At 34.4% G+C, this 144,179-nt stretch overlaps 7 protein-coding genes, 1 long non-coding RNA gene and 1 pseudogene across 12 annotated transcripts; 7 read left to right on the top strand and 2 right to left on the bottom strand.

Annotated features, from left to right (window-relative positions):
• The first annotated feature begins 10,222 nt into the window (after positions 1–10,222).
• LOC146943805 (F-box protein At1g61340-like) lies at positions 10,223–11,258 on the top strand. Its single transcript, XM_085748774.1, has 3 exons — positions 10,223–10,634; positions 10,726–10,800; positions 10,926–11,258. The coding sequence occupies exons 1-3, from the start codon at positions 10,491–10,493 to the stop codon at positions 11,133–11,135; spliced, it is 429 nt and encodes a 142-aa protein (XP_085604900.1). The 5' UTR covers positions 10,223–10,490; the 3' UTR covers positions 11,136–11,258.
• Positions 11,259–30,346: 19,088 nt separating this feature from the next.
• LOC146943804 (uncharacterized) lies at positions 30,347–33,357 on the top strand. The gene is made up of 9 exons (XM_085742077.1): positions 30,347–30,555; positions 30,646–31,397; positions 31,484–31,672; positions 31,757–31,865; positions 31,964–32,022; positions 32,103–32,265; positions 32,365–32,432; positions 32,541–32,874; positions 32,953–33,357. The coding sequence occupies exons 1-9, from the start codon at positions 30,423–30,425 to the stop codon at positions 33,042–33,044; spliced, it is 1,899 nt and encodes a 632-aa protein (XP_085598203.1). The 5' UTR covers positions 30,347–30,422; the 3' UTR covers positions 33,045–33,357.
• Positions 33,358–61,099: 27,742 nt separating this feature from the next.
• On the top strand, positions 61,100–62,439 carry LOC146943803 (uncharacterized). Its single transcript, XM_085742076.1, has one exon. The coding sequence runs from the start codon at positions 61,387–61,389 to the stop codon at positions 62,206–62,208; it is 822 nt and encodes a 273-aa protein (XP_085598202.1). The 5' UTR covers positions 61,100–61,386; the 3' UTR covers positions 62,209–62,439.
• A 2,094-nt stretch (positions 62,440–64,533) lies between these two features.
• LOC146943802 (external alternative NAD(P)H-ubiquinone oxidoreductase B2, mitochondrial-like) lies at positions 64,534–69,600 on the top strand. The gene is made up of 10 exons (XM_085742074.1): positions 64,534–64,768; positions 65,265–65,520; positions 66,768–66,974; positions 67,064–67,314; positions 67,417–67,639; positions 67,726–67,830; positions 68,141–68,413; positions 68,500–68,621; positions 68,750–68,869; positions 69,057–69,600. The coding sequence occupies exons 1-10, from the start codon at positions 64,677–64,679 to the stop codon at positions 69,142–69,144; spliced, it is 1,737 nt and encodes a 578-aa protein (XP_085598200.1). The 5' UTR covers positions 64,534–64,676; the 3' UTR covers positions 69,145–69,600.
• A 1,311-nt stretch (positions 69,601–70,911) lies between these two features.
• LOC146943801 (receptor-interacting protein) lies at positions 70,912–71,781 on the bottom strand. Its single transcript, XM_085742075.1, has 2 exons — positions 71,394–71,781; positions 70,912–71,270 (listed from the first exon to the last, which is right to left on the bottom strand). The coding sequence occupies exons 1-2, from the start codon at positions 71,646–71,648 to the stop codon at positions 71,103–71,105; spliced, it is 423 nt and encodes a 140-aa protein (XP_085598201.1). The 5' UTR covers positions 71,649–71,781; the 3' UTR covers positions 70,912–71,102.
• Positions 71,782–75,909: 4,128 nt separating this feature from the next.
• On the bottom strand, positions 75,910–79,401 carry LOC146943800 (protein AGENET DOMAIN (AGD)-CONTAINING P1-like; annotated as a pseudogene). The gene has a single exon (XR_015025710.1). The product of XR_015025710.1 is annotated as a protein AGENET DOMAIN (AGD)-CONTAINING P1-like (transcript).
• Positions 79,402–83,633: 4,232 nt separating this feature from the next.
• LOC146943799 (Inositol monophosphatase family protein) lies at positions 83,634–91,596 on the top strand. The gene is made up of 9 exons (XM_085742073.1): positions 83,634–83,841; positions 83,946–84,042; positions 84,477–84,579; positions 85,042–85,253; positions 87,906–87,965; positions 88,509–88,885; positions 89,833–89,911; positions 89,987–90,037; positions 91,219–91,596. Exons 1-9 carry the CDS (start codon positions 83,732–83,734, stop codon positions 91,363–91,365), a joined length of 1,236 nt encoding a protein of 411 aa, XP_085598199.1. The 5' UTR covers positions 83,634–83,731; the 3' UTR covers positions 91,366–91,596.
• A 340-nt stretch (positions 91,597–91,936) lies between these two features.
• LOC146943798 (uncharacterized) lies at positions 91,937–96,433 on the top strand. 4 transcript variants are annotated; one of them, XR_015025707.1, is made up of 4 exons: positions 91,937–92,527; positions 93,625–93,688; positions 93,808–95,735; positions 96,138–96,433. It is a non-coding gene; the product is annotated as an uncharacterized LOC146943798 (long non-coding RNA). The 4 variants fall into 4 exon arrangements; XR_015025708.1 differs by having other exon boundaries at positions 93,124–93,630; XR_015025709.1 differs by having other exon boundaries at positions 93,124–93,688.
• Positions 96,434–114,350: 17,917 nt separating this feature from the next.
• MYB102 (MYB-like 102) lies at positions 114,351–116,035 on the top strand. Its single transcript, XM_085742072.1, has 3 exons — positions 114,351–114,660; positions 114,782–114,911; positions 115,039–116,035. The coding sequence occupies exons 1-3, from the start codon at positions 114,525–114,527 to the stop codon at positions 115,856–115,858; spliced, it is 1,086 nt and encodes a 361-aa protein (XP_085598198.1). The 5' UTR covers positions 114,351–114,524; the 3' UTR covers positions 115,859–116,035.
• Positions 116,036–144,179: the final 28,144 nt, after the last annotated feature.

Genomic DNA, 144,179 nt, shown 5'->3' with positions numbered 1-144,179 from the left:
TAATCTTGTGCAACCTCTTTTTTTTTTCAGAAGCTTCTTTTATAACTTGTGTGTGTAAATAATAAGGGCCAAAAATATTAGTTGGGCATGCAGTTCCATGTGAATATAAGTTTTTTTTTTCTTTCTTGAAAGCAAATACAAAGTTTTTTTAGTCTAAAAAACACTCACATCACATGAGTGGGAATTATATTATGGTACCTTACCTGTCTTAGCATTTTGGGTTAGTAACAGTCAGGGGCGGATCCAGACTTTCATTATACGTGGAGCTAAAATTTCTAGGTCCTTAGATTCACTATACTCAATCCAATCATACAATCCAATCATACAAATTAAATCAATTCTTACAAAATCTACGTCTTTGTCTACCATGATCAGACCAAGGGTAAACGAAATTGCTAGGTTTATAACGACCTTTTTTAAGGTAAGCTTTACGTACCTCATCTTGGATGTTAGGATGATAGCTTGAAATTGGAGACCTAAGTCCTGGATCCGTTTCCAACAAATTGTAATCAACAACTTGAATACCCTCATTGGCCGAGTTAGGTGTAACTTCATTTTGTGGTTCACTTGGATGTCGAGTATTTGATGGTTCTTGACTAGCCGAAGAACTAGCTTTGTCTCTAGAAAGCACGGGAAAAAATTTCTTCATCATATAAAAGTAAAACACACAATCATTGTTACAAGTAAGTAACAAGAATATCACTAGTCATTAAATCATAAACAAATACAAAATACATATATATCGGGATACATTATAACAGCTTCATAGAACTCTTATAACAGCATTATCAATTGTTCAATAAAAGATGGCTAGTTCAACCATTACAATTCTTAGTATAGTTTTCTACCTTATGTTCATTTCACAAGGTAGTATTTTCTTCCACAATTTTTGTAAATTATTATTCAAAACTGTCATAATTTTTTTTGGTGATTATCTCAGGTTATAGCCTATGTTCATTGAAAGATATTTCAGTAACCCAGTATGAGACAGGAGTAGTGGAGAATAAGCCAGAATGGACTGTATATATCTCCAAAAAATATCATTATGCTCAAAGAAAATTGCTTTTCTGACCCAGCCACTTATTACCATTTCCACTTATTACCTTTGAGAGAGATTGCAATTTAAGAGAGAAAGGGGCGTGTTTAGTTACGGTACAGGAAGGAAATTGGAATAGAAAATGAAAGAGAGAGAGTGAGACACACATCTGTCTTTTGTTTAATATATCCTCCGATCACTATTATAAGCAAATGTTTGCATTTTAGATTCATTCATTGAATGATGTATGTGACCTACAACAAAGACCATATATATCATTAATTGTTGAATGAACCTAAAATGTAAACTTTTGCTTATAATAATGACCGGAGGGTATATTTAAAAAAAAAAAAAAAAAAAGGGAAAAGCATGTGGAGCTATAGTCCCACATTGCTCCTACATGCATCCGCCCCTGGTAACAGTTGGAGCTTTAAGTTCGAATATATTCCTTTCCTTCTACAATGCCACACATGAGCTATTACCGCGTTTACTTTGTTTTAGTTCTACTTTTATGTGAAACTTTGGGATCACGTTAACTTAAGTGATTATCTAAGAATCTAAGAAATATTGTAAATAAATTCGATGATTGTTTAAAAATCTTTATACACAACTATCTTAATTAAATATTTTATCCTCATTTGAGTTTCTCCAAATAAGTCACATAATGTGAATTTATATTTTTAGGTTAATGGTTGGTTGACGAATGGAAATAAGGTGCTCGTACATCAAATGACGCCTATGTAGAAAGAAACCAAAGGCTAATTAATCTAAGAATTACTCTTACTAATTTACTATTATCATATGTTTGACCGGTTCTATCGCACATGTCTTGTGGCATCGGAGATTTTAAATAAGATCTATCAATTAAGGTTAGCAAGTTAACACAATGGCTAAATTATTGAAGACAAATGTTATATCTATTATTAAATTTAACATTTTATGATAAATAATAAGACTAGAATAACTAGACATTGCTTATTGTTAGTGATATTAGACAATGGGATCTCCTCATGTTTAAATGTGTAATCCTCGGTTGATGTATCTCTACATCTCTTGATACATTAATTTGCGATTCTTAGATAAGTCAATCATAATTGAATTTGTGGATTTATAACTTTAGTTTTGAAGAATACTATATCTCTTGAAGTGAAAGTAGAGGAAGCCTATACAATTTCATGCATCTCATGGTGTATATGACTATCACATGCAACCTATTGGAACGTGTAGTAAAAAAAAGTTTGCACCATACTAAGCACATAAATGACTATCTTTACTGAGTAGCCGCCCTATATATGTAGGAAAATAGTTCCAACAAAAAATAGTTTTTTTTTGTAAGCAAATTCATTAATAGGTTAGTTATCAATTAGACTATATTTAGCATATATAATAATGATATCAGATAGGTAAAGACATATGAGTATTTTTTTCATAATAATATATGAAAATATTACTTACTTAAGGTTAGACACATGCCAAAATAAATCAACGGTGGCCAAAAAAACTAAGTTTTGAGTATGGCTAGCTTACATAGACAATTCTTACAAGAAAACTTGATAATGATTAGAGCCTAGCTAGCTTAACAGGTGAGTTTAAAAAATATATGATTTAGGTAAATTTATTTAAATTTCAATAAATAAAAGAGTGTGCTAAAATACTTAATATGAGATTGACATCAGGATTATCAAACAAAAAAGGAGAAGAGGTTGACATTTGGACATGTTTAACACTTATTGAAACCTAAAAGAAACAACTCCAAAACAAGATATTTTGACTAAAAAAATGTGCAGTGACGTTTTTTTTATGCTTAACACTTTAAATTTGTAAACTTTTTTTTTTAATGTGATAACAAAAAATTCGCCAAATATTTTCATGTAAGAGGAAGTACTTCTTACACCAAGATATAAGAGGGAGTATACTATAAGTAAATCCTTTAAAAAAAAAATTGGAATAGAAAATGTTTTTTTTTGAGGGGGAATAAAAAATGTTAATAATTAGTTGTTATATTAATATATTTATTCTTTTCGTTTAGGTTTGAACTCATAACCGCAAACTTCTTATCTAACCTTCAAACCCTTTAAATCATTATTACTTCTGAAGTTGACATCCACATATTAGGTTATACTATAAATTTTGAAAGTTAACTTGGAGACTTGAATATTTTTTTCTTTAACTTATTTATAGGGTGTAACTGGGTCCTTTAATTCTTGTGTTGAATATGTTTTTAGTTTCTCTAACTATATTAAATTTCTATTTTAACTTTTTTAAAAAAATTATTTAACTTTTGGTCCCTCTAAATATTCTGTTTTCATTTTTAGTTTATGTTTTTTTACAAAGTTCATGCTCCATGTTCCAAACAACTTTGTTTCGATGACATATCGTTTCTAATTTAATCTTTAATTTGATTTTTTAGATAAATTAAAAAAGATTAAAGATTAAATAGTTAAATTATTAAACTAATTATATTTTAAGATATTATCAATTATATATTACTATAAAAAAAAGTCGTTTGTAACATAAAAGTGAACTTTTAGAAGATTTTACCCTATACCCCTACATTTATACCTTTACCTCTACAAAGCATAAAAAATTCCAATTTTACCCATTTTCTCACTTGACTTCACCCCTACAATATATCCGATGCACATAAGTTTTCCGGAACTGAAGTGATTTCCAGTTTATGCTAATTTGATCGTAAATAAAATTGTAAACTGGAAGTAAAGATTTCCATACTTTTAACTAAACTGCCTATTCTTTGAATTTTAAAAAATCTGCAGATTTCGAAAAACATTTCCTCATGGTTACGGCTTACAACTTCACTTAAACATGTTTATTATAGACTCAATTGAAAATAAAGTTGGGTGTTTTTTTGGAGATTAATTCCAATTGTGTATGTTTGATTTTCAAGTGGGATCACGAGGGTATATGTTTTTTATGGCATATTCACGAGGTTTGCTTCCAATTCTTCTAAGAATTTTGACATGCGAAATAGTTTTTAGGGGATGTGAAATAATTGTTTAGCATATTATTTTCGGATAACTTTTATGTATTGGAAATATTGTGGGGGTGAAGTGAATTGATAAAATGGGTAAAATTGGATTTTTTTTTTTTTTTTTTTTTTTTTTTTTTTTTATGGTTTGTAAGGGTAAAAGTATAACCGTAGGGTTATAAGGTAAATTCTTCGAACTTTTATAGAGAAATATAGACTAGAATTGAAATCAGAATATTTAAAAAACAAAAAATTGAAGAATTTTTTAGAAAGAATAAAACAAAAATTTGTTTATTTAAAGGAACTAAAAACATATTTAATTTTTTGTTTGTCAAATTGTTCCTCTAATTCTAGAAATTGAACCAAATTGGACCTTTCTATTAACTCTCCTTTCCCACGCCACCATACCCCTCCCATATATCTGGATTACATAGATCTAACATGCCATATGACTCATCATTTCTATTTCACTAATATGCATGCCTAAATATTTTAATTACTTACTTTATAATCATTTAGTTAAGCTAAACAATTAAATGTCCTATTCCCCCTCTCAAAAGATCCTAATAGCCACGATTTGCATGGAAAGTATGTCATTTCGATTTCAAACAACATAAATTGTAAAAACTCAAACAAAATCAACAAAAATCACAACATCCATATAATATGATGAAATAAAATCAACAAAAATCACTACGCACATTGCCACCTATTTCATAACTTTCAAAACAATCATCTATAAAAAAAAAAAGGTGGTGGCATTTTCAAGTTCACTTTTATTAGATCTAAACCCTTCACTCTTTGGGATTTTTTTAGGCACTTTCAAGTTCACTTTTGTTTGATTATTTGGTGAAGCCTGTGGTACTGTCTTCGATTCATGGCATCATGGTTGAAGCTATTTTTTTCTTTGTTTAAAGATGGATATGACTGCACTTTTAACCATTATCATTATGCAATCAATTTTTCCTTTGTGTTTTTATTTTATGTTATGTTTTGTTATTTCACTTCTAGTCTAATAGATTTTTTTTTTTAATTATAGGTATGGAGATTGGAGATATAAAGAAGATGAAAAGGAATGTGTGAAGAGCTAGATGAAGAAGAAATGTTTTTGTAATCAGGGGATGAAGATCTTTTGTTATGCTGTATTTCATATGTCATAATAATGGGAATTGGATTTGCGGAGGACTGAGTAGTGTTAAATAAGAAACAATGACGTAGATTGTGGCTTCATCGGCTTACTATTCCGGTTGGTGCTACCTTATCGATAAGGGTCTTGCTAACTAGTGCCCTTAGGGCACTTGTTAAGGATTCAAAAAATAGAAACAATTGATAACTTTTATGTAGAAAAAGTTACTTTTTGATATTTTAATGTGTTGAATACACAAATCCCAAGACAAAGTTTCTATTTTAAACTTCTTATCAAATGCCCTAAGGGTACTTGTTAGCATTTCCCTCCCTAGGTACCGATGGATTTTGACTAGGCTTTTGTCTTATACTTTATGAGTGTGCATTTTCAAGGTAAAAATAAAGAACAGATTGTGTATATGGTTAATTCAATTCACTAGCACAGCACCATCTTTTGAGATTATTGTTTATTTGTGATGAAATTTAGGGAAGGGAATTGGCAAGGATGAAATTTTTGGTGTTTGGTTTGTATGTGAAGACTGTGATTCCAAATGACAGTGAAGAAAATGTAGATTTGTTACTTTCTCTAGATAAGTTGAAATAACCCAGCAATCCTTAGACTTTAAAGGATGGAAATTCAGAGAAAATATATTGAAAAAGTTTCTATGTATATCAGTATATGTACTTAATAAATTCCTTTAAAGTTTTTCCTTATTTGTGCTTAAAATCCACTGACCAGAAGGCCCATAAGTAGCGCCAAGTTTATGGGGGAGAACCGCGATTCGGTCCCTGCATATCACATTTTTAAGACGAGTGAAGAGCTTTGAGATGCGACCTAAGCACCCATGCAGAGATTAGTCTCATAATAGGTCTAAAGAACCAAAGTTTGTAGGAATACTCTATAGAGACACTTGGCTACCAAAAGCCCCAACTACGGTGATTTCATAAAAAAAGTTCACTAGTGAAACATTTTTCAGTTATAGAGAAGGGAGTATCAAGCAACATAAAGTTTTTCTTTTTTTAACAAAGAAAAATAAAGTTATGTATATTCAATAAACTTTTTGGTGTCTAGACCAAGTATTTGGTGGTTAGAATACAGAAAGCTTTGTCTTCAGCTAATTTAATTTAATTTAATTTAACATGTCTAGCCCTTTAGTTTCTGAAATTTAGATAATGGAGCAATAGAGGAGAGGTATTTGTACAATAAGGCACATGGATCGTTCAGCATATTCTAGACTAATTACATGGGGAAGCTTTTGGTCATTATCCCTAAATTCAGATAATTTCTAATGTTTCTATTCATAATTTCAAAATTGTATATCATCACCATCACTCGGTACAAATAGTAATTAAAGGCTATACATAATGATGAAAACAGAAAAGCTACTTTTCCAATGTGTATATGCATGTTTCTATTTTTCTTTGCAAATCTTATATACCACCATCATCTGAATACTGATGTTTTCCTTCATAATTTTATAATTGTATACCATAACCATCACTCGATACAAATAGTAATTAAATGCTATACATATAATGGTGAAAACGGAAAAGCTACTTTTCCAATGTGTATATGCATGTTTCTATTTTCCTTTGCAAATCTTACAGACCACCATCATGTATAATTTCAAAATTGTATATCATCACCATCACTCGGTATAAATAATAAATAAAGGCTATGCGTAATGGTGAAAACGGAAAAGCTACTTTTCCAATGTGTATATGCTTGTTTCTATTTTCCTTTGCAAATCTTACAGACCACCATCATGTGAATACTAACGTGCTCCTTCATATATAATTTCATAATTGTATACCAGAACCATCACTCGGTACAAATAGTAATTAAAGGCTATACATAATGGTGAAAACGGAAAAGCTACTTTTTCCAATGTGTATATGCATGTTTCTATTTTCCTTTGCAAATCTTACGGATCACCATTATGTGAATACTAACGTGCTCCTTCGTAATTAAAAAAGCAAACTTCGTCTTTACTCTTCTATTTTATATAATCTTTTTTTTTATGGAATAATATGATGGTATGCAATAATACCTTGGGTTGACTGCAGCACAAATGATTTTTATTTTATGTGCTGATACATGTCTAATTCATTATTTCAACTTCTAAGTCTTGGCTCAAATTACACTTCAGTGAATCTTAGAGTGTAGATTATGTGAAGTACTTGATTTGTCTTCTTCATTAAGAAATGTAGTGCTTACGTTCTACTGTAGCCATGTTGATGCAATTGTACAAAATATTTTTAATCTTCTGCTCTCCAGCAAGAGCTATCATTGAGTCATCATCAATTCTTGAAAGGATTGAATTTAAAAGAACTAAGAATATCTTAAGAAATCGTGTCCACTATGTACACTCTTTTCACCTTCATTTTGGATAAGTTTGTTAGTAGGTATTTTGCTTATTTACCAAAACAGAATGTCTCATACATGAGCCAAGGGATAAATTTCGTTTATGTAAAAATGCAAATATATACACATTGGAGAATTAGTTTTTTCATTTTCACCATTATGTATAGCCTTTAATTACTATTTGTATCGAGTGTTGGTGATGGTATACAATTATGAAATTATGAAGGAGCATGTCAGTATTCACAAGATGGTAAGATTAAGGAAAATAGAAACATGCATATACACATTGGAAAGTAGCTTTTCCATTTTCACCATTATGTATAGCCTTTAATTACTATTTGTACCGAGTGATGGTGATGGTATACAATTATGAAATTACTATTTTTATAGCCTTTATGAAATTACTATTTTCCCTTAAGGCTTGTTAAGGAAACTAAAAATAGTAGTTTTATATTGAAAAATACAATTTTCAAACTTTTAAAAAGTTGAATTCATCACTTTTCGCCACTTTCCAACACAATATTTCCATTATTGTTCTTTTAACCAATGCCCCAAGTGCACAATTTAGAGCATCCACAATGGTGGGTGCTTCACCTATTTAGCACCGTAATTAATAAGCACCCTCATTGTGGAGAGAAAATGGTTGGTGCTTATAGAGAAGGGTGACTATATAAGCACTCTCTCTCTCTCTCTCTCTCTCTCTTTAATTTTTGTGGGGCATATGTAATAAATTGTACACAAACGAATAAACTTTTTTGAAATACAATGACATTGAGTTATTAATATGATCTATTTTTTTTTTTTGAAGGAATTAATATGATCTATTTATTAACTTTTTTCTAAGGTGCTGGGTTGGAGAGATTGAGTGCTTATTAAGTAATATCATTGAAAATTAAAAAAAAATAGATGATGTGTACATGCATGACCCACTTAAGCACCCAAAATGGAGTGCTCTGTTGCAGATGGTCTTAGCATTTTCCTTAATACTCCCTCCGTTTCAAAATGAGTGTCGCTTTAGGCCATTGCACACATATTAAGGAATGAAATGAAATAATCATTAGACATAACATTTTTACTAAATTACCCTTACTTTATAAGAAAAAGACAAACTTAAAGTTGCATTGGATATTGTGTGAGAGAAAAGTTGTAGAGGGTAAAGTTGGAAGAAAAAAAATTAAAGTTGTATTGGAAATGTAAAGCGACATTCATTTTGAAACAATTTTTTTTGGCTAAAGCGACACTCATTTTGAAATGGAGGGAGTAAATTAATTAGTGGCATTTTTTGAGGGAATTAATTAGTGCCATTGTTTTTTGAGGAAATTAATTAGTAGCATTATTTTTTTTACCAAGTAATTAAGTAATTAAAATTCACCTTTAAGATGAATAAGTGAGGTGTCTAAAAACCCCGACCCAAACATATATTACACATTGTTTCTACCAACGAAAATAAACTCACCGAGAATAATAAATTAGTTGCATTGTTTTTTTTTTTTACACAAATTAGTTGCATTGTTGAGATTGGTTATTTGTGTTTTAATGATTTATTATTGATTATTCATTATGATCTTCCCTATTATTGCAGACTGTAATTGCGGAAGATCATCACATTTAAGTTTAACACAACAAAGAAGGACAGTTTTAACTCAAATTATCAATTCCAAGAAATTGAAACTCCAAAAGCACCATTGAGGAAAGCAAAACAGTCGAAGTTCAATAGGGAGCAACTACGAATTGATATTCTACTTTTTTTTTTTTAATTTTTTTTACTAATTGATATTCTACTTAAGAATTAATTTAGTAGTAGAAAATTTAAGAGGGTAGGGATCCATACTGATTTGTCATCTACTCAAAGGATGACATTGCCTTATTTATTATATTTACACGTCTATGAAATCTTTACTATATATTATTGATTCATTTGGCTTGTTTTGCAATCTTTTTCCATATATTAATGGATAGGCAAAAACAAAAGAAATATTATAAGGATTTTGCAAGGATGGATCATGTCTTATCTTTTACTTAACAAAATGAGGAAAATTTAAAAAAATGTATTTTGTGTTTAACATTACTCCCTTCATATATATTTTACCAAAAAAAAAAAAAAACTCCCTTCATATATATAGAAGATTCATTTTGGTTTGATGGATCTTCTTGGAAGATTTACATTTTTTCTTTTTTTACAATTACGAGTAATTTCCTTTTAGTAACTCTCTTCACATATATAATATGTATGAATTTACTTCTTAAAAAAAAAACTTATATATCAATTTAGTATAAGTAATATGGTGTTATTAGGGTCTATAATCCAAAGAAAGTATATGTTTAAGTGAGAGGATTTTTCTTCATGTCTAGTACACTAAACATGAACAGGAACATCTAAATTGTGTTTTATATTCTATATTACCGATTTTTTATATTAACTATATTCGAGATGATCGGAAAGTTGAAAAATATACTGCCGGATCACCGTGAGGACCGAGGAGTCTTGGATTTAGGAGTTTGAGTTGTTCTTCTTTATTTTGGTCTATTGTTTAGCACACTATTGTATGTATATAAGAATGGTTCGACATGTAACTATTTAAATTTTACAGCAATTTATTTTATATCCCTAAAAAGACGCAGCATTATATTGAAAATGAAATATATTTGTCTCCTACTTGAAATAGATGCTATTATATACATAAGACCGTTTGTTACGTATCCACGAAACAGGAAACTCCATTTCTCTTCTATTACATATTTTTTCTTTCCACTTTTTGTTGATTTCACAGCCTCATTCAGGAAAGTTTTGATATTTACATCAATTATCATATTAACACCCTAATTACTTCCCTTTAGATTTTTTCTCACAACGGCTTATAAATTGTTACTAGTTTTTGTGTTATAACCGTTATACATTGCAGATTTTGCAACCAAAAAAGTAAATTCTTTTTGAGATTTTGGAGAGATTTTGAGAGTAGTTTTTTGTACTTGGTAATATGGAAATAGGATTTGGTAGATCCATTGGAAGGAAGAGGGTAGTTGTTTCCGAAATAGGGTCTCCTTTGAAGAGAGTTAATAGTGGCAGATTCAATTTCAACTCTCAAGTATCTCCCCTTGAAACCCTTCCTCAGGATATTCTGGTAAATTAATATTTCAACCATTTTTTTTATTATATTAAGAATTTTTTTTCTTTTTTTCTTTTTAATTATATTTGGATATTATGAATTTCAGTTCCATGTTTTGTGTGGTGTTGATCATGATGATTTGAAGCAGCTTTTTCATGTGTCCAAAACAATTAGAGAAGCGGTATGTAAACTCGGTTGTGTCAAAAAAACATTGTTAAATTTGGTTGTTTCGTATTTTAATGCATGATTGATTATATATTATTCTTCTTTCTATTTGGTAACTATTGAATTTTGCCTATTGCGCAGACTCTAATTGTGGAAGAATCACATTTTAAGTTTAGCACACCAAAGAAGAATAATACAATTGGTTCAAATGATGAATATGCAGAAATTGAAACTCCAAAAGCACCAATGAAAAAAGCAAAAGAGTCAAAGTTCAATTCGGATGAACTACGTGATATCTCGTTGGTCTTGTTTTGTCCCAAAGATTGTATTGGCCATGAAGATTATGAATAGATATTCTACTTAAAGATATGGTAGATAGATTAAGGAGGGTAGGGGTTAATTTGTTATCTATTCAAAAGATGTAATTGCCTTATTATTTCACACGTCTATATAATAAATCTATGATCGAGATTATTTGGCTTGTTTGCAATCTTTTTCTATTATATTTAATAGATAGATAGATAGATAGGCAAAGACGAGAAAAATTATATGAGGATTTTGTTTGGAGTAGCTAAAATGGATCCTAAATTATCTTTTAAAATAATGAGAAATATTACAAACAATGAATCTTCTTGAAAGATTCACAGTTTTGAATATAATCAGAATGAATCTAATATTACAAAAAATTCTTTTTATTTTGTTTACTTTTCTCATATCTTGCTGTACATATTAGATTCATTCTGTTTCAATGGATCTTCTTGAAAGATTCAGAGTTTTTTTATGATCATGGAGGATTTCATTTACAAAATAGAGCTTGCAATCAAATATAGCACATGAAGGGAAGATAATATGTTGGAACGTGGAAATAATTGGGTAATTAAGATTAAGATATTGGATTATGGAGAAAAGGGAATAAAAGATACATGTTTGAATTGTATGAGAAAAAAAGGAAGGAAATGAATATATTTTTTTATGAGCTTAATTAAAAAGGAAATAAATATTTGAATTGTTATAAATAATAATTGTTAAAAGATATTTTTTTAGAGGAATTATTAAAAGATATGTGTGTACACACACACTAAAAAAAGGGATGCATCCATTTCTTAAAAAAAAAAAAAATGCATCCATAACTTTTTTTTTACAACGGAATGCATTCTATATCTACATATTTTTCTTTTTAGGACATATCTACATATTTTTTTGACGATACATATATAGCTAGGCTATATTCTTATAGGTTTTGCTAACCAATGCCCTTAGGGCAATGGTTAAGGAATCAAAAAAGGAAATAATTGTGAAATTTCATGTAGAAAAAGTTGCTTTTTACTATTTCAATAAGTTGAATGCACAATTTCCAAGATAAAGTTACTACTTTAAGTTTCTTATCAAGTGCCCTAAGGGCACTTGTTAGCCCTAAGGGCACTTGTTAGCCCTAAGGGCACTTGTTAGCATTTCCCATTCTTATATCTACATTTTTTTGTACGATACATTTATATCTGTTCTACCTTAACCAAGATCCTGTGTTCGAATTCAGTCATAGGTGTAACACCCCGTTTTCCCAACGTAAAAATTTCATAATAAAAATCAGAGTAATTCAACTTAAACGGAATGTCACATTCTTTTTCTAAAAACATAAACTGAATAAATAAATATTTATCCTTCAAAATCCAATATCATATTATTTTAAACTTCGCATCGGAATAATTTCAACAACTTAAATAATCTTTGGCACAAGGGTCTCAATATAAAATCTCATAAATCTTAGTTCAATAATAATTCTTAAACTTCAAAAGCAATACGTAAAGAAACAGAAAATAGTATCAAAATCTTCATCCCGTTACGTATCAGAGCACCTAAGACACACTTGTGAGGAGTCCATTCACGACCGCAACTAATCCTGGTTACCTGCAAGTTACCCATACGAAGAGCAACATTTCCAACCAAAGGGGTGAGATTTCTCAAACAATAATATTAAGCAGGTAACTCATAAACTACATTTAACAACATATATAATTCATTAATTATATCTAACAACTTAACTTTTTTAACTAGTATCATTAATATTCTTATATTAGTCATAAAACTATCATAATACTAATCATAAACATCTTCATATATCATCAATTACTAATCTTAAACACCATAATCATTCATAAAACACTTCGTTAATAGCTCATCAACTTGACATCTTAACATCTTAACGACTCGACAACCTGACATCTTAACAACTTAATAACTCGGCAACTTGACATTTTAACATCTTAAATCATCTTAGACATCTTCAATATGCATGTGGTACCACCAGGGCATTAAGCCCTCTTCTCTAAGGTCATAAAGGACCTGTCGGGCATTGAGCCCCCATCTCTAAGGTCATAAAGGACCTGTCGGGCATTAAGCCCCCATCTCTGACTATGCAACGACACAACTCTAATGCAACGACATAACTTTCGTACAACTTAGACAACTTCATGAGCATCTTTTATAACTTCTTGACTTAGACCGACACTTTCATCTTAAATAAGACTCAGCATTATATAAATAATTTGTATCACATCAGCATCACAACATAACAACATCAAAATTAACACATATAGTGCATAAATAACAATATCATATCTTTATATAATACATCTTTAAATCACACATCTTCAAATATCACATTTTTATATAACACATCTTTAAATATTCACATCTTTACTCATCATATAATTTTGAAAGATTAATTTCAATGATTCAAATTAATTAATTAATTAGATAGATAAAAATCCAAACATATACCTACTGTATCCAATGGGAAAGAAATAATAGACATAATATCTATATATGTCGATAATCATTTAGACTAAGATTATGTCAAAATTGGTTTACTTTCACTACAACATGTTCCAAATTGATACATCCTGGATGAACCTTTCAACGAGTAAATTTCAACAAACAATTAAAAAAATATTCATAACCTTAATTAGGAAAAACATGTGGGTCACTTCCATAATTTTAAGAGCACTTATATTTAGTCATAAGCAAAACCGAGAGAGAGGAGGTATTAACATGGTGTTGCAATTTTCAATTAATGAAATCGACAAAGGCACAAAGATTATTCTTCTTTCAATTCATATATATCTTATACTAGACTTTTGACCCGTGCGTCGCACGAGTTTTCTGGACTATAATAGAGACCAATAAATAATCTTTAACCCGTAAGATCATTGATATGGTAGAAAATATTTTCTTCAAAAAAAAAAAAAAACAAGCGGATAACAATGAAATTGGTGTGCAATGCATTTTTTAGATGAAATTTGTTAGGTTAAATAATTACAAACCTAATAAAGCAAATGAGCGGGAAAAAATTAGGTTAAGTTGCTGCAGACGTAACAAAATTAATAAATAAGGATATACACACATGCTTATAGAAAATAGAAAATGGAATTAGCATAAAGATGGATGAAAACAGAACGAAATTGCCCCATCGATGGATGAATGGTGAACCGAACAAAACAAGATTCAAAATTCTATTCAAATTATTAAGCCGAATACTTAACGATATAGTTATTAGATTTCATCCAATTTGCAGTGGATTTATAAAGTATGAATTTAAACTCACAAACAAAAAAGATAAATTATAGGTTCAAACAAATTTTGGAAACAGAACGTAAAATAAATACAAACAGTTTTAAGCACAAATAACATATTATCCCAATAAATCAAACATATAATTTAAAAGAACACGAATTTAATCATACATTCATCAAAGGAATAAGAAAACAACGAAAATTAACAACCCTTTCACTACCCACATGAGTACACAACCCTAATTTCTCATAATCTCACAAACTCATCCTAAAAACATGTTAGATGCAATCTAATGATTCACAGACATAATATTAGTGAAAGATAATTTCACCCTTACCTTAGATTGTTTTTCTGAAATCAAAAGCAACGTTCTTCGTTCCTAGGGTTCTCTCTCTCTCTCTCTCTCTGAGTTCTCCTCTTTCTCCTCTTTCTCCAAAAAGCGGTCTAACTTAAAAACTCTTTCTAACCTAAGCTTCCTTATTTATAATACTAACCACTCATCCTAAATCTATTTAGGCCCAATAACTTATTCTTCCTTCTATTCTAACCTCCAATTCCACTTACACTAATAATTCTCATATTCTAATAATTAATAGAATAATGCCACAAAATAAAATACTGACACCTCATATATATAAATAAATCACATAAATAGATTCTAACTTAATAAAAATAATTAAATAAAAGGAGGGCGTTACATTAGGCACGTAGCAGTCCTAAAACTCTTAGGGAGAGCTTACCGTCTATTTGAGTCCCCCAATGCTCGATGGATTAGTCTCCACAGTTGTTCGTGGAGGATATCCGGTTTTAAAAAAAAAAGATACATATTTTTTTTTGCAATCTATTTTCAATATATTTAAATTATACTCAAATCTATTAATCATGATTCAGTTTAGTGAACGTTTGGTTTAGCGGTGAAGAAGGAGTCTTTTTCTCGATTGTTTAAGGCACGATATTTTCCTAACGCTGATTTTATTAGGTCTAGTATTGGACATAATTCAAGTTATGTTTGGAGGAGTATTTTCGTTCAAAAATTGTGGTAAAACAGGGCACGCTATGGCGTATAGGCTCATGAGCGAATATACCTGTTTTAGGTGCTCCTTGGCTTAAAGATGGTCTGTCTTTGTCAACGACTAATCCAATATTGGTATATCTTTGTCAACGACTAATCCAATATTTGAGCTTTTATTGCTCCTTAACTAAAGTAGATCATGTACGTACATATAAAGACTTATTTGATCCTTTGACGAAAGGAATAATTAGAAAGAAAGTCCAAAACATATCCTATTGGATGAAACCAATTCCTAAAGATCATGAATGATGGTAACCCAATCTAAATGACTGGAGATCCTAATAAATAGGTTCAATGAGTAATAACAAGTAATGAGTGATAGAACATGCTACGATAAAACTAGAGAAGCATGATTCCTGCAGCGACAGAAGGATGAGATAATAGAAAATCTTAATGAGATTTATACTTTGTGTGGAACGAAGTACATAGCTATGAGAGTACTCTTGATAGACTCACATATATGAATGTGGAACTGAGGCATGTTCCTATGGTATTTTGAGGCAGAATACCTAGTTCGTTTGTTAAAACTGAGATAGACGTGCAAGGCCATAAACACATGAGCTTTTAGAATACACCTTAGAAAAAAGTTTGTGTGCGGATTCTATGTTCGAGGTAGAGTTCAATGTTGTAAGCAACTCTTGTTAAATCGAAATAGTATTCGCTATGCAAAGGTTCAAGTTGTAGGCGAGACCTTTGTTTATTAACAACCCAATAGAAACGTTTAGACGCTATTATTGAAACCATTTTTTAAACTCAAGTGGGGGATTGTTGAAACATTGGTGTGTGAAGTTGGAAGGAAATCGGAAGATTAAATATCAAGTAATAACTTTGAATTAGTATGATGTGAATTGAAAAAATAGAGAGTGAGGGTCCCACATAAAATAGAACACACATATTATCAGTGTTTAAATTGTGGTATTTAATTTTAAATAATTGATACTGATCGTACCTGATCAGAAGGAGACTGCCGGTGCTTTGAATGCGGTGGTTGTGACGGTGGTGGAATGCGTCAGGATGCTTCTTGGAGCGGATGGGGGGGTGTGTACCTGCAGGCACTCCGACGCTCAAGTCAGTAGAGATCAGAGAGTGAGGGTTTTAGAAGGAGATAGAGTTCTACCTTGGGGACTGCGGGGAGTCCCCTATTTATAGAGGTGGAGGGCTGTAGAGCCGTTAAGGAGGCACACCTGGCTCTGGCGGTTAGGAAATCATGGGAAGCGTAACCGCCAGAGATTTTATTGCGGGAACGTGCACAACGTGGAAGAGAGACGTTGGGGTTCGTTTGAACCGGTCTCTTTGCTTCGTGCACCCCTCTTCAGGCGAGGGGGTACGTTGTGAGCAATAATGCCAAACGTGGAGTTTGGGCTTTAAATGATATTGGGCCTAAGTAAATAGGCCAAGAATCTCTTTGGCCGGTCCAGAACAGTAGCCCCCCAAGTCGTTGCTCTTGATAAAGAGTGATGACTTAAGTGCGGGCGTTTTGCTCGTAAGGAGCCGATCTCAAAGGAACTTCAGTTGGTATGTACCCCCGTGCTAGAGGTAGAGATGGATCTCGTTAGTGGACTTATGCGTGCCTTGACTTGGAGGATCGTTTGCGAGGCAGACTGAGAATGCTGAGACCTTGGGCCAGATAGGCTCGCCTGTCTCGAAGCGCTTGTTCTCCCTCTAACGATGTAAGTTCGCCTGTCAATGTGGCGGAGTCCGGTATACGTATGTCCGGCGGTAAGATCAGATGGAAAGATTCCCTCGTCAGGCAGTTTGGTTGGATGTCATTCCGTAATTAATGCCAACATCTCGAGGAAGAAGTGGAGGGGATATGACCTTTGGTTTCTGAGTGACACGTGTGTAGGCTGTTAGTAGCACTTGAGTGCCTATAGTTTCCAGCGTGTTCTCGGGTTGTATTTCCGAGGTGCCATCATCACCGTTGATTAGATCCTGACGTTTGGAGAAGCGTAGTGAAGGATCACAGCCCTTGGATGAAAGGGTATGATCGAATCTGGGCCGTCGAAGCAGTGCTTTAGAGGAGGAGTAGCGAGTGAAGGGATGCACCGGATAGACTTTGTGACCTTTGGGTGGTTCGTGCAACGAGTATAAATAACTCCACTGTTGTTTTGGAGAGTCACTGTATTTTCGAATTTCTCAGAGACTTAGAAATTTCCCACAGTTTTCACAGGCAAAGTTCTTTCAAGTTTTCGCATCCCAACCGCAACTTCAATCTCTTCTTCCTCACAGGTAGAGTTCTGAGACTCGTTTCTTTTACTTTTGTATTTTAGTTTCTATTCTGCTTTTAGAAATCGTAGGAATGGATGCTTCTTAGGGCAGGAGTAGTTTGACTCGGTGGTTTCCGCCGTAGGTTCAGGCGTTTTCCACCGTGCATCAAAGAGTTTGAAGGTATGCTGTCTGTTTTCTGTTTAGTGTTTAGAGAAACATTGGCGACAGGCTTGTGCTTCTTCCATAAGCTTTGGGTCTGTTCGCTGAGGGTAGATCCCTTCGATGCGTGTGTTGATTTTCTAGACCTCTTAGCTTTTTTACGGTAGCGATTTGATCCCTTCCTTTCCATGGCCGACCTGATAGGTGAAGGAAGGGTGGATCTGACTGTTAGATTCACTTTTTCCTTTGCTTTTTCCAGATATGTCATGGCTGACGAGGGAGTTGTTGCGTCCGTCGTTATGAGGCCCAGAGAGGAGCCTTTAGAGACTGAATCGGTGTTTGCCGCTGATGGTGTGAACGAAGCACCTTTTGATCTCATCGGTGAGGGTAGGGATTGGGAGCTGATTCTGCACGTCCAACCGGGTGTGTTCGGAGTATAAAAATTACGTATTTCCCATGTGCGAAGTGATTTTCAAGGACATGGGTTTTCGGCTCCCTTTCTCTAACTTCCAGCGGGAGGTGCTTCGCTGGACCAAGCTGTCACCTACCCAGATTCATCCAAACTCTTATGCCTTTATGAGGGCTTTTGAGCTGTTGTGCGATTATCTTCGCCTCCCTGCCTCCAAGAATGTCTTTTTCTCCTTCTTCACCGTACAGCGGGGTACGGACTGGGTTTCTTTCCGTCAGACCCAGAAGATGTTTGAGGCCTTTGCCGGGAAGATCCAGAGTTTCAAAGAGCGTTTCTTTCTGGTTCGGCCTAAGGATGCGGTCGCCTTGGAAAATCTCTTGGAGGCTGCTAAAGAGGGCGGGCAGGAGCGTCGTCCTTGCTTCCATCTATGCTGGTCTCACGACCATTTTGCTTTATGAACCGAAGGACTTCGGTCGGATCGCTGCCACTTTGACTGATGAAGAGAAAAGCCTTCGCCAACAACTCTGGGCTTTCATTGAGTCCCTTCCCCAAAGGGTTAAGACTGACCGACGGGGGGACCCTTTGATGAATGCGGACGGGACCCCAGTAACAGAACCCCGCTTCATCAATACTTATGAGTTGTTGACCTCTGATAATTCTGACGCCTGTCTTGGTAGCTTATTTTCTTGTTTTGTCTTCTTGCTGTCCTTTTGCTATGTTTCTCCTAACTGACAAGTTTCTTTTGTCTTTGTGTTTGCAGAGAAAATGAAGAAAGACTTGGGAGCCCTCGTGAATGCGGCCAGCAAGAAACTCTCGGCCAAGAAAAAGCGTAAAAATGTCCAGTCTCTGGAGCATCTGATTTCTGGGTCTGGTCCTAGCTCCACCCCTGGTCCTGTGGTGGATTTGGACAGGGAGGAGCCGTCTGAGGAGCTGGTGCTGGATCCTGCCAAGAGGCAGAGGGTGAGGGCGTCCTCTGAGGATCCAATCACGCCGATCAAGGCCGTTCCCGTCCGTTCTGAGAAGGGAGACTTCCTCCAGTTGCCGAAGGTGTGGTGATGACAGTCAGTCATGCACTATTTTTAGAGTCTTTTTCATGATATTTTTGAGTTCACAAGCAAGTTTAAGCATCAAGAAGAGCAAGAAAAGCAAGAAAATTGGAAGACTTGGAATTCAGGAATCGCGGTACGATTTTCACCATCGTAATACGATTTTTGAAGTCAGAGCGCATGTTTTTGAAGAAGCCAAATCGCAGTGCGATTCCTCCTGACGTGGTACGATTGCAAGAAGGATCTGGAAGGATTTTTAGGGTTTAAGGCCAAATCGTGGTACGATTATTGGCATCGTGATACGATTTTGGCGCGGCCAGATTTTCCTATTTAAACAAAAGTCAGTTTCAGGCACAAGGAAACAAAAGAATGTCACAAAATGGAAGGTGTGAAAAGAAGAAACAAGTGGGCTTGGTGTTATCATGGGTCATTATAATAAAAATAAAAAGGAAATATGTGGCTTGGGCAAAAAGAAAAGAAAACGTAACATGCTAAGCCTATAAAAGCAAGAAGCATCAAAGTAACATATATACATGTTGGTAGCCGCACAGTAGGATCAAGGATTGGAAAAAGAAGCCGCACGCTACAGGAGAAAAAGGAAAAAGGCTTTGCACATGGAGATGGAACTTCATCAACAGTAGCGATTGGAATTAATTAGAGGAGCAACGCCGGCAACGACGGAACTCTATCGGTTTATTTTCTTTACTATGTTGTTTATTCCTTTAACTATGTCTAGCTAATTTTCTTTGAGATTAAGTCTGAGATGATTCTGATGTAACCCTAATTGAAACATGTTGCTGTGAAACTCTATTTATTGTGAATGATTATTTAGTTTTTATTCAATTCAATTGTTCTTAATGCTTTTTATATCCTGATCAAATATAGACATGATTTTGTGAGATCGAATGACTACTGACCATAGCTTTCGACTTAGACCTAATTGAATTGTTCTGATAAACATGGTTAGTCTAGGAATAGATAATCGTTTGTTAGTGATATTAGGTTAACGTTCATAAAACCTTCAAGGATTATTAGACCACCTAAGGAATTAGGGGCTGTAGTTTAAGAAGAGGGTCCTAACTCAAGGGATTGATTAGGGCTAATTTGTTAACTATCGTGAAACTAGAAAATCATTAGTAATAATAGGTGCAGTAACCAATTAGGGGAAACATAGAGGATTCGAAGACCTGATCTCATCTCTCTCCATATTTTCTTAATCAAATCTTATTCTTTTAATTGATTTCTTAAAATCAAACCTAATCTACTGCCTAGTGGCAAAACAAAATAAACTTTTATATATCCTATTTTTATAACGCAATTGAATTGAGATTAACACAGTCCTCGTGGGATCGATATTTTTACTACTTCGATAGTTATTGGTACACTTGCCAAACTTCTATCATGTGGTCCGAGCCGGAGCTGTGTGGTCCCCAGTCGACCCTTTTCTTGGATGATTCTGAGCTGAGGATTATCCAGGATCTGGGTCCAGCTGGCCGGAGTAAGGCAATAACTGATGAGGTTATTGCCACTATGAAGGCTTTGGAGGTCGCAGCTGCTCTGAACAACGCTTCTCTAGACAGTGAGGTTCGGGTCGACGCTCTGGCACGGGAGAGGGATGTTTTGACCGCCAAGGTCGCTACTCTTGAGGAGGATCAAAAGAGCAAGAGGTCCGTCGCTGAAGAGCGTGACCGTGAGCTTGCTTCTTTGAAGGAGCAGTTGTCTGGAGCTCAGACTGCTCTCGAGTAGGCGACCGTATCTTCTCGGAAGCTGGCTGAGGAGAAGGCTTCCTTGGAGGAGACTCTGGAGAAGGCAGACCTCCCTGGGGATGATGAGGCAGAAGACCTTGCTGTCCTGCGGCGCGCTGGCCTTGTGGACAGGATTGGTGAGCTGGAAGGAAGCTTGGTGGAGGCCCTCCAGCTTGGCTTTGATCGGGTGGTGGCCCAGTTGAAGGTGACGAACCCTGGCATTGAGCTGAATGTCGAAGGAATTCACCCTCTTAGCGAGGTGAAAGATGGGGTGATCGTTCCGCCTCCCGATCCTGAGGAAGAAGACGGGCGTGTTGATGAAGCCCAGGCCTGATGAGGCCTTGTAATTAATCTCTTGTTCAACAACCAACTTGTAATGACATTGTGCGCCCTTAGTGGTTTTAGCACCTTATAATGTGATTGTTTCATTCTCAATTATACTTGTTTCTGTATGTTTTACTTTCAAGTACAATGTTTTGAATTTTGCATGCTCGTTGTGTGAGGCTTTACTACTGTTTGAAGTATTTGTTGAGAGCGAATTATCTATCTATCTTGTATGTTTGACAGATTGTAACAATTCGTACGCTCCTAGCTGCTGTCGATAGCGGATTATCTATCTGCCTTGTGTTTTTGACAGATTGCAATAATTCGTATGCTCTTAGTTGTTCAACTTTCGAACTTGTCTGCTTTTGGATCGCAAAGCTCTTTAAGTTGAGTGTAGCGGGACGGGCTACCCCCCCGCAGTCATTATTTCGACGAAGTGACTTAATGACTGGGGAGTCTTGTGCGCCCGCCCTGCGTTTGGTAGCTTTGACTTGATGAAATCAAAGTTGTGCCTTTTGCTTTCCAGGTAATAATTGACTTCGCTTGGAAAGTTTTTACTTTTGCGTAGTTTTGCAAGGAAGAGCTCAAGCAAGAAGTTTTCTAACCGTTTACGCGGAGTATTAGTTAGAAGTGTTTGCACATCCAAGAGATCGTTTATCTGAATGTGTGTCCAAAGTTATGGACGTGTAACAGCGGATGAACGAGAGAATTTTTTCTAAGTTCCCTCCACTGAGGCGTGAAACACCCATCGCGAGCTGGGGTTCTACATAACATGCCGAGCAGTGATTTCGCAGCGGTAAGCGTACATACTGAGGAGTAAGAGAATTTGTTATGAAAAATCCTCTCATCCTTTTTCTTTTTGGATTCGGAATGGCACGACTTTCCTCTTACGTTTATTTGCTCGACGGGGAGCAGTGAGTTCGTTGTATCAAACTAAGTACATACATTAGAGTGAGTTGGCGGTGTTTGCCATCTAAGTGTAGTACTTTTTGAGTTTTTCTGCATTCCAAGTCCTTGGAATTGCGTTTTGATGGAGGTCTTCGAGTCCGTAGGCTCCTGTCCCGGTCTTCATCCGGATCCTGAAGGGGCCGTCCCAGTTGGCGGCGAGCTTCCCTTCTTCGGAATCCTTCTGGTTTAGCCGGAGGACGAGGTCGCCTACTTCGAATTCTCTTTTGATGACTTTCTTGCTGTGGCGAGCAGCTATTTTCTGTTTTAGTGCTGCCTCTCGCAAGGTTGCCCCTATCCTGACTTCGTCGACGAATTCGTGTTCTTCACGTAGATTTGCCGTGTTGGCCGGGAAGTTAGTGCTGGCGTCCGTACGCCATGTGAGTTCGGTTAGTTCAATGGGTAAGACCGCTTCTGTCCCGTACGTGAGTCGAAAAGGTGACTCGCCAGTTGTGGAATGGGGAGTAGTTCTGTATTCCCAGAGGACTGCGTGTAATTCCTCCGCCCACTGTGTTTTGGCCGCGTCTAGCCTCCTTCGTATTCCTCGCAGAACTACCCTGTTTGCAGCCTCAGCGAGACCGTTGGCTTGAGGGTGTTCGACGGAGGTGAAGCTTTGCTTGATGCCGATATTCCTTAGGTAGTCCTGGAACCGTTGGTCCGTGAACTGTGTATCATTGTCGGATATCACTAATGTTGGCACTCCGAATCTTGCTAAGATGTTTCTCTTGAAGAAACAGAGTACGTTTTTAGCTGTGATTTTGGCCAATGGTTCTGCTTCGATCCATTTGGTTGAGTAGTCGATTGCGACGACCAGATATTTTAGTTGCCCAGCGGCTTTGGGGAATGGTCCCAGAAGGTTGATGCCCCACCATGCGAAAGGCCAAGGTGAGACCAAGGACGTTAGCTCAGCAGGGGGTGCTAGGTGCATGTCCCCGTGTCACTGGCATTTATCGCAGAGGTTCACGTAGTCTTGGGCGTCTTTCAGCATGGTAGGCCAGTAGTATCCTGCTCGTAGGGCCTTTTTTGCGAGAGCTTTTGCACCAAGATGTTGTCCGCAGATGCCGTCGTGGATGTCGGCGAGGACTTCTTGGGTCTCATTGGGTCCTAGGCACTTGATTAGTTGAATATTGAAACCTCTTTTGTACAAGGTTCCTTCCACTAAAGTGAATGAGCAGGCCCTCCGTTTCAACCTTGTCTGTTCTTGCTGATCGGTCGGGAGCTCGCCATCCTCTATGTACCGAGAGATGGGTCCCCTCCAATCTTCCAGCCCGATGATCGAGTTGACCTCTTGATGTAGAGTCCCTCTATTCTGGATGCTTGGCTCGCCGAGGACCTCTTGTATTACTGTCTTGTTTCCGTTCGCAGTTCGTGTACTTGCGAGTTTCGAAATAAGGTCTGCCCGAGTATTCTGTTCGCGGGGGACGTGAATTACTTCTACGGCGTCGAATTCTTTCATTTTCTCTAGTACTAACTGGACGTACTTTTGGAGGTGGTCTTCTTTTACCTGGAACTCTCCTGTGACTTGGGAAGCCACTAGTTGCGAGTCGGTAAAGATTTTCACCCTTGTGGCCCCCATGTCTTTGGCGGTTCGCAAGCCAGCTAGGAAGGCTTCGTACTCTGCAGTGTTATTGGTAACAGGAAAAGACAAAGCGAGGGAAATTTCGACAGTGATACCTTTGTTGTCTTCGATGATTATTCCGGCTCCGCTTCCCTTGGCGTTAGATGATCCATCTACGAAGACGGTCCATTCTTCAGGGCTTTCCTCAGCTGGGAAAGTCATTTCGACGAGAAAATCGGCGAACACCTGAGCCTTTAGCGCCTTTCTGGATTCGTAATGAATGTCGAACTCGGATAGCTCGAGTGACCATTTCATCATCCGACCAGCCACGTCTGGACGACCCAGGATCTGCCTGATGGGTTGGTCCGTCCGGACTAGCACCGTGTGCGCTAGGAAGTACTGTCTTAGTCTTCTGGCTGCGGTGAGGAGTGCGAGGGCCACCTTTTCGATCCTTTGGTACCTTGTTTCAGGTCCCAACAATGCTTTGCTGGTGAAGTATACTGGTTTTTGCCCCTCCGCCGTTTCCCTGACGAGGACGGCGCTTACCGCGTCAGAGGAAACGGAGAGATATAGGTACAATACTTCGCCTTGATCTGGTCGCGATAGCACTGGTGGCGCAGAAAGTGTTTCTTTGAAGTGCTGTAAGGCAGCTTCGCACTCGTCAGTCCATTCAAACTTCGTTTCTTTCCTCAAGAGTTTGAAGAAAGGAAGTGCGTGTTGAGCGGACTTTGCCACGAACCTGGAGAGAGCGGTCAGCATTCCGTTGAGTGTTTGGATGCACTTTTTGGAGTGGGGCGTTGGAAGCTCAGTAAATGCGCGGCATTTGTCTGGATTTGCTTCAATTCCTCTTTCTGTAAGATAGAAACCGAGGAATTTACCCGCTTGGACTCCGAACGTGCATTTTTCTGGGTTGAGTCTCATGTTGTATTTCCGAGTTTGCTCGAACACTCTTTTGAGATGAGCGGCATGATCCACCTCTTGTTGGGATTTTACGATCATGTCGTCCATGTAAACCTCTAGAATGTCGCCGAGAAGTGCCTTGTCGTCAACTCTGTTCATCATCCGTTGATAAGTAGCCCCCGCGTTTCGTAGTCCGAAGGGCATTACGTTGTAGTAATAGTTCCCTGATTCGGTCATGAAGGCTATCTTCATTTTATCTTCTTCAGCCATGGGTATCTGGTTGTACCTAGAATAGGCGTCCATGAAGGATAAAAGTTTATAGCCAGAGGAATTATCAACGAGTTTGTCGATGTTAGGAAGAGGATATGCGTCTTTAGGGCAGGCCCTATTAAGATCGGTATAGTCAACACACATACGCCATTTTCCATTAGATTTTTTGACAAGTACAACATTGGAGAGCCAGATAGTGTATTTGGCCTCGGAAATAAACTTTGCCTCTAGGAGGTCTTTTACAGCTTTTTCTGCAGCCTCCGACTTCTCGAGAGACTGCTTCCTACGACGCTGGGCTACAGCGCTAACCCCGGGATCCACTGTAAGTTGGTGATAGGCGACGCTAGGATCAATTCCGGGCATGTCAGCTACGCTCCAGGCGAATAGGTCAGCGTTTTCCCTGAGGCAGGCGACCAGCTGGTTCTTGACAAGTTCGGGGAGATCCTTGCCAATCTTGAAGTTCTTCGAGGGGTCGTTGCCGAACGGGACCAGCTCGAATTCACCATCAGGAACAGGTCGAAGAAGTTTCGCGTTGAGCGGATCCTTCTTCTCCCGTTTTTGTTCCTTCAGGTCCTCCTTGGTGAACCTGGGGTCAAGTTCGACCAAGTTGGCGTCCAGGGTAATCGCAGCAGCTTTCCCTTTGTCCTCAGCAGGTTTGCTGGGTTGGGAAACCGAGTTCTGGGTTTTGTTGGCTTGGAGGAAACATCTTCTTGCAGCTTCGATCTCTCCGCTGAGTGAGGCGATGATGCCGTATTTCGCATGGTATTTCAACTTCAGATGAGTGGTTGAACATGCGGCCCCTAGCTGGGCGAGCCCAGTTCTCACTATAATGCAATTGTAGAGAGACTGGCAGTCGATCACCAGGAATGGGATCTTTATTGTCTTTTTGGCCTCCTCTTCGCCGAAGGTGACCAGTAGCTCCACGTACCCCCATAGTTGAGTGGATGAGCCGTTGAAGCCATAGAGTTCATCCCCAACGTAGGGAGAAAGGTTTTTCTCCGTCAGTTGGAGAGTTCTGAACAGGCTGGTGTACATGATGTCGCATGAGGCCCCTGTGTATATTAGGACTCGTCGGACATCTGCATTGGCCATCGATGCTCGCACGAGCAAAGGGATGGCAGAATTTGAAGCTCCACCAGGCAGTTAGGAGTCATAGAAAGCCAAGGGTGGCCTTCCTCCTTGGACGGATGGGGCCATGGTGTTGACGTCCATGAGCTCCTGGAACTTCCTCTTCATGCTGCCCATGGAAATGTTCAGCGTCCCTCCAGTGATGATGTTGGCGGTCGGAAACTGTTCCCAGGTGCATGAATAGGGGGTGATTTCCACGTTGTCTGGGAAATCACCTAGATGTTCTACGGACATGGCGATGGTCCGGCCAGGTTCAGAACCGTCACCGACGAGATCGACAGCTTTCCTTTCTGATTCTGGATTTTTCACTTATTGTTTGAGTCGACCCCTTTGGATGAGGAGTTCGATGGCGTCCTTCAGATGGATACAGTCGTCGGTTGTGTGTCTGTGGCACTTGTGGAACCGACAATATTTTGTTTTGTCGACTCCCTTCCTCTCCTGAGTTGGAGCCTTTGGCGGCTTAATGCCGACTTCTGTTAGATCGGCTACAGCGATCTCGAAGAGGATTTTCTCCCTTGACATAGCCAGTGGAGTGTACTCGGTGAAGTGACCGTTTGGTCTCTTGCTTTCGCGAGCAGCTTTGCCTTCCATCTTTTTCTCATGGAAGGGCTTTTTGGAGGATTCAGCAGTAGTTTCCTCCTTCCTGACCTTGTTGAGGTTGTCCGCGTACAAAGCCTCTTCGTAGGCGATGTAGATCTTGGTGATCGCTAGGAACTCGTTGAGAGTCCTTGGGCGATCCAGGAGGACAGCTTTCTTGACGTCCGTCTCGTCGCGTAGGCCTTTGGCAAAGAGGTATAGCTTCATTGTCTTATTTGCGCCCCGGACCTGGACGGCTTCTTTGTTGAACCTCTCGATGTAGTCTCGGACAGGTTCGCTTCTTCCTTGGACGATGGCTTCGAGGGAAGCCACCATTTTTGGTTGCGTCCTTGACACGGTGAAGTGGGTGGTGAACTCGTTGCAGAGGTCGCTCCAAGAGTCGATGAAATTTCTCCTCAAGTTCTTGAACCACGTAACGGCTCCTCGCCTCAGAGTAGTGACGAAGAGCTTGCATTTAACGGCGCCCTGCACCGATCGGTAAGTGAGAACTGCTTCGATGTTCTCAATATGCTCATCCAGATTGGTAGTTCCGTCGTAAGTGTCCATTTGCGGCGGCTTTTCCAGTCCGCGAGGGATAGGAGCTTCCAGGATACGCCGTGTGAATAGACCGTAAGCATTACGATCGGTTCGGGTATCACGGGTGTCCAGTGAACTGGAAGGTGACCGGGAGAATCTATTGCGCCCGGGTGGAGACCTCCTGGGTGGAGTGCGGCGCATAGGGGATCTTCGCGACGGGGCCCTTCTGGGAGGGGATCTCCTTGGTGGAGACCGTCGGGGGGACCTTCTTGTCGACCTTTGGGAGTAGGATGGAGATCCGATGCTCGCCGAATGTCGAGGGGATCTGGAACGTGACCGGCTGGGGCTCCCTCCTCTTCTGTTACGCACTGGGGAGAGAGATCGTCGGGTTTGGACTGTCGGACGTGCTTGTTCCAGATCCATCAGTCGGCGGTTCTGTTCCTCGATTAACGACGTTTGTCGTTGAACCGTGCGGATCAGGTTGCTGATGAGTACGCCGGTTGATGCTGCGTCTTCTGGCGTCTCTGTAGGGCGGAGGGGACCTAGCAGAGGCCTTTGTTGGATAGGAAGTACCTGAGTTGGGTCCTCCCTGGGTGTATCCACAGGTGAAGGTGAGGATGTTACGCCATCTTGTTGAGGAATACGCACCTCACTTCGTAGCTGGGATTTGGCACCGTTGGCAGCCATGGTAGTTTTTTGTGAAAGCTTTGGTTTTTAGGGATAAAAACAGGGAAGCTTGTGATTTTCCCACAGACGGCGCCACTGATCGTACCTGATCAGAAGGAGACTACCGGTGCTTTGAATGCGGTGGTTGTGACGGTGGTGGAATGCGTCAGGATGCTTCTTGGAGCGGATGGGGGGTGTGTACCTGCAGGCACTCCGACGCTCAAGTCAGTAGAGATCAGAGAGTGAGGGTTTTAGAAGGAGATAAAGTTCTACCTTGGGGACTGCGGGGAGTCCCCTATTTATAGAGGTGGAGGGCTGCAGAGCCGTTAAGGAGGCACACCTGGCTCTGGCGGTTACGAAATCGTGGGAAGCGTAACCGCCAGAGATTTTATTGTGGGAACGTGCACAACGTGCAAGAGAGACGTTGGGGTTCGTTTGAACCGGTCTCTTTGCTTCGTGCACCCCCTTCAGGCGAGGGGGTACGTTGTGAGCAATAATGCCAAACGTGGAGTTTGGGCTTTAAATGATATTGGGCCTAAGTAAATAGGCCAAGAATCTCTTTGGCCGGTCCAGAACAGATAATGACAAAATTAATAGTAATTATTATTTTTATTCGTGGATATCACTTCACATAAATTTAACTTATGTTGGTTGTGATAAGAATAAAAATTAAAATGAGTTTCCTATTTTTCCTACATTCATATCCAATGAGTTTGTTTCCTCCACTTTTTTTTATCTTATCCACAAAATTTGTTGAACTGATTAGTGGTTATGTTTCCCTTTGATCTTATACACTAGAGTAACTGTTGCTGCAATTTTAGCTAAACCAGTTACAAACCTCTATATAAATTGAGGACTTCACTCAGTTCAAAAAACACACTGAAGAGTTCTATTGAGTTGTTGAGAATTCTTCCTCACTTCTCCCTCCATCGTGTATTAACGAATTATTCTACTTCTCTTCTCCCTTTTTTGTCCCTTTAAAATTAAGAGTGTTCTTATGACCTCAGTCCCTATTCAGTATAATGTCCGTTCGGAATTATAAAAGGTCTTAAGAACATAGTCCCTTCGATAATATATGTCCCTTCGGAATAAAGAATATTTTTAAGATCAGAGTCCCTTTTGAAATAATACCGTCCCGTCGGAATTAAGAATGATCTTAACAGTATATAACTATTCTTCCAATATTTTTCTACTTGAGGAGAAATTAAAAAGTCGAAATGGTGACATCACCATCTTTGAGTAGTCGTAGTACCATATTGATATTTTGGAGAACTTAAAGTTAGAATGGTGATAACACCATATTTGAGTGGTTTTAGCACCATAATAGAGTGGTCACAATACCCTATTACCATATTTGAGTGGTTTTAGCACCATAATAGAGTGGTCACAATACCATATTAGAGTGATTTTCAATATTAAAGAGTGATCTTAGTATCATATTTGAGGGTGTAAATATCGAACGATTTTCTACAGTGCAGTAGTTAACTGCACAGTTGTTTATTTTATCTTGGAAGCGGCGTGGTTGATAGTCTGTCTTGCACAACTTTAGGAAGTGACACGAAACGTTTTAAAAAGAGCGATCTTGTCGTGATTCAACCTAATAACAACTTCGATAGATATTCCTTTCCAAAATAGAATTTGAAAATCCAAATACAATTGTTTAAAAATAAAAAACAAACAAGTTATCTTTTGTAAATTTTGTATCCACCTTCATGACTTGGTTGTCCATGGACGATGGGGTGGGCTCTTGAACTTTTGGATTGTGTTTTCTTCCAATTATGTCGTTCATTTAAATTATATATTTACTATTTTATCATTTTGATAATATTACTTAAAATTACAGTTAGATCTTACCTTCTTTAACAATCTCTTTGCAATAAAAATAATATCTTATTCCTTTAAAAAAAATTATATTTACTTTTTTTAGCATTTTTATAATATTACTTAAAATTATAGTTAGATCTTATCCTCTTTAACAATCTCTTTGCAATAAAAATAATATCTTATCCCTCTAAAAAAGAAGTAACAACTTATTATATTTACTTTTTATCATTTTAATACTATTACTTAAAATTATAGTTAGATCTTATCCTCTTTAACAATCTTTTTGCAATAAAAATAATATCTTATTCTTCTAAAAAAATTAACAACTTATTATATTTACTATTTTATCATATTGATAATATTACTTAAAATTATAGTTAGATCTTATCATCTTTAACAATCTCTTTGCAATAAAAATAGTATCTTATTCCTCTAAAGAAAAATTAACAACTTATTATATTTATTATTTTATATTTTTATAATATTACTTAAAATTATACTTTGATCTTATCCTCTTTAAAAACTTATACTCTTTAACAATCTCATTTTAATAAAAATAATATCTTATTCCTCTTAAAAAAAAAAAGACAATGCAATAGAAAAAACGTCAGCGTGCCTCTTTATTTATATACGTGGCTGAAACTGAAAATGAACATGCATGGTTTTTTGGCGCTTCTCTCTTAGTCGAAACTAAAATCACAATGGCTTCTTCAAAGCGCCATCTTTCATATGAAGAAGATGAAGTATCAACTCATCCCAAAAAACCAAGGGAATATGTTTCAGAATCGCTTATTTCACCGCACGTTGTTCTCAATTCTGCAGATTGCGACTTAGGTATTCAAAACCCTCCCTTTCATTTGCATGAATTTAATTTCTTAACTTTATTGTGTTTTGATTTAAAAAATTGATTGGTTTTGTTGTTAGATTTCAATATTGAACGCAAGGGACTTGTTGGATATGGTCTCCATGAAGAAGGGTTTGGTTATTGTTGGTCTGGTGCCAGAGCCAATGTTGGAATAACAAAAGGTAGATATTGTTTTGGTTGCGTTGTTCTTTCAGAGCAACGAGTCGATCTTGATGATATTGCTCTTGATCAGCGGCATCTGTGTCGTGTTGGTGTTTCTAGAGGTGATGATGCTGTTAGGTCTCTTGGTGAGACTAAAGACAGTTTTGGTTTTGGTGGGACTGGCAAGTTTTCAAATGCCGGGAAGTTTTTGGACTTTGGTGATAGGTTTGGTGTTGGTGATACAATAGTTTGCTGTATTGATCTTGAGAGTAAACCATTTGGTTCTATTGGTTTTTGTAAGAATGGTAAATGGTTGGGTACTGCGTTTCAATTTGATGTCGGTGCTATTGGTCTTGGAGGGGTGGATTCTTGTTTTTCCAAGGCTGCACTTTTCCCGCATGTTCTGTTGAAAAATGTTATTGTTCAGATGCAGTTCAGTGTTGAGCAAGGACTTGTTCCTCCCGAAGGGTTTAGACCTTGGGCCTTGGCTGTTGCAGATGGAAATATGGTTATGGGACCTTCGCTTTCTGATCCAAAAGATTGTGAATTGATAATGATGGTGGGATTACCGGCATCAGGTAAGACTACATGGGCTGAAAAATTGATGAAAGATCACCCGGATAAGCGTTATGTTTTGCTTGGTACAAACTTACTTCTTGAACAGATGAAGGTTAGTTTATTACTCGCCGGCCATTTTGTGCCTTTGTGTTTATCATTTTTCTATCATTAGTTTTTGCTTAACCTAGTGTTATTTAGGTTCCTGGACTGTTGCAGAAAAACAACTACTATGAAAGGTTTGATCGTTTGATGAACATGGCAAATGCAATGTTCAAAGTAATTTTGCCCAGGGTGGCTAATGTACCTCGCAATTATATAATTGACCAGACGAATGTGTACAAAAATGCGCGCAAGTGTAAGCTTAGGCCATTTTCCGATTATCAAAAGGTAGCTGTTTATCTATTTGTTTGTTGGAGCTTCGAAGATGAATTTACAATAGAATTGGTAAATATAATTTGTTGTCAATTGCAGATTGCTGTTGTCGTGTTTCCAAAGCCAGAAGAGCTCAAGAGACGGTATGAAAAAGGATCTAAAGAAATGGGCAAAGAAGTTCCGACTGCTAGTTTGAGTGAAATGATAGGTATTTTTTCCATTTACTTGTTATCTGCTGGTGTTTAGTTTATCATTTCTCTTAACTTAAAGCCTTATACCTGTTCTGTTATTTTATGGCCATGGCAGCTAATTATGTTCTACCTAAAAGCAAGGACATGCCTTATGCAGATGAGTATTTTGATATGGTATTCATTTAACATATCCCGCTTTTTGTTGATCTCGCTGTCAATCCTACGATATTAAAACTCTTCGTTTGTATTTCAAGGTTTTGTTTGTAGAACTGAACCGAGATGAATCTCAGAAATATTTGGATCAGATGAAGCAAGATATTCCATCTCTACCCAATAACAGCCCATCGACGTCATCATGCAGAGGTTCTTCTCAGTTCTCTGCCAGATCTGCATTGCCAAATCAAGGAAGTTTGACAGGTTTATATCTACTCGCAGTTGTTTTTTTTTCCTACCTTGCAGTCTGTTTAATTATTTGATTCCTTTTAAAAATCCTGACAATGACGCACTTTAAATCAGGTAGCGGTATTCACCAGTGGGGCGCTCATTCTTCCATCTCTCAATCCAACTATGGGATGCCTAGTCAAGTTAGTCAGATCAGCCGATGCTGAATTTTCTATTAATTTGCAAACCTTTCCGTGTTGGTTATTCTGTCTTGTGGCAACAATGTTGATTTCTCGGTAAAATGTTCTCAGGTCAATGCCGGTGGTTATATGACTGAACCTCGTCTCAGTATGAATCCATTGTCTGGAGGATATCCAAGCAGTCAAATTTCCCAGGCTGGAAGATCACCCTCTCCTCATGGACTTTATTCCAACAACCAAGCGTCTCATTTTCCTGGAGGAAATGCTGGTTACACTCAAACTTATAATGTCGTTCCTACAGGTAATATCGAGACTTACGGAAATGCTGTTTTGGGTAGCCAATACAGGCCAAGCATTGCACAGGGCGATACGGGTTTTCACGGAAGACCTTATGTTGAATACAGAAATTTCCAGTCTGACCAGCATACACCTGCAGCAGCCACATGTAGTTACTCTCTTATGATTTTTCTCATTTTAAGTATTTTTAATAATTCAATATTAATTTGTTGCTATTACATTTCAGCTTCGTTTCCACCGACTCTAAGACCTCAACATGGAGGATTACCTGATTATTCAGGGAGATTTGGTTCTCAGCATCCTAAATACTACCCTTGAAATTGACAAGAGATTGTTATTGCTAAGTGGAACAACTAGCAAGGCTTCATTGACGGTTAAAGTTTGTAACTATATGGATATCTGTTTGTGTTCTGGATATCTTATTAGTAAATTTAGTTACCGTATTTATGTCCATAGATGAAAAAATTTAAGAGTTTGTGTTAGTTTTCTGAACACTCACTACCAAATGAGTGTCAACCAGGTCAGAGTCATTTTGCTGCAAAAATTCTTTATGTTTCTTGTATGGCGTACACACAGAATTGCTTGCATACATCAATGGATTCTTTCATGTTGTTATATGACTACTTGTTAAAGTTCTCCCTGGCCTCCATACATATTTACTACTACTTAATTACAGACACAATTTTAAGTTTTAAAACTGAAGTACCTAAAGCATCAAACTGCACCAATTGCTAGAAAAAGGAATAATAGAAAGGTATGCTTATATGACATTTAAGAAGTTGTTCATCTGATTCTATGTAAACACTTAACTATTAAATTTTCATCATCATGCTTGTACTGAAATTGTGCAGCTATTATATTTTCACCCATATCCCTGCAATGCATTTATTTACTGCATGTGGGGCCACTTTCGAAGTTGAAAATAAAAGCAAGCAACTAATTAATGTTCATATGAATATAGTATCAATCAATTCTAATAATTATTGCATGTGTTAATTCTCCGTATCAATTGCCACAAAGGAGAACAAAGTGCTTGAAGATATATAGAAATTGACAAGTCATGTTAGGGAAATATAAATGAACCTAAACCAAGAGTAAGGAATAAGTGCGGTTGTATTGTTTCTCACCCAGTTACACATACAGTGTGGGGCTAGGTGTTAATGCAGGGAATGTTGGGGAACAAGTTCAGGAGACACGGTAGTTGCTAGTTGTTTCCTAGACTAGACTACTATACTTTGGGGAGTTATAGGTGCAACTGATTCAGTGTATGCTTTGTTTGTCGTTTGCTTTTCCATCTTTTGATTAAAAAAACCATACAAATGGAAGATGAAAGTTTAATGTAAAAATTCATTAATTTTCTCTTGTAGTAGTACATTTTTTTCAATATACAGAGTGAAGTAGGGTTGAAAGTAGGCTGGTCTTACAAAATTTTATTTAATTTCTAAAATTTCATTAAAAAAATAACTCAAGATTTAGGCCCTACTCGATAAAAAATTTTTAGTGAAAATCCTTAAACTAGTTTATAGAGTGTTTGATAAAATTAGAGGTTGAATTAATATAGAATTATGAAATGAAATTAAAAAAATATGTTTGAAAAAATTAAGGTTGAGGACATTAAAGTAGTGTCTTGGCAATGGAGTTTTTGGGTAGATTAAATATCTCTTCTTGTTTATTCTATGAATATGAATGGTGTTGGAATCTAAGAGATATTCTACTGTGTTAGCTTGGTCTTTGGGGGTTTGTGTATTGTCGTAGGTGTTTATTTTTTGTGTTCTTTTTACATTGTTTTGGGTTTTTTTTGTTGCTTTCTCCCCTCTAAAGCAGGGGTCGCCGCATATTTACGGTGCCTGTTGTATTTTTTCTTTCTTGCCGGACGGATGCACTTGAGAGCTATGTGGGACTATAGCTCCACATGCTTTTCCTTTTTTTTTTAATAGTATTAAACAAAAACAGCTCACACCTCTCACTCTCTTTCATTATTTTCTATTCCAGTAAACCGATAAACACAGAACAGCTCACGCCTCTCACTCTCTTTCTCACGCCCCTTCCTCTCTCAAATTGCAATCTCTCTCAATCTCAGCTCTCCATCTCTCTCAATTTCAAATTTCTCCTACTTCCCAACTCTCACCTCTCACTCTAAGGTAAGTAATTTCCCCCCTCATTCTCCAATTGATTGTTTTAGGTTTTTAAAATTGGGGTTTTGAAAATGTAAAGTAAGTAACCAAAGGAAACTTGAAATTTGAGCGTTGTAGAAGTGAAGAGAAAGTAGCTAGCAGATTTATTAACAAAAGCCATTTCAACTGAAGTTTTGTAATATTTTTTAAGACAAGATGCTTCCTCCTTTGAATTTATATAACGGTGATACAAATTAGATTGTGATGCATAATCATGAGTTTGTTTGAAAAAAGAGTAATAAATCAATTTGTTATAACGGTGATGCATAATGACCGTCTTGTAACTTATATAGAAAGAGATGTTCTTTTAACAATTAACAATGATGTTATTTTAGCTCATTTTCAACAGATGGATAGGAGACGATTTTCTTTGTAATGTATTGCACTCTATAGCAGTACATTCTGTTGTGTTTTGCTGTTGGGAATGTTGTTATACCGTAATTTTGGACCTAAAAATACTTATTCATTTCTTCTTTTCTTGCATTATAAGTCATTTGAACTATCTCTGATCAATTGCATCTCTCTCTGCATTTTATTTCAATTTTATTTGCAAAGTTCACGTGGAAGGGTATTTTAGTCATTTCCTATGTCAAATTTCTCTCAGTCTTTCAAAATTTTGTTTGAGTCCTTTCAAGTAGTTTGAATAAGTCTCTGTTTCATTCTATGTCAAAATCCATCTTAAAAATTGCATTTGAAGTCATTTTGAGTCAGTTTTGCCCCTAGGGGCATTTTAGTCTTTTCAAGTGTCAAAGCTCTGTTGAAATCTTAAAAAATTGCCTCTGAGTCTTTCAAAGTTGGTTTAGATAAACTTTTGTTTCAATTCTCTGTTAAAAATCATTTTAAAGTTGCATCTGAGTCATTTTCAGTCATTTTAGCCCCAGGGGCATTTTGGTCATTTCACACGAAATTTCGGCAGAGAGAGGTTACTTTAAAGTACGTCATTTAGGCCATTGGTTCATTTTAGTCCGTTTTGTCAAATCTTAATCGTTTCACTTTACGTTTAGTCAAATTACCTTTTTTTTTCCAATTTTATTTTTAGTTTTTAAGTCCAAAATTTGCATTTAAGTCCTTTTCCTAGTTTAAATTTTACTTTTGAGTCCTTACTTTGTTTATTTCGAATTTTAAGTCCTTTTCAGTGAATAACAGTCCAGTCCTTTAACTTCATCAAATTGCAGATTGGTCCATAGTCCATTTTTAGTCCAAACTTGGTCCAGGGCACGTGTCAGCATTTCATTGGGCAAGAGGAACACTTGGCACCTATAAAACAGTGCCAACTCAGGTCAAAGGGTCAAAAGAATCACCATTCCAAAGAAGCCACATCATCATCGAACTCTAACAGATTCTCTCTCTTCCAAACCCTAACCACCGCAACAGAATCAATCACCACCACAAAAAACCACCGTAACCGAATTGAACCACCGTAACAAACACCAAATCACAATAATTTTTCACAAATTCGAACCAATTCATCACAAGTTCATAAAAGCTTCATCACAGAAAACTAAAATCCAGGATTTGACAACAAGAACAATCGGAATTGAAGTGTTTTGTTTCGAAGAAGTTCTCAGAGATTCGCAACGAATCTTCATCATCGAACGAAGAAAGCTCTGCAATTCCAACGCCGAATCGTCCAAAGGACGAAACAACGTGATCACAGAGAGTTCGAAGAAGAGGAGAAGAAGGATTAAAGGGAATCTGAACCAGCGAAGAAGAAGAAGATGAAGAACTGATTTATTTTCAGTTTCTGTGTAAAACTTACCGCAAACATCAAAAGAAGATTCAGAATCCAAGTTTTCCGAAGAATCCAGTTTAAATCTCCAATCAAGCTCAAGTAAGTCCACAAAACCTTCTCGTTTTTTTTTGTATAATCATCATCGAAGGTTTGAATGTGAAAGTAAACGGTGAATCAAAGAAAAGATTTCGAAAGGATTCCAAAAAATTTCAAAACGAAACCCTAGAGCATAAAATCTCAAGGATTCACCGTTTGTTTCACAAAACAAAGCCCAAATTCGTAATCAGCAAAGAAAACGAGCTAGATCAGGGTTTAGTTTTAAGAAATTCTGAAAAAAGTTCGAAAACCCTAAAAACGAAGAATAAAAAGTCTGATCTACTTCGTTTTCTCCATGTTTTCACAAAAATAACCTTGGATTCGTAAAGAGGGAAGGAAGACGGACGTTTCCATGTAAAAAATTCTTTCAGATCATCGGAGAAGATGAATATTCATCTTCCTCCGCCGTTCCTCCGCCGTCCTTCCCAGTTTCCGGCCAGGGTTAGGTTGCAGAGGTTTTAGAGAGAGAGAAGAGAGCGTTTAAGTTAGAGAGAGAAGTAGATAAGGGAAATGGCTGATGGACCGGTTCAAGGCCTTATATAGGCCAACGAACCGGTTCATCCATGGTTCAACCCATGGTTCAGCTTTGACCCGTCCTTAAGCCCAATATTCCATGCCTGTATGCCAAATTTTGCTGTTCATACCCCCCTATCCTGCATGTTTCTTGTTTTTTTGCTGTTTGCACCCTTATCTGTCCAAATTTCTTCACAAGAATTTCTAAATCTTTTCCTATGCGTTCTTGATCATTTTCTTGATATTTTTGTGATATCATCATGTGTTGAATCTTGGTTAAAAAGTGTGTGATATTTTCTTGCCAATTGTTTACTATTTTTGTTAAAAATTTGTGAAAATTTTATATGTTTTTATGTCTAAAAATGCTTTAAAAATTCTAAAAATTTTCATACACATTTCTTGACAACTTTGTGGTGTTCTTGTGATAATTTTGCATATTAAAGATTGGTGAACATAATGTGGCTAATTTTCCTACTATTTTGTGATATTTTGTGCTAAAAATGAATGAAAATTTGCTTGATTTCAATTCCAATTTCTTGATGCACATTTGTGACTTATGCCACTTGATTCCATGGGGTATTAGTTGCTGTTTGTGTTTGATATTGTTGCATAATTGTGAAATCTTGGTAGGTTACTTAGTTTACAAGTTACTTGTGTAAATAAATAATGTAAATGTGCCTAAGTTTGCTTCTAAAGTGTCAAGTTAGTCATGTTGCCTTAATTCCCATTCCAAAATCTGATTCTAAACCTTTAAAAATGTGTTGGAATGTGAGGATTATAAGTCACATGAGTCTTGCCCTTTATGAGCAAATTTTGGTCATATTTACACTCTTTCTTGCCTTTATTTTAGGTTATTTTCTATGCTTTATGTTATAATATTCCTCTCACTTCATTTCTTTTGATATTATCATATATTGCTAACCATTTCATCTCATGTCTCACATTCTTCATAAGCATTCACACTTCATCTTCCTCTCCACCTTATTTCTTGCACTTTAAGTTTCAATTTCGTGCAAAAATTAGAATGTAAAGATCTAGGAGTTCTTGCAGTATTTTACTTTCATGCAATTTAAATTTCTTGGCAAAGAGGCCATAGAATGTATCTAGGGTATGATGTAATAAGGACAATGGACTCTAATAATGTACACCGACACATGCACACACACCACTATAGCTAGAATATTCATGCTTAGATGTATGTTTAGGATTGTATGTTTAGATGAATGTTTAGGCTTTACACTTAGAAAAATCAATTTTCCAAAAAAATGTGAACAACATCACTCAAATCATTTTCAAAATAAACCTTGGGATCAAAATCCCATTGTATTTTCCCTTTTCATTTTCTTAATCAAATTTCAATGAAAAATAATCATACTTAGACCACATTTTGCAAATGACTAATTCAACCTCACAATTTCACAACCTTATGCCTTTGAGGCCTCTTTCTATTCTTCAAAATCCCATTTTCAAACTTAAAATCAACCAACAAAAACAAAAACATTTTTGGAAGAGAACTACGGTGGATTTGATCCCTTAAACGGGTACGTAGGCAAGGAATCAAAATTCCTTCAATTCAATTAAAATAAAAATCCAAAAACATTCTTCTCCCTCCAATTCTTCTCCCTCCAATTCTTCATTTAGTAACTCTTAGGTGTAAATATCATTTCAAAATAGCATTTAAAAATAAAGCGCGCGCGTAGAAATTAAAGACGGTTCCTATAGGATACTATAGTCGTTATGGGTGCCTAACACCTTCCCGTAGCGAAAACAACTCCCGGACCTCGATTCTCAAGGGTTTTGCTTACTTTTTCCCTTCCCAAGAAAAAATAAGATATCACCGGTTTAAAAGGTTCAAATGTAATCAATGTTTGACACCCGAAAACCAAGATAAAACAGCTGGCGACTCCGCTGGGGGATTCGAGAGTTACGCCTAGTCTTTATTTCCACGCTTGCGCTTGTATTTTTATTTGCTTCTTTTACTTGTTTTCTTATGTGAATAAATGTTTAAATTCTTGCAAACGTGTGGGGTGAGAATATCAAAAGTCCTGCACCCGGGCTGAGTGAACTTAGGATTTAGGAGGGATATAATCGACAATTCATTCCGGGGGTTGCCTCGTGTTTTGGATTATGCGATCAATCCCACATAGCTAAGGCATTTTGGGGGTGATGTTGTCGGCGCGTGTTGTCGCGTTTAGGCACTTTACTTCTAATTGTTCTATGACGCTATGAACCGTAGATAACCAAACCCATCCATGGCCATTTTCTAGGATGTAGTGCGGAGGCTAAATCGAGTGTTGTCTCGAGTTTTAGTCGTCACGCGATACTACACTCAAGTTAGACCTTCCACGGATAATCATGGAGCGAGTGTTGTCTCGTGACACCGTGATATACGTCGGAGAGGTTGCAACTTGGGAACCTTTTTAGAACCCGATTACTATCTCCTAAAGCCCTAGATTCACCGGACACCGTGTCCACCCATGACTCCTCGACTTTGAACTTCAACCCACCATGTTTTCTCCGAACTTGAACATAATCATGCATACATGCATGCATGCATACATGCATAAACTTTTTCCATGCATTGTTATTGAAGGGCTTAGACAAGTTGAATTTGTAAACATTATAGGAATGAAGAGGACTAATTCCTACAAGTTCAAGGAAGTGGATTTGGCTAGTTTGAGAGATTTGGCACTCAAGATTGAGGATCCGACTGGTTTCCGACGTCGTTACCGGGCTTTACTTACTATTCTCCAGACTAATGTGGATGAGAAGCTTGTGCACACTCTAGTGCAATTCTATGATCGGGACTATCGGTGCTTCACTTTTCCGGACTTTCAGCTGGTGCCTACTCTAGAGGCTTATTCTTCCTTGATGGATCTGTCTATTGCTAAGGGGATACCTTTCTCGGGACCTGAAAATCCTCCCACTCCATTGGTTATTGCTAAGGATCTCTATCTCAAGACCACCGATGTCTCCAAGAATCTTGTCACTAAAGCACGCATCCGAGGGTTCACTTCAGAGTATCTTCTTGGGAAAGCCAACCTCAAGACCACTTGTCAGGACACTCTCGAGGCTATTCTTGCACTTCTCATCTATGGGCTTATTCTCTTTCCGAATCTTGATGACTTCGTGGACATGAATGCTATTATGATCTTCCACTCCAGGAATCCGGTTCCCACTTTGCTAGCTGACACATACCATGCTATTCACGACCGTTCCGGCAAGGGTCGTGGATACATTCTTTGTTATGTGCCTCTCCTCTATAGGTGGTTTATTTCGCACCTTCCGCAGTCTTTCCACGACAATCCGGAGAATTGGTCTATTTCACAGAGGATTATGGCTCTCACATCTAATGAAGTGGTTTGGCTTACTCCCGCTTCAAGGGTTAAGAAAATCATTTTTGGTGGTGGGAAATTTCTTAATGTACCTCTTCTTGGTACCCGGGGTGGAATCAACTATAACCCGGAGCTTGCTTTGCGACAATTTGGTTTTCCGATGAAAGATAAGCCCATCAATCTTGCTACAGCTCCTTACTTCTTTCACTACTCCAATGCTCCCACAGGAATAAGAGAGGATTTCATAGGAGCTTGGTCTAAACTTCAGAAGAAAGAGGTGAAGCACATGGGTGTAAGGTCCGGTGTTGCTCATGAAGCCTATACACAGTGGGTGATAAACCAAGCTGAGGAGATTGGTATGCCTTACCCCTCTATGAGATATGTGTCTGCATCTGTTCCTACCATGCCTTTGCCTCTACTCCCACCTACTCGGGAGATGTATCAGGAGCATCTAGCTATTGAGAGTCGGGAGAAGCATCAGTGGAGAGCTAGATACTATGAGGCTGAGAACTTGATCATGACTTTGGATGGAAAGGATGAGCAGAAGACTCATGAGGTGATGACACTGAAGAAAGAGTTAGCTAAGGCTAAGAGAGAGATTGAAGAGAAAGATATGTTGCTTATGAGAGACTCTAAGAGGGCTAGGGGTGCCCGTAACTTCTATGCACGATACTGCAGCTATGAGTCTGAGTCTGAGGATGATGCTTCCACTTCCTATGCTTGAGGATTTCTTTTTCCTGTTGTTATTTCCATTTGTTTATGTCGGAATTGTCTTGTAAAACTATATGTTGGTTGTTTCCCGTTCATGTTAAATGTTGTTTAGTAATGTTTACAAGTTTCTAATTTGTCTAAAAACCCTTCGATAACACAAAAAGAGTCTTTTTTGCATACGCATTAACACATTTCATGCATCATATGCATTCATCGGTCACAAAAAACTTCTCTCGTGCTCATTGCCTCCTGGTTTTGTCCGGCGCAGTCTGAAAAGTGGCTCGTGTTCGCAAAGTCTACCAACCAGATAGAATTCATCAAACAAGATTTCACAAGAGAAGGATTATGGCTAACTTTGAAGAAGAAAATGCTCAGCTCCGTGCCGAATTGGCTGCTATGAAAGAAGACTTGGCTAAGGCTCATGACACTATGTCTGCTTTGCTGGCTGCACAGGAACAACCAGCCACATCTGTCCCAGTTTCTACTGAGGCAATTCCCTCTATCCCACTGTCTACTGTGGCTACCGATGCTCGGTTTGTTATGCCCAACGGCCGTCCTTATGGTCTCTCGGCTTACTATTCTCCTAATATTGCTGCTGGTGTCTCTGGTTTTGCTGGTCAAGGACAGATTCCTGTGTCCACTGCTATGCCTCAGGTAACTACTGTTGTTACCGACCCTATTGTACACACTGTGCAACAGGTGATTGATGTTGACACTCCGCGTGGACAAGATCCCGCAATGGAGGCTATGAAGAGACAGTTAAGGGAGTTGGCTGGAGAACTCCGTGAGGTCAAGGCTAGCCGGGGAAACAATGGTGCTCCTGCTAAAGCTCGTGATCTATGCTTGGTATCCCGATTTGAGGTTCCTAAGAAATTCAAAGAGCTAGAATTCGACAAATACAATGGAACTTCTTGCCCACACAACCATGTTATCCGGTACGTCCGAAAGATGGCTAACTACGCAGATAATGATGCACTGATGATCCATTGCTTCCAGAGTAGCTTGACAGACGATGCAGCAGATTGGTACACTAGTTTGAGCAAAGACAACATCCATACTTTTGAGGAACTCGCTGCTGCTTTTGAAGGTCAATATGAGTTCAATACCCGTCTGAAGCCAAACAGGGACTCTCTTAAGGCTCTGTCTCAGAAATCAGATGAAACCTTCCGTGAATATGCGCAGAGGTGGAGAGGGGAAACTGCCCGTGTTTCTCCTCGACTTGATGAGGAAGAATTAACACAGACATTCCTGAAGACTCTGAAGAAGGAATATAAGGAGAGAATGATAGTCTCTGCTCCGAACAACTTCTCTGATATGGTTACAATGGGAACTCGTCTAGAGGAGGCTGTCCGAGAGGGTATTATTGTCCTTGAGAAGGGTGAATCTTCAGCCAGTGCACCGAAGAAGTATGGTAATGGTCACCATAAGAGGAAAGAATCCGAAGTAGGGATGGTATCTGGTAACCCATCTGCAGCTGCTACACAATTACCTCTGCCTTATCACTACATGCAGTACTCTCAACATCCTTTCTTCCCGCCATTCTACCAGCAATATCCTCTGCCACCGGGTCAACCACCAGTGCCCGTCAATGCCATTGCTCAACAAGTACAACAACAGCCTCCTGCTCAACAGCAACAACAGCAACAACAGGGTCCCCGACCCAAACCTTCTTTTCCACCAATACCAATGCGGTATGGTGAACTGCTCCCAACTCTACTGGCTAAGGGACACTGTGTCACCAGACCAGGCAAGCCCCCACCTAATCCATTGCCTCCCAGGTTCCGACAGGATCTAACATGTGAATTCCATCAGGGTGCTCAAGGTCATGATGTGGAAGGTTGCTTTGATCTGAAGTATATTGTGAAAGACCTGATAGAAAAGGGACGGTTGACTTTTGAAAATAGTGTTCCTCATGTTCTTGATAATCCACTTCCGAACCATGCTGCTGTTAACATGATCGAGGCCTTTGAAGGAATCCCCGTTCCTCAGGAAGAGCCTATATTGGATGTCCGCAATGTTGTCGCTCCTTTGGTGCCATTACATGCCAAACTCTGCCAGGCTTCTCTCTTCAAACATGATCATACTTCTTGTTCAGAATGTCTCCGAAATCCTATGGGCTGTTGTGTTGTGCAAGATGATATCCAGAGGCTGATGGATGACAAACACTTGATCGCCAGTGATGTATGTGTGATTGTGCCAGTGTTCCATGACTCTCCTGTTGAAACTGCATCTCATACAAGGAATGTTGAACCTTTGGTGATCAGGTTACCTGGTCCGGTATCATATACTTCTACAAAAGCAATTCCTTACAAATACAATGCAACCATGGTCGAGAATGGAGTGGAAGTGCCTCTGGTATCCCCAGCTACAGTTGATAATGTTGCGAGTGAAATTACAGCTCTGAGAAGCGGGAAAGTCCGTCCACCCTTGTTTCAAAAGAAGGTGGTCACACCTATTGCCACCTTAACTCCACCAGTTGCTCCTCCTGTTGACAAGAACCCCGGCCCAACAGGCCAATCTATTGAAGAGTCTAATCTGGATGAGATTCTGAGGCTTATTAAGAGGAGTGACTACAAGATTGTTGACCAGCTGCTGCAAACCCCGTCAAAGATATCCATCCTGTCTCTGCTCATGAGCTCAGAAGCTCACAGGAAAGTGTTGATGAAGATACTGGAGCAAGCTTATGTTGACCACGAAGTTTCTGTGGATCAGTTTGATGGGATAGTGAGTAATATTACTGCCTGCAACAACTTGGGATTTGGTGACGATGAACTCCCCGAAGCAGGTAAACACCACAACTTGGCTCTACATATCTCGGTGCACTGCAAGTTTGATATGATATCCAACGTGCTGGTGGACACTGGGTCATCGTTGAATGTAATGCCTGAATCCACACTAAGGCAATTGAGTCATCATGGGATTTCTCTGAGGGGTAGCAGCTATCTGGTTAAAGCTTTTGATGGATCCCGCAAAGATGTTCTCGGGGAGGTAGACTTGCCAATTACCATTGGTCCAGAGACATTCCAAATCACTTTCCAAGTCATGGACATCAATGCTTCGTACAGCTGTCTCCTTGGAAGACCGTGGATTCATGACGCTGGGGCAGTCACTTCTACTTTGCATCAAAAGCTCAAGTTCATGAGGAACGGTAAAATTGTCACTGTGCATGGTGAAGAAGCATATCTGGTTAGCCAAGTGTCATCTTTCTCTTGTGTTGAAGCAGGGTCCGCTGAAGGGACGTCATTTCAAGGCTTGACTGTTGAAGGAGCAGAACCCCGGAGGGCTGGTACTAGCATGGCTTCATTGAAGGATGCCCAGAAGGCTGTTCAAGAAGGGCAAGCTGCAGGCTGGGGCAAAGTGATTCAGATTCTGGAAAACAAGCGTAAAGAGGGCCTTGGATTCTCCCCAACCTCGGGTGTTTCAACAGGAACTTTCTACAGTGCTGGGTTCATCAATGCTATTACTGAAGATGCTGCTGAGAGTAGTTACGTGCCTACATTTGTTATACCAGGAGGCACTGTGAGAAATTGGGAGGCCATTGATGTTCCTTTAGTCATGCATGCTTCCATGTAATGTGTCTTGTTGCTCATGTTTTTTGTTTTCAAAATAACAATCCTTTCGCTCTGCCCAAGGCGAAAGTGATATCATTGTAAGGGCATGTTTGTTTCGGCATTGCCGTTATCAATAAAAGTTGTCGTCTTTCTCACGACTCTTTGTTTTTTACTTTTAGTGCCTTTTCCTTGGAAATAATGGTAATGCCAGAAAAAACCAAAACATCTGTATTTTCTTATTAATTTCAAAAATCTGCATGAAAAAAAAAACACATTTTTCTAAAATCATCCCAATCATATTATGCAGATTGAACCACAATAAACCCGTTGAACACAGTGACCCTATGGTTCCTCCAAATTTTGAATTCCCTGTATATGAAGCTGAAGATGAGGAGGATGATGAAGAGATACCTTATGAGATCACTCGACTGCTTGAGCAAGAAAGAAGAGCCATTCAGCCTCACCAGGAAGAGATCGAGCTTATCAACCTGGGTACTGAAGAGAACAAGCGAGAGATCAAGATTGGTGCTGCACTTGAGCCAGAAGTGAAAAAGAAGATCATTCAGCTTCTCCATGATTATCCAGATGTCTTTGCATGTTCCTATGAAGATATGCCGGGTCTAGATCCCAAGATTGTGGAACATCGGATACCGACAAGGCCTGAATGTCCTTCTGTCAAACAGAAATTGAGAAGGTCTCGTCCAGACATGGCTCTTAAGATCAAGGCTGAGGTGCAAAAGCAAATTGATGCGGGTTTCCTCATGACAGCTGAATATCCTGAGTGGATTGCCAACATTGTACCAGTACCAAAGAAAGATGGCAAAGTTCGAATGTGTGTTGATTACAGAGATCTGAACAAAGTCAGTCCAAAAGACAACTTCCCATTGCCTCATATTGATGTGCTTGTTGACAGTACTGCTCAATCCAAAGTGTTCTCCTTTATGGATGGTTTCTCCGGTTATAATCAGATACGAATGTCACCTGAAGATAGAGAAAAGACGTCCTTCATCACTCCGTGGGGAACGTTCTGTTATAAAGTGATGCCGTTTGGCTTGATAAATGCTGGTGCTACCTATCAAAGAGGTATGACAACTCTGTTTCATGACATGATTCACAAAGAGATTGAAGTATATGTTGATGATATGATTGTGAAGTCAAGCGATGAAGAGCAGCATGTTGTATATTTGAAAAAGATGTTTGAAAGATTAAGAAAGTACAAGCTGCGGTTGAATCCTAACAAGTGTACAGTCGGTGTACGATCCGGGAAGTTGCTTGGCTTCATTGTCAGTCAAAGAGGCATTGAAGTTGACCCTGACAAAGTCCGAGCCATCAGAGAGATGCCGGCCCCTCAAACTGAGAAGCAAGTCAGAGGTTTCCTCGGACGTCTGAACTATATTTCAAGATTCATATCTCACATGACTACTACCTGTGGACCAATTTTCAAATTGCTCAGAAAGAATCAGCCTGTTGTATGGAATGATGAATGTCAGGAAGCTTTCGATAGCATCAAAGAATACCTATTAGAACCACCTATCCTTGTCCCGCCAGTGGAAGGAAGGCCTTTGATTATGTATTTGTCAGTGTTAGATGATTCAGTGGGTTGTGTTCTCGGTCAGCAAGATGAGACTGGTAAGAAAGAGCACGCTATCTACTATCTGAGCAAGAAGTTCACCGACTGCGAGACTCGGTATACGATGCTTGAAAAGACTTGTTGTGCTTTAGCTTGGGCTGCCAAACGCCTACGTCATTATATGGTGAATCATACAACCTGGTTGATATCCTGAATGGATCCAATCAAGTACATCTTTGAAAAGCCTGCTGTTACTGGAAAGATTGCACGTTGGCAAATGTTGTTGTCTGAATACGATATTGTGTACAAAGCTCAGAAAGCAATCAAAGGAAGCGTCCTTGCTGAGCATCTTGCTTGTCAACCTCTTGATGATTACCAGCCAATTAAATTTGATTTTCCTGATGAAGAGATTATGTATTTGAAAGCGAAAGACTGTGAAGAGCCACTGATCAACGAAGGGCCGGATCCCAATAGCAAATGGGGATTGGTGTTTGATGGTGCTGTTAATGCTTATGGTAAAGGAATTGGGGCCATCATTGTAACTCCACAGGGGCACCACATTCCTTTCACCGCTCGAATAACTTTTGAATGCACAAACAACATAGCTGAATATGAAGCATGCATCTTGGGCATTGAAGAAGCCCTTGACCTGAGAATCAAACACCTTGACATCTATGGAGATTCTGCACTTGTTATTAACCAGATAAAGGGGGAATGAGAGACTCATCATGAGAACCTGATCCCATACCGTGACTATGCAAGACGTCTGTTGACATACTTTACCAAGGTTGAGCTGCACCACATCCCTCGGGATGAAAATCAGATGGCTGACGCTCTTGCTACTCTGTCTTCCATGTTTCGTGTGAATCACTGGAATGTTGTGCCTGTGATCAAGGTGCAGCGTCTTGATAGACCCGCTCATGTGTTTACTATTGAAAATATGCCAGATCAAGCTGATAGAGATGTGAATGATAAAAAGCCTTGGTATTACAACATCAAACAATTCTTGCAGAATCATGAATATCCACCTGGTGCTTCCAACAGGGATAAAAAGACTTTGAGAAGATGGGCTAGTAGATTCCTTCTGGACGGAGAAATCCTATACAAAAGGAACTATGACATGGTCTTGTTGAGATGTGTTGACAAACAAGAAGCTGAGAAGTTGATGCATGATGTACATGACGGTACCTTTAGGACCCATGCTTCGGGTCACACCATGTCTAGGAAACTGTTAAGAGCCGGCTATTACTGGATAACTATGGAGCGTGATTGCCACAAACATGCCAAGAGATGTCACAAGTGTCAAATTTATGCTGACAAGATTCATGTGCCTCCGCACGCTCTCAATGTTATATCTTCCCCATGGCCTTTCTCTATGTGGGGCATTGACATGATCGGAAGAATTGAGCCAAAAGCTTCCAATGGACATCGTTTCATTCTAGTGGCAATTGACTATTTCACCAAGTGGGTTGAAGCTGCTTCCTATGCAAATGTGACCAAGCAAGTGGTTGTCAAGTTTATCAAGAATAACATCATCTGTCGATATGGTGTTCCCAACAAGATCATCACTGACAATGGTTCCAATCTGAACAATAGCATGATGCGGGCTTTATGTGAAGAATTCAAAATCGAACATCACAACTCTTCTCCTTATAGACCTCAGATGAATGGTGCAGTTGAGGCCGCTAACAAGAACATCAAGAAGATTGTTCAGAAGATGGTCACTACTTACAAAGACTGGCATGAAATGCTACCTTTTGCCTTGCATGGTTACCGTACTACAGTGCGCAGTTCAACCGGGGCAACTCCTTTCTCTTTGGTATATGGTATGGAAGCAGTTCTCCCTCTGGAAGTGGAGATTCCATCTCTTCGAGTAATCATGGAAGCAAAACTAACTGAGGCTGAATGGTGTCAAAGTAGGTATGACCAATTGAATTTGATTGAAGAGAAACGTATGGATGCTATGGCTCATGGACAGTTGTATCAAGTACGAATGAAGAATGCTTTTGACAAGAAAGTCCGACCTCGAGAATTCAAGGAAGGCGAACTTGTATTGAAAAGAATGATAAGTCAGCAACCCGACCCAAGGGGCAAGTGGACACCTAACTATGAAGGTCCTTATGTTGTCAAGAAGGCTTTCTCTGGTGGTGCCTTGATTCTTACACACATGGATGGTGTTGAACTCCCAAATCCTGTTAATGCCGATATAGTCAAGAAATACTTTGTCTAGAAAGAAAAGAACAGCGTGGTAGGTCGAAAACCCGAAAGGGCGGCCTAGGCAAAAATGCGCTTCCCGGTGGATCGAAAACCCGAAAGGGCGATCCAGGCAAAAGTTAGGGACAAAAAAAATGAATATGAAAGAGCTCGCTGAGATTGTACGCAACTCAGGCAAGAATGAGCGCCTCGATGAGCCGAAAACCCGAAAGGGCGGTTCATGCAAAAATGAGGTTGACAATAAAAGACAAGTAACTATATCTGGCAAATCACTATCACCCCTTGGGGCATCTGCAACTGTCAATGATTTTCTTCATCAGAAGCTTCTGTACTTGTGAATTCAGAATTTCTATGAAATGTAGCGGTCATCGTGTTCAATGTATCACCAACCAATAAAATTACCATTTTCCAAGCTTTGTAAATCCGTGAAGTCATGCCTTTGGTGGACTTTCACTCTTCTACATCAATTTGAGCCTTTCTGTTGTTTGAAACTCTATTTTCCTTTCTACTTTCAATGCTATATACAAAATATTTTCTTTCTATTTGATAATGTCAATGTCTGGAACAAACATTTTTGAAAATTAAAACATCTTTTCCTGTCTATTTTGAAAGCAAACCTGAGAAATAGGGTACATTTCAATGAAACATGCATGAATAAATGAATGTCAATGTCTATTTCAATACATGTTACAAGCAGGTTGCTCCCCAGGATGATCTGTGGTCAATGGCAAGAATGAAAAAACAGAATGAAAATGAAAAATCGAAAAAATGAAAATGAAAAGCTCGCTAAGTTGAAAACCCGAAAGGGCGGCTTAGGCAAAAATGAGCACCCCACTGATTGACAACCTATGAAGGCAATTCAGGCAAAAATGGGGCAATGAAAAGAATCTTACTCCCCGGTGAATCGAAAACCCGAAAGGGCGGTTCAGGCAAAAATGGGGTTTGAAAATGAAAAAATGAAAAGAATATTGAAAAAGCATTGACCATAGATGCGAACATCCAATGTCTACCCAGCACTGACACGCCTAGCAACGGCGACCTGTATCCAAGGACCTTCCAAGGGTCCCCCCTCTACAAGTTTTATTGCCCTCAGCCATGGTTTCGATACGTCTCTCAAACGACGGTCTCTCCAAAGAGATTTTTCCCCTGTGAATATGTTGCAGCACGAGCCACTACGTGCCCAACCTTCCAATGTTTCGTCTGCCTTTGTGAAACTTCCTTGTCAAATTACAAAGCAATCATGCATTTCAAAGCATTCATACATGCATAATCATGCATTTTATGTGCTCATACATCCAATAATCTTGTTATACCATGCATACATATTGCATATCCAAAATCTCAACTGTCAAGTTCAATCCAATTTCCATTCCAATCCAATCCAAATTTCAACTGTCAAACCCAATTTCAATTTCAATTTCAATTCCAACTGTCCAAATTCAAATCCAACTGTCAAATTCGATGCAATTTCCAATCTCAATTTCAAATCATGTCAACTGTCAAATTCGAAGCAATCTCAATTCCAATTTCTAATCAATGTCAAATTCGAAGCAATCTCAATTTCAACTCAATCTCAATTCGAAGCAATCTCAATGTCAATGTCAATGTTAATGTCAATTTCAATGTCAATCTCCAATTTCAATCCAATTCCAATGTCAATGTCAATGTCAATTTCAACTTTCAATTCAATTTCTATCCAATCTCAAATGTCAATGTCAATTTCAATTCTCAATTCAATTCCAATTTCCAATGTCTCTTTCAATTTCAACTCTCAATCCAATGTCTATGCCTATGTCTCTGCTCAATCTCAACTTGCAATCTCTCTTTCAATGTCAACTTTCAATTCAATTCCAATCAATGTCAATTCACTCTCAATTTGCTTTTGGGCCAACAAAAATGGTCATGTCTATTTTCAAATCAAGTCAATGACAATTTACCCGCAATTGGTATCTTGTCAAATCAGACTCCCAACATGTCTTGTTGCTGGTCAAGTGCCAGGTTCGATCCAAGAAGAACCACTTGCACCTGCTTATATACCTATACTTCCGGACAAACGACAAGTTCAATTCAAAGAACAGTTTGTACCCAGCTTATGCTTTGTTATCGGTCAAACGGCAAGTTCGATCTAAAAGAACAGTTTGCCCCTGCCCACATGATGTGGTGATAATCCAACAGCAAGTTCGATCCAAAGAACAAGTTGTATCTACCCTTTTGTCTATACCTCCAGCCAAACGGCCAGTTTAATTCAAAGAACAGTTTGTGTCTGCCTATCTGTTTGTGTTTTCAATCAAGTGTCAAGTTCGATCCGAAGAACCACTTGTACCTGCCTATATGTTTATGTTTTCGGTCAAGTGCCAAGTTCGATCCCAAGAACAACTTGTACCTGTCTCTTGTTTTTGTATTCCGTGGTCAAGTGGCTAGTTCGACCCAAAGAACAACTTGTACCTTATTTTCTACTCCCTGGTCTGTCCACCCTGTCAATGTCCATCTGAATCCCCAGTGACATGACATGTTCTATGGACTCCAGTTGTTTGTCGTGCATTCATAATCAAAGTATTGCATGGCATTCATATCTTTGAAAATCTGAAAACGTATTTTTATGTCCAAAAGCAGTGCAAATGTTAATATTTAAGTATCTTCGTCCCGTCAATTCTAGGACCTCGTCTTTTGACTCTCCGGACAAAGAAACTTAAATAGGGGCAGCTGTTATACCCTAATTTTGGACCTAAAAATACTTATTTATTTCTTCTTTTCTTGCATTATAAGTCATTTGAACTATCTCTGATCAATTGCATCTCTCTCTGCATTTTATTTCAATTTTATTTGCAAAGTTCACGTGGAAGGGTATTTTAGTCATTTCCTATGTCAAATTTCTCTCAGTCTTTCAAAATTTTGTTTGAGTCCTTTCTGTTTCATTCTATGTCAAAATCCATCTTAAAAATTGCATTTGAAGTCATTTTGAGTCAGTTTTGCCCCTAGGGGCATTTTAGTCTTTTCAAGTGTCAAAGCTCTGTTCAAATCTTAAAAAATTGCCTCTGAGTCTTTCAAAGTTGGTTTAGATAAACTTTTGTTTCAATTCTCTGTTAAAAATCATTTTAAAGTTGCATCTGAGTCATTTTCAGTCATTTTAGCCGCAGGGGCATTTTGGTCATTTCACACGAAATTTCGGCAGAGAGAGGTTACTTTAAAGTACCTCATTTAGGCCATTGGTTCATTTTAGTCCGTTTTGTCAAATCTTAATCGTTTCACTTTACGTTTAGTCAAATTACCTTTTTTTTCCAATTTTATTTTTAGTTTTTAAGTCCAAAACTTCCAAAATTTGCATTTAAGTCCTTTTCCTAGTTTAAATTTTACTTTTGAGTCCTTACTTTGTTTATTTCGAATTTTAAGTCCTTTTCAGTGAATAACAGTCCAGTCCTTTAACTTCATCAAATTGCAGATTGGTCCATAGTCCATTTTTAGTCCAAACTTGGTCCAGGGCACGTGTCAGCATTTCATTGGGCAAGAGGAACACTTGGCACCTATAAAACAGTGCCAACTCAGGTCAAAGGGTCAAAAGAATCACCATTCCAAAGAAGCCACATCATCATCGAACTCTAACAGATTCTCTCTCTTCCAAACCCTAACCACCGCAACAGAATCAATCACCACCACAAAAAACCACCGTAACCGAATTGAACCACCGTAACAAACACCAAATCACAATAATTTTTCACAAATTCGAACCAATTCATCACAAGTTCATAAAAGCTTCATCACAGAAAACTAAAATCCAGGATTTGACAACAAGAACAATCGGAATTGAAGTGTTTTGTTTCGAAGAAGTTCTCAGAGATTCGCAACGAATCTTCATCATCGAACGAAGAAAGCTCTGCAATTCCAACGCCGAATCGTCCAAAGGACGAAACAACGTGATCACAGAGAGTTCGAAGAAGAGGAGAAGAAGGATTAAAGGGAATCTGAACCAGCGAAGAAGAAGAAGATGAAGAACTGATTTATTTTCAGTTTCTGTGTAAAACTTACCGCAAACATCGAAAGAAGATTCAGAATCCAAGTTTTCCGAAGAATCCAGTTCAAATCTCCAATCAAGCTCAAGTAAGTCCACAAAACCTTCTCGTTTTTTTTGTATAATCATCATCGAAGGTTTGAATGTGAAAGTAAACGGTGAATCAAAGAAAAGACTTCGAAAGGATTCCAAAAAATTTCAAAACGAAACCCTAGAGCATAAAATCTCAAGGATTCACCGTTTGTTTCACAAAACAAAGCCCAAATTCGTAATCAGCAAAGAAAACGAGCTAGATCAGGGTTTAGTTTTAAGAAATTCTGAAAAAAGTTCGAAAACCCTAAAAACGAAGAATAAAAGTCTGATCTACTTCGTTTTCTCCATGTTTTCACAAAAATAACCTTGGATTCGTAAAGAGGGAAGGAAGACGGACGTTTCCATGTAAAAAATTCTTTCAGATCATCGGAGAAGATGAATATTCATCTTCCTCCGCCGTCCTTCCCAGTTTCCGGCCAGGGTTAGGTTGCAGAGGTTTTAGAGAGAGAGAAGAGAGCGTTTAAGTTAGAGAGAGAAGTAGAGAAGGGAAAAGGCTGATGGACCGGTTCAAGGCCTTATATAGGCCAACGAACCGGTTCATCCATGGTTCAACCCATGGTTCAGCTTTGACCCGTCCTTAAGCCCAATATTCCATGCCTGTATGCCAAATTTTGCTGTTCATACCCCCTATCCTGCATGTTTCTTGTTTTTTTGCTGTTTGCACCCTTATCTGTCCAAATTTCTTCACAGGAATTTCTAAATCTTTTCCTATGCGTTCTTGATCATTTTCTTGATATTTTTGTGATATCATCATGTGTTGAATCTTGGTTAAAAAGTGTGTGATATTTTCTTGCCAATTGTTTACTATTTTTGTTAAAAATTTGTGAAAATTTTATATGTTTTTATGTCTAAAAATGCTTTAAAAATTCTAAAAATTTTCATACACATTTCTTGACAACTTTGTGGTGTTCTTGTGATAATTTTGCATATTAAAGATTGGTGAACATAATGTGGCTAATTTTCCTACTATTTGTGATATTTTGTGCTAAAAATGAATGAAAATTTGCTTGATTTCAATTCCAATTTCTTGATGCACATTTGTGACTTATGCCACTTGATTCCATGGGGTATTAGTTGCTGTTTGTGTTTGATATTGTTGCATAATTGTGAAATCTTGGTAGGTTACTTAGTTTACAAGTTACTTGTGTAAATAAATAATGTAAATGTGCCTAAGTTTGCTTCTAAAGTGTCAAGTTAGTCATGTTGCCTTAATTCCCATTCCAAAATCTGATTCTAAACCTTTAAAAATGTGTTGGAATGTGAGGATTATAAGTCACATGAGTCTTGCCCTTTATGAGCAAATTTTGGTCATATTTACACTCTTTCTTGCCTTTATTTTAGGTTATTTTCTATGCTTTATGTTATAATATTCCTCTCACTTCATTTCTTTTGATATTATCATGTGTTGCTAACCATTTCATCTCATGTCTCACATTCTTCATAAGCATTCACACTTCATCTTCCTCTCCACCTTATTTCTTGCACTTTAAGTTTCAATTTCGTGCAAAAATTAGAATGTAAAGATCTAGGAGTTCTTGTAGTATTTTACTTTCATGCAATTTAAATTTCTTGGCAAAGAGGCCATAGAATGTATCTAGGGTATGATGTAATAAGGACAATGGACTCTAATAATGTACACCGACACAAGCACCGACACATGCACACACACCACTATAGCTAGAATATTCATGCTTAGATGTATGTTTAGGATTGTATGTTTAGATGAATGTTTAGGCTTTACACTTAGAAAAATCAATTTTCCAAAAAAATGTGAACAAATCTCTCAAATCATTTTCAAAATAAACCTTGGGATCAAAATCCCATTGTATTTTCCCTTTTCATTTTCTTAATCAAATTTCAATGAAAAATAATCATACTTAGACCACAATTTGCAAATGACTAATTCAACCTCACAATTTCACAACCTTATGCCTTTGAGGCCTCTTTCTATTCTTCAAAATCCCATTTTCAAACTTAAAATCAACCAACAAAAACAAAAACATTTTTGGAAGAGAACTACGGTGGATTTGATCCCTTAAACGGGTACGTAGGCAAGGAATCAAAATTCCTTCAATTCAATTAAAATAAAAATCCAAAAACATTCTTCTCCCTCCAATTCTTCATTTAGTAACTCTTAGGTGTAAATATCATTTCAAAATAGCATTTAAAAATAAAGCGCGCGCGTAGAAATTAAAGACGGTTCCTATAGGATACTATAGTCGTTATGGGTGCCTAACACCTTCCCGTAGCGAAAACAACTCCCGGACCTCGATTCTCAAGGGTTTTGCTTACTTTTTCCCTTCCCAAGAAAAAATAAGATATCACCGGTTTAAAAGGTTCAAATGTAATCAATGTTTGACACCCGAAAACCAAGATAAAACAAATGTCCTTTCTCTTTTGGCCTCTTGTATTATACTCCAGCATCATAGGTAGAGGGTTTGGGATTTTGGCGTGCCGCCTATATACGGTGCGCTTTTTGTTGTTTTTTCCTGTTTTCCCGCGAGTTGGTGGTGTGTCTTACACCTAACTTGTCGATGAATAAAATTTTTCGTTTCAACAAAAAATAATGTTAATTCTTATTTTTATTATAGTTTGCATTATTGTTTATTTAAAATTTTAGCTCCACGTATACTTGAAGTCTGGATCCGTCTCTGAGTGCGAATGTGGTTTTAATATATATTTTGTTTCAAAAAAAATAATATCTTTAACTAATATTAAATTTTTTCAATTCAGATAATAGGAACAAAATTGAAAGAAAAATGATAAGGAGCAATGCTATATATCAAGAAAGATTTTATCAAGAAATTGTCCCGAAATTAATGTTAGCCAATAAAATGTCATCCTGGCCGGAAATCATGCGGTGATGGGTGTTATGTATTTTTTTTTATGAAATGTTAATAAATAAGATTGAAATCTAAAGGTGATTATTTTGCCATGTCATTCTTGAATTCATAAAGAAAATCCATTCTTGATATCTAGCATTTTTCAATGATAAGTTTTATAAGCTGCCGAATTAGTTTAACAAAAAAACGTTACTATAAACTACTCCCTCCGTCCCATAATAACTGAGTTTTTTGTAAAAAAAATATTGTCATAAAATAACTGACCTATTTCACTTTTCAATACAATATTAATTACTTTTTTTCTAATTATAACTCTAATTAATATTACTTTCATCACTCCCAATTCAATATATTCCACTTTGCATTTATAATAATGGAGAATGCACCAATACATAACAAGAACACTTTAAATCATTTTTTTCTCTCCTTCATCTATACATTTTTCTTAATATGTGTGAAATGAACACATGACTCAATAATATTGCGAGATCTACAGTATTTAGGCTCTGTCTGGATTGATGGTATATAACGGAGCGGAGCAGAATGAAACAGAATTGAATGGAGTGGAACGGAGGAGAATGGAATAGAGATTCCATTCCATTGTTTGGATATTTTTTGAAATGTTTCCATTCCATTGTTTGGAAAGTAGACGGAATGGAATGAATTATAACATTTTAATTCCATTTTTACCCTTATGTAAAATATATTATTTAAAAAATATTATTACTAAAATCTTATTTCATTCAACGAAAAAAATAAAAGGTACCCAAGAATGTTCCAGGAGGACGATAGCAGTAGCATGAAATTAGTAGCATGCATACAAAGAATTGATGGGTTTACTTTGCTGGCAAAGAAGTAATGTTTCAGGAGTATGATATAAGATGAATAAATGAAGCAATGAACAAATATTTTTTTTTTATTGTAAGAAGATAGGTGAAGAAGAGGGTATCAAAAATATTGTAAGAAGATAGGTGAAGAAGAGGGTATCAAAAAAAATAATAATAAATGTGTAGAAGAAGAAGAAGGTATTGAAGAAGAAGGGGTAAAGTTATAACTATAGGGGTAAAATAGGAATAGTTTAACTATAAAGTTTCATTCCGTTGGATACACCCCAAATTGGGGGTGAAAGAAAAATTGAAGAATTTGATGGAATGGAATGGTATGATTCCATTGTGTTCCATTCCATTCCATTCACATTTTGTAAATCCAAACAATGAAACTCAATTATTTACCATTCCATTTTATTTGACTCCATCACATTCCATCAATCCAAACATAGCCTAATGTCATGCAGCTTCCGGAAAAAGATTGTGCAAGTGTCCGATCAAATCGACTTCGACCTTAGGTGGTCTTTGAGATGTCCAGTTGAACCACACGATGAGAAGTCCTTAATGGGGTTGAGAGAATTATGAATTCTTTAAGTCCCTTACTCCAATAATGGTACCTGTAACACCCATACTAGACGTATCTAGAAAGTCTAGCATGTGCGTTAGTTTAGTACTGGATACATTAAAAATTTACAACAATACAGCTACGAATAAATATAAATACAATCAAATGTGTTCGTACATAATAATACAACTCAACTTTTCTAAAGTATAATGAATGCATCCTTGCATAACCATCTCATCCTGCAGCAGGTACGAACGAACACTTGACGCATCATCCATTCGGCTACTAGCTTGCTAATCCAACCTGTTTATCTGAAACAAATAAGGATTGGGATGAGACATAAAGTCTCAGTGAGTTCCCCTAAATCCTAGGCTATAGGTAACCTCAGGGGAAACCTACGGTCACCACGTGTCTAAAATACAACCTGACGGTTGATTATACGTGTGTGGGGACTTGCATACTTAGACGGTCGTGCATACTAGGGCCGTCGTAATCTTATCTCACTTGTTATAGGCTTCACTTCCTATACGTGTCATGGCGGTCAAGGGGAATCTAAAACCGCAATGCCAAGAATACGCTCTACGCATCAATAAGCATACTATAATCATGACACAATTCTAAACCGGACGATTAGGGGGAACCTAAGATCGTCATCGGTATATCTTTCTCTATTCTTGCTCTATGCATAACTATGTTATATCTAACAACATATTCTATCTTGCTATCATGCTAGTTTTGACGATCTACGTATATGTTCTACTATTCTTGACGATCTACGTCAAGGCTCTACTAATTCTTGACGATCTACGTCAAGGCTCTATGACATAATATAAATATATCTAATAAATATGCATAGTCAAGTTCATTCATAAAGTTAGCGTTTAACAAACAATTATTATCTGAGTTCATTTTACGGAAAGCCTCGAGTGGAGTAACCCCGAGCGCAATCCCTATCTATCCGATGGAAACCTATCTAAGGTATAACCAACGGCACTCCTGCAGTGACGTGCGGGATCCTTACGGCTAACCCCATTTCACCTAATGGAAACCTCTTGAACCAACCTAGTGTGGACACAAGAGACACGACCACTACATCTTACTTACTAAGTGACATGCGGGTTCCTTACGGCTAACCCCGTTTCACCTAATGGAAACCCCTTGAGCCATCCTAGTGTGGACACAAGAGACATGGCACCTTTAACTTAAAAGTCTTGGTCTATATATATATATATATATATATATATATATATATATATATATATATATATATATATATATGCATGAGTATTAAATCTATAAATGCTATCTCTTTTACTTCGGATGCCTATACGATCCGACTAGAGGTAAACTATATGCTTGCTTAACTTGCTATGTGAAGAGATGTCTGATCAATTCACGTCTGGCCACACTCGTATGGCACTCTAGTTTCTATACGAAGAGAATACTCTATATCACTTCGTATCTAATCAAGCATACTACTCATGCCTAGCATTCTATTCTTTACTAAATATTCTAGTTCTTGACAAGCTATGTCAAGGCTCTATTTTGATCCCATGCCTAGTTCTTTGCTACCCGAGTAACTCGGCTAAACTCTCTTGAATCACTCTTGCCATTCATGTTAAGATTGCCATGATTTTCTTTTCAAGAATCTTTTGATGTTATGTGCATTGCCTAGATGTTGTTTTGGGGTTATAAAGTTATAAAACGTCGAAAGAAAGACTCCGGAATGCCCCACGGACCCCAGGATGGACCAACAGGCCAAAAGCTTGTTGGCCAAACCAGAGGGCTGCGCTAATAGCGCCCCTGGAGCGTGGGTCATCTGAAGAATTTCGCTATTAGCGTAGATTTCGCTAATAGCGTAGTTCTTCAGGTCTGTGGTACCAAATTTCCAATTTTTGACCCAAAACTCAATCTAATGGTTCTTGCAATGCACCAGAACATCCAGCAACATATATATACTTTATAAAACAACTTACATAGCAATATTAACATGTACAAAGCAAGATCAAGGCTAGGGGTACTAAAATTCATATTTCTCTAATCTTAACAAAAATCATGTTTTGCTTGCAATTAAACACAAAATCCCAAAGGTGGGTTCTATCTAAGAACTCACCTAATGATTAGCACTTGATCTTCAAGCTTCAAGCATCAACCCTAACTTCCTCTTCATTCTTGATCTTTAGCCCTTTCCTCCAAACCATGCTTTAATCTCTTCCTCCACTTGTTTCTTGCTTGATAAGCTGCCTTAATCCTTGTTTGATCATGATTTGGAAGAAGATTGGATGTCTTAGAGAGGAGAGGGAGGCGAAATTCTGGAGAGAAGGAGGAGAGAATGGTTTTCCCAAAAACCTAGAGAGAGAAAGTGTGGGTAGAAATGAAGGAAAATGGCCCTTGTGGCCTTATATAGTCGCTTGCGACGTTTTACCACTTTGCCCTTCGCCTTAGTCGTGTTTACCTGACACTGACACATAAGCCCATGCTTGACTGATATTACTCATTAATATCTTTCGTTGTACTTAACATTCTTCCCCAAAATCTCTTTCCATGAATCTTAGTCCTCTGATACATTTAACAGATGAAATTTCCCTTTAGCTGACAAGCGGGATATTACAGTACCGATAAAGTGAAACATTCTTACGCATATTAACAAACACTTGGGGTACGTACTTCAAGCAATTTGAGTAATTTTCATTTTCCAACACAATCTTGAGTCATTCAAGTAAGGGTGGTTTGCGTGGTAGCCGCGCAACTGATGATGAACGTGCTAAAATGAGATAACTTTCGGGATGACGAGGGAAAATAGTCCTACAAACTGTAGGAAGATAAGACTGGGCAGCGAGATGTGACCCTTGATACAACAACGATAATTAAAATGTCGAGCGTGTTCTTGGTAGTTTGCTTTCGTCAAGCTAGTGCTAGAAAAGTGTCGTTGTTTCTAATAAGGTCGCTTAGCTTCATAATCAAATATATGGATGGTCACAAAAACCGACATTTGTCGTAAGACATGAGTGAATTGGTGATCAACCGGTTGAATGGGAAAGGATGGTGGGTAAAGTGTTTGTCCCGAGGGTAGGGAAGGTGGATGATAACTGAGCAGTGAACCTCCTTCAAAGTAAAACCAAACCACCTCGTGTGTAGGAAAGATTAAGGTTGTGGCAACGTATGGATGGATCAAAGGAAAAGAAGACGATGCACAAGAAGGGAGGAAACATGAAAAGGATCTCAAACACCACAAAGGGAGGAGAGAAATACCACGAAGAGGATATGAAACCACTATGTGTCATCAACCCTACTAGGGAAAAACCCTAGAAGAGGGACACAAAGCAACCACCACCAGTTGATTTTACACTAGAAAGATAAATTTTTAGTTACCTTAAAAAATTGTCCATCATTAGTAGTTTAAAAAAAATACAAATTACAAAAATTGGAAAAATTAAAAAAATTGGAAAGGAGGGAAAATATGAAAGGAGAAGAAAATACCTACTTAGTCGCAAACATTTCGACGCTTTATATGTTTGTACAATTGAGAAAAAGTAGAAAGAGAAAAATGGGAGTGATATTTATTCTATAAAAAATAAAGAAAATATTTTTTTTTGTGGGTTCAACTTATGATCAAATCAAGTGATTGAACTCAAATGTTTAATGAACTTCATCAAATTTACGAATTATTTAGGAGAACATGAGTTCGATTCTTGAGTGGACAATTCTGTCTTACGATCAACTTCAGGTCTATACCACGGTGAAACACATGAGAGCATGATATGATTCAAGTGGGTCTACCCATCTTTTCAGATTCCACTTATAGTATGTATTTTCTCTTTTCTGATCACTCATTAACCAACTAACCCTAAATGGACCATCCACTCAGCATCTCATGTGGTTCTAGGTGAAGTTTCACATTCTGTTTGCTTTAAAGTTTCATCATATTCTGTGAAATAACAGTAATCAAAATCAAAATTAATCAACATTTAAAAGCCACCTAGACCAAACATATTACAATATCAATGTCTTGGATTGCTAGATTAATAAAGTTAAAAAATGAATAGATTCCATGAATAAAAACTTATGGACTCAATTCAGTGATTGATCATAAATAATGAATTTAATAAGCTTAAAAGCATAACTACTTTTTAGGTTCGATTTGTATGTTTTCCCTGTATGTATAAAAGATTGTCTTGATTATTGCATAGAACAGGACCACCCCCCCTATTCCTCTCCTATTATTCCATGCCTTTTCCTCACGCTAAAAAGTCTTATAAACCCCACATTTTCACTCTGTTCAAATCCCTCTTCTACATTATTCCTTGTATTACTCATCATCAAAATTCCAAACTCACATTTCTCTACTCATGGCTTTGATTTTCTTGTTTTTTATTCACTTTGAATAATAGTAGTAATCTTGTTCAAAGTAACAATAATAATTGTAGCGAATGGAGGGGAATAATTTTTTCTTAGAATTTTTGTTCATTATGAACTTGTTATGCAAAGAAACTTTTAACTTTCTCTCAATTGTTTCTTCAAATCCTCTGTTTTCATGCATTATTACCTTCTGCACCTTGATTCTCATCTATTTTCCTTATTCATTCTGCAAAATAGTTTTCTCACCAGTTCTAATTCTCACTGGTGTTATATTGATTTTTGTACTTCGTTTTGGTGCAATCCAGAGATCTAAGAGTGAAGAAAAGGAAAAATTTGGTGAATTAGAATCAGTTACCAATGAAGAAAACAGAGATGAAAAACAGGGGAAAACAGAGGAAAATGTGGAAAATGATTCTCTTGACCAAATTTTCAAGTGGGTCTCGAGAAATTCCGAAGAAAAGTTGAAATCTAAAATGGGTTTTGAATCAAATTCGTTTCTTGATGAGTCTTTTGTTGAATGGAACGTGAAAGCGCCGTTGGAAGTTATATATGAAGATGAAGAAACAGAGGATATTTCTAATGAGAATTGTGTTGCTGGAATTTTGAGACACTCTTCATTGTCACGTTATTATCCTGAATCTGATTCAGATAGTTCATCGGAGAATGGGTTTCCGGCGATGGAGAACTGGGACTCACCGGAGAATATGAATTTCCGGTGGGATGAAGAAGATAGAGAAGGGTTAATTGAGATAGCTCTTGATGGCTTTAAGAGGAAGGCTTTGGGATTTCAGTTTGAGGAAGAGAATATGATTGAGATTGACATTTCTCCGACGAAGCGCAGGGAGTTTTCCGGCGAGGAGGAGGTGTTTTCCGGTGATTTGAGTTGGAATTAATGTGAGATTTAGGAAAGATTAACATAGTGTATTATCATGTGATTTGGTTTGGGGATAAGTGAAAGGTTTAGAAATTTGGAATTTGGAATTACTACTTTGGGTTTGGCAGGGTATTGCCTCTTTTGGATGTGGTCATCCTTATGGTATTCTATCTAAGCTTTAAGTGCAATTAATCACTACTTTCTCAATGTGCAATTAATCGAATCTAATTTTACATACTATTTCATTCAATCATTTCGTGTTGTTATGATATTATTAAGGGTTTAACATATTGTTTTAAGGTACGGAGGGAGTATTTTTATGGCATTGTCTTCAATTCACATATGAAATATCTAAATATTTATGATCTGTTTTCACTGATTTTTTCACTTTAAAAGCCATATGCTACAAAGTTTTGATTTCATATAAAGACTGACGACAAAAACTTCTACAGGATGGATATATCAAAGTGCAGCCAATCTTCGGGGCACATAATGCAATCATGATGTTGATCACCAATCCAATATTAACCATACCTTTTCTTTTTCTTTATTTCTTTGTTAAATCCACATGCATCCAATATTTCAGATATTTGTTTTGAGAGACAAATGCATAATATATTGATAAAATATTGCTAAAGCATTATCCACAGGGAGTTATAAATTCTAATGACTAGCAACAAAACAAGAGTTCAAGATACAAATGACCGTGAAAAAGACCAATCAATAACAATGCTCAAAGTCACAATAGCTACATCGTTTTTTTTAAAAGGAGCTACATGATACATCGTTAGTACACCAATATCAAATGTGAAAATTGGCGGCTTCTACCCAATTTTTTTTCTTCCCATTTTAGCCCCAAAAATTAGAGCATGAGTAGCACCTTAAACTCGAGCTGGTACTGAGTCAAAGTAAGATGATCCTATTTTTTCCAATTAGCATCGTAAGATTTATGTCTTCGACATGTGTTGGTTTTTGAATTGTTAATTTGTCACACTTTTCTTGACTCATACTTTTTGACCTTCTTTGCAAGGTTGTCAAACTCGAGAATCTAAACGTGTCTTTGGTTGTTTGATGACACGTGAATAGAGTCTGATAGAGTTGATTTTAGTTAAAAATGAGTTGAGTGTAAATTAATTTTTGTTAGGATACATTTATGTAAATGTAAAATTGATTCTTATCAATTCGTGTTAGTTGAGTAGTCTAAATTAAAATTGTTTTTGTATGTGTAATTACCGAAATGGATTTTAATTTTATTCAAAAAAAGTTATTCAAGACTTTTTTTTTTTTGAGGGAGTGTTATTCAAGACTTAATTGTACAAACTGTTAAAAGGCAAATACTTGATAAAGTAAAGTGTAGTACCATAAATGTTGGAATCGATTCTAATAAACGTAGAAGCAAAACATTATTTTGGCACCCAAAATCACGTTAAAGAATTGACATCCAAACATATATTTTACACCAAAATTGTTTTAAACCGTCATAGAATCATGTTTAATTTGATATACAGTAAGAAATCAAACATGCAATAAGTAACCATTTTATGACCACGTTATCCTCAAAAGTTTTGAACGTGATTATGATCTATTCATCGTTGAGCCTCACCTTTTAGATTATGTTTGAACCGATAGAATGAGATGAAATGGAGTGATCTGATGCTCTTTTGTTTGGATTTTTTAAAATGTGAAGGATTGAAACATAATAGTATCCATTCAATTTTTTTTTTAAGCAGCCATCACATTCCATTGTTTTCCTTTATTTTGTTTCTATTGTTTAACATAATGATTTTTTTATTTTGACATTAAATATCATGTTCAAGTCAAATTTTATTCCCATTTCTTCAATTAAATTAATAATTTATGAACTTTAACATCTTAAAAGTTTTAGTTGAATGTATCCCTTTTAATTAAGTTTACATAGTTAAATATATTTTTATTAATGATTTTAAAAATTAGATGGTAAATTTCTAAGTTCTTATTAATATTATTTTTACTAAAATCACATAAATATGTTGATAGTTGCCAAACTAATTCAATTTTTTATCTGGGCTAAATAAGTGGGTCAAAAAAGCCTTATTCTGTTGGACTGGCTCATTTGAAAATAATTTAATTTCATACCAACCTTATGTTATTTAATATTTTTGAGTAAACAAAAAACACAAAAAAGTATAGAATTGCGGTGTTGTGTTGTGTTTGTTGCTTGACAATTAATTAACACGCACGCGTTATAAATGCAGTACTACTAACTTCTCCCTCAAGTCAAAAAAAGGGTAAATATGTCAAATCAGCGCATAAACCCCATAAAAACCGTTATGCCTCAAAAGCCCTAAAACCCTTCCACATCTCGTTCGTACGTACGGAGACGCCTCTCTTTTTCTTTCTCTCTGTTTTCTTCTTCTCTTCTCCCACAAAATTGGACTCACACACACACATTCTTTCTCCATAACCTAACCGCACAAATCATCATAAACTCACAGAGAGAAAAAAAAAATGTTGAGTTTCGGTATCTGTGAACGTTTTTGTAGAACTCTCCGTGACAATCGTAAAACCATTAAGTTTGTTCTCATCGGCACCGCCGCAAGGTATCCTATAATATCATCAACTTCGTTAATTCTTCGCTATTTTTACTATTTTTTTTAATTTGTTTTCCATAAAAAAAAATTAATTACAGTTCTTGTTATTCATCATCTCTGTTAACTGCTTGCTTCAGTTTTTTGTTCACTTTTCACCGAATGTTTATGTAGTTTATTAATCTAAAAAGTTAGATCTATACATTTATTTAGAAATAAAATGTCGATTATATTCTATGTTCACATTTACTACAATAATCATGAGCTTTTTCTGGTACATCGATACTCTGTTTTTGTTTATAAATTTTAAGGCGTTTTCCTTTGCAGTTAATGTTTTGAATACATTGCGTGGAAGTAGATCTGTGTGACTTTTGTATCAGCAACACTTTTTATCAAAGGCTTGTTTGCGTCTTAACTTATTATCGACATCGATGTGTCTGTCTTGTGTCTGTATCGGTGCTTCATAGTTTGTGATTGTATTTTGATGCATTGTGCGTTGTTGATGCAGTGGTGTTGGTTATGCGGCTTATCGCGAGTTTTATCCATCGGAAGTGGAGGCTGTTACCGATAGGAAAAAAGTGGTGGTGCTGGGAACAGGATGGGCGGCAACAAGTTTTATGAAAAATCTGGACAGTCCAAAGTATGAAGTACAGGTGGTTTCGCCTCGTAACTATTTTGCATTCACTCCTTTGCTTCCTAGCGTCACCTGCGGCACTGTTGAAGCGCGTAGCATTGTTGAACCTGTTCGCAATATTTTTAGGAAGGTAATAAAAGGTTCTATTGCTCAGAAATTTATTTTTCTTTATTAGAGTTTTTTCGTTTTGAATCTTTTGTTTTTTGTTTTAAAACTATACTGTATACAGCTGTGATCAGTGATCACACAATGCATGTATACAAATATTTTACATGTACAGTGTATAAATAAATTCTATAAACAATAACAACTTATATTACATTGCTATAGTATTTTTTTTTTCAGTCACTTTATTCATTAAATTATGTTAATGAATATGTACATAAAATTTCAGTGAATTTAGACACTTTAGACATACATGAAAATAAATTAATATCGTGGACATGCATGAACAATCTAGAATATGCTATTATTGTAACATAAGATGCAAAAAAACATTTATAAATTATTATTATTGTTATTATATTATAAATAAATACCAAAAACAACAATAAAGTACTAATAATAAAATAAAGGACTATGATAATTTGGTAATATCAGTCAAAATCTTGTAAAATATTATAAGTAATAATAATCATTATAGTCATTTTTTGAAATAATATGAATGCGGTTCATAAGTTGCCTATTTTGCTATGAATATTTTTGGGCACAATTTTGGTATAATTTCTGTAATTTTAAGAGCTTTAGTTTTGACTTAATTGAACTTTTGGTCTTTTCACTATATCTATTAATTTGTGATTTGGTCCTCCAAAAATGTTTTTAGCAATTTTAGTCTCTCAACTTTTCATTCATTACAATTAGTTTTTCCTCATCTCTTTTCAAATCCATTTTAAATTTTCACATAATTGAATCAACTAAAATATTGTTTTTCTTACCCTAAATTCACCAATCCAATTTTACCTGAACATTGAAAAGCCTTAAATCAAAGTATCAAACCTTATTCACACATCTTAAAAGAATCTTTAAGTTTTATTGAAGTTTTACTGAATTTATAACTTCAACACTTTAAAAAAAAAAAATCTGTCAAATCCATCATAAACTCTCAAATATGTTGATGAAAAATGAAACCTTAAGCCTTTTCTAAAGGAGTGGGACTAGTGATTCAAAGATTGGTTTATGTTAAGTGTCTATATTTACCATATTGTAGCCAATCATAAACAAAAATGCAGCTTGCAATTGGCACAATCAACTAATTGATATGCAGATTGTAGTGATTAGATTTCTAGTGAATCAATTTTATTTATTCATTACTGGTAAATAAAGTAGATTTTGCCGATGGCTAATAATTAATTCCTTTTTCCTGTTTTGTCTGAGCAGAAAAAGGTGGACGTGCAATTCAGTGAAGCAGAATGTTTCAAGATTGATGCTGAAAATAAGAAAGTTTACTGTAGATCTAATGCAAACAACAATCTTACTGGGCAAGAAGAATTTGTCGTGGACTATGATTACCTAATCATTGGTGTGGGCGCTAAAGTTAACACATTTAACACACCAGGAGTGGTGGAGAATTGCCATTTTTTGAAGGTATACAGCTTCCATCATGTCCATAAACAATAGTTATTATTGTGACTAAAGATGTTTAACTGGATTCTGTTTTTTCCTGTAATTTGTAGGAAGTTGAAGATGCACAGAAGATTAGAAGAACGGTTATTGACTGCTTCGAGAGAGCGAATTTGCCTGATGTAAGCGAGGAAGAAAAGAAGAGAATTCTTCATTTTGCTATTGTTGGAGGAGGGCCAACTGGAGTGGAGTTCGCAGCTTCACTTCATGACTTTGTCAATGAGGATTTAGTCCGTTTATATCCTGGGGTCAAAGATTTAGTAAAAATTACACTTCTGGAAGCTGGAGATCATATTTTGAGCATGTGAGGATACATTGTTGATTTTTATTATTTACAACTTGTTCCGGTGATACATTGTCATATAGTTTGTCACATTTGATGTGTCCTTTTGTTCTTTTCGTATAGGTTTGATAAAAGGATAACAGCTTTTGCCGAAGACAAGTTTCAAAGAGATGGGATTGATGTGAAAACAGGATCCATGGTTGTGAAGGTAGATGAGAAACAAATTTCCACTAAAGAGCTGAAAAATGGAGGAAAGATTACTACAATTCCATATGGAATGGCTGTCTGGTCAACTGGTATTGGCACTCGTCCATTTATCAAAGATTTCATGGCCCAAATTGGTCAGGTGTGTTGTTGAGAAATTTGTAGTTATACAGTTCAAAATTCCATTTCCTTTCTATTCACTAAGCATGCATTGTCTCTTCTGAACAGGCTAGCCGGCGTGCTCTAGCTACTGATGAATGGTTGAGAGTCGAAGGGTGCAACAATGTATATGCGCTTGGTGATTGTGCTACGATAAATCAGCGTAAAGTCATGGTAACCACTATTTCCATCATATAATTTATCATCACACTTCCATGTCTGTAATGCACGCACACATATGTGTTGACATTATTATTCATTGACATCAAATAATATATCGTTTCATCATACTTTATGTTTCTTTGTTGTGTTTTTCATTGAAGGAATGTATATAACTTTGGTGAAGTAGAAATATCTTCCAATTCCTTAACTATAAAAAAATACACATTTGCTTGATTATCAATTAACTTATATATTATCTGTCCTGTATTTCAATTCAAATGTACTCTTTTTTACTGTTATTGGATTGACTTTGGCATTTCAGGAAGATATTGCTTCGATCTTTAAGAAGGCTGACAAAGGCAATTCAGGAACACTTACGGTCAAAGAATTTCAAGAGGTCATGGATGACATTTGTGTACGATATCCTCAGGTTGAGCTGTATCTGAAAAATAAACAGATGCGCAACATTGCTGATTTATTGAAGGAAGCCAAGGGAGATGTTGAAAAAGAATCAATTAAACTTAATATCGAAGAACTCAAAACAGCACTTTCCCAAGTGGATTCTCAGATGAAATTTCTCCCTGCTACTGCACAGGTGCATCTTATGTTATTTGCTTGTGGCCTTCTCTGTAATGGTACTTATATGCAGCATGTTTCTTAATGATTTAAAATTTATTTCAGGTTGCATCTCAGCAAGGAACTTACCTGGCCAAATGTTTTAACCGGATGGAAGAGTGTGAGGAAAATCCAGAGGGTCCTCTCAGGTTCAGGGGAGAAGGTCGTCACCGCTTCAAACCCTTCAGGTACAATAAATCTTAGCTGTCAATTTTTACCCAATTACATTTATGCTGACACAAATTTCTAGGTTTTACACTAGTTAGCCCATTGTTTTTACCCTTTTACTCATTACTGCACTTGCTTGCTTCTCAAGGTACCAACACTTAGGTCAGTTTGCTCCTTTGGGAGGAGAGAAAACAGCTGCCCAGCTACCTGGGGATTGGGTTTCAATTGGTCACAGCAGTCAATGGCTGTGGTATTCTGTCTATGCAAGGTATTGTTCTTTACATATATATAGTTCTTTACATATATATACTCACAAAACTGCCTGAATTTTGAGACATTCTTAACAATAAGTTACTGAATTGTTTACCACTTTACCCATATACTCACAAAACTGTCTGAATTTTTGAGACATTCTTATCACAAGTTACTGATTTTCATTCAAATCCTTTGAGCAGCAAGCAAGTTAGCTGGCGTACAAGGGCCTTAGTAGTTTCAGACTGGGGAAGGCGTTTTATTTTTGGGAGGGACTCAAGCCGCATCTGAGGAAGTTTAATTTCTTTGGCATCATGAAGAAGGTTGTTAGCTTTTAATTTCTTTTTAAATAGGAAAAGAATTTGTTTCTATTCCACAGTTACTTATTTTACACAAAATTGCACCTATTCTTTGAATAAGTGCACAAGACCTTGCTGCCTTGTTGGGCAGGACAAAGCCGAGATTTCTTTATTAGCATACCAGGTTCAACTCAAGTATGAATTGTCATTTTTCCCGCTTTTGAAATTAGAGTTGCAACTTTAGCTGGCCTCCGAGTTTTGCTGATTATGTTTATTTCGGAGATGCCTGCCATAGTCAATTGTTCATGTTATAACTATATTCTCTTGTTATTTTTGGCCTTTCCAAACAAAAAATATTATCTTGTTATTTCTCCAGTTTCCAAACTTGTTAGGAGAATAACTGAAACTTTGTTGAGTACTTTTTTAAGTAGGAAATTATATTTACAAACTAGTCTAAATACCCGGCGTTGCCCGGGTTAATTATTATAAGCAAATTTTTGAGTTCGGGCAAACATAAATATATTAGGTTGAAATAATTTCAATTCATAAATAAAATTCATTAAACAACATAACATATTAATGGTTAAAATTCTTTAACCAACAAATATGACTTTAGTTTCGCACCTAAATAAGCTATCAATACTTGGCTTATAGTGGTAGAAAATAATATTCATAGTCTGCATCATAAATAAAATAATATGTTAAAAGGTATAATACTTTGCCATAAAATAAAATTTTAAAGACGTATGAAAATAAAGAAGTATGAGAATATTTGGTTTAAAGTTATTGGACTTCAGGAATATTAACAATAATTATTGTAAAAAAAAAGTCTACAGAAACAATAGATATATACAAACGATGACAAAACAGGATAGGAATGAAAAGCGGGCAGAAATATTAGGGATTACTGCATTTTAGAGGGAATTTGTTAGGTTAAATTGCTGCCAACCTAATACAGCATTTTAGAGGGAAATTATTAGGTTAAGTTGTTGCAGACCTAATAAAATTTAAAAAAAAGGCAAGAGGATATGAATGAAATTGGTGCGATGCATTTTTTTTAGATGAAATTTGTTAGGTTAAATAATTGCAAACCTAATAAAGCAAATGAGCGGGAAAAAATTAGGTTAAATTGCTGCAGACCTAACAAAATTAATAAATAAGGAAAAATTAGGTTAAATTGTTGCAGACATAACAAAATTAATAAATAAGGATAAGTGTAGAAAAAAAAGGCAAGAGGATAGAATGAAATTGGTGCGATGCATTTTTTTAGATGGAATTTGTTAGGTTAAATAATTGCCAACCTAATAAAGCAAATGAGCGGGAAAAAATTAGGTTAAATTGCTGCAGACCTAACAAAATTAATAAATAAGGAAAAATTAGGTTAAATTGCTGCAGACATAACAAAATTAATAAATAAGGATAAGTGAAAAAAAAGGCAAGAGGATAGAATGAAATTGGTGCGATGCATTTTTTCAGATGGAATTTGTTAAGTTAAATAATTGCAAACCTAATAAAGCAAATGAGCGGGAAAAAATTAGGTTAAATTGCTGCAGACGTAACAAAATTAATAAATAAGGATGACGTTTATTGCATGTTCCTCAATTTAATTTTTAACGGGTAAAACAATACTTATTCTATGACATGCTCTCACTTTTCTGTTACAAAAGAATATAAATTTGTAAAGAAATGATATGGAGAACATGGAATATAGATTTAGCCTTTTTCTGTTGATGAAGTTCAAAAGAAAAGTAAAACCCGATTCATGAGAAAGTACAATTGATAGAAGCTTATTCTCTTGTGTTATTCTAAACAAGGATTTTTGGAGCCACATTTTGCACAAAAAAGGAAAATTGATCAGCAATAGAAGGCCCCCTAAAATATAAAGTTGTAATTCAATTATAACTATGTAGTGGGAAAATAAAACTTAGCAAGACGCTAGAAGAAAAAGAATTAAAATTGGAAATCCGAATCATCCCACTGAAGAACAGCAGAATCAATGTTCTGCTCCCTTTTGAGCTTGTCTTTTAGGAACCAATCACATACCTTTCCAGCATTGAGCTCCTCTATTGGACACCCTTCTTGTTCTGATATCACTTTTAGTAAATTCAGTGAAGATATCTACAAACACAAACAATATGAAAATTTAGGACATATACTAGGACATTATATGAAAAATGACCAATGAAGAAACAAAATCCTAGGACATATCATCCGACAAGACAACAGAGTTAAGGTAAGCACCGTTAGACGACATAGAAAACGCTCATGAGTGCTCAATCCAGACATCTCAACCAAACCAGCTTCTTCCAGTGTCAAAAACGTTTTCCTCTCACTCTTCTTCTCTTCTGCATTGCATTTGACCTTTCTTCTATGTACTTTTATCTTCCTTTGTGCTATCAGGCTTGTTTGTGTGTGTCTATGATTTGTAACAAGGTTTGAAGGGCTGAATACAAATGTTGTTTGAAGACATGATTTATAGGGTTGTAGACAAATCATCTGTTTATTTTCAATCTCTTTCTCTGGGAATTGAGTTTCCTTGCTGCAATGCACTTGGGGCTTATCTTTATCTTCTTTTTTTTAGTTTAACTTAATGTGAGAGATTGGAATGGGTTGAGGGCCTTATCTGTTAGCTTTGTGTGGAGGAGGGTGATGGGAATGACTCATTCTTTTCTCAATCTATTAATTTCTTGCGCGCCTTATATTGTTCGGATTATATAATCTGAACGATATAAATACTCCATAAAAATCTTTAAAACACGTTAAAATATTTCGAATTTTAAAATCCAAAAAGGGCGCACGATCATAAAATCCAAAAAGGGCGCACGATCATATGGTGGAAAAAGTAATGGCCGATGAGAATTTCAAATAACGGGCCACCAATATTTGGACTAACCCAATTTAGCCCATTATATTATATGGACCTTTAACCCATATATGTTTCAATTTTAGACAAATGCTTTATCCGCCTCTCAAATTGCTCTAAAGCTCCTTGAATTTATCGTTCATAACTCTCAATCGGCTTATTTATAGGGTTTGAGGAATTTGAGAGACCGATAGAGTAAGGGCCTGTTTGAAATAGTTTTTATTTTCGGTTTTTGAAATATACAAGTCCTCTTTTAACAATAGTTATCATTTTACATGTTTTAATTTTTTAGTCCCCAAAACTAAAAAATTCCAAAAAGTTTCCAAAACTGTAATTTTAAAAATAGTTTAGCAAATGTTTCAAACAGACTCTAATTCTCTAGGTTTCAATACTTGAATACTAAATTGCTCCTCCTTACTAGTTTACTTTAAAATTAAACCAAAAGCAAAATATAATTATTTTGGTCTCTGAAATTGTAAAATAACTTCTTACAACTGAATATCAATGAGGATTAAATAAAAATAACACTATTTATCGCAAAAAATCAATTTTCACGATTATCACGAATGCGAATTAAGGCAATGAAATTTTTTTTTAAGGCGATGAAAAATTTGCATGCGTCCTCTTGTTTCTGAAATATAATTTATCAATTAAGTTTTATTCCATATTCGGTTGTGGTGGAAAATTCAGTATCTAGTTTTCTACGTTTATTCAAATAAGAAAAAGCCAACAAAAGAAAATCATAACTAATAAAAATTTAACGAATCCTAATATCAAATTCAAATAAATTAAATTGGTTTGGTTTTTTCCTATCTCCGGATCCAGACCCTGACTAAATAAATAAAACCCAACTTTTATTAGATATTACTAGTAGTGTACTATAGTAAAAAATATATTGTATTTATCTTTCTTTTTTTCATCTTCAAAATTGAACCAAACTAACATGTTACTCACTCACTGGTGATAATAGAATAATAGAATGCAATAAAGCTTAAAACCCCAATTCATTATTGTACCCAAAAAAACCTCATGCGAATTCCTCACGAAAAAATAAATCGCGAATTCCTCACGAACCTTGTTTTCTAGTTATAATATGGTCAAACAGCAAAAAAAGGAATTTGTGGCAATAAAGGAGGAATGGTGATATACACTGATCGGGTTGATTTCGGGAGTAATATTTTGCTTTACTTACATAGCAATTTCCAAGGAACTAATGCGTGCAAATTAATACTATTTTTCTTCACACTCGTGATATCAACGAAAGGTTTGCTTGCACTAAATAACTAATAATAACTACCCAGAAATTACTTGTGTTAGTTTCTGTTTTACTTTGTCAATAATTTTAATCAAGTCATGTCAACAAACAAATACAAAAATCGAAGGAAACATATTTCACTACCTTTGCTACAAATTACCCGAGAAACACTAAAAATTCATAATCATAAAACTTTTTTTTTTTTTGAGGAATCATAATCATAAAACTAGTAACAACATTATAAATTCATACTCATAAACTGGCTGTTACAAAAAGAATACAGAAGTCTAAGGATCGTGATGACGGTGTCGGTATGACTTAAGCTTCCATGATCCACTCTCCCCAAGACAATTCTTGATGAACCCTAATTTGATCACAAGAGTTGTATGAACATATGGGTAGTGAATGATTTTTGTTTTTCCATTAATTTTCATGATCTTTGAATGAATTACGTTAAATTCGTGTTCTAATTTGCTGCTGTGACATTGAGTATATTCTTGTCCCTCCCAATTTTAACAACAAATGTCTAACTAGAGTCGGGAATAGGTCATAGATAATCAAATGTCCACTTCCATTCCAACTTATTTTTGATAAAGCATCCGCACAATTATTAAGAGTGAAAACGTCTAATTTTTCAATCCATCTCTAGCTAGCAACATATGAAATTGTTGCAAAAGTATCGCCCACAAACACTACCCATTGCCTTATTCTTTAAGAAATTGACCACTACACAAAAGTCAACATGAAGCTCCATTCTACCAAATCCATGATCACAAGCCAACTTTAATCCTTCAAAGACACTTCAAAGTTCAGCTATGTAAACACTACAAACTCCAATAAATTTGGAAAAATCCGCAAATTTATTCTCCATCGAGGCATCCATCTAATATTTTCGTTGAGCACAAAATCAGAAGCTATTGTAACATTTATGTTAGCTTTAGTATAGTCATTCATGTGTTGCAGTATTGCTTCCCAAGGCAATCATATGCTTGGTTACACAGAACTGAAGACACGACTCCTTCAAAGGATTCGAGGGCCTTGATGAACCTCTCCCTTTCCAAATAACCACTCAAATGTTATGATAAATTTTATTAAAAAAAAAAATTGTGAATTTTTTTCAATTTCTCCTCTTATACTCTCTTATTTTTATTTTTAACATGTGTATGAGAATATGTTTGTCTTTCCTTATTTTTTCATAGTATAAACAGATCACAAATTGTAAAATCACTTCCTACAATTGCATAGCAGCTATTAAATAAGAATAACACTCCCTTCAAAAAAAAAAAATTAACGCTATTTGATTTTTGGGTCGAAGGCCGAATTTTTTATAAAAATAAAATAAAATTATATGTCTAAAAAAATAGTTTTTACGATTATCACAAATGTGGATTAAGGCAATCCGAAAGTTTTGTTTTTTGTCTTGAGGTGAGGCATTGAAAAAGTTTGCATGCAACCACTCTTGTTTCGTGAAATATAAATAGCAATGGAGTTTTATTCCATATTCAATCGTACTAGTGACTAATGGAGTATTCACTATCTAGTTAACTACGTTTATTAAAATGAGAAAGGAAAAAAAAACGATATGTTCCACCTTTAAATACGTTACACCACCTTTAAGATGTTTTATTGGGAGGGGTGTGGATGTTGCATGTTAACTATTCTTAATTTCAACTCTCAAGCGATGTGAGATTTTAAGGTGTGCCGAAACAGTTGTCCCTCAGTCAAGGTTAAGGGAGATTTTTTGCAGATTTTTGCCTCGATCTCCTGTGAAATCACCAATGAATTGTTCCACCCTTAAGCATGTCACATAGCTTTCCGAGGTATTGTACGATTTAGGTGTGAGCCCTCACGACCTTGTCTTTTGTAAAAGACACATCATTTGAAGGAGTGTAGGTGTTATCTGTTATGTATATACAAACCACTCTTGACCTCAATTCCCAACAATGTGGAACTTTAAGGTGTACCGGAACAAAATCATAACTAATAGGAACTCAACGAATCTCAATACTCAAAACAATTAAATTAATTGGTTTAGTTTTTTTTTTCCATGTTTGAATCTAGACCGAACCAAAAAAATCAAATCCAACCTTCATTAGTTTGAATATCCATTTCACCTAATTTAAAACCAATCACTTCAAAACCGACTTCAAAATTGATCATCCGAAGCTCGAACATGTTACCCTTGCAATTATAAGTCGTCCAAATTTGCTCTTTAAAAAAAAAGTCATCCAAATATGCATAATTAAACATAAAAACTTAATAGAAAGCAATAAAGCCCCAATTCATTAATGTACCAACAGAAAAAACCAATTCATTATATATATACACACACACATATACACACACAAAGAGGAATTGATGCGTGTGCTTATATGATTTTTCTTCACAGTTGTGATATATTCGTGAAAGGAATTTGCTAGCACTACCGATGAAATAATGAATAACTATCCCGAAACTACTTGTGTTAGTTTCTGTTTTTATCACCTCTACTAATACTACTATTAATAATAGGTCTAACAGGTTCCTTTTACCTGTCCCTAAAAAAAAAAGTTCCTTTTACTTTGTCAATAAATTTTAATCAAGTCATGTCTAAAACAAATACAAATATCGGAGAAAACATTATCTACCTTTGTTACAAATTACCCGAAGAAACATTATAAATTCATATTCATTGCTACAAATTACCCGAAGAAACATTCATTATAAACTCGTAATCATAAAACTAGGAACAAACTTGACAAAAAAAAAAAAAAAACTAGGAACAACATCATAAATTCATAATCATGAAACTGGCTGTTACAAAGAGAATGTAGAAATCTAAAGATCATGATCGTGATGTGACTTAAGCTTCCATGATCCACTCTCCCTAAGACAACTCTTGATGAACCCTAATTTGATCACACGGGTAGTAGATTGTTTGATTTGTATAGTTAAAATACACACTATAGTAACAAGTCTTTTGCACGAGAATCCTCACTAGTTATTTCCCCTACCCACCAGCCATCGTTATCAAAAACATCAACTTTTTGGTTGAGTTGGAACTTAGAAGGTCTACGAACACGTGGTGGTATCGAACGAAGATACTTTGGAAAAAGTATTTCTGTGAGAAGTTCAGACTCATCATCTTTAAGAAGGTTCTTGTAGCGAACCGTATTTTCCCCCTCTCATCAAGACATGAAACGATTGTGCCTTCATAATATGAACCTACAAGTCCTTCTTCTTTGCTGCATACTTATACTTTATCTCCTACCTTGTAATCAACTCTCTTTGTTGGTGGACGCATGTTTGCACAAGAACAAAAACCTAAACGAGCAAGGAGAGAGAAAGAGAGATGAAGGTTGTTTTTAGAGAGATGAAGTTATTTTTGTGTGAGTTAGGTAACACACATAGTCTGTTCTTATATAGAGTTGAGGTGAGCGGTATTTAGGATTGAGATCTTTTGGAAAAAATATGATTGCTCGTAAAGCAAGTGTGATTAGACGGTTTGATTTCATCTTAATTTGTTTGTTTTTTTTTTTTAGGAAATCTTAATTTGTTTGTTTTAAAATTAAAAATCGCGTTTGGTTTGACTAAATTTTAATCTGCTCTAAAGAAACTAGGGGTGTTCGCGGTGCGGTTTGGTTCAGTTTTGAGCATAAAAGTCATCCAAACCGCGAGATAAAAAAACATGCGGTTTGGTTTGGTTCGGTTGATTTTTAAAAAGTCATCCAAACCAAACCAAACCAAATCAATGCGGTTTGGATTGGTTCGGTTTGTGCGGTTTATCGCGAGATAAAAAAAATATTACATTAACACTAATATTGCCAACTTGTTACAAAATAAACATAGGACATTTTATTTTGTTGTTTATATGATAAAATATTAGGTAAAACTTATATCAAAATAGGTAAAGTTAAGAAGAAACATAAACATGAAACAAATTATTGGGAAGTAAAGGAAACAAATTCATCACGGGAAATGAATTGAAAGAGATGGAAAGGAATTAGAATCGAACCTGATGGTGCAACAATGGAAAAATTGAATCAAAAGAGATTATTCTTTTGGGCTAGTACATTTTTAAGTAATATTCATTATTCTTGCGGTTTGGTTTGGTTTGGTTCGGTTGCTGAGATGCAAACCGCAAACCGAACCGAACCGCGCGGTTTAGTGCAAAAGTCATCCGAATTCATCCGAACCAAGTGCGGTTTTTTGCAGTTTCGGTTTGGATTGGTTTGGTTTGCGGTTTTTCTATTGGGTTGGTTCGGTTTTGAACACCCCTAAAAGAAACATTATCTTAACCCGAGAGATTGGAATGCGCTGAGGGACTTGACTATATTTGCTCATTATCTTTGTGTGCAGGAGGGTGATAGGATTTTCAAACAATGAACCACCAATATTTGGACTAACCCAATTTGGCCTATTATATTATATGGACCTATAACTTCAATTAAATAATGAGGATTAATTCACAAACGCCTGCATTGTTCAACATTTAATTTAGTGAAATTTTTTGCTAAAAAAAAAAATTAGTGAAATGTTTTTTCTTATCGAGTAGTAGTGTAATGGTTAGAAATTCACGGAAATGTTTTTGCTCAATTTCCTTGAATAATTAATAACTACCCAGAAACTACTCGTGTTAGTTTCGGTTTTTTACCTCTAATAATACTTCTTAAATTGGTTTTACAGGTTCCTTTTGCTTTGTCAATAATAATTAATCAAGTCATTTCAACAAACAAATGCAAAAACCGACGAAAACATATTCACTACCTTTGTTACAAATTAGCTAAATAAACATTATAAATTCATAATCATAGAACTGTCTCGGTCCAGACACTTATAAATCATTGACTCAATAATTGAAAAGGTTTATACATAGATATAGATAGATAGATTTACAAAGCTGTACGGGCCTGTTTGGTTCAGCTTCTGCCCAGCCAAAAACAATTCTCTACAGTGCCAAAAGCAATTCTAGCCAAAAACAACGTGTTTGGTTTGGCTTTTCAGAATTGCTTTTATCCTCCAAAAGCAATTCTCCATGAAGCTACAAATCCTAGCTTCTAGCTTTTCTAGAATCAATTATAAACAGTAAATATTATATTTTATTATTACAACCTATTATTTTCCTTTATTGCCCTTTATCAATTCTCCTTCTTTATCAATTCTCCTTTAGTTATGTCTATTTTAGTAATTATACATTCAAAAGCAATTCTACATAATTGTATCCAAACATAAATCAGTTTGTTTAATCAATTCTACATAATTGTATCCAAACATAAATCAATTCTCTCAGAATCAATTCTGTCAGAATCAATTCTGTCAGAATCAATTATATTCAAAGCTGAACCAAACACACACTACATAGATTCCGAAGCTACAAAATAGAATTCCAAACATGCATGCATGGATTTCTTAATCAATTTGGACCCCAGCAGCTCAAGTACATGACAGTCCTAAGAGACTCTTCAGCACGTTTTACCTTGTCACTGTTGCTACCTTTGAAAGTAGAAGATGAATTTTCAAAAGTAGTATTATTTGAGAAAACCCTAGCCTTAACTTGCTTTGAAGAAGTTGAATCTCTTATAGACTTGATTGTTGAATCACACTTTGAGCTTTGATCTTTCATGCCCTGAAGCGTTCTCATTGCAGTTTGGTACAACACTCTACCTATGTACCTCAAACTCATGCCCAAAATTAATTAATTGATCACACTTTATGCCTTTTTATACTAAAAAAATGAAATGAAAAGTGAAGAAGAATCTTTTTGCTGATAAAATACTAAAAAGTGGGATTGAAATGAAGATTGTGCAGTGTAGTGTATAATAATAGTAACACAAAATGAAATAATGGCTTTATGTTACTTATAAAAAGGAAAATAAAAACATGGTGCTACCTGTTGAAAAAGGTGGAAACAACCGGCTAAGGATGTGATCTTATTTGGCGGAGTTTCCAAAGAAGAAAATAACAATGGGCATAACTCAATTCTGTGGGCTAAGAGAGGACACGTGTCAGTTACAACATCATGGATTGAAACAAAGTAACAATGCCACGTTGGATTTGCTAAGTTTACGTGTTTAATGACGTATTTAGCTTTGGTTTTGGTTGGGATTGGAATTAAATCAAAGAGTTTGTATATGACAACTATATTTGGAGGCTGCTGGTTTTAATTGATATATGATGACCCACGTATATGTATATGTATACCACTTTGTACTCTATCCATGTAGTACGTATACAGCTTATTGTTTTTATCCTATTTCTGACGTGGCAGATTATGGATAATTAAAACAATACCGTTTGCATTTCTTCTTCTATTGAAAATCTTTGGTTAACATCCTATAATGTGTGTATATACACGTTGACAAGTGAAATCGATAAATTTTCTATAAAAAAAAAGTAAAATCGATAAATAAAATGATGTGATATATATCTAGTATAAAAAAATGGTCAAAGATAAAAAAAATGTTAGTAATTAGTTGTTGATGGATATATATCTAGTATAAAAATCTTTGTTATCATTTTTTAAACAAATAGTTTAATAACAAGATTCACACAATTTAAATGTTAAAAGTGGTAAATCTGCGGTTTGAACCTTAACCATCCCAAATAATAATATTTAAATTATATTTACGGCACATCTTTGTTGTCATTCTACTATTTATTTTTCGTTTTGAGAGGTTTGTTATCATTCTGTTATTAGTATATAAATCCAAAATTCACCCTTTATTTTGAAAATAATAATAATGGAGTAACGCAGTCGGCTCAATTCGTGATCGTTAGAGCAGAATCAGATGATTCAACAGTTCAACTTTTCATGGAGATTTTGATTATTTTTTTTTAGATATACAAAATTATGAGTTTGAAATATAAATTGTCACATCTCAATTCAACAACCACCACGGTGAATTGATTGCGTCACTTTGTCGTCACATCTCAATTCAACAATCACGATGAATTGATTGCGTCACTTTGTCGTCACATCTAAATATAGATTTTGTATTTATAGTACCACTTTGTACTCTATCCACTTTGTTTTTTTTTTTAGGAATCCACTTTGTGTTTTTATTAAGTTTCAATCACAAATATTTATTTCGTGTATTTTTATATTTATCAGTTGCATGTATTTGTTTCATGTTTTTTTTATGCATTGGTGACAAATGCGTGTCTCCTATTTTTAATATTTATCGATACTAAACATTTATCTTAACATATGTACGGCCGGGAAACCATATTGCAAAAAAAAAAAAAAAGTTGATGCCAGACCATTTGAAGTACTAACTAGAGGTTCAAAAAAATTTCGTATGGACCGACTGTCAACATGGAACGGATCCAAGAACAAAAGCATAACACTCGTCCGAGTCCAACAATCTCAATCAAACTTTAAAATGACCAAGATAACACAAATATACAAACAATCCAAAACAAAAATACAAGTACACCAAAACTAGTACGCATATAAGACAAAATCGAACAAAATTAAAGAACTAGAATTGAGAATATCCTCAAAATACTCTTCCACTTCCAAACTATGACACACACACACACACACACACACACATATAGGGGCATATCACATGAGAATGAGTATCTTATGTGAGAATGATAGGAATGAATATGAGTCATTGGATTAAAAAAGGTAGTTGAGATTATAACATACACCCTACTTAAGCCATGTGCCAAATTTCTCTCAACCAGTAGGCTTTCCTCCTTCTTTCATCTTCTCACGTTAACCACTCTTCTTCCTTTCTCCTTCAGCAAAGTGTTCTTGTTCTCCTCACCTTCCACCATTATAGGATGGCTGCCACCCCCTTCCACCACCGATTCCGGCGGCGCATAGAACAAAGTCACGTCGGCACCCTCACGACGTCTCTCTCATCATGAACAAATACAGATCTGAAGAATACACAAATTTTAAACTCATGTTAGTTAAACCTTCTTCCAACACTTTCCAATCTTCATGTTAGTCAAGCCAGATCTGAATTAAAAAGAATTATGCCCAGATTCATATCGCTTCAATGGTGGTGGAGTTAAAATTAAAATTACAATTAAAATTAAAATCAAAATTAAAACTAAGATTGTGATTTAAAGGTTTTTCTTTTAAACACGATTTAAAGGTTAAAAAATAACAAGCATGTTTTTTAATCTGATTATGATTATGGAAAGATTTTGGGTGTGAAACAAATTGGAGAAGATGAAACGTGAGTGAAACAAGACTGATGGATATAGTGTGTGTGGTGCATGTGTTATTTAATAGGAGTATTTTAATCTCTTCCATCTATTTTTAATCCGATGGCTTCTATTCATTCCTACCATTCTCACATAAAATACCTATTCTCACTTGATATGCACCCATATATATATATATATGTTATCGAGTCAACTCATCAACGAATCGAGTTGAACTACATATAGTTCATGTTCAACTCATTTATTTAACGAACTTGATTTTCCACTCAAGTCCAGCTTGTTTGGTTCATGAACCAAGTTCAACGAGCAAATTGTTGAGTCGAGTTCTGAACTATATTCAAGTTGGTTCGGTTCATTGCCAACCTTAAATGGTTGTCTGGTTAACTGGTATTGGCACTCGTCCATTTATAAAATATTTCAAGGCCCAAATTGGTCAGGTGTGTTGTTGAGAAATTTGCAATTATACATTTCAAAATTCCACTTCATTTTCTATTCACTAAACATGTATTGTCTCTTCTGAACAGGCTGACAGGCGTGCTCTAGCTACTAATGAATGAATGATTGAGAATTGAGAGTTGAAGGATGTAACAATGTGCATGCGCTTGGTGCTTGTGTTATGATAAATCAGCCTAGAGTCATGGTAACCACTATCACCATCATATATATATATATATATATATATATATATATATATATATATATATATATTCTTTTTAAGCGAGTAAAATATATAAAACAAAAAGAGTAGAACAAAAGTTGGGGGACATAAACCTAACCATCAACCACAAATAAGCCCTAAAAGAGTAATGCAATGACCATTAACAAAATGTGGTATAATAACGTAAATTCAGTGATAACCAAATGTGTCACAAAAAGATACACACCGACATGACCCAGCAAGCCCAACGTGGGACCCAAAACCAGATTGCAAAAAGAAATAGATATGTAAAGAACCGTAACCATTGATTGAACCAGACCAGTTTGACTAATCGATCAAACCGTCCTTTTGACAAATACTTTATGAACCTACCGCCAATACGGATCAGATTCACATACCAACCGCCTTGCGAATAAATCACAACAAGCCTTACTAGCCCTTTCGTGCTTAACGAACCCCGTACACGGCATGTAGCGAATCAGATCTCAGAAACAGAACCAACACCACTTCAACAAGGTTTTGAACAAAACTCAAACCACTGACCAACCACCATGGCATCATCATAAACATAGGTTTAACAAAGCCAAGCCGCACCGAAACAACCAAAGCCATCAAAACTCGACAAACTGGTAAAGATGCGGATACCATAATCGATTGACCCAAACCTATATCATCAAGGATGAGATCTAGGTTCACTGAAAACAACGACCATTATGGGTTTCCCAACAGAAACTAAGACGCAGTCACAACCATCAGTCGCCGCCTTGGTCGAGTTTTACGCCACCGACGAACTTGCTACCCCAGTTGGGGTTGAATGGTGACACAACCATGATGGCCGATCACACCACTGGAAAATCAAGGTTACATCGTGAAATATATGGTTTGGATTAAGAGTGGTGTATAGCGGTGGTGAAAGTTTTGTTGTTTTAGATAGAAGGAAGAGAAAAACGCGTGGAGAGAGGACCAAAAAATAAGAGCTACTAAAAAAATCTGGTCTCCATCATAGTATATTTCATCATCACACTTCCATATAAAAATTGAACATTTGAAATTTCAAAAAATAAATAAAAATTGCACATTTGAAATTTCAAAAAATAAATAAAAATTACACATTTGCTTGATTACCAATGAACCTATGATGTACTAGTCCTGTGTTTCAATTCAAATGTACTATTTTTTATTGCTATTGGCTTGGCAATTGGCATTTTAGGAAAATATTCATTCAAAAAATAACATAGTCAAATAAGTTTTTTTTTAATTAAAAATATAACGAATTTTGATTTTTATTCTTCAGTAAAACAAGATGTTTTCATCATCCTAAAATTTTGTTTTGTATCTTGTTGCTAATGACTAATGCATGTTCATATTAATACCAATTTTGTGACTTTTATCTCCAAAATATGTCCAAATTGTATCCATCTAATCTATTATTATCAACTTTTGCATCTTCATATTATCTTTAAGAAATGACAATAACATGTCAAAATTATGTTCTTAAAAGGACAAAATAAAATATAATTTTTTGAAGACAAAATAAAAATGTTTATATAATAGAGATTTATGAAATAAAAAAGAAAAAGAAAAATGATATAGAGATAAACTACACACTCACTCTCCTCTTCAACGGACGCAGAGCTCCGATGGCATTGGCGATGGATATCCTCCGTTCTTCTCATCTCTCCACCGTCCGATTTTCTGACGGCGGCGACACTCGGATTCGTAGCTGCAACACCCGACGCTTCAACGTAAGGTTCTCTTTCCATCATTCATTCTTCTTCAAATCAAAAACCAGAAATCTTATCACTACTAATCCAATTTTCATTCATTCATTCATTCATTCATTCATTCCTTTAGGGCCAACCTTCCATTTCCTCAGCAAAATGCAAAGTATCACAAAGAGCTTGAAGCTGCCATTGATGTTGTTCACACTGCTTGCAGTTTATGTGTTCAGGTATTAATGAATCTTCATTGCTACCAAAATTTCCTCAATTTTTGTTTCAGTTCTGAATTTTGTTAAGGAAATTATGAGGAGGGGTTCTATCAAAATTGGATTTTGCGAAGATGAGGATGTTTCATTGGATGTGACTTGCGAAGTAAGATTCGGAATGACAAAATTAGAGAGTGTCAAGGTAGCACCTATCATAGTAAAGAGGGTAGTCAAATCACTAGAGACAACGGAAGACTTAGAAAAACTATAAAAGAAACTAGTAAGAAAAATCTAGAGATTAATGAGTTGGATAAAGAAATGTTATATGATATAACATTATGGTGTCGTTTGGTCCATGTAACCGGCTCTACTTAGTGGGATAAGGCTTGTTTGTTGTTTTTGTATTGTTTAATTTTTCTAGCACAAAAGTAAAATTTTGTATTGTCCTCATTATGTAGGTGAAATCATCTTTATTCTCCACTGATGGGAAGGTTCTTGAAAAAAATGATCAGACTCCAGTGACTGTGGCAGACTTTGGTGTTCAGGCTCTCATAAGTTTAGGTATTTACTTGATTTCAAAGATAAAATAGCTTGACTTGTTCGTTTTTTTTTTAAAAAATAATAGCTTAACTTGAATGTGAATTCTGATACGTTTGACGTGTGTCAATGAAACCAATATGTTATAGTGAATTTGAACTAACATTGTCAAAAGCGGTTCTGTCTAAGTTGCTGGGGGTATATCAACTATGTCATGAACATGATTTGTAAGAAAAACCCAATAGAACTTTGGAAATGCCAATGGTGTTGGATTAATACTCATTAACTTTTTGTCGATGTGATTCATCTAAAAGTGCAAATACTAGTATGTTGCAATGTAGTTTCTTTGTACTGTTTTCGATTATATTAAATATAATTAACCTGTTATTACGATTAGCTTATGGCCTGGAATATGATTTATCAGAAGCTGTTATTATTTTCATGGGATTGAAAAGTTTGATTTTATATTTTATCTTATCAAAACAGAGTTAAGTAAGTTGTTCCCTTCTATCCCATTGGTGGCCGAGGAGGATTCCGCTTTCTTGCGGTCAAGAAACTTAGTGGGTACCGTGCTTGATGCAGTATCTGCTGAATCTAGCTCCACTTGTAAAACATTGACGCAAGATGATGTACTCAAAGCAATTGATAGAGGGGGCAAGGATGCTTTTGTATTTGGATCAAAGCCGGCCACATATTGGGTGGGCATATTAACCAGTTCAATTAAATTAAATGCTATAAAGTGATGCATTCTAGCTTTTAAAAAAATTGAATCCTAGCTTCTTTTTTATGTTGTATGAAATTTTTGTTCATCATTAATTCCTAGAGATTGGTAGAGCATAACACTATGTGTGTGCATGTGTAGGCTTTATGTGGAATCTCTAGAATATACTAATTACTATGGGATATTAGACTTTGATATAGTTTCTTTTTATTAACTGTCGAAGTTAGTTTGAAGTTACCGTTTTGTTAAGTCCTTGTAGTTGACAAGATAATCTTGGGTTTGTTGGAACAAAATGTGTTTAACAATGAACCTTAAAGGGTTTTGATGATAACAAGGTATTAAAAATTGTAAATTGGACTAGCTAATATTTGTTCAAGTGTACAGGACCATAATTATAAAGTTACATCATCATTGGTTCTGAATGAGCAAATAAAGAGCTATGGAAACAACAAAAATTTGAAGCTTGGACGCTCCTGAAGGCAACTTGCTACTGAAGAGAAATAGCGCTCCTGAAGTAGGCTGCTCCTGAAGAATAGTGCTTCTGAAGACAAGAGGTCCAGAAGCCACATCATCAGAAGCTGCGTCATCAGAAGCTGCATCATCAGAAGCTGCATCATCAGAAGCCATTTCACCAGAAGCTGAATATCAACTGGATTTGCAAAGAATCAAGAATTGAAGAATTATCAATGCAAAAGCTGTCTATTGGATTCGAAAACACAAACAAAGGATTAGTGGAGTTTGCAACGGTCATTTCAAAGGTGTTTGAAGGCGTGTGTTTGCAATTTGGACTAAAGCGTTGACATTGTACTTTGTACGAATTGTACAACCACGTTCTCCACTACTCTGTTTTGTGTCCGCGCTACAGGACAAGAAAACAGCTCCAGAATACGGTTTCGCCTGCATAGATGTTCCTTTGGATAAGGAATGGATTTCAAATTTGTTCTTCATAGGACAACAACCAAATCAGGCAAAAGATCATTGGTGAAAGATCAAGCTTCAACAACGACTCTTTGGTGTGCTGGCAATTTCACAACGTCTCTTTCACACCTCTATATAAAGGAGTGAAGACCTAGAGATTTGGTAATGCAAGAACGCTGAACGAAAGACTCACAAGATTTTCACAAGTACCAAACCTCTGCTGAAATTGTTCTGCATTCACTTAGAATTTCTGTGTCTCAAAGTCATATCTTAGAAATTCTTAAGTCCATTGAGTCTGTATCTGATTTGTATTGTGAGCACCTCTGATTGTATATCAAGTGTTCAACCTTAAACAATTTTCTGTGTAATTTTGTTTAGTTAGGAAGTCTCTTGCAGTTGTGCTTGAGCAGGAAGTCTCTTGATTGTGTTCTTGAGCAAAGGAAGTCTCTTGCTTGTGTGCTTGAGCATTGGAAGTCTCTTGCTTGTGTGCTTGAGCATTTGTAATCAGATATTACTCATAGTGAAATCTCCTTGGAAGTGCAAGGGGGACTGGACTACTTCCGGATTGTGGAAGGAACCAGTATAATTGCTTTGTGTCGTTCTTCTTCTCTTTCTCTGTTTTATTCCGCTGCATTTAGATTCTGATTATCACTTCAGAAGCTGTCTCGCTTAGCTTCTGATCAGTGTGTTCAGTTTTTAGGAGAAACGAAGAATTTTTCTAAAACACAATTCAACCCCCCTTCTTGTGTTTTTCTCACCTTCATTCATGTATACAAGTACGAATGTAAACTCACAAATCATAAGGAATAAGACTACAATCTCCCAGATCTATCTCTCAATTTCTCTCAAACCGCTCATTCGATCATGGTAATTAGAGCCTACCTTTGCCCATAACCATGGATTCTTATTTCAGCCTCTACCAACACGGCCTTTTCCTTCTTTGCCTCCGATGGTGTGACCGTTTCCACTTGGTTTGTGCCTGCAGGCGCAATCTATGCCTTTTTGAGTTGCATGTATTGCCATATTTTTCCTTCTCCGATGATCTCAGATCCTGCTCCAGTGACTTCCTTTTCAAGTATGAACCTTTTACTTTTTCTTACACTGAGAATGGATGATAATGTTTTTTTTACACTGAAGCAGGTGGTGAATCATAATGCTGGAAGGGAAATTATTGCTTATACATACTGAAAGGGACAGGATCAACTCCTAGTGTTCTAGTTACAGTCCCCACTGACTGTTCTCTTACTTAAAAGAGTGATTGCTTGTACTCATTCCTGGAAACTTCGTGAGAAAATTCTCATTTTCTTGCACGGACTTATTAGAGAATAAAGTCTAAACTGTTAAGTATCTTAGTTAGTAACAAGTATAAGCTTGTTTAGCTAGTATTTACTTTCTGTTGAGTCTTGTTTGTAGCCTGCAAGACAAGCTTGAGTTCATGTGTAACTGCTATTGCAAACTCACAAATCATTCAGAATGAAAATCTGATTTGACATTCTCAACTTCTCTTCAACGCCACCATCCATCAGCGATGAGCGAATGGTGGTTACATGTCTTGTTTTTGTGAAAAATATGTATTTTTACTATTTGATGTCTATAAGCCCTTGGGACCTTGTCCATTTTTACTTTGTAGGTTTATGTCAAGAATTCATGTATTGACTTCTGTTTGTTTTATTCCCCACAAACTTCTATTAAGTCCATTGATTAAATACAGGTGCTTGATCCAATTGATGGCACACGTGGATTTCTGAAAGATAACAAAGCATTATATGTGGTAAGTTATAATGAAGATTGCTTCGAGTTTCCATTGCAGTTTGTAGAGTAAACATTTGCGTGTGATAGTGCATTAGTGCTTATAAGGTATTATGCCTTTCCTCTTGGGGAATGTGTATAATACAAGGAACTTATGTGTGTCTGTTGCAATGATTGTTGTTTTCTTTGTAGTGCATTATATATCTGGCTTTGTCATTAGCATCTCCATCTTTCTTTTTTGAAAACAGATTTCACAGAGAATTTTAGAAATCTGAAATTTCATGCTGGATCTAAAACTGAATCTTATTGACAAAGGTTTTAAGCACTACAGTTTTTTTTATATAAATATACAAGCTAAACACATTCTACCGCTTCTAACTAACTCTCCTGTTACTGACACAACTAACTGTGGAGTTGTTATTAGAAGTTTTTTTTTTTTTTATACTTACTACCTTTGCAACTTTATTAGCGGCTGCCACCTGAGCTAACTTGTAACATTACTATTACATTAGATTCAATTCTGACACTATACACTAATATTCTTGGTGATTTCCAAAAAATATAGGTGGGTTTGGCTCTCGTGGTTGAAGGAGAGATTGTAATTGGTGTTATGGGCTGCCCCAATTGGCGAGAAGGCTTATATAAAAAATCCTCTGCTGAGATGGAAGAGGGCAGGGAAGCTCTTCCTGAATCAGGAATTATGATGATTGCTCATAAAGGCTATGGAACATGGACAAAAAAGTTAAATAGCAACCCCAAATCAGCTGGTGTGTGGACCAGATGTGTTGTTGATAGGTTTGACATGATACATAAAGCACGCTTCTGTATTCCAGATAGTCAATCATGGGAATCACTTCCATTATCTTCTATATTTAATGCAACAAGCAATCCAAATGATGTAGGGAGCAACCAAATTGTTATTTTGGCAGCATGTTGTGGAAGGTACGAGATATATTATCTGACAATGTTTAAATCAGTTAAAAAATTTAACTCCATAGTCCATCTGGTTGGTTCGACTGGCTAATTGACGTAGTAACTAGTATCAGTGATATATGTCAAACCAGCTAAGTTTGGGAACCAACATGAACCAGTTTTACTCAGGCAGTTTTTTTCATAAAAACTACTCACATTGCTGGGTTGACTCGGTCAAAATATGTTTAAAGCTCACAAAGATAAAAGGCAAGCAAAATAATTAAAATAACATAAAAAGGCAATTTTGAACATTATGGCGTAATTTGATCCATGTAGTTCAACCCCACTTAGTGGGAAAAGGCTTGGTTGTTGTTGTAACATAAAAAGGTAATTTTCAAGTTTATTTGTTAAAGAAAAGGGGCTCAAATTTGACACACATTTGACTTGTTTTTAGAATATTTGTACTATGTACTATAGTCTCTGCAGTTTTCTATTACAAACCTTGTTTGTTTTGTTGTATTTTGAACTTGCGATTTAAAATTTATAACGTGTGTGTCCAAGCATCGAATCAATGGTTGAATTAATGACCGGTTAACAAAGTAACTCAATGGAGTTGATGAGTAGATTAAGCATAATAAGACTGTTTAAAGCAACCATTGTTTTTGTTACTGCACAACACCAGCCCCAAAATAAGGCACCTCTCACTAACGGGCTCTGCTCTTTCTGTTGTTGTACATTTTATTTTTAATGCTTGCATTTACCAAGGCTTGTCTCTTATGTAAAGGTGCAGTGAACTCGCCGAAAACAAGTCTTCGTTAGTATCTTAAAAGTGGAGTTGAAATAGCAAGCTGTTGCTCTGATTACTAATCTATTGTAGCGTGATTATTATTCTGTAATTTTTTGCTTTATAGGTTTTTCATCATTCTTACTTGCATTTCCTTCTTTCTTGACACAAACATTCTTGGTGATCAATGTAGTTTATGCAAGTATTTGATGGTGGCGTCAGGTAGAGCATCTGTTTTCATTCAACGTGCAAAAGAGACGACTACCATCAAGGTAGCTATCAATGTTTACTTTCTAATTGGATGGGTATACTTTATTTGTTTCTCTTTTAATTTGGGTCTCTCACAGGCTTGGGACCATGCTGTTGGCATGATATGCATTCATGAGGCAGGTGGAAAGGTATGAGTTTTTCTACATGAAAAGTATTTCATAGTGTCAGTCTGATGTGTTTGGGTATCTTACATGATCTCTTCAGATTAGTTTTTATGTTTTTTGTATCTCCTGATTTGTTTCATTAGTTAATTATGACCTCATAACATAAATAAGGGTGATGTTTTTGTCTTTTGCATCGTATCTTAAACACAACACAACAATACATGTCACATACCTTAAATCATTTGTTTTTTTTAGCTAAATCCCTATTATTCAGAGTTTGGTCTGCTCTGTCCAAAATTCATTGTTACTAAGATGGCATGTTAAATATTGGTGTGCAAACCTATGTCTTGATTTTCATGACAAGGCAAGCAGTATTATAGTTGCGGTAGCAATTTTGTTTCTTCTCAAACAGAACATTACGACTGTGCTAATAGGCTACTTGTGTCAAATACTATTAGCAACTATTTGAAGTTTGAACCCAGCATCAAGACCTCGTGTTTTATTTAAGAAATTATTAAATATGCACTTACATTGCTTTAAACTGTATATGCATCGCTAGTAAACTCTATCTAACTCCCCCACCCCAAACCAGAAAAGACACTTTCTTTTTGCTGATAAAAAAAGAAAAAAGAAACTATTACTAACAAATATTAGACATGCTTCAATTATTGACCATACAATACAAAACTCCTATTTACAAACAAGTTAACTCCAGTGACTATGGACTGGTGTTAATTCCAACTTGTTTGATTACTGAAGACGTCTTTCCCAGTTCTTCATTTTTTTCAGCAAGACCTGTTAACCTTTTCATCGACACATATTTCATATAGTATATTAAGTTACAAGTTGCGACCAAATTCATTATGGAGATTTTCTTTTTCTATTAGAGATTGTAATTAAAAGAAGTAACTTCTTCCAAATATTTCCACAGAACTAATTTCATTTATAGCTAATTGTTGTGTACTCCTTAACTGATGACGGGTAGTTTAAACTTCTTTGCCCCTTTAATTACACAGACCTTTATTTGTTCTTTATATACATGGTATCGTGCCATTGTAATATAATGGATTGTGCACTGCACTTGGAACCTTTTACTTCTATACCTTACTAATGTGTATTTCCTTCCTTGTTATGATCACTTTGCATAAGCTTTTTTTTTCTAAATTTAAAGTTTTGTTTCATTGGATAATGTCTAATTTGATCAGGTAACTGACTGGGAAGGGATAGAAATAGATCTTGCAGCAGATCAACCTAGCCGGAGGATCATATTCCCTTCAGGTGGCGTCCTTGTTACCAACGGCAATTTACACGATCAGATTCTACAGATTATCTCTCAGATTTCAAGAGTTTGATGTTGCTGGGACTCCATTCATTCCAACATTATTTTGGAAAATTACTGTATTGTTTCATTGTTTGATAGTTTTTTTGTAATCTGTCACAATTATAAGACAGCACATGGTACAGTATATAATTCGTTTCCACTATTTTTCTAGTGATTTTAAAGGATTTCACTCCTTTAAAATGTGTAGAGAGTAAAGTGAAGAAATCAAATATTAATATTTGAATATATTTATGATTTGATATGTATGTGCATATAATACTAGTAACTTTTTATTTGTTAATCAATAATTGATAACGATAACTATAGACTTTAAAATGAACCCATTTAGCCGATATGGTGTGACACAAGTTATAAATACTTGGGTTTCGTAACCATTTGGTTAAGAGTTTGATCTCTGGTTGGTATGTAAGAAAATATCAACTCTTTATTTGTTAACCAATGATAATGATAACTTTAGACTTTAAAATGAATCCTCTTTACAATCATGGAGTGATATAGGTTATAGATACTTAAATCTCTTAATAATCTGATTTAAAGTTTGTTCTTCAACTTGTATGTATGAAAAAACACTACTACAATTTTGGGCTTTTATAGCACTGATTTATTAGCGCTTTCTACAAAACGCTATTAAAGATGCTCAAAATTTATTTTAGATAGCGTTTTCTGAAAAATGCTATTGTTTACTTCAGTTAGATAGCGCTTTTAATAAAACGCTATTGTTGTTCTACATATTAGTTAGCGTTTTCACACAAGCGCTATTGTTTGCCTTAATAAAAAAAATAAAAAAAACTAAAGGGTACTCTTTTCATTTTGGCCCACAATAACAAAACCAATATTCTCTCTCCAAACTCAGTCCCACTCTTCTCTCACCAAACCACCACCACCACTCGTCTCTCTCTTCTCCACCACTTGATCTCTCGTGGTCTCACCTCACTCGTTTTCTCTCGACCACCCTTCACTCAAGTCACTCATTTTCTCACTCACCACCGTCTCTCTCTCTCTCTCTCCCTCCTCTCTCTCGACCATCGTCACCGTCGAACACGTTATCTCACGCACCTTAACTCACTCTCAATCGTTATCACCGTCGAACTCACCGTCTCAATCATTCTCTCTGTCGAGCTCGCCTTCATCTCTACCAAGAACCCATCGATTGAAGCCAGAAATTGATTGTGGTAAATCTCAATTTCATCTTCTTCAATTTTGAATCTCATCTTTCCTTTTTGGTTTTGATTTTGAGTTGTATTAAATCTCAATTTCATCTTTTGTTTTGGGTTTTGGTAAATCGATTGTAGTCTTGATTATTTATTTGATTGAGTTTTAATTTGAGATTTATACAGGTATTGTCTTGAGGAAGTTAATCATTTTTGCGTTTTGGTTTTTTAGTTTATGCTGGGCATTATAGCAAAAAAAAAAAAACTCTTGTAAACACTCATTCTAAGTTATTATGTTCTTTAGAATGTATCAATTTTCTTAGGATGTATGTATTGTTTTCTTTTTTGAAGTTATATATACTTTGTTATAATATAGTGAACCTGATCAAATCAATCTTTTCTACTCCAAGGGATTTATGGAATGCTTTTCAATTTTCACTATTAAACTGTAATGTAATCTGTCATGTTTGATTTTGTTATAAGATAGAAAATGAAAAGTTTGTGGTGCTTAGTCATTCAAACCTTTCTTCTTTTTCAGTTACAACTTACACGGTTCTTTAATATTTGCTAGCCTCTTTATCCACACTAGAGATTTACTCTACTAATATTTTGTGCAGATTTTTTTATTTAGTGCTAGTAGTCCATTCTTCATGGGGCCAAGAAAAGCAATGTTTGCTCTAAAAGGATTAGTGAAGTGCAGGCACTAATAATTGGTTTACTTCTCTTCTGATTCTATTATCTAACTACTTGTTTCACAACAATGTTTTACATGACATATACTAAGCAATTACACAAGAATGTTTTTCATCTGCGTGCACTAACTCCAAACATCAACAATAAAGCAATGGATGGAGAATGTGTCCAACATTGTAGTAAAAAAAGAATGATAAACTATTTTTGCCTTGTTAGCTAGATAAAGTTAATTGCTTTTCTTCATGTGTTGTGACTATAACGTTCTATATAAATGAATAAGTTTCAAGCTTATAGGAATTGATAAGTTATAAATGTTGTGATTGTGACTATAACATTCTTTATAGGTCGTGTGTTGAATGTTTCCTGCATGTGTTGTTCAGTTCCAAGCTTAAGTTCTCATTTTTGACTTTGCTTGTCAACAACAGCCCAAGGTAATAATGTCACAATCATAGCAAACTTCTCTAAAAAAAAATGAATAGCTTGTTGAAGGTATGGATAAGAAATTTACACTTTTTGAACTTCTCTAAAAAAAAAATGAACAGCTTGTTGTCAACTTGAGTTCTTAATGATAACACAATTTTCACATTTTCTTGCTCTTCTATATGCAGACCATTCTATTACCCTTGATCGAGTGGCTCATTCTGTTTTGTTGGCTCTCAAAATTGAAGGTAGTGGATATGTTTGTTACACTTTATTCCTCTTCATTTATCAATGCGCTTGATAAATCAAGTAAAAATGCTTACAAGTAGTTTTGCCAAATTAATATTTCACTTTATCTTCAGGACAACGTTTGACACTTGTATCAATATCCTAAGAATAGGTGTGTTTGTTAGAATGTCCCTAAGAATAAAGAATACTATAAATAACTGTGTTGGCTATATACTCGTAGTAGTAAAGAAATGAACAAATGTGCGCTCTTTTTGTGAATGTTGTTATAAGTTTGTGTGTGCATGAGTCGGGCTAAGTCGAACTTGGTTCAGCTCGACTCGACTCGAAACTCGATCGAGTCTATCCACAAACTTCTTTTTCGACTTAAACTTGACTCGGTTCAAACTCGTGAACAACTCGGTTCGAACCGATAGCTCAAATCAAACCAACCGAAAGACAGAATGAAAACTATAAGAACATATGTTTCTTCAACTTTAAAATTCAAATATCAATAAAAATAATTAACTAGGACCATATATTTCAAAATAAGCCCATAGTTTAATAGTTTAAATAAGCACAAAATAGCTCATAAACCTCTTAATTGGTCTCAACCACTTAAATGGGTAAGAGAACTATTATTCATGCGTTTATATAGATATATTGCTCCATGTCCTTAAACATTTCCGATGTGGGACAAATGAAGTTGCTTGTTTTCAACCTTAAACTTATGTTATACTTTAGCATTGTTAAAATGCATTTAAACATTATACTTTTATATCTCTAGCTCACATTGTATGCTTCTTATAAAAAGTGTGAGTTTGATCACGATCATCCCTTTACGCGTGCACAAAGGAATGATCGTAATCAAACTCATAATATATATAGCAAGTTTATTTAACGAGCTTAATTTAGAACTCAAGTTCGACTCATTTGGTTCATGAATCAAGTTCAAAGAATTAAATAGCAAATCGAATCTTGAACTATTTTCGAGTTAGTTCGGTTTATTGCCAACAATAGTTTGTTTTTAATTCACTATGGAGATGTGTGTACTGAAGATTGATGAGTATATTCAAAGGGAAATCATGAGCCATATATTGTTGAAAATACATTATTGTTAGATTCAATGAGGTAAGTGCACTCAAATGTAAAGTTGTATATTTTACTTCTTTCTCCTATAATATTATATATGTCCTGACAATTTTTATCATGTATATCTTGCTTCACAATTGGATTACTCTCTCTCTCTCTCTCTCTCTGATTTTGTTAGGTGGAGCGGTAGTTCTATGAGCCATACTGTTTGGTGATTTTTAGTTTTATTTGACATGTTTTCTTATAACTATTGAAAATTTGAGATGAACACGAGGAATGAGTATTTATATGTCTTATGTTCTGTTCATTTATGACTCTTGAAAGTTTTGGTAGTTCTATTTTTACATTTATTCAATTTGGGAGCTCCTTAGATAGATGCTACTTCATAAGGCAATAGCATGGATTCCAACACCACTCATGATATCATTATACTTTAAGTCATTGGTATTATTATTTCTTACCTATTTTTACAAATTCTTAAATTAGTATTAGTTAGAATGGATGAATACTATGATTTGCATTGAAAGAGATATGGCAGGGACATGAACCAATTTAGTAGAACTACCAAATAAATTTATAAGTACTACTATCATATATCAAGACCAACATCATAAACTTGCTATTTTATTTTATTTTATTTTATTTTTGTCTAGACATTTGATATTCAGAAGTTACATTAAACTCTTGACTATTCACAAGTTACTTGATTACATTGATAATTTGTTTCCTTTCTCATTTGTTTCCAGGTCTCAAAGGAAGGGACTACACCATTTAGCTACATTATTATTGACAACCACACGTATGCACCATTGCTTAAATGATTTTACATAAAATTTGTGTTGATTTTACCTTCCTCCTAATTTTTCACTTGTGGGGCTCTGAAAAGACAATGATACAAGTGATACAAGTATATGAAAGTTATTGGCATTACACGATCCAAAAAATTTGATCAAGTTAAATTTAAGCACTAGGAGTATTAAAAAGGAACAGTCAATAACATAGTGTCTACTGTCTAGTGAGACATGCTTGATAGATAATTGGATTTCTTAAGCATGTGGTTTGATAATCGGTCTGATCTGATTTGTATTCTACACAAAGTTATTAGAGATGTAATACAACTGCTAATTTCGACACATGGTGTCAGCTAATCTTGACTCATATAAGTAATGTATAAATTTATCCTATAACGTTGAACATTCAGGAAGATACGAACTTGTATATTCACAGAAGGATCTCCTACAATGGTACCAGAAGATCTTTCGCGTGCAAAATTGTTGTCTGCATTGAATGGAGCTAGAGTGGCCTATTTTGATGTTAGGATGCCTGCAACTGCTCTTGTCATTGCTAAAGAGGTAATTAGATATTAGTTGTAGCATAATGTAATATAGGATTATCATAATTCTAAATAGATTCGGAACAATTCAATTTTCTGTGACTTCTATTAGTACTTTTCTCAAGAGGTTTCTAAGTAAATTGTCATTGTTGGAACTGTTTAAATATGTTCCCAAATTAGTACTTTTTGGAGGGTTTTGGTTTTATGTCCCCCCTCATCTTCATCTTTATTTTGTACTTTTATCTTTTTATGGAATGAATTCTGAAGATTGTAAGGAGATTATTATGAAAGTAATTTGCTATATTCATATTTCAGTATCTTATTATAGCGTTTAATTATAGCATTTTTGGTTACAAATTTAAAAAAAAAATACGCAACTTTTATTAGCGCTTTTAGTAAAACGCTAAGAAACCCCTATTTGAGTAGAAAGGCTACGATAGCGCTTCTCAGAAAGTGCTAAGAAACAACTGTTAGAAAAGCTACTTTAATAGCACTAGAATAAGGCTATATTAGCGCTTTTCTGAAAGCGCTATTGACGTGTTGCTATTTAATAGCGTTTGGAAAGCGCTATTATAGGCTCCTGACCTTTTATAGCGGGGGCTTTCTTAGCGCTTGAGAAGCGCTATTAAGAGCCAAAATAAGTGCTATTAATTGGGGTATTTTGTAGTAGTGAAACTTAGGATGTTGAAAGGTGTCAACCCCTTAAATGAATTTTTCATATATCAATTAATTAATTTTTGCAGTTTAAATTAATCAAATCATGTTTAGACAGCATTGGTTTAGTTTCACTATGAGACTAGCTCTATGATGTATGCTCAAAAATTATAATAATATCAAAAACAGATCATGAGTAATCGGTTTTTGCCAATGCAAACTCATACTTGAGTCAAAGTTATGACTGTTCATTAGATCGTAACCAGCTATAGGATATACGTATCGACTTCCCGTAAATTTTCCTGTCAATTTCTTACGTTAAGTTTGACTTGTAGATGTTACTCCAATGTTTACTAGTAGGTTACCTTCTCGTGCATCAAATCAAACAATTAACGTGTGTTTTCGTAAATAGTATTAGATCTTAATTTATGCTCAATACTCACTCCTATTTGCCAGACATTAAAATTAGTTTCTTAATGCATCTTTCGGTGACACTATATATCCATACATTTAGTACTGTTTTTTTCTAATGTGTCAATGTTTTTTTAGGCACTAATGTGTCAATGTTACACTCAATAAACAGACATTACTATTTGTCTACATTTTCCTTTCATTTGACAAACTCTTTTTTCTTTATTGAACAATTACTGTTTTTCTAATTATTTTATAGATTTACCTCATTGTAATCTCTATCTTCCCATTAAATAGGAAAGCAAGGTTAACCCAAGAGTGAATGAAACAAAAAAAATATAATAGTATAAAACGGCAAGTACATATGCTTACAATATGACTATATTAAAGTTTTTAGAATATTCATATCTTCAAATCTTTAACGTTGACGAGGTTAAAGTTATTGATTGGATGAATGTTTGTTCTTTATAAGAAATAACAATCAAACAGTGTCTCAACTTTGATAATTATATATGTTCCTATAATCAATTTATACGGTAGGACACAAACAAAATAATCAATTATTGTTGGAATGTAGTACTTACCAATAGAAGTAACAATAGACGATGAGAGGAATTTAAAATCGTGTCAGATTACCTTAAAATAGTAGCCCTTGCTTTCTATTTGCGCAAGCACCAGATCTCGTATCTTGAAATAATGTTAAGAAAATGTGCTCATATAAAACAAATAAAATAAGGATAATTTATTTTTCAAAGTTTGTTGCATCTATTGAACAGCTCATCACAAACATTAGCATATATGCCAAAACTGTCTACCAAATTTGTGTACACGAATGCTCGTTGACTACACGTGGACAACTTCTTATGGTTGATTATAATTTAATTATAAGCTAAGAAAATGTATATGAAAATTAAATAAAGTACTCTATATATATATATATATATATATATATATATATATATATATATATATATATATATATATAGGCATAAAGCCAGGGAAGCCAAAATAATAACTTCTTCTGATTGGGAGACAAATGTGTGTACCAATCCACGCTATTTAATTTTAGTAGTCATTGCAATTTACATGACATCATCTTGTCTCTAGGTATCAAACATGGAAACAAAATTCAAGTATCATGATTTTTTTTAGGGTTAAATATGTTTTTGGTCCCTTTAAATATACCAACTTTTCGTTTTAGTCCCTCTAAAATTTTCCTTCAACTTTTAGTCCCTATAAAATTTTCAATCACTACTTTTGGTCCCTATTTTTAAGTTAATTTTAGTATTTTTTTTAATGAAATTGTGCAAAAATGTGTAGAATATTGTAAAAATATTTTCCAAAAAAAATTAGAATTTTTTAACAAAACATAAATTTAATATGAATTTTTAACCATAAAATATATAAAAATTCATATTAAATTCATGTTTTGTTAAAAAATTCTAAATTTTTTTTGGAGAGATTCTTATAATATTATTAATTTTTCTGCAAAATTTTATTCAAAAATATGAATTCTACATATGAGTTTACTTTAAAAGAGGGACCAAAAGTGAAGATGGAAAATTTTTGGAGGACTAAAAGTTGAAGGAAAATTTTAGAGGGACTAAAACGAAAAGTTGGTATATTTATAGGGATCAAAAACATATTTAACCCTTTTTTTTATTAAGCAAGAAAGTCAGGGTTGAATGAATAATTTTTTTGGTGTAAATCGGATATCCTCCGCACGTAACTTACAGAGACTAATCCCTCGAGTTTTGTGGGACCTAAAAAAGGAAACAAAACTACAAAAAGTTAATTACAACCATTCGATGTGCAAGTGTGCAACGACCTCTAAAATTTTAGATCTAGAGGTTGTTTATTGAATAGACAATTTGATATCTCAATTTGTAACCATCTTTAACTTGTTCATTTATTTGTTGAAGCGAGACAATAGTCTTGAATTTGTTTTGCGTCGAGAAAATTTCATTCCTCCATTTACTTCACACATTACTCGTGATGACTTGCAACATTAAAAGATGAGTAATGATATTTTGACATCCATTTGATGACAACTTTGTTGACAACCTTGTTTTTCTTACTTCTTATTGGTCAAAAACAATGGAGAGGGAAAAAGGAAGAGAGAGAATAACAACATCATGTGAGTATGAGAGAGAAAGTTGTCCAAAAGTTGTCAAAAAGTGGTTGTCAAAATATCATTTCTTTTAAAAGATATGTAACAATTCACACGACTTTCAAATCACTTTCCAAGATTTACAAAGGCTTAAATTGTAAACAACATACACTTAAACACCCAAGCCACAACATTAAACTAAGATTTCAAACAGATACATAATGTCAATTAAATACTTCAATATTTTGAGTTCATTCCTTAAATATTCATTGTAAATGTTATTTAACACACATGTAACCTGTCTCATAAACGTTTAACATCGATGTTATCATGGGTAACGTCTGAAGTTAACGAAGTTTTGAACCTTATTGACACATAACAAATTATTGTTCTATTTTATGGATAGAAGGTGCTAGAACTTAGAAGCTAGAGGAAGGTAGCAAGCTGTATATAGACAAAAAGAGTAGAGTTAGCTAGCTTTACAAAGGGTGGCTAGTAAGAAAAATGTTAAAAATGGATAAAAGGTAAACAAATTCAAGAAGGAAATCCCAGTAACCAATTAGATTAATGTTTGACTTTAGACCTTTTTGTATTGGGGGAAGTTGGGTGAGATCCTTTAAGACAAATTCTGGGCATCAATCATATCAATCAATAATAATTTGACACCTTACCAGTACCACCATTTCAATGCATAGTATGATAAAAACAAATAATGAATATCTAAATGCATGGCACTTGACTAGGTAGAATAAAATTTCATCGATCAATAACATTATATGTAGAGAGGGACTATTTGTGTTGTCTCTTTTTCTAGCGTGTCCTTTAATTTGTGTTGTGCTGATTGATTCTGGTTGTGTGGAGTTTTATTTTCCCAATTGCTCTAATTTGACTGAACTAATATTTAAGATAGAGGGTTGTTTTGTTTTTGGTACACAGATGTGGTGGTCGAATCCCCTCCTTTATTTAGTTATCGGCTAGCACCGTTTTATTGTTACTTTGGATAACTGTTTGTAATCTAGTAATCTCTTCGGTACGCCCTGTGCTGAGGGAATTGCTTTGATGTTGTTGATATAATTCATTTTTACTTGTTAAAAAAAAAATTAGAGAGAGACACTTGTTGAATAGTACAAGTCAGCTTAATATATAGAGGCCCTTTTAATGGGATCTTCTATGATAAATACCCGATAACTGATGTATTCCAAATCTATTAATAGAGACCTTTTCATTAATCAACATAAAATAGAGACCTAAGGAAATAATAAAAAAGAGCTGCTATAAGAATAGATTTGGAATACAGAGGAGCCAATCACAATACACTATTTGCCACAATTGAAGGAGGCGTGACTGAAAAATAGGAAGTGAATAAATAAATCATGCAATTAAAACTTGCCAGATGTATCTGAAAAAATTCTTGATGTTATTTTTCTAGAGATATAGCATTTTCCAATAAAAAAAGTCTTTCATAGTTCACATAAACAATCTTATCGCCGTCCTCGTGAGCTTAGCTCAGTTGGTTGGAACAATGCATAAAATATGCAAAGTCTGAGGTTCAAACCCCGACCACTGCAAAAAAAAAAAAAAAACAATCTTATCCCCATCACGCACAAAAAATATTTGAGTATATATATCTCTATTATATATATTTGCGCTATTTTTTTTTCTAAAGTACACATGTCACCTCTCTATTCTAAGCATCATTTAATGTGATATCATTTAATTTAATGTTATATATGCTTAATTAGTTGGTAAGCGAAAATTAGTAGCCTAAAATTAGTTTAAAAATTTATTGTTTTGTAATTGAATAATTTTAGTTAGTAATCAAATTTCTAAATTATTTCTCAATACATCAGTTAAAATTTTATATCGAATGATATTTTAACATGTGTCATCATTGTGTTGTTGAGCCAATTATATCGCATCATTTTGTTACATCTTATTTTTTAGTTTTTTAGTGCTTACTTCAAATTTTGTTTATACTTTTTTTATATTCCAAATTTTTTTTTACAAAAAAAGGTATGAAATGATCAATCTTTAATTTTATTTGGTCAACAAAGTTTAACTACGCAAAATGTATTTTTTTTACTCTACCACGAACAATTTTATTACCTTAACTGAAGAGTTGATTATTTGCCACACTCATTTTCGCTAATCATGTATGAATTTGTCTATCTTTTAAAAAAAAGGTATTAATTTGTCTAATCATGGAAATTTCTAAGCTACGATATGATTCATGTAATCGAAAGTATTAATTTGCCTTTATTAAGAAGATTCTAAGCCATTGTACCAAAAAAAAAAAAAGAAGATTCTAAGCCAATGTAATATTTATGTACCTGAAAAAGTGATGATACAACAACTTTCTAATTGACTAAAGGTGTTAATCACGTCATTAAAAAGAGTTCCTCCTATGGTGGTTTAACATGTGTCAATTTTGTTTTGTTGAACCAATCATATTGCTTGATTTTGGTTTTATTGTGTCATATATTTCTTTTTCATATTGCTTCAAATAATATTATACTTAAGCTCTTAGACTATATATATATCAGATGTTTTATTCGACTCTTTCAACTGCTTTCTTCTTTCTTCTTCTCACTACAACCACATATCAGCTTCTTATGTTTGTTTTGCTTCATGTTGTGCTTGATTCTTAAGTCCATATATTTCTTTCTCTCTTATATTTTCGTTCAATTTTTTGTGTGTATTGAATCAATTTATTTTGGCTTTTTTTTTTCCAGATGTTCAATTATTTCATGTGAAGAAAGACTATAAATGATTGATGCGATTATTTCATGTGAAGAAAGACTATAAATGATTGATACGAGTGAGGTGAAATTGACACCGTTTTTCAAGAATTTAAGCAAGATTTGAATGTCTATCATATATTTATACATCGTTTCTTATTACGAAATTCGTGAAAATTTATTATTCATTTCATTGATAAATTCTTTTATTGTTATTGCACTATCTTTTTATAATATACAAATATATGTAGAAGGCTCATACTTTCAAAAATAAGGAATGCATTTCAATTTGAATATGACATGTGTTAAAGGATTTGAATAATATTTATTTTTTCTCGCATCTGTTCTTCTAATTTTCTGACTTCCGTTTTTTTTCAAAGCATTATAATAAATCATTGATGAAATAGTTCTTGGATGTCTATAAAGATTTAGACAATTTGCTTAGTCACACAGAATAAAAAATGCATATCATATAATCATTTATAAACTAATGATTCTCTAATTACTGTTTTTCTATTATTTTTCTTCTTTTTATGGGTGATGTCGAATGAAGTGTAAATCTTTGTGTTCACACAATAATTTCTCTTAATGATGTCATTAAAAATCATTAATATGTATTCAGTTAAAATTCAATAGTTGGGTTAAGAGTACTACTCTTAACTATTTAAGTCAATATATTTCACCATCACTTTCAAAATTTCGAGATTCAACATGAGTTCAAAACCAAACATAAAATGTAACATATTTATTATGTATGCGAGGAAGTAGCAAACTATTTTTTTTTTATGGTAAATAAAATTTCATTAACAAAAGTCTAATAAATCAAGTAACAAACTATTTTAGGTAATAGAGAAATACTCCCTCAGTTTCAAAATATAAGCAAAATTCACTTTTTAGGTTTATTCATTTAATGATGTATGTGGTTCATAATATGGACCACATACATCATTGAATGAATGAACTTAAAAAGTGAATTTTGCTTATATTTTGAAACCGAGAGAGTATGGGCTGAAAATTTATTTCTATTATTTAAAAATACGATAAATATATTCTTTTTAGATGATTACGAGCACATTGAATTATTTAAAAAAAAAATAGGGAAATGCATATAAGTGAATTTTTTTCATAACATCTAAATTGTTACCATCATCAGATTTGTGATACCAATCAATAGTCATCATTGCAATGATTGTGTTTTTCTCTTTCAAACCTATATTGTAATAATTATAATAAATTGCATATTAAGGACTGATTTAACTTCTCTCAAACATCCTAACAAGACCAACTGACATGACATGTTTTAGGACCCTGTGAATGTCGTTATTCTCTAATAATAAAATATATGAATTAATTTCATCCAAAAAATATATGATTTAAAACACTCATTATGAATAATTAAATGTCACAAGCATTTTCTTAATTACAATTATGCACATTTAATAAATGCTAAAAATATTATTTTTAATCTATCATTAAAAATCTCAATTAATAAATGCTAAAAAGTCAGAATTGTTTAATAGTTTATTGTCATTCAAGAAAAATAAAAAACTTACTCTACTCAGTTAGCAAATTCTTTTTTAAGGGAGAGAGCCAATTTTTTTTTAATGTTTTAATATATTCATTTTAAAATTAACTTTATATTGTAAATTTTGAATTATTATAATAGAAAATGAAATTAATATGTACGTATGCTTTTTTAATAAATATTCAGTAAAAAAATAATAAAAAATTGTATCTCATCTAGATATAATTTTTTTCGCCTTTTTGTATCATATGGAAAAATATTATGTATTATATATTCATTGGCAAAAAAACTCATTCAGACAAACATATTATTGGAAGAAACATATAGATCAAATACTAATTCAAATCAATGCATCATTTCTCACAAGAGGCACACCCTTTCTGAGCAAGTGCCCTTTCTCACACTTTTATAATTATTAACAAGAAAATTTAGAGAGTAACTACATCATACGTTTTAAAGGTATAATCTCTATCTCTATCTCTATCTCTATTATAAATATTTGCCTTAATTTTTTTTTGAAAAGTACACATGGCATCTTCAAATTTCTCATCTCATTTAATGATTTTTTATCAACCAATCAAAATGGATCATGACTCATTTATTTTTTATTAGCCAATCAAAATTGATCATGACTCATTTATTTTTCTTTAGCCAATCAAAATTGATCATGACATGATTTTTTTCTTATATATAGACAAATTGTTTTTCATTATTTTCATCTACCTCTTCTTCTCATAAAAAACCACTTTCAACAACATTATCTTTTCTTTTACTTTGCTTATTTCCTATTTTTTATTGTTTTACTGTTTGATTAACATTTCTTATTCTTATTCTTATGTTACTTTTTATTGTGATTTTGTGTGTGTGAAGAATATTGTATTGTGATTTCTTATTCAAAATTGGTGTTTATATGTTCTTTGTCTTTTACCGAATTCTTATTTTGGACTTGGAAGCCAATCAAGAGAAAAGAAGAAATGCATCACATATCAATTAGAATATATATGAAGTATTTATTTTTATGTAATGTTTGTTTTTGGAAATGATGTTTATCAATTTTATTGATTATTGATATTTTATTGTTATAGAGCTATGATCAAGGTCATGTATAACATAAATTTTTTGCCTTTTCCCAAACATCATTGCTTGAACTTGAGGAATTTCCGTCTATCAATATACCTATGCTGGAACATAGTACCTAAAAAACTAAGTAAGTAGCAAATCTATAACCTTCATCTTTTTTTAGATAACTGAGGAGATGGGAGGTCAAATCGAAAACACACTAACCCATGGTGATGGAAGCATATGAGAGAAAGAGGAAATACCACCGAGAGACCAAAACATAGACTTGACTGCAGCATGACCACCTTAACTAACTTAATCAATATCATCATTGGATTAAAATCAATCAATGACTAAAATTTGGCATCAAATTAACTTTGACACTTTAATGTCATTTAATCGAAACCCATTAAATTAAATGAAGGATTAAATGATAATGAAAATTCATGAATGAGTTTGAATGAAAAATAACAACTAAAATAAAGCTTATTAAAAAATATCCAAATAAGAACATTTACACTGGACAAATCCTTTTGCTTAGTAATATTTGTTTTTTGGTACATTTTATTTAGTATTTTAATCTCAACAAGAGTGCACCAAAGATCCTATGTAAATCTTCTTTCATTTTTAATTTCACTAAGATAATAAAAAAAACGATGTTAACCCTTTACCGCCGATTAAGGATCCATTTCCTAAAAAAAATACCCATTTATTACCAAAATAAAATTGTGAAGAAAAAAATATTTATGAGTTGATTATTGTTTGTATAATATTACCAAGTTTACTTCGCTAAAAAAACAAAAATTTACCAAAAATGGTAACAATCACATTTGGATTGAATCCGTGTGAGACGCACCAAAATATAAAGTTTTTTAAATTGTTTTTCTTAAAAAAAATTGGTATATGCAAATTTCACTATTGTAAACAAATAAAAAAATAGGTTCATTTTTTTAATTAAATATCTAGATTAAATTAGGAAAGTGTCTAAATGATTTTTTTTTTAAAAAACTCGGTATCCGACTCAATGACCGATTAATCCCGGTAACCATTGTCATATCCACTAGAGGGGTCCATTTAAAGGAAAATCAAACTCTGTACAGGCTAGCCTACTCAAATTTGTATAAGAGGATTCGAATTTGATACCTTGAGATGATCGAATTTCAAGGTGTAAAGCATACACCAATGGTTCGACAAAATTGTTTAAAAATGATATTTAGAAAGGAATATACCGGAACATGTCATTGTAAGAATAAGGTTCTTTCTAAATTGTGTCTTGAAGACACAAGTTAAGAAGGTAAAATTATAATTAAAAAAATTAACTTTGTATTGAAAAATAAAATTTCGAACTTTCAAACTAAAAAATACTTAACTTTCAAGATTTCATTTCTTTGTTTAATTTCTTTATTTGTACTATAAGAACATCTCTATCTTTATATTTATATAATACAAAAGCCTACATCTATAAGCGATAGTACACGCGACATCTTCTTGCTCTTCATCTCATTTAATGCTTTTCTATCAACCAATTAAAATGGATATTGAATCATTTATTTTTTATTAGCCAATCAAGATGGACCATGGCTCATTTATTTTTCATAAGACAGTCAAAAGTGATTATAGCATATTTTTTTTCTCTATATATAGAGACAATTTGTTTTTCATTATTTTCATCTACATCTTCCCCCCCATATAAAATCATTGTTTTCAACCCCATTCCCTTTTCTTTTATTTTTTTATTTGTTTATTTTTTATTGTTTGTTTAACATTTATTATTCTTATGTTACTTTTTATCATGATTTTTTATGTTGTTATTTTCTATTCATATTCTCTTTTAAATTTTTCTTTTGGTGTTTGTTTCTATATTCTTTGTTTTTGACCGAATCTCTATTCATGTTTCTATTTTCTTTCGTATATACCAAAAAATTTGTTTTTATGGCTCCTTTGATTTATTTAAAACATACAACAACAAAACTAATATTTTATAATTAAAAAAAAGTAGTTACTTGAGTGGAAAAAGTTAATTAATTGATGTGCGTGTAAATAAAAAACAAAAACAAGACCTTCCGTTAGTGCGTTAGTGTATAGTGTTTTTGATTTTTTTTATTTCCTTCATCCTTATTAAATATTTAAATGAATTCATACTATTATTGAAAATAATATTCTAATTAAAGATGATTAAATTATTATATTTTTTTAGAGAAAAAATATTAATATTTTATTCAACGCCATATCTTTGTATTCATTTTTTTTAAGGAGCATTCATTCTATTATTAAAACTTATAATCACAAATGCTTTAAAACCGACTCCATATTTAATTCCTTCCACAATAATTGTTCCATCCTTGACTTCTACGGAAAAAAAATTCTTTCAAAACACTTCTACAAACTTGAAAAATTAAAATTTATTGATTTTGAAATTGTAATCATAGTATTTTAAAAAAATAAATATGAAAACCGGGTATTTTGGCTAAAGTTGTTTATGAACTTCGCGGTTGAACTGTTTTCTTATGAATCATAGGATTAACAAAAAAAAAATATAAAGACACATAAATACCCATTATTATTATTATTTTAGGGAATAAATGTTCATTATCATTTTTCCTAAAAATAATCCTACAATATACAACAATATAATTTTCACTAAACCGTCTTTATTACTTTTCTAAGAATAATGAGATTGAATATCATCACATTTTTATACCTATTCCTTTTTTAAAAAATGATATTGCATAGGTTTGTACTACATACAAATTGGATTCTATTTAATGGTGTTTTTTTTTTGTTCATGCTACTAACAAAGTTCGATTTTGTTATACGATAAAAGATCAAGTTACATAAGTTAAGAGATCAATTTGACTTATATTAAAAACATCTAACACTAATTTTACATTAAATTTGGTACCTATTTTGTCTCTAAGTTTTTAGTGATGTCTTCACTATATATACTCATGTCACTGTTGAATAAGTCAAAATTAGACAAAATGACAAATATTGCAAAGGGGATAAAGCATAAAGGACTAAATTTGTCATTTTTTATTAGGGGACCAAAATCGCAACATTTGAAAAGATAGAGGGTCAAAAATACATTTGAAAAGCATTAATATGTATTAAGTCAAACGAGACTTCGAACCATTTTTTTTGTTCTTCATTTTAGGATTTGTTGAACTTTTTTTTTTCTCAATTCACTATTAACTTCCGTGTGTTTGATGATTTTTAAATATTTTATTTTTAATTTTTTGTTTATGTGAATATTTTTAAATTGAAATTAGTAGCTTAAGGGATATGGTTAAAAATCCACTATTTTTTAGCATTACATTTTTATTCCGTGTAAGTTGGTCTGAAAGAAGTTGTATTTACCAGATAATGTTAATTTGTGTGTCCAGTTCATATTCTTTAGAAGATAATACCTTCAACAATGATAAGCCTTTCATGTAAATTTGACTTCTTTAAGATTCTTTTTTACAATTAAGAGACTTTTCAAATTTGGAATTTGCCTCAACAACAAGTAAGATGTTGAAAGAGTTTTTTTCTCATATGATTAACCAATTCTCATCTGATCAAGTTTAATTTCACAAAAAAAATGTAAGGTTCACTGTTTTTTTCATGTGTTAGTCAAAGGTAGCGTGTAGTGATGGGGGTAAAGGTTATAGGCGGGCGACACTAAATAAAAAAATAAAACCAAACTTATAGAAAAAAGGGTAGTGTTTCCAAACAATTAAACAGAAGTATATTAGCGATTTTGCTCAGTATTTCTCCTTACCATTTTCTATAATTTAAGTATTACATATTATTTTATTATTTTTTTTTGTTTGGGCTCAAGGTGAGCGAGAGGTTTGGAGTGAGATGAGATGTTAAGGTTGCAAAACTTAAGTCCAACAATGTTTTATATATACATACGTCAAAACACAACATATATATTGACTCCAATAGTGTTTGGTATACTTGATGTGACTACAAGCATATGTGTGTGTGCTTATGATTAAATTGTGATGGACTATTTTATTTTGCAAATTTTAGCAACACAAATTTATTTTATCTCTCTTATTTTTAACATTTACATTTGTGTTTCATTTATCAAGTGATAATTATCTAAAGTAGTACGTTCTTTCAAACACACGTTGAATATGATTCCTTCCGGCGTAGTGAATTTATGGGAAACCCAAAAAAAGTTACTATTTAATGTTAGTATATTTTTAAAGGGCAATGCTATTTCAAGCGAAACATGATTTTACGAATTTATCCTGAATTCATTGCCATTGTTGGATCTTATATAGCACAAAACATGGATGGTGGGATAAAAGGATCATATGATGCTACAGTCACACGACAAAAAGCTACGAGGAAGTCATGATGTTTTCGTTGATATTTTTTTGCTAGAAGCAACATTACCGATTTTTAAATAAGTGTGCAATTTCACTTATGGAAAAAGAAAAATAAAAGATTGGGGTGACAAGTAAAATTTCACTTATGCCACATTTTTAAAATCTCTAATAAGCATGTACTTTGTCAACTCAGCATAACACATCTACATTTTTCATTGTTAGATCTTACCAAAGACCAAAAGTGAAGATATTTAAAATAATAGAGGTTAAATAAAAAAAATTACATGAAAGAAAATGACATCCATAAATTTATGTTTAATATAAAATAAATTAAGTGACATCCAAAAAGTTAAGTAAATAGTTCATCAAATTTGACTAAGAGAAACCCCACAAGTGGGATTGACACCACATCTTCACCTAAAACATTTAGACATTTGATATATTGATCATCTAATTTATTTGTTGCTCAATATCTACTATTGCATGAAACCTAGAAGTTTAAGTCAAACATGATACATTAACATATTTCTCATAATTGTGAGACACTTTGTGTCTGTGATATGTTGAGATAGTCCAATAAGGTCAGAGGCACAACATGGTAAAAATTATGGGTTGGTGATGTTTCATATAGGGATAATTTTGTTTCATTCGTTCATGCAAAGAGAGAAAGTAAGATAAAAAAAGAAAGAAGATGAAAAATGAATTTGAACATGAGATCAATGATAAGGGAAGAGTCTAAGAAGTGTGTATTTTACCTCTGAGAGTATATGGAATGGTGCGTTGCTATTAATTTTATGAATTTTTTGAAGGAGTTGGAGATTATTGGGTAATTAAGCTACCAAAATATTAGACTAATTTAGAAAATGCTACATCAATTTAAAATGTCTAATAAACATGTATTTTTTTTAAGGATACTAAACATGTATTTTGTCAACTTAGCATAACACATCTATATTTTTTTTATTGTGAAATCCAACCAAAGATCAATAATGAAGGAATTTGAAATAATAGAGGTTGAATGAAATAAAATTGCATGAAAATGAATGATATCGAGAATCTAAAATTTAAGATATAAAATTAAACCAATGATACCTAAAAACTAACCAAATAAATAATCATAATGTTGGGACTTATGTGGGGGAGTACATTTGATTGCAACATCATATTAGGCTAAGAGTAACCAGACAAATGAGATCGACATCACATCATCATCTAAAGTCTTAAAACATTAGGTACATGAGTCATTTCACTAATATCTTTATGAGCATATATGTACTCTTGCATCCAATTTGAAATTTTAACTTACACTTGACATATTAACATCTATCCATTAAGTGTGGGACTCTCCATGTGCGTGATCCACCATCAAGAACCGAGATATGATACCAGTGTTGGGCCTTTTGGGGAGTTAACACGGTTGTGGATCGACACATTGAAGAAAGATCAACCACACAAGTTAGAATGATATATCATCTTATTCTAAAATTTTAATGCTTAAGGATGAGTTTTTTCACTTAATTTTGGTTCGACCTCCACTCTTTTATTCAATGTTGGGTTTAACTGACACTTTATAAATCATAATATTAAGGCTTAAATGCACTTTTCACCCCCTGTGTTTTAAAAAGTTGCGATTTTGACCCCTTAAAAAATTGATATTTTGACCCCCTAACTTTTGGCCCACTTTTGATTAGCTGATTTTATGCCAATTTCTCAGTCTCTGATGGTGTAAACTGGCATGGGGATAGAAGGATGCTGATGAGTGGAGTCCAAACTTGCATGGTGTCCAAACTAGCATGATAAGTGGCGTCCTAACTGATAAGTGGATCCTTCTTTAGGGGGGCCAAAAGTTACACCATGCAAGTTTGGACTCCATTTATCAGCATCCTTCTATCCCCATGCCAGTTTACACCATCAGAGACTAAGAAATTGTCATAATCTCTATCAAAATCAGCTAATCGAAAGTGGGCAAAATGTCAGGGGGTCAAAACATCCTTTTTTTTAAGGGGGCCAAAATCGCAACTTTTTGAAACATAGGGGTTGAAAAGTGCATTTAAGCCTAATATTAACTCCCTTAAGTATAACGAAATTCTAGCCCGTGCTTGGCACGGGTCCATAGACTAGTTGTTCTATAAGTTGGCAAACACCGGCAAACACCGAACTCTATTATTGCACTGTCGTATTAAATGTTCGTCTTCAATAATCCTCTTCTGCTTGGCATGTTTTTCTAAAGGCTTCTTGGCATTAATTATGCCCACATACATACTACTATATGATCGATAAAGTGACTAGTATTCTCTCTGTCACACAGTATAATAATAATAATATCAATCAAACCAAAAAATACTAATTTTTATTTTTTCATTATTATTAATTATAATTAAACTTTTAGTTATTGTTTTCAATAACTTCTATTTTTTCTAAATTAAAAGCAAAATGAAATAATACATAAATATTGGGAGGACATAAAACTTGACCCAATCAATCCATGTGAATCAACATTAACGGATAATACGACCAAAAACAACATTAGATCCAACCCTAATCAATTCTAATAAAAGAACATCAAGTGTGGGTGTTTGCAAATGCCAACCGAAAAATTTAAGAAATTAACTATGATACAGGGAAATTTAAGAAAATATATAAAAATTCTTTTAATAAAATTTATGACATTAATAACTATTGTATCATAAAAGGCATATTTACTTGGGATGAATGGAGGTACACATGTATAAGGCCTGCCCAAAATTTATTTAGGCCTAAAGCAAAAATTTAAATGAGGCTTTTTGTGTAAGAAAAATAACAGAAAATTAGATTTTGCATAAAGGAATTTTTAAAAAAAAAATAAAAACTCAAAGATTTTTTTGTATGTATTATAATAAATTAAAATCTGTTATTTAAAGAAAAAATAAAATTACAAATAATAAAAGATGCTAATAAAATTTGTTTTTTAAAAGGAGTATTTTAGCAAATATATAACTAATAAGTGGTTAAACCTTAAGGTGTATGTTGCCAAAACACTCCTTCTAACAAATAAGTGTGTGTAAGTTAACGATTCCCGCAAGCATTTAAACACCCACTTATTTTTTAGAAGGAGTATTTTAGCATGTGATATCTACAAAGTGGCTAAATACACTCTACGGTGCATGTTTGCTAGATGAATTTATCCCATCTCTAACTTCAAATTTTCTAGTAATATTGATTTTCTACTTAACTTTTCTGGTTTGTTGCTTGGTTATGCAAAAACACTTTGCTTCCACAATTGATTTGTTGTTTATGCTGTTGTAGGAGATAATGGACAACATTTTTAAGAGGAAATGACCATCAATCAGGGCCGTTTATAAGATTTTGGTGGCCTACGATGAACCTACAATTTGGACCCATCTAATAAACACGTAAAAAAAAAAAAATCAATTTCAAAGTGTGAAAATAATTTTCTTGAAGATGATCCCTCAAAAAATTTGCTTGAAGATAATAGTTTATATCACGTTAAGAAATAATCTAATAAAAACTTCATACAAAAACATTGAATTTTTTATTTAATATCCAAATGTTCATTCAAAACAATTTCTACGAGCATTTCTAATTGGAAAGTAACAAAGAGATCATTCCATCCTTTGATCCACAATATGCGAGCTCTATATAGTAACAATGTAATTAACGATCTTATGTGTTGCTATAGTTAATGATCACAAATTAAAAGTAATTGTGAGTATAAAAATATTAACTATTTTCAATTAAAAAGAATAGAATATAGAAATAATTAATAAAAGACCAAATATATTTTATATTCAAACCTTACAGTAGTACTTATCACATGCAAGGAAGCATGATTGGAGCTAGAAAAGAGATTGATTGGTCAATAAATTAAACAGTTAATATAATGTAGAAGTCAGCATGTCATAGCAATCCAACATAAAGGCGTTGCAAAAGGAAGAAAACAGATCGATTGAAGAAACACCCATGCATTGCATTACATTAATTAATAAAGAAGAAAATAATGAACGTCGTGTACATACCCCTGTAACAAGGCATTGTAATTGTAAAAAAAAAATATAGAGAGGGTACGTGGCATTTTGATTTTGATTACAGCTAGTATGAATCCAGAAAGTTAGGAGTCACACTCCACGGAAAATGATGCTTCAAAATCCACTCTTTCTGATAATCTTAAATGAAAAATTAAATCATGATAATGACTTCTGGTATTATTACTCACTTTGTGAAATTATAATCGAGAAAAATTAGATTGAGTTGGAATCTTCCACCAATATTTTAATTACTGAGATTTCCCATTGGGGAAAAAATAATCAAGAAGAGATTAATGCACTAGGTAGCCGTACGGTATATACTATATCGGTATCAATATGTTTTGGGGTGTATAGTTAGAAGTACAATAATGAATAGAAAAATCGATGGATTAGTGAGCAAAACAAGAGTGAGATCACTCACATATCTGATGTCTTAAAGTTTTGAGTTAGTATGTGATGTCCAACTTAACTAGTATGGTTGCTCTTGGTCCAAAATGATAATTAGTGAGCTTCTTGTAATCCAAAAGTTGCATCAAGTTTGATAGCTAATAAAGGAATCCATTGCTTGTGGCCAAAGTCTTCTTGACAATATGGTGGTTAAACGACGCATCCAGCTGACGTATTGAGTGTCAATTTATACGAGATAGCATATATTAAATGTCTTAAGTTTTTTGTTTGTTAAAAAGTGGCGTTCAACCTTATTTATGTAGTTGTTCTTTATCCAACATGATGATTGGTTCATTTCATAACCCGATAATATGAAATTGATCCAATATGATGGTTGGTTTCTCTCATAACCCAACAATATTCAATCCGTTACAAAATATAAGTAAAAACGAGTCAAATAAAACTAAAGTATTTGGTTCAAAATTGGTCTAAATACATCAACTTTTTTCAACTAACTTTTGCTTATAATTTGCAACGAAAGGAGTATGAAATTGGACCACCTTGACGCATTTGAGACATCTTTTTATCCAAAAACAATTTTTATACAATTTAAAATACTAAATTTAAATCTGAATTGTTGATGGAGTCACTATATTCCAAGTGTGTGAAGCCTTAAATCTCCAGCCAGATCCTAGCCATATAGTCTTGTGAACTTAGAATAGATAGACACGTATAGCCGTAGTCAAACAGAGATAACAAAGGACGGCACCGAATCCATCTGACTTCCAATCACACCCTTTTCACCATCTTTCTTTCTATTTATACCATAACCCTGTCTCAAGTACGTCCCATTACGTACCCTACAATCATTATAACTCCATTCATTCATTTTCATTTTCTTCTTCACCCTCTATTTTCTTTCTCTACTTTCTCACGTTTCTCTTCCATTACTATTTAGCTCAACCTTACAAGAGTTTAAATTCATCTTTAGCTTATCAAACAAAGTAATTAAGCACAATTTGCTATGGGAAGATCACCTTGTTGTGAGAAGAATAATGGTCTCAAGAAAGGACCATGGACAACTGAGGAGGATCAGAAACTCATTGGTTACATTCAGAAACATGGTTATGGCAATTGGAGGACACTCCCAAAGAATGCAGGTATATTTGCATGTCTCTTATTTTCAGTACTTCTATAAGAATCAATTAAATATATGCATAGTTCTTTTCTTTTATTTGATATTAACTAATTGGTTTTTGTTATTAATTTTCTATTGAATAGGTTTGCAAAGATGTGGCAAAAGTTGTCGTCTCCGCTGGACAAACTATCTCCGACCAGATATAAAACGTGGTCGGTTTTCATTCGAAGAGGAAGAGACAATTATTCAGCTACATAGCATTCTTGGCAACAAGTAAGCCTCTATTCCTTTTTTTGCTATGTGTATAGAGTTTGATCAACTTATTTTATTTGAACACGCAGTTATCACAAATAGTTGAATCTTCCGTTCATACTAACTTTGTCGACCGGCTCTATTATAGGTGGTCTACAATTGCATCTCGATTACCAGGAAGGACGGACAATGAAATAAAAAACTATTGGAACACACACATTAGGAAAAGGCTTTTGAGAATGGGAATTGATCCAGTGACACATAGTCCTAGACTTGACTTATTGGACCTCTCTTCTATTCTATGTTCATCTCTCTATGGTAATTCATCATCTCAAATGAACAACTTCCAAACTCTCCTTGGCATGCAACAACCTTTGGTGAATCCTGAGCTTCTAAAATTAGCTTCCTCACTCTTCAGTACCTCATCACACCAACAACATCAACAAGATTATAATAATAATCAACCTTGTAATCCTCAAATCCAGAACCAAGTTCCACTTTCACATCTTGTCCAATTTCAAGACCAAGTTCAACAAGTACCTAATGCTAATAATGCTTGTACAACCACATTCACTACACCTTGCGTTTCTTCTTCATTGCCAAATCAATCACATTTGTTTGAACCCAATGTGAATACATGTCCATCAAATTTCACCGACCTTAGTAATTACTATCAAAATATTGATTGGTACGAAAATGATGGATTTTCTACCTTAACAGATGATTATGTCCCTCAACTATCAAGCTATAATAATCATCATTATGGTTCTGATAATCAAAATCTTATGTATCAAACTTCAAATCAACTTCTATCAACACCATCATCTTCTAGTCCCACACCGTTGAATTCAAACTCCACGTGTATCATTGGGAGCAACACAGAAGATGAGAGAGAAAGCTATGAAAGTTGTAATAGGTTAAATTTTGAAATCCCTGCACATATTTTAGAAGCGAATGATTTTATGTAATGTGTGTGCTTGGATTTAATTGGATCCATAATCATCAACAGTTAAATCAACCTAACAGTTGATTATTTCACCCTATGTTTTTGCTGGGATATATAGCTATGAATCCTTTGGTGGGGCATGTTGATATGTGTAACATTTCCTATATCTTTATTGATTGATAAAGTTTATATTTCTTAATTGAAATTTGTCTTTATTATAAATCCTTACGTCCTTATTGAATTTTTATAGTATGAAAGTTTATTATTTCTCCATAGCTTATCAAAAATTTATTGCTCCAAAGTAGTGTGATATCCATGTTTGCCTCCTTATCAGATTATGATATATGTCATAATCGAATCATAGAGAGTAAAATAGAAAGAAAAAAAAAGTGTTACTCAAAAACGTTTACAAAGGATAGTATGAGAGTCTTTTTTGTTCTATCTTAGTCTCTTTGAGTTCAATCATAGAAACGCGCAATATTTTCGAATTTTTACCAAAAAAATTACAAACAAGAGTTCAATATTATTATATAATGATTAATGAGTTTTAGTTAAGGTCAAATCATTTAGTAGTACTCCCTCCGGTCACATTTATAAGCAAAAATGCACTTTTTAGGTTCATTGAATACATAATGTATTTGACCTATATATTGACCAAATACATTAAGAATTGAATGAATCTAAAAAGTGATTTTTTGCTTATAAATGTGACCGGAGGGAGTACTTCGGTTTGAGTTCGATTATAGCATGAAGAATCGCTAATGAGAAAATATTTACCTCTTGATCGAACATCAAATCAATCAAGCAATGCTGCAAAATATTGTGCTAACATAAAAATATATATTAAAGATAGTTTATTTTTATTAATTAATTAAATTAATAAAATAAAAACCAACTACGTAAGGCATATGACCTATGTACGTGTTTTCTGAAAATAGACACACTCCACCATCAACATTCTTCCACGGCGAAATCATAGAAAAATCACAAGGAAGTAATGGAATATATACATATTATTGTGTACGTAGTCAGCTGCTTGCTTTACAAAAGAAGAAAAAAAAAAGAGTGGACCATAATGACATATATGGTTAGATCATTTATTCACACTAAATGTAACTTTGGGTTTATGTTCAAACTTTTGAAGTGTTCACACTGAATGTAACTTTAGGTTCATATTGAAACTTTTGAAGTTGGTCGATTGCAAGTAAATTTTATTTTATTCTAAATTAGATTGATGTTCTGTATCTATTGTATCTCCCCTAATTTAGATTTTCCCTAAGCTTGTAAAAAGAAGAAGGCTTAATTACACTTTTGGCCCCCTAAGTATCCAAAAGTTGCGATTCAGGCCCCCTAAAAAAAATAACTCTTTTCAGGCCCCTTAAGTTCACTTTTGGTTGCAATTTTGGCCCCCTAGCACAATTTTGACCCAGTCAACAGACACGTCAGCGCCACGTGTGTAAATTTTTTTATTTTATTTTTTTAATTAATAAAAAATAAAAAAAAAATTTGTAATTAAAAAAATGTTTTTTTATTACAGAAATAAAAATGTTTTTTTAATTACAAAAAAAATTGAAAAAAAATCTGAAAATTAATAAAAAAATTGAAAAAAAATATTATAAAATTCTGGAAAATTGAAAAATAAATAAAAAAAATTTAAAAAAATAAAAAAATTCTGGATAATTGAAAAATTAATAAAAAATGATTAAAAAAATAAAATAATCTAAAAAATTCTGGAAAAAATTATGAAAAAATAAAATTTCGAAATTTTCGAAAAAAAATTCTGGAAAAAAATCTCTAAAAAATTCTAAAAAAAATTAAAATTCTGGAAAAATGAAATTTTCGAAATTTTAATGAAAAATAAAAATTCTGGAAAATATTTAAAAAAAATTCGAAATTTTGGAAAAAATTAAAAAGATTAATCATTTTTAAAAAAATGATATTTTTGAAATTTTCATTAGTATTTCTCGAAATTTCGAAATTTTCATTAGTATATATGTCGAGCTTAGGTTTTTTCAGTGTATTTTTCAAAACTTCTAAATTTTCATTAGTATTTTTTCCGGGAAATTTTCATTATGTGTATTCCGGTTTATAAATACACAAAAATTCCCAGAAAAAATCCGAATGAAAATTTCGAAAATTTTTAAATATTTTCCGTATTTTCCAGAATTTTCAATTTTTTCAATTTTCCAGAATTCCGTTTTCAAATTTTCTAGATATTTTCGAAATTTTTAAATTTTTTTAATTTTTTTCAATTTTTAAATTTTTTTAATACTAATGAATTTTCAATTTTTTAATCATTTTTTATTTTTATTAATTTTTCCTAAATTTTTAAATTTTTCCGTATTTTTTCAATTATTTTTCATTTTTATTAATTTTTCAATTTTCCAGAATTTTTTAATATTTTTTTTCAATTTCTTTATTAATTTTTCAATTTTCCAGAATTGTTTTCAATTTTTTTATTAATTTTTCAATTTTTCAGAATTTTTTAATATTTTTTTCCCAATTTTTTAGAATTTTTAAAAAAAATCAATTTTTTTATTAATTTTTCATTTTTCCAGAATTTTTATTTATTTTTTAATTACAAAATTAAAAAAAATATTAAAAAATTCAAATATGCGTCCACGTCAGCGTTGACTGGGTCAAAATTGGGCTAGGGGGCCAAAATTGCAACCAAAAGTGAACTTAAGGGGCTGAAAAGAGTTATTTTTTTTAGGGGGTCTGAATCGCAACTTTTGGATACTTAGGGGGCCAAAAGTGTAATTAAGCCAAAGAAGAAATGAAAAGTGATGTGTACGTAACATTTTGTTCATTTATGATAAAACTATTGGACTATTATATATATGTTTTTATTACAAGTTTTGCATTAGATTGAGATTTTATATGTACATGTGTTTATAATTAAGTTGAGAATCTCATCACCTTATAAACGGGTTCTATAAAGATGAAATTAGATTTAATCTAAATTTTAGGACAACAATGAGTTTATAAAAGATCCAATTTATAAACTATCTATTATCAAATTACAACTATTGATCACTCAATCGACACTCTAAATATTCAATCCTGATGAATGTGAAAGAGTTTGTTAAAAATCTCGTTAACATGTGTTTATAAGTGGACAATCCTCAACTTATAAACAAATTTTGTAATGGTTGAGTTTTTTATTTTATTGTGAGGGGTGTAATGGTTGAGTTAGTTCAACTCATATTCTAGGAAGAAGGAAAGAAAAAAAAACATAACTACGTTTAGCATTTCTTTCTTTTTCAACCACATTCTTAGTAAGTTTTCATAGTAATATTTTAACTGGCCTTTCTTCATATAGAAATCATAACCCAAAATAGATTTGGAAAAAGGATAAAAAATAAAGTGAAGGCAAGATTGAGTTTCAGATATGCCGACAGTAAGTCCATGAAACCGGCAAGGTTACCGGCGAAGGCTCATCGGATACACAAGTGTCTCTGTTTTTTCAACAATAAGTACGTATGATTAAAATAATATACTATATTATAAAAGGGGAAATGTTATCTTGTGCCTTCAAGGCACAAGTTAAGAAGCCAAAGATAGAAATATTTTGTTGGAAATTGTGCATTCAATATTCTTGAAATTTGAAATCTTATCTTTTCAAGACAAAATTTATTATTTAATTCCATTTTTAGATTCTTAACATGTGCCCTGAGGACACAAGTTAACACTACCCTTATAAAAATAATTAAATTGGATAAAGTGAAGTGAAGTTTGATTTGCATGGAGATTATGGATAGATAATTGGAATAGAAGGTAGCTTTGACTAATTGACTAGTGAATAAGACATGCAAGGGTACGTGTCGACACAACCATTATGACACCACATTGTGAATGGGGTCCTTATATCACTTTTCTTTGCAAATCTTGCGTGCTTCTTGTGATGTTTTATTTAATTTACACCTTTGCTTATGGCACGTAGCAATTAATGATTGGTTGTCAAACATTATTGATTGCATGAACATTTGGGACACGTGGATTCAATAATGAAGAGTGGGCCCGGTTTGTGGGTTTTTTAACTGGTTGACTTCGTGGCTAATAAATGTTCTCTTTGGATAATTTTTTTTTTTTGGGTATTTGCATAAAGATCTTAAACACTTACACTTAAACAACGTAATTTATAAAAATAAGTTGTAAATAATTTATACACATTATTTTAAGCAAAGGAAATTTTTTATTCATAATAAGGGATGTCCTTTTTTATATATGAAAGTTGGCGAAATATCTGCGAAGAAGGATACGTTTGTGAACTTTCTGACTGACACATTAGATAAAAAACTTAAGCCTACAAATGTTATGGTGTACATATGGGTAAGAGGTAAACATGCATGTGTGGAATTCACCGAGTTTCGCCACTCGTGAGATTAGGTGTCAGAGCTTTTATGGTAGGGTAACCAACCCTAAAAGTTGCGTCAAGCAAAATGGACAAACTTGAGAAAGCGTGTTCAGACAATCAACGTGCTTTTATACCATTCATTTATGACACTTTTAGGTTTCTAGCACCAGAGGTTGTTGACTTTCTACACGGGGTTCAAAAGGTCATGCACAGTAATGTCATGTCTCCTAGGTCTATGAATGCTGTGTTTATGAGAATTGATTTTGCCATCTAAAAATATCTAACGACGCATCTTGTCGTCTATTCATGTGTAATCAATCCATGATATATATCAAAAAAATATATATAAGTTTTAACAAGTCATATTTGTATAACAAATGATAATGCTGACTTACAAAGTGAATTTGTGAATGAACATAACTTGAGTAGAAATATAATTAAGAGGTATTAGTATAAAGATGAGTTAAATTAAAATATAAACGTTTAAAAAAAGCTATGAATGACTCTATTAGTTTGCCTGCGAATACAAGTTAGATTGTAGCTATAGCATTATCATGGAGAAGAATTCTACGATAAGAGAGAAATGAGAAGCATTAAGCACACCATTAATGATGATTTGACAATCACTCTCAAAGGAGACATTCTCTAGGCCACGAGATACCCTCGTTTGACGGAAGATAAGGAGGGAAATTGCTTCACTTTCATATTTGGATTTCATGTTGTTACAGCAGGACGCTGTAACCTGTTGTTGCAGCTGTAACAAATCATGATCATCCGATTTAGATCAACGATTGAGATCATTCAACTGTATTAAACTAATATGCAATATATGAATCGTTCTGATATCAACAACTTAAATTGTTTTTATTACAAGGTCATTTTCAAACTTCACATATTTTTATAACACGGTTAATTTGAACAACCTAACAAGAATAGACTCTCACAACACTTATTTCACTAAACAAGTTTAAATAAGTTTCCCTCAAAAAAAGTTTAAATAAGTTGATCCAAATATGCCTAAAGTCTTGCCCATTTGAATCGGGTAGCTATTTATTTTGGACTCAATTATAATTAAAAGTTCTTATTCTCACACTTATTAAAGATTGTAGTTAAGCAATAATTTTTTTTTTATTTTATGTAAAAAAGATAACACATTTATTAATCAAGCCACAAAAAATTCATAGATTGCTTTGCATAGACACGACTAGACCAATATATCTTTGTCTATATATTTTTGGAATCCTAAAATACTATGTCAAATCAATATTTCTTTTTTTCAAAACTACATAATCATTTTACATTCATATTTTACTGTTATTTTATTTGTATTACTCAAATAAACTATGTATAGGAATTTCGAGCAAATCTTCATTGTTATGGAACTAAAATAAATCAAAATATGGAATTTAATTTTATATTGTCCCATCAAACCCTTAGTTGAAATGAATTGTGTCTCTTTCGTTTACTACTACATGATATGATATATAGAAATGATTGGTCATGGTTGGAATCTAAGAGACGAGATTAATGAGTAATGATATAGAGGAGTGTGTTCACGGTACGTAACTAGCTTGCCGCAGCAGCCGCTCAAAATTTTCAGTTACGTACATAGCTTGCTCGTTTTGGTAGAAACTCAAACTAGAAAGAAATAAGTTGCATTCAATAATACTGTATATGAATTTAACATGGGCTCCGTTTCCGGTACATCACCTTCATGGGTCTTGTACCATACATGACTTCCATTTTCAATTTTTTTTTGTGCAAAATTAATTTCAGCCTTTGGATGCTAGTGAATGGATGGGATGTAAAGGTTATGTGGCCCACAATGTGTGAATATTTAAACATTAATATTGAGTTTATAAAAAAGCAATGGAATGTGGATTATATTTAATAAAGGGTGTTTTTGACATTGTCTCAATAGATTAAAAAACGCAGCCAACGGCTTAGAAACATTTTAACGGTATTTGGTTTTAATGGTAGTATTTGGTTCGCTGGTGGTAATTGTTAATACATTAGTTTCTCCGTTCCTTTTTAAGCGTCTTTGTAGAAAATTAACACCAAATTAATGATGTGTATTTTTGCATATTTTCTTCCTATTATACCCTCATTTTAATTCACAAATAAATTCATATTTTTTTGCACACACTTTATCTTTCCAATAAATTTAATATGTTGTCGTTCTTTCATAACAAATTTCTATTTTTTTCGCGCGCTCTCTCTCTCATAACAAACAATTGTCAATTTTCTAAATATTATGCTCGTATTTTTAATTATTTTAAGTCAATATAAAAATTATTCCAAATTCACATTAATCAAAAGCTAAGAAAAAAATTAACTTTCTTTCATATCATTTAATCAAAGTCAAGCAGTCACGGAGTCTTTTACTTTTCTTCTCTCAAATTTATTCTTTTACTTTGCACTTGAAATTTTTAACAATTACTACTCATCTTATTTATAAAATTGTAACTCTTTCTGAAACCATTTCAAGAACCCACTTTGTTCTTGTTTTTACAGGAAAGACCCACTTCATTTTCCAGGGAGTTAGAATGCATTTTCACTCCAGGTTTCGATGAACATGAGGGGGAAGAAAAATCCATAAACACGTTTTTTTTAAGTATTTATTTTATTTGACTTAATTATTTTATAAAAAAAAATTTGTGACATACTATTGTTAGCAATGCTATTTGAGCATGACACCTCAACAATATTAAATGGTGTGATTCCTCTAACAACTAAAAAAAGAGTTAATTTACTTTTTTTTTCCTTGCAAATAATATAAAGGACCCTTGGATTAAGTTTGCCAATAATAATATAAAATTTTGTTCAAAAAAAAAAGAAGAAATAAAAGATGATATGGATAAAATTTAGAAATAATTAGGTTTACATCAATTTTTATTCCTGTAAACATGTAAAATTTTATTTTTAATCTTCCTAAAAAAATTCACAAATTTTGATCTCCAAACATTTTATTTCATTTTTCCAATTAACTTGAGTGTATTTTTCATATATGTTGAGGTGTCATGCTCAAATAGCATTTTTAATAATAGTATGTCACGACAATTTTTTTTTATAAAAACAAGAACAAGGTGGGTTTTTGAAATGGTTTCAGGAAGAGTTAAAATTTTATAAATAAGATGAGTAATAGTTGTTAAAAATTTCAAGTGTAAAGTAAATGAAAAATAAAAGACTCCCTGACTCCTTAACCTTTTTTTTTGTGTGGTGGTCCGGGTTTAAACTCCGGACCTTGCATATATTATGCATTGTCCCTACCAACTGAGCTAAACTCACGAGGACACTCATTTACTTTGATTAAAGGAGTTGAAAGAAAGTTAATTGAATTCATAAAATACATTTATCATTTTAGAGATGAAAGTAATTTGAAATAAATTTAAATATTTAAAAAGAAATAAATTAAGTAATTTTTTTTTATGTATGTATTTTATAAAAATAAAATAAAGAAACATGTTCTTTTATGTCATTTTATTCTTATCAGCCACTTGAACAACTAATTTTAACAAACACATTATTTTTAATAAGCGAACTTTTCAGCTATAAGCTAGCTTATCAGCTATCAGCTAGCTTATAGCTTCTTTTCATGAGAGAGAGATTCATCAATAGTTTATTGTTTTAATTTCTGGGTAACCCAGAAAATTCATAAATTGTTGGGCGTGTAAATCTGAGGAGGGAAGAACAACGATGGTTCAAACAACAAACAACAACTGCTAAACTCTCCCAACCAATACACCCCAATCTTAAATGTGATTTGAGCTTATCATATTAGCATCTTCATCTATCATCATCTCTCCCAAGCCACTACCCGAAAATCACAAATAAAAAATTACGACCTAAATCACCATCATCATCATCTTCTGCAAACATCTCTGGCAAATTCATCTTCTGCAACAACATCAAACAACACCAAGCAAATGAAAGTAACAATCTCAGGAGAAAAAAGAGGGAAAATTGGATCTTAACCCTTACAAATCATAATTTCAACCCAAACCTAAAAATCAAACCTGAAACCCTCCAAATTTAATGAGAAAAATGATATTGAGTTTAAGAATTGATGAAAATGATGAATTGTTTTAAAATATGTTTGAAGGAGATGAACCCTAATTTCGATTTGTGTTTTTTTGTTCTTTCAAATTTATCAGTGAAAATGATGATGAATATTTTAAAAAACTTGAAGAAAATGGTGATTTTAGTTTTTAATTTGATAAAGATGAAGTAGAATATGAAGAACATTGAGTTCTTTACTATCCTGTTCCTGGAAGAAAAACACGTTTCTTTATTTTTTTAATAAAAGTTAATAAAAAAATAGAATTTTCTTATTTGGATTTTCCACCTCATGATTTAACAGCCAACTAATCTTTTTTGAACCGAAAGTTGGATTTTCCACCTCATGATTTAACAGCCAACTAATCTTTTTTGAACCGAAAGTAAACGGAAGCATGATTTTCCAGACAAATTTTTTTTTTGTAGTGGCCGGGGTTTGAACCCCACACCTTGCATATTTTATGCACTGTCCCAACCAACTGAGCTAAGCTCACGAGGACGATTTTCCAAACAATTTAAGAGGTAAAGGATGGTTATGGGAAAAAAATAACTTAAAGACCTATTTATTACAAACTCAAAATTTAAAGGAGCTATGATCTAATTTAATCTACTTTTAAAATATTATTTGTTTTTTAATTAAAAACAAAAAGTTGTAGTAAATTTTTTTCTCTACAAAAAAAAAGTAACTAATTTGCACATTCACGGATAATTTGACTTAAAAAAAGGTGTAGCCAACTGTAACAAATTTCTATCGATATTTGTTTTTTGGATGTAAAATTAATAATTCTTTGCAATACTTTTAAATTTAAAATATTATTTGTTTTTTTAAACTACTGACAATATATAAAAAAATTATTTAAAAAACAATATATAAAAATTAAAATCCAATAAAATTTCATAATTATCCTTCTTAAGAGCCAATATATTATCATGATAATTATAGACATCTATCTTTCCAATTCCACACAAGAAATTTAAATATCTACTTTTACTACTAATACTATAGTATAAGAAAATAAAAAAAAATCCTACTCCAGTAAAATTTCATAATTATCCTCAATTAAAATCATAAATGAGTTTATTCATCTTTAAGAAAATATTATATATATTTTTGTTTATCTTCCTGGCCGAACTAATTCCCTGTGTATCGTCATTTTTCATATTTAGTTCTCTCAATCTTGCAGTGTTTTGCATATAAAATAAAAAGTTTTTCAATAGAAACAATATATTAATGTTTATATTTTGACAATATTAATGATTTTCCACGATTTTATCATATCAATTTTCTTATATATTTATATAAACATTTGTTTCTGCGGATAAAAAAACATATAATCTGCAACGGGTGCGGTGTAACCATTGAACGATGTTTTGCATATAAAATAAAAAGTTAATTAATAGAAACACTACATTCAAGAGTTTCCAAAATTTTATAATATCGATTTTCTCATATATGTACATAAAAATTTATTTATGGATATACAAGCACATAAAATATGCAATGGGTGTGGCATAAACATTGAACAGTGTTTTGCCTATAAAATAAAAACTTATTCAATAGAAACATTATATTAATGTTTATATTTTGACAATATTAATGAGTTTCCACAATTTTATCATATCAATTTTCTCATATATTTACATAAAAAAATTATTTCTGCAAATAAAACGCATAAATTCTGCAACGGTTGCGATGCAAACATTGAACGGTGTCTTGCATATAAAATAAAAAGTTATTTAATATAAACATTGCATTAATTTTGATATTTTAAAAATAATCATGAGTTTTAAAAAAATTAGTTTATTAACTTTCTCAAATATGTATATAAAGAGTGAAAGGTACTCGTTTGCTTTGTGGCATATAAGAAAAAAAAAGATGTTGAACATTTTCCGTTGTCGAGCGACAACAGAAAAAGTTAAATTTATCATTGTTTCTTTCATTTGTTCTTCTTGGATGCTTATTGTCTTATATATTAAGAAAAATTTGTTGCAGCAATTTTGATTAAATAAATATATAATCAATTATATATCGTAAGGTTTGTATTATTATTTGGACTTTAACAATACCTTTTTTTCTCTTTATACTTTGGGATTATTTATTTTTAATGATGTGTTACTTTACTATCATCAGGGATTATAATGAATGTCATCAGGTATACATAGTAGTTAACTCTCTATTTGATAAAAATCATAGTAGTTAACTCTCTCTTTTTGATAAAAATAATATTTATGTCATTCTCGCATTCGTATGAATATCCGCTAGACGAGTATTAGTGGATATTAAAGTATGTACAAATATTTGCAAATATCAATGTGTAAAATTATTTTTTATATAAAAAAATGCATTATTATAAAATAATTGAAATTATGCAGAATTTACTCCTTAAATTTTATTATTAATAATTGCGACACTAACGATCATTTTACAATTGTTCCATGTGAGATTTGGACAATGTCTCTTGAAGTTACAAAGACAAGTTTGAAGGTGAAAAAAACACAAGAAGGGGGGTTGAATTGTGTTTTAGAAAAATTCTTTGTTTCTCCTAAAAACTGAACACACTGATCAGAAGCTAAGTGAGACAGCTTCTGAAGTGATAATCAGAATCTAAATGCAGCGGAATAAAACAGAGAGAGAGAAGAAGAACGACACAAAGCAATTATACTGGTTCCTTCCACAATCCGGAAGTAGTCCAGTCCCCCTTGCACTTCCAAGGAGATTTCACTATGAGTAATATCTGATTACAAATGCTCAAGCACACAAGCAAGAGACTTCCAATGCTCAAGCACACAAGCAAGAGACTTCCTTTGCTCAAGAACACAATCAAGAGACTTCCTGCTCAAGCACAACTGCAAGAGACTTCCTAACTAAACAAAATTACACAGAAAATTGTTTAAGGTTGAACACTTGATATACAATCAGAGGTGCTCACAATACAAATCAGATACAGACTCAATGGACTTAAGAATTTCTAAGATATGACTTTGAGACACAGAAATTCTAAGTGAATGCAGAACAATTTCAGCAGAGGTTTGGTACTTGTGAAAATCTTTGTGAGTCTTTCGTTCAGCGTTCTTGCATTACCAATTCTCTAGGTCTTCACTCCTTTATATAGAGGTGTGAAAGAGACGTTGTGAAATTGCCAGCACACCAAAGAGTCGTTGTTGAAGCTTGATCTTTCACCAATGATCTTTTGCCTGATTTGGTTGTTGTCCTATGAAGAACAAATTTGAAATCCATTCCTTATCCAAAGGAACATCTATGCAGGCGAGACCGTATTCTGGAGCTGTTTTCTTGTCTTGAAGTGCAGACACAAAACAGAGTAGTGGAGAACGTGGTTGTACAATTCGTACAAAGTACAATGTCAACGCTTTTGTCCAAATTGCAAACACATGCCTTCAAACACCTTTGAAATGACCGTTGCAAACTCCACTAATCCTTTGTTTGTGTTTTCGAATCCAATAGACAGCTTTTGCATTGATAATTCTTCAATTCTTGATTCTTTGCAAATCCAGTTGATATTCAGCTTCTGGTGAAATGGCTTCTGATGAGGCAGCTTCTGATGATGCAGCTTCTGATGATGCAGCTTCTGATGAGATGACTTCTGCAGCTTCTGATGATGCAGCTTCTGGACCTCTTGTCTTCAGGAGCATTATTCTTCAGGAGCAGCTTACTTCAGGAGCGCTATTTCTTCAGGAGCAAGTTGCCTTCAGGAGCGTCCAAGCTTCAAATTTTTGTTGTTTCCATAGCTCTTTATTTGCTCATTCAGAACCAATGATGATGTAACTTTATAATTATGGTCCTGTACACTTGAACAAATATTAGCTAATCCAATTTACAATTTTTAATACCTTGTTATCATCAAAACTCTTTAAGGTTTATTGTTAAACACATTTTGTTCCAACAATCTCCCCCTTTTTGATGATGACAAACAAAAGTATTTAAAATTGATCAATTGTTGTTAATCTAATTAACAAGTTGACTTTGGGGTTCTGAGGTTTGTAAGCTCAGAATCTGAGGTTTGTAAGCTCAAACTCCCCCTGAGTCTGATAGTCTGTAAGGTGAGGTTTGTAAGCTCCCCCTAAGTTCTATCCAGGTTAATTAAATTCATTTTGCGCGCAATAATTATTATCAGAGCTTAAAAGCAAAATTGAATCATTGAAAGAATTAACTTATAGATAAGAAGAATGGTTCAATTAACTTTACTTGAATTTTGATACTCCTTCGTTCATTCATAGCTTATACCAATAAGGTAAAAAGATAGAAGTTTTTCAAAAATTTCAAATGCCATTAATGGGGCTTAGAGCCTTTAAATACTTGTCACATATACTCCCCCTTTTGTCATTATCAAAAAAAATTAAAATAAATCTAAGCACAAAAGACAAAAAGATATGAGAAAAACTCAAACGTGAGAGAGTATACTAAGCAATGAACTAAATAAATCAGAGCAAAAAATCATGTATATTCAATTGTCAGAAGCAGCTAAACAGTCAGAATCAGTAAGCATTCAGAAGCAAAAGAAATAAGACAAGATGATTTCAGAAGCAAGGACTAAGAAAATAAAACAAACAACAAACAAAGAAAAACACAAGGGTGTGCAACTAAGGGTTGGTTTGTTGTTGTTTCTTCATCTCTTCCATTTCTTCAATCTTCTTCTTCAACAATTCTTCAAGTTGTTGTTGCCTCTGAAGAAGAGCTTGTTCCCTTTCTTTAGCTTCTTGCTGCTGCTGTGCCATCTGTTTCTTCAGAAGCTTACACAGCCTTGCTTCTCTGGTCAAGTAATCCGTTTCAAAGAAGAAAGGCTGGTTTGCCAGGAGCAGTGTAGAACTTCTTACTCTAAGACTCTGATTCAGATTTTCCATTAGCCTTCTGACTGAAGCTTGCTTGACTCTGATGCATTTAGCCTTGATCTCTTCAATAAGCTCAGCTGCCCTGTTCTGAAGTGATGCCCAGGAGTCTTCATATGCACCTGTGAGATCAATCGTCCTTCTTTGATCCACTAGATTGTGCATCTGACTCAAGATTGTCAGAAACTCAGAATCGATATATCCAGATTCCAGGATGTTTGTGGGTGGATGTTCAAGGATTTCAAGATCAGAATCACTGATTTCTAAATCTTGAATAGGGTTAGGAACTGGAATGGTAAGGTGTGTTTGTGTGTTAGAAGATGAGGGCTGGTCAGAATCAATGTGTGTGGTGGAGGTTGAGGCTTGAACATTGACTAGAGAGATGTCAACATCCATGGGAGTTGGTTCAGGAGAGTGTTCAGGTAAAGGTTGAAATTCAGTTTCAGATGGTGGTTGTTGTGGTGAAGTTGTTGTTTGAGTGCTGAGTTGGGGGTCAGTGATGGCTATTGGTGATTGTGGGGGTGTTGTGGGTTTATGTGGTTCAGGTGTTTGTTGATGAGGGTTTTCTGAAACAACATTTTCAGAAGCAGCTGCTTCTGGAGTTGTTTCAGAGGCTTTTTCTGAGGCTTTGTCTAAGGGTAACTCACCTGAGTAGTGGAGAGCAAGATTGTCTAAGACAGAAGTGTCTTCTATTGGTTCAGGTGCTGATGGTGAAGAGGGTGAAGTGGGGATAGAGGTGAATGGAATCTGGATTACCTGATCTGCAGGGCCAGCTTCAGAAGTGATAGTACTAGGTGCTTTCAGAACCGCTTCTGAAGCTTTAACAGCCACTTCCTTGACTTCTTCAGACTTCTTCTTGAAAAATTCATCACAATTCTCCAGACCTGAAGCCTTGAGCCTTTGATCCCTCTCCAAATTGTATTGAGCTTCTTTCCTTTTTAATTCAGCTAGCATCTGAACAGCTTGCCCATCAGCTTCTTTCTCCATATCAGAAGTTACTTCAACCATTGGAGTGAAGGTTAGTTCAGATGCCTTCTTCTTGTGCTCATTTGCCTTTATCCCATCAAGAGCTTTATTCAGATGCTCTTCTGTGATGACTGACTCTGATCTGTCCTTGCTTCTTTTTATGGGAATAGAAGCAGCCCTAATTTTCTTCTTCTCCATTCTATCTGCTAACTTATCAGCAGCGTATTCCTTAGCCATCCTTTCCATGACTGGAGTTACTTCAAACATAGAGTTTTTCAACTCAAGAGGAGCTTTCTTCTTCTTCAACTTGGGATCAGCTTCTTCTTTCTCTAACTCGTCCAGAGCTTCATCCAACTTCTCTTTATGGTAGACAGTTTCAGTCTTTCCTCTCTTTCTCTTAACAACTTTCAGTTGCTTGACCTTATCAGCAGCAGCTCCAGGAGCACTTTTAACTTTCTTCACTTTAACAGGAGCAGCTTCATCCTGAGTGCTTGCATCTTCCTCCAAGATGTACTCAGCTACTAAATTGGCTAAGATTTCAGGGTTGCTTTCTTTAAAGATGGGAGGAAAGTCCCTGATTATCTCAGTCTCAGCAGTTGTCATCTCTAACCACTTCTCATCTTTAGGGGCTTCTTTGAAGAACTTCATAGAGTGTAAGCTCCTGCTACTGATAGTCCTTTCAGCAGTAGAGACTTTGAAACATTTATCAGAAGCACTCCTTGTCCTTTTTAAGAACTCCAGCACCTTTCCTTGATGAAAGATTTCAGACAGCAATCTTCCATAGGGTACTTGTTTTCTTTCTCTTGTAATGCTTTCGTTTATGGCCCAGCAGAGATGATCCATTACATATCTTGGGAAGTTTATCTTTTCCAAAATAGCCATGAAGTAAATTGCTAGCTTCTGTTGATTGTTGGGTTGGTCAGATCCTCCTGCTCTTTGAAAGAAGCAATCATTACTGAACTTCACCAACATCCTGTTGTGAATCTCCATTTCAGAGGGCTTTGCATCCTTCTTCCCACCCAAAAGAGTGTTGTAGTAACCTTGTAGCAGGACATCTTCCTTCCTGACTATTTCTTGGAATCTTCCCTCTGCATGCCTTCTACAAGCTTTAGCTATAACTTCCTCAGTGATGGTTATAGGAATGCCCATCACTTCAGACCTTATTTCTAAGCTGTCAAATGATGTAGGATTCATATCCATGACCATTTTCCCTTTCTTTGACCCAGCTTGTTTGCTTACAACTTTTGCAGGCTTTTCATTGTACACTTCAGCTTTTAACCAAAAGTCCTTGACCAAATTCACATATGTTGGCCCATTTAGCATTCTGAAATACTCAGACAGCTCCTGTGTTTCTATTAAACCTTCCATGTTTACTTCGTACTTCTTGAGTGAAATAAAGTCCACTGGTGACTCTATTTGGACTATCAAGGATTCCCATGGAATATTCATAGTCTTTTCTTTGTAGATGGACCCAGATTCTGATACGCTTTGCTTGTTTGATGTAGATTCTGAAACTTTTGAGCTTGATGATGCCATTTGATGATTGACGAAGATTTGAAGAAGATGAAGATTTTTAGGGTTCTAAGGTTGAGAGAATGCGCTTACTTCGCAAACGGTTTGAGAGCAAATGTGTTTGTTGTGAGTGAGTAGTGTGTGAATTGACAAAGTGTTAAAAGTAAAACGATTGCAATTCAAAAGAGACAAACAAACATAACATTAATGACAAAATTGGGGGCGCGTGAAAAGTACTTTCATAGCTATTAAATCATCATTGCCCTTTTTAGTTATACGCCAACACATACAGGCCAAGTAAGAAGTTCACAGAGTAACTACCAAGTTAGTGGGCCAGAAGTTACTTTAAAAAGTAACTCCCAACGTTTCCACTAATCCAACTATTCAGAAGCAACAAATCCAGCTTCTGGACTTCAGATGCTGATGTCATCATCAGAAGCGAGTTTTCCTCAGAACCTCAATAAAGAGCTTCTGATGGACTACTGCTTCTGAACTAACTTCAGAGCCTAAAATCCTATTCAGGAGCAAGCAAACATTTAATCAGACACGAAGTGCATGTTCAAATTTTTCTTTATAAAATCAAATCTTTCAACAGTTAAAGGCTTAGTAAATATATCAGCCCATTGATTTTCAGTATCAATGAATTGTATATCTAAAATTCCTTTTTGAACATAATCTCTGATAAAATGGTGTTTGATTTCAATGTGCTTAGCTCTTAAATGCAAAATTGGATTTTTAGACAAACAAATAGCAGCAGTATTATCACAATAAATGGGAATACTGTTAGCAGTTATCTGATAATCTTCCAACTGATGTTTCATCCAAAGTAGTTGTGTACAACAACTTGCAGCTGAAATGTATTCTGCTTCTGCTGTAGACATAGCAATAGTTGTTTGTCTTTTGCTAGCCCAGGATATAAGATTATCACCCAGAAATTGACAATTGCCACTGGTTGATTTTCTTTCAATCCTATCACCAGCATAATCAGCATCACAGAATCCAATTAGCTTATAATCTAAGGATTTCCTATAAAGGAGTCCAAGATTAGTTGTTCCCTTCAAATACCTGAAGATTCTCTTGACAGCAGTCATATGAGATTCTCTAGGATCTGATTGGAATCTTGCACACAAGCATACACTGAATAAAATATCTGGCCTAGATGCAGTGAGGTATAACAAAGAACCAATCATACCTCTATACAGCTTCTGATCTACTTTAGCTCCTTCATCTTCTTTGCTCAGGTTGCACGTAGGATGCATTGGAGTGTTCATCACTTTACAATCTTCAAGTTTGAACTTCTTCAGAAGCTCCTTTGTGTACTTTGATTGATGAACATAGACTCCATCTTTGCATTGATTGATTTGAATGCCAAGGAAGAACTTCAGCTCTCCCATCATGCTCATTTCAAATTCATCCTGCATTAACTCAGAAAATTCCTTGCAAAGAGATGCACTAGTAGAACCAAATATTATATCATCAACATATATTTGCACAACAAGAATATCTTTCCCAAGGGTCCTTCTGAAGAGTGTAGTGTCAACCTGTCCTCTCTTAAAATCATTTTTGATTAAGAAATTACTTAGTCTATCATACCAAGCTCTGGGAGCTTGTTTCAAGCCATATAGTGATTTCTTCAGTTTAAAAACATGGTCAGGATATTTAATATCCTCAAATCCAGGAGGTTGCTTAACATACACTTCTTCTTCTATGACACCATTGAGAAATGCACTCTTGACATCCATCTGATATAATATTATGCCATGATTAACTGCATAGGAAAGAAGTAACCTGATTGCTTCCAATCTTGCAACTGGAGCAAACGTTTCAGTGTAATCAATGCCTTCTTGTTGACTATACCCTTGTGCAACAAGCCTTGCTTTGTTTCTTGTTACTTCACCTTGCTCATTCAGCTTGTTTCTGAATACCCATTTTGTTCCAATAATGTTCTTGTGCTGAGGTTTGGGTACCAGATCCCACACATCATTTCTTTGAAATTGATTCAACTCTTCTTGCATAGCTAGGATCCATCCATCATCTGAAAGTGCTTCATCAACTGTTGTAGGTTCAATCATTGAGATTAGTCCAATCATTGACTCTTCTTGTCTGAAATGTGATCTTGTTCTTCTTGGACTATCTTTGTTTCCAATGATTAGCTCCTCAGGATGTGAAGACTTGTGTTTGAATGTGTTTCTGGGAGGATCTTCTTGATGTGAGCCATCTTGTGCTTCATCAGAAGCAGTTTCATTTTGCGCTTCTGATGTGGGTTCAGCTTCTGGACTATCTTCAGACTCAGCTATCTGATCAGGTTCTGGAGTAGCTTCAGGAACCTGTATCTCTGCAAAACTTTCACCTTGCTTTGAAGTTTTATCTTCAAGCTCCTTGTCATCAAATTTAACGTGCATAGATTCTTCAACACAGAGTGTTTCTGAATTATACACTCTGTATGCCTTTGACCTTTCAGAGTAACCTAAAAAGATTCCTCTTTGGGCCTTGGCATCAAATTTCTTTAGGTAGAGCTTGTTGTTCAGAATGTAACAAGTACATCCAAATTGATGAAAGTAAGAGATATTGGGTTTTCTTCCTTTAAAGAGTTCATATGCTGTTTTCTCCAAAATAGGTCTAATATAGATCCTGTTTTGAACATAGCATGTTGTATTCACTGCTTCTGCCCAAAAATGTTTTGGTAAATTGTTTTCATGAATCATGGTTCTGGCCATTTCTTGTAAAGTTCTATTCTTTCTCTCTACAACTCCATTTTGTTGTGGTGTTCTAGGAGAAGAGAATTCATGGAAAATTCCATGTTTTTCACAAAAAGCTTCAAATGGCTCATTTTCAAATTCTCCACCATGATCACTTCTGACTTTCAAAATTTTTGATTCTTTTTCAGATTGAATTTGAGTGCAGAAGCTACTGAATACATCACACGCAACATCTTTACTCTTTATGAATTTCACCCAAGTCCATCTGCTGTAATCATCAACAATGACTAATCCATATCTACTTCCATATAAGGATGCAGTACTCACTGGTCCAAATAAATCAATATGGAGTAATTCTAAAGGTCTTGAGGTTGAGACAATGTCTTTGGTTTTAAAAGATGACTTCACAATTTTCCCTCTCTGACATGCACCACAAAGTGCATCTGAATGATAGTCAATGTCTGGTAGCCCTTTCACAAGTTGTAACTTACTAAGCTTAGAGATTAACCTCCAGTTAGCATGTCCCAACCTTCTGTGCCACATCCATTTCTTATCATTCACTGATAGTAGGCAAATCACCTTCTGATCAGCCAGTTCAGAAAAATTGATTTTATAGACATTGTCAACTCTCTTTCCCTTGAACACAATGGATTTGTCTTCCTTGTTGATTACTGTACAGTTGGGTTTTTCAAAAAGCACATCATAACCATTATCACAAAATTGACTAATGCTCAAAAGGTTATGTTCAAGACCATCTACCAACCATACATTATTAATTGAGGTAGAGGAATTACCAATAGTTCCTGTACCTATGATCCTGCCTGACTGGTTCCCTCCAAATTTCACGTTTCCTCCCTCTTTCATTGTTAGGCTGAGGAACATGGACTTGTCTCCTGTCATGTGTCTTGAGCAACCGCTGTCTAGGTACCATGATCTTTGCTTTGGCACTGCTCTTAGACATACCTGCATCATTGACATTTTTAGATTTAGGTACCCATTGTTCTATGGGTCCTGGAAGGTTAGTACTTAAGGCTTTACTCTTCACTTCTTGTACCTTGTGCTGTGAGTTGGGTTGCTTCTGATTAGCCATCACCTTAGGTTTTGGTACTTCAGAAGCAGTAACTGTCTTCTTCTGAAACTTAGACTTCAGAACCCCAGATTTTGGTTTCACCAGACTCTGAGGAATAGGTTCTGATCTTTTCAGGATCCTAACCTTTGAAGTTTTGGAATCAGATTTGATCATAGCCTTTGACTTAGAGTTCTTTGGCTTTGAAGTAATCTTAGCCTTAGAACTAGAAGCTTCAGGTTCTGATTGAACAACAGTTTCCAACTCAGCCCCTTCTGGTACAAAGAATGTTTTCAGACCTTCCTTGATGCATTCACAACAAGACTTTAGATTGGTTTTCTCCAGTTTCACTTCTGGAAAACCAATTCCTCTGCCATTGTTCTTGTAAATGCTATAAATCATAGAAGCCACTCTGCTTCTGTCAATGCCAGATATAATGAAGTCTTCAAGAGCAATTTCATGATTACTTAAAGGTTTTTCATTACACTTTTCTTGTAGCTTCTGACATAAGAACCTGAGCTGGTCTTCATATGTTTTACACATGAAGTCAAAGCCCCTAAGTCCCTGTTCAGAAGCTTTCAGATCCAATAGAGTTGATTTTTGCTGTTGTACCAAATCAGCATATTTTTCTTTTAAATCCTTCAACTCATTGGTTCTTACTTCAAAATGTGTAAGAAGTTCTTTAAGTGACTCAACAAGTTCATCTCTGGGAATTTTGGAATATACCTCATTTTCATCTTCTGAGTCTGAATCTGATCCAGCTTCTGAAGTTGCTGTTGCTACCAACCCAACAGCTACCTTTGCATCTTCATCAGCTTCCTCTTTATCAGATCCAGATTCACTACCCAAATCATCCCAGGTTGCCATTAAACTCTGCTTAATCTGCTTCTTGAATTTGCTTGGTTTGAATGTAGACCTCTTTGACTTGTCCTTTGACTTTTCTCTTTGAAGATCAGGGCATTCAGCAATGAAGTGACCTGGCTTCTTACAGTTGAAGCATCCCTTCTGATCTTCTTTCCTTGAGCTTCTGGAGTTACCCCTTCTGGAGAGAAACTTTCTGTTCTTCTTGGCCAGATATTGAAGTCTGTTTGAGAGCATGGCCATTTCAGCAGCATCTGGTTCAGAGTCTGAACTTGACTGTTCTTCCTCTTCAGATTCAACCACTTTGAGAGCTTTTGATGACTTGCCTTTGGATGGAAGAGCTATTGATTTACTCTTCTTAGTAGACTCATGTTCATTAAGACTTAACTCATGAACTTTGAGAGAACTAACAAGATCTTCGACACTTAAAGTGTTTAAATCTTTAGCTTCCTCAATGGCAGTCACTTTTGGTCTCCATCTGGCAGGTAAGCTTCTGAGTATCTTGCTTACATGATCAGAAGCAACATAGCTCTTCTTTAGAATCTGTAGACCAGAAACTAAGGTTTGAAACCTTGAGTACATCTCCTCAATAGTTTCATCATCCTTCATTTTGAATAACTCATACTGATGTACAAGCAGGAGAGCCTTTGCTTCTTTGACCTTCTTGCTCCCTTCATAATTTGAACAGAGAGAAGCAAACATAGCTTTAGCAGTGGATTTGTCACTCATCTTCATGTATTCTGCTTTGGGTATGGCAGTGACAAGAGCTCCTCTGATAATATGATGCTTCTTGTAAAGTTTCCTCAGTTCTGGAGTATGTTTCTTTCTATCCACAGCAGCTCCTTCTTCATCAAGGACTAAACCACCAACGCCGTCTTCCAGAATATCCCATAATTCTTCATCTAGGCTCATGATGTAACTGTAAAAATTGGTCTTCCACCAAGAGAACTCTTCAGCATCTCCATTGAACTTTGGAACTTTTCCAACACTGGTTTTCTTACTATCACTATAATCATGTGAGACATTTTTATAGCTAGTATCACCATCAGGAGGAGGAGTAGTCATGTTTTTCTCAGATCTTTGACTGTTGCACGGTTAAGTGATACACAACAGACCAAGGCTCTAGATACCAATTGAAGGTGAGAAAAACACAAGAAGGGGGGTTGAATTGTGTTTTAGAAAAATTCTTCGTTTCTCCTAAAAACTGAACACACTGATCAGAAGCTAAGTGAGACAGCTTCTGAAGTGATAATCAGAATCTAAATACAGCGGAATAAAACAGAGAGAGAGAAGAAGAACGACACAAAGCAATTATACTGGTTCCTTCCACAATCCGGAAGTAGTCCAGTCCCCCTTGCACTTCCAAGGAGATTTCACTATGAGTAATATCTGATTACAAATGCTCAAGCACACAAGCAAGAGACTTCCAATGCTCAAGCACACAAGCAAGAGACTTCCTTTGCTCAAGAACACAATCAAGAGACTTCCTGCTCAAGCACAACTGCAAGAGACTTCCTAACTAAACAAAATTACACAGAAAATTGTTTAAGGTTGAACACTTGATATACAATCAGAGGTGCTCACAATACAAATCAGATACAGACTCAATGGACTTAAGAATTTCTAAGATATGACTTTGAGACACAGAAATTCTAAGTGAATGCAGAACAATTTCAGCAGAGGTTTGGTACTTGTGAAAATCTTTGTGAGTCTTTCGTTCAGCGTTCTTGCATTACCAATTCTCTAGGTCTTCACTCCTTTATATAGAGGTGTGAAAGAGACGTTGTGAAATTGCCAGCACACCAAAGAGTCGTTGTTGAAGCTTGATCTTTCACCAATGATCTTTTGCCTGATTTGGTTGTTGTCCTATGAAGAACAAATTTGAAATCCATTCCTTATCCAAAGGAACATCTATGCAGGCGAGACCGTATTCTGGAGCTGTTTTCTTGTCTTGAAGTGCAGACACAAAACAGAGTAGTGGAGAACGTGGTTGTACAATTCGTACAAAGTACAATGTCAACGCTTTTGTCCAAATTGCAAACACATGCCTTCAAACACCTTTGAAATGACCGTTGCAAACTCCACTAATCCTTTGTTTGTGTTTTCGAATCCAATAGACAGCTTTTGCATTGATAATTCTTCAATTCTTGATTCTTTGCAAATCCAGTTGATATTCAGCTTCTGGTGAAATGGCTTCTGATGAGGCAGCTTCTGATGATGCAGCTTCTGATGATGCAGCTTCTGATGAGATGACTTCTGCAGCTTCTGATGATGCAGCTTCTGGACCTCTTGTCTTCAGGAGCATTATTCTTCAGGAGCAGCTTACTTCAGGAGCGCTATTTCTTCAGGAGCAAGTTGCCTTCAGGAGCGTCCAAGCTTCAAATTTTTGTTGTTTCCATAGCTCTTTATTTGCTCATTCAGAACCAATGATGATGTAACTTTATAATTATGGTCCTGTACACTTGAACAAATATTAGCTAATCCAATTTACAATTTTTAATACCTTGTTATCATCAAAACTCTTTAAGGTTTATTGTTAAACACATTTTGTTCCAACAAAGTTTTTCCTACTAAACAGACACCTCTTAGACTTATTTCTTCTATTTTGATAAGACAAAAATATTATACCACACACTTTCACTTTGACAACAAATTACTAATAAAACAAAAATCTTTAATTAGGAAATTCATTATATTTAATTTTATGACGAGAAGATTTTTATTTAAGTAATACGACAATTGTATAATTTTGCTAATTTAATAACGGGTACGGATTCCTATGTGTCTGAGTATTTAACAAATATTTATTTTATTTTATAGGTGTTAATAATTTTACTAAATCCAATTAGTTTCATCCGCTTATGTATCTATTGATTTACATGTACTTAAAATATGTTTTTATCCTATTTGTGTGTACCTGTTAAGATATTTGACCCGTACTGATCCGTGGTCAATTTTATTTGCGGATACGATGCATATCTAATTTTGTTATATGTCTAACCCGAGTAACGCCGGGTAAATACACTAGTACTAAGAAAATTGACAATTGTTTGTTATGAGAGAGAGCGCAAAAAAAATAGAAATTTGTTGGAGAAAAAGATGATAACCGACTATCGTTTGTTACGAAAGAAAGATAACATATTAAATTTATTGGAAAGATAAAGTGTGTACAAAAAAATATGAATTTATTTGTGGATTAAAATGAGGGTATAATAGGAAGAAAATTTATGAAAATACACATCATTAATTTGATGTTAATTTTCTAAAAAGACACTTAAAAAAGAACGGAGAGACTAATGTATTAACAATTGCCACCAGCAAATCAAATTCCATTAAAATGCTTCTAAGCCGTTGGCTGGATTTTTTAGATCTATTGAGACAATGTCAAAAACACCCTTAATTAAATATAATCCACATTCCATTGCTTTTTTATAAACTCAATATTAATGTTTAAATATTCATACATTGTGGGCCACATAACCTTTACATCCCATCCATTCACTAGCATCCAAAGGCTGAAATTAATTTTGCACAAAAAAAAAAAATTGAAAATGGAAGTCATGTATGGTACAAGACCCATGAAGGTCACGTACCGGAGCCGGAGCCTTTAACATGTGCATTAAACATACATGTGGGTATAATAGCACCACAAGTAGAAATATAGTCAGAAGCAAACAAAAAGCTAGCCTAACAATACATGCATGTCCTTTTGTTTTTGGAAATGTTGTACTCCAACATGCACACACACTTGGAAATTGGAATTGGCTTTACATGGTTTTTTCCACATGCGTTTATCAAGAAACCCAAAAAAAAAAAAAAAAACAATTTGTCTCAGTCTTCTAAATTTGTCAAAAAGACAAACTTTTCTTTCGAATCCCTTTTGCTAACAAAAGGCAATCAAAAGTCATGTTTTGTACGCTCTTTTTAGTCCATTAATTTGCTCCACTGTCTTCCTGATGAGCTGCGTTCTTAAACGAAGAAGAAGAAAAGTTTACCTCTTTTGAATTTTGATGATTTGCAATCACACTACCCACTTGAATTATTGTGGACTTCTTAACTTGCCAATACAAAACCCTAATGATTCGCAAGTTGAGAAAAGTCTTCCATTTTTAAACTTAGGGAAAAAATAAACAATGTCTCCTGGTCATTGGTTAAGAAAGTAAATATAGTAGTATTGCATTGAAACTTTGTATCCAATTCGTCAAAAATGTAAAAAGTGTTGTTTTTAACTTAAAATTATTTGTGGGTCATATCGTATCTACCGTGGTACTCTTAAGGCACACCCAACACACGTAATTGGACAATTTAGAGCGAGACTTGAGTAACTCGATAGTAGGTGACTCAATGTGTTGATAATCTTAGATTCATGGTTAGTACAATCTAAAAATTTGGTTGCATATTGAACCCCACGAACTTAACGGGTATGTCTTCCACTTATGAATTTATTTTCATATCATATCTCACTAGTCCAATGTGGGAATTCACATAATAGGCTTTATTTATATATCATAGGCTTTGTTTATTAATGCCATTACCTTTTTAAAAGTCTAATATAATCTATAATAGTCTACTTAATGACTTACTTTGTATTAAATATTTTTCTAATTTGAGTTTATATGGCCTAATTTGATTTATCGTATGGTATTTAATGTTTTCAACTAAATAACTAATAAACTTTCTTTTTTAGAAAACAACTAATAGACTTATAAAAAAGTCAGACGTTGGATAACTCAATATATAAGTCTGAGCTAAGCGTTAAAGGAGTTCAAAGTTGGATAACTCGATAAGTTTGAGCTAATCGTTAAAGGAGTTGAAAGGTACGGGTTTAAACCCGAGTGAAGGAGAAAAAATTATTAACTTAACAACTAATTAATTACTAACATTGATTGTTTGAAATAAAGATTTATGAAAAGTCTTGACATTATCTCATAATGAGAAAAGGTTAAAATAAAAATGAAAATAATTAAATATAAAAAAAAAATAAAAAAAATTTGGTCATCAAAATTAACATCTCTATGGAATTAAAGACGGATTTTACACTATTCATCTTTATATTTTTGTCGTAACTTTATTTTTTTTTTATTAGTGTATTTTTTTTAAAAATCTAGTCAGAAGTCGTCTAGTAGTAGAACTCTATCGAACGGTACCCTTATTCCCAACAAAAGATTGTGGTGGTACTAATATCAATGTTTTAATTGATTATTTTTTCAACTTTTGTGAAGAAGACATTAACTTTGTAAAGAAGTAAATTAAATAAAGAAGTCTTGAGAAAAGCTGAAATCCTTGATACTATACTTACTTAGTAAATTAGTAAATGTATACATGATTGGTGTAATTTGAGATTACTATAGTATTTGGAATCACTGTGAAAGAACTCAATCATTTTCCTTAAAAAATTAAAACTCAATAATTTATGTGTGCTTAAACCACCTAATATAGAAGCATATGGTACGATTCATTAATCACATTATAGTTTGGTACTACAGTAACTATCCCTAAAGGAAAGTTCTATGTTTTTTGTCAACTCTAAATTTTGAACCACTTACTAAAGTTCAATTATTGTTCTATTTGTAATGGCCAAGCTAAGCTGCCAAGTCACTATCTTTGCTTCTTTTATCTTTGTCACCTCGCAAGATTTAATTAAAGAACACCAATGTTTTGGTACGTAATTATTGCAATTGTGATTAAGCCATGCACTGTATGCATGTAAGCTATTCGTCACATTTACGTCAACAAAAAATTGTTTGACTTTGCACATAACAATATTGTGTGTATGAATCAAGTCGCATTTTTTTTGTTACACAAAAGGTTTACTGTGGACGTATTAGGGCTAAGTCGTATTTGACTTGCATATATGTGACACTCCCTTCGCTTTCTGTCTCTCAACCGACCAAAGAAAAAACTTTCCAAAAGTTCAAAGTATTTGAATAAGTAAACACAATAACACATGATAAAGTTGGTTCATGTCTCATTTGTCTTCGCTACACTTCGAGTTCACTTTTCATTCGTCCTTTTTAGACTCTCTATAGTTTCTATCAATATTCTGTTTCTTTGTTGTGAAGCTCTTTGAGGTGACATGATTTGTATAAATGCTACAACTATGGGGACTAATTATGGAGAAAAGTTAGACTTTGCTGGCCAATTGACTTCTGTAGCATTGCGGCCAGATATTGAATAATTATATGGTTAAGATTTTCGCACATTTGAATCTTGTATTTATTTTTCTTTTTTACAAACAAGGGTACAAAATTTGTGGGATACTACAACTTAAAAGATGAGTGTTGCTTTCCCTCTAAAAGTTTAAAGCTATGATATTTAGACACACAAATCCGACATCATATAAAATATATCAAGATTGTGTGTCGGTCGATTTCAAGATGAGATTGTACGGTGTAGGGTGTCAATTTTTAATGTCTAAAAAATATTTGTCCAAATTTAATTGGATCCTACATGTTAAAAATACACAAAGTTTATTTTAATGATGAGATTATTATTAATATAATCTTCTAAGAGCATCTTCAATGGAAGACCTTTTTTCTAATATCATGTAGAGTTTATTAGTTACTTCTATTTGAGAAGAGATAAGAGGCGTTGCTATTAGGATGTAATGTTTCTATAAACATTACTATCTCTCCCTCTCTCTTGCATACTTTCTTAAGAAATTTGAAATAAAGTGTTACATAAACAAATTAATTATGTAAAGTTATTAGTAGAACCCATTTAATGATTTTTTAAGAGTTGTTTGGTTGAGGTGAATGAATGCTTATTAAACATTGAGAATAAAGTAAGGAGAATGCTATGTGTGGCGAAAAGAATTATTTTAAAGGACTCATGAATACACATAATTGGTTACTTATCACCACTATTAGGGTGATTTCCACCAATTCAGGGATTTAGTCTAACAAGTTGTGATATGCAGTATCCTTTATAACTCAAACAAACGTTCGTAAAATTTTCCAACGAATAATTTGCTACATATAGCATTGCCGATGAAGTAAATAAGTGATGTGTATGTACTTAAAATAAATGGTGTGCATGTGGGGGCCACTTGAGTTACCTCTTAGTAAGAGCACTTAATTAAGAAGAATGGTTCATAACTTAAATTATGCATGAAGAATAGTTCATAACTTAAATTATGTATGAATAATAGTTTAACATATGAGAGGATATAACTTTGTGTGAAGAATATTCCATAACTTAAATACCACTTAATTAAGAGATACGCTGACTTTATATAGGGTTCCTTTGTGTAAAATAGGTGAATTTAAATCAGTGAGTTAGAGATCTTCATTCTATCCTGTCATATACCACTAATTTAAGCTATGTTTACAATACAATACTTCCTCTGTTACAAATTATAAGTCGTTTAAAAAAATGTCGTTATTTGTAATATCAATGAAGCACTAATGATTTTGTACCTATTAATACACTTGATTATTTAATACCCTTTCTTCTTTCAATTTGTTAAATTTCTCTTCCCTATAACATTAATGAAGGATAATTTTGTAAAGTTACTTATAATTTCATTTTCTAATACATCATTGATTATATTTCTTAATTTGTGTGAAATAGTTAAAACGATTTATAATTTGAGACGGATGAAGAAATTTTATTAGACGATGGTGTAAAATTGACCTACACTTACAATGCCTGTCCATTTCTTAATTTTTGTAAAAAAGCTTAAAAGAAAAGGTATATAATTTCGTTTTGTTACATGAGAAAAATTTAATTTTTTTGAAGGGGTATATATTTAAAGAATGCTTACAAGTTACATCTCATAGATGGGCCGTGCATATACCATGGGCTGTCTGTGCTCACTACTTTGGGTTGGTGTCCCCACCTACATCGTATACCCCCAAACCTAATAAAACCAAACTGTGGTTCTCTCTATTAAACTAAAGTCTCATCTAACTTTCATTATTTATGCTAAAGTTCCGATAAAAGTGTGTTTTGTTTCTCTCATATTAATGCAAGACATTTG

Source organism: Medicago sativa, chromosome 2, assembly GCF_051527215.1.
Source record: "Medicago sativa cultivar Bolivia chromosome 2, Bolivia_mono, whole genome shotgun sequence".
NCBI lineage: Eukaryota > Viridiplantae > Streptophyta > Magnoliopsida > Fabales > Fabaceae > Medicago > Medicago sativa.
Note: the sequence above shows the minus strand (reverse complement) of the source record. Positions and strands in the feature narration are given on the sequence as shown.

Bases quoted from the DNA above. Each gene is read 5' to 3' on its own strand.
- LOC146943805 (XM_085748774.1), top strand. From the start codon at position 10,491: ATGGAAATAGGATTTGGTAGATCCATTGGAAGGAAGAGGGTAGTTGTT. The intron at 10,635-10,725 runs GTAAATTAATAT...TATGAATTTCAG, and splicing joins CCCTTCCTCAGGATATTCTG to TTCCATGTTTTGTGTGGTGT. The intron at 10,801-10,925 runs GTATGTAAACTC...CCTATTGCGCAG, and splicing joins CCAAAACAATTAGAGAAGCG to ACTCTAATTGTGGAAGAATC.
- LOC146943804 (XM_085742077.1), top strand. From the start codon at position 30,423: ATGGCTTCTTCAAAGCGCCATCTTTCATATGAAGAAGATGAAGTATCA. The intron at 30,556-30,645 runs GTATTCAAAACC...TTTTGTTGTTAG, and splicing joins TTCTGCAGATTGCGACTTAG to ATTTCAATATTGAACGCAAG. The intron at 32,023-32,102 runs GTATTCATTTAA...TTGTATTTCAAG, and splicing joins CAGATGAGTATTTTGATATG to GTTTTGTTTGTAGAACTGAA.
- LOC146943803 (XM_085742076.1), top strand. From the start codon at position 61,387: ATGGAGGGGAATAATTTTTTCTTAGAATTTTTGTTCATTATGAACTTG.
- LOC146943802 (XM_085742074.1), top strand. From the start codon at position 64,677: ATGTTGAGTTTCGGTATCTGTGAACGTTTTTGTAGAACTCTCCGTGAC. The intron at 64,769-65,264 runs GTATCCTATAAT...TTGTTGATGCAG, and splicing joins CTCATCGGCACCGCCGCAAG to TGGTGTTGGTTATGCGGCTT. The intron at 68,622-68,749 runs GTACAATAAATC...TTGCTTCTCAAG, and splicing joins CACCGCTTCAAACCCTTCAG to GTACCAACACTTAGGTCAGT.
- LOC146943801 (XM_085742075.1), bottom strand. From the start codon at position 71,648: ATGATTTGTCTACAACCCTATAAATCATGTCTTCAAACAACATTTGTA. The intron at 71,271-71,393 runs GTGCTTACCTTA...TTGTGTTTGTAG, and splicing joins GTTTTCTATGTCGTCTAACG to ATATCTTCACTGAATTTACT.
- LOC146943799 (XM_085742073.1), top strand. From the start codon at position 83,732: ATGGCATTGGCGATGGATATCCTCCGTTCTTCTCATCTCTCCACCGTC. The intron at 84,580-85,041 runs GTATTTACTTGA...TTATCAAAACAG, and splicing joins TCAGGCTCTCATAAGTTTAG to AGTTAAGTAAGTTGTTCCCT. The intron at 89,912-89,986 runs GTAGCTATCAAT...GGTCTCTCACAG, and splicing joins AAGAGACGACTACCATCAAG to GCTTGGGACCATGCTGTTGG.
- MYB102 (XM_085742072.1), top strand. From the start codon at position 114,525: ATGGGAAGATCACCTTGTTGTGAGAAGAATAATGGTCTCAAGAAAGGA. The intron at 114,661-114,781 runs GTATATTTGCAT...TCTATTGAATAG, and splicing joins GACACTCCCAAAGAATGCAG to GTTTGCAAAGATGTGGCAAA. The intron at 114,912-115,038 runs GTAAGCCTCTAT...GCTCTATTATAG, and splicing joins CATAGCATTCTTGGCAACAA to GTGGTCTACAATTGCATCTC.